Source organism: Chelonoidis abingdonii, chromosome 15 (genome assembly GCF_003597395.2).
Source record: "Chelonoidis abingdonii isolate Lonesome George chromosome 15, CheloAbing_2.0, whole genome shotgun sequence".
NCBI lineage: Eukaryota > Metazoa > Chordata > Testudines > Testudinidae > Chelonoidis > Chelonoidis abingdonii.
The window spans coordinates 22,148,224-22,275,853 of NC_133783.1; the positions used below are offsets into that span (position 1 = coordinate 22,148,224).

Sequence of the window (127,630 nt, forward strand, 5' to 3'; positions counted from 1 at the left end):
AAGACGTGAACTCCATGCCACAACACCCATTAAGAAACCAAACCGCAGTCATCCCACACGAATCTCTTTAGTCTTCTACCAACACAAAAATTTAAATGAGCCAAAACATGGATTAGCAATGTGGGAAGCAAAGATGGCTGATAGAGCAAAAGAGAAGGAAAAAGAAGCAGAAAGATTAGGGACTGAAAATACTGAACTAAAATCTAGCAGCAGGAAAACCAAGCAGAGCAGTGAAACCAGAGAGCTTTTCTATGAAGAAAATGAGTTCAACCAAATTCCATCACGCAGAGCGTTAACAGTAACTCAAGATAATGTAATAACAGTGTCTTCTTATGCCCTCACTCGAGTTGCAGGGCCCTATAACCATTGGGCATAGGTTTTAGTAGCTGATGCCTTGCCTTGGTGCAGTGTTATACAGTATTTCTTTAAGGTGCTGTTAAAGAACAGAGTCATGTGTAGTTTACTATTTGTTCATCTCAACCATTTTAAGGCTGAGGTAAAAATGGGGATTTATCTTTAACTGTGACTTTATATTTTAACATTTGGTGGTGCTTGAGCACATTTTAAGCAAAAAAAAATTGTATAGTTTTAATATGTTATAAAAGAAGATTTTGGTTAGGTTATTAACCTTGATTGAATCATTCAGTTTATTACCTTTAGGAAATTATATTTTGGTGCTTTAAATCAAATCTGTTTACTACAGAACAAGTCATTTATAGGGATTTTAACAGATTCACATTTTATGATGTAAAATCAAGTTATACAGTGATTGCTCTACACAGCTCTTGGTGCTTAACCACATCAAACAGTAAAAATAAGCTGAATTATTACTTCATGGTGCCATCTTCCAACAACTTCCAATCATTGCTAAAAAGTCCAAATTACAGATAAACCTTTTAAGAGAACCAATGAAATTTTCTCTCTCTAGAGTTTTCATAATGTATAAAATGAAGTTATCACTAGGGATGGCTGGAAGTTGTTTGTAAGCTGTAAATATATATTTTAAAAGCACTTTCTATTTTTAAAATTAACTTGAACTAGTATAGTATAAGGATCATATTGTCTAAGGTTTGTGCATACTCTACAGAAGAAATCATTTTGATCTTGCTGTGTAGATTTTCATACTGTTACAATTGCAATATGTATGCTAATAACATATGTGATTGTTTTTAGACTTTCCCTTTTTCCGTTGAAGATTTTTATGTTACATAGAAACAGAAGAGTAATAAAATGCAGAAACTTTTAATTATTTACAAATATGGAATGAAGAAACATCTTGTCAATGTGTGTTGCTATTGGGAATTAAATAATTAATTTTTTTAAGACAGAAATTATTATGATTTATTTGAGCAATAAGCACATTAGTCTTATTCATCTAAAGCATTGCAACTTATATGACACAACCAAATGTTCCTAATGCCTCAGGGGTATGATCGCTTTGGGATTTTTTAAAAAAAAGTACCCCCTAGAGTTGCCTTACTCTGTTCAGAAAAAAAGTTATAAAACTGACAAATTAAAAAAAAAAGTAAGAAATTTTCAAATATCTAATGTTTAACAGCAGTTTTTAGTTGATAATTCCCTTCCAGAATGTTCACTAGCTAATAAGAATGGTTTTTTAGTTCAGTTTTTTTAGAAGCATGTTTTGTATCATTTTCAACAATGATTTATACATTTCATATGGAAACAGTTGTTAGTTCCAAACATTTGAATGTATGTTCTGCATTTCAGCTGGAAAATTGACACATCACCAAATGATTATCGTTACATTTTGCTAAATGAGGAAAAGTAGACACTCCATTCATAAATAACGTAGCATCCATTCCACTCTTCTTTCTCTGATTCTCCTCTCCTCCTCATTTCTGTTTTATTATTTATTTATTGAATCATCTAATCATCAGACAAAAAAGTTGTTTAAGTAAGGACCTTGTCCTCCAAGCCTTACTCACCTTCTCAGTCCAATTAAAATTAGTGGGACTACCCAAGTAAGGCCTACTCTTGTGCATAATGGTTGTGGGATGAGATCCTACGGATCAAGCTCTACCTTAATTTTACCTGTGAATCCTCACAGTTTATGTAACCCCATAGTTGTAACTGAGGTTAGTATTTTCTATTGAGAACTTATACCAATAATATACTTGATAATACTATAATGCAGTGGTGCTGTAACAAAAATAATCTGAAATGTCTAGATCCACTTTATCTAATACCTAGACAAGGTGCTTTTTTCTTGAAAAGTTCTATAATTGTGATATTTACAGTTTTGGTACTAAGAATATGTGAATTTTATTTTTTACACATAGTGCTAACTAGAACCCTGATCCTGAAAATATTTACACGTTGGAGCAGTTCCAATGATATTGGGCAAATTTAAAATCCTTATGTAGACTGACTATTGAAATTAACAGGAATTTTAATGGCATAAGGAAAGGAGGATTGGACCCATTCTTTGTATTTTATCTAGCTCAGAGTAAAGTTTGTGAAAACCCCATATGCTGCAAATTTTAGTTTAAAGCCTGTTAGTCCAAGTACAGGATATGAAGGGATTATAAATAATAAAAAAAGTCAATATTATGCCATCATTTTGTACCAGCAGTTTTCTGCTTCTTGAATATGTAAAGTACAGTATACATTAAATCATTATGGTATTTTGTGTGCCTTAGATTTCCATTTTAAAACTTGTCTATTTTTTGTGAGGCTAAGATATAGTAAAAATTACAGCTGTATATACAGTAAGTAGTATTTTAAGTTGCTCCAACAGCATATTTGCTATCTGAGTACCCTTGTTTAGCATCATGGTCAATTTTCTAGCAGAAGGATTACTTTGCTACTAGTAAGTGTCATTGATAACACTGATAGATTTAGACACGTTAGCTTCACAATAATTTCACTATGCCATATGCATGTATAGTGCAGAATGAAGGAATTCTTTATTTCTCAGCAATTCTTATTTCAAATGTGGTAGGAAAAGTTTCAGGGCCGTTATTCTGCTTACAAGAAATTCAAGAAATATTAAAATGGCTGGAATTTCCATTTGAATCCTTCCAGACCTTTAGGCTTGTGTGTGATTAGGCAGTTCAAATGCTAAAAACAATTAACAGAGAAAACAGCAGCTTCCTCAAATAGCTGGGAAGCAGAAGAGGTGCATCTTAAATGGCATCTTTAAGTATGGTTATCTTCTCAGTTGGCTATCAGTAGAGACTCAGCAAGTCCAACAGGGAAATCCAGCCCTAATAGATTCATAATGGCAATGTTAAAAGAGAACAGTATGTCTTAACATAACAACAGATATTCATGTTATTAATTGATAGCTGAGAAAACCTTCAGGACTGCTTTATTAAGGTTATTGATACAGCTGAAATATACTGTCCAAACAAAATTATATTGTCTTTACAATGTATAATAAATTTCTAACATGACATTTTGGTAAATCGTACCTAATAAGAAAATTAGCTGGCCAAGTTTTATTTCCTGATGTGACAGTTGGCAGGTTGTGATCTGAAAAGCAAATATTTTCTAGTAAATATACTGCAGTATGAGAAATACATCTATTTACTGTATTTACAGCTGTGTGCTATTTATTGTAACATTTCAGAATATTTATCAGTCTTGTGCACACAGATCAATGTTGTATTGGGTACGGTTGTACTTGCAACAATATTGTCCTCTTAAAAGTTAAAAATTTTAGAAAGTGACTCTCTCCCTTCCATCCCACACAACTGTTCTATGACTTCCTCTCACCCTCATAGACTTTAAGGTCAGAAAGGACCATCATGATCATCTAGTCTGACCTCCTGCACATTACAGCAGCAGAATCCCCAGACTGGCCAGCCAGGTCAGGAACCACATCTGAAGACAAGACAGCTAGGAAAAACTGTATACTTCCCTTGATCAGTAACAAACTTATATTGGTTTCAATAGGAGTTTATGCTCCTAGACAAGACAGCACTATAGGGCTCCAAATCTGTAACTCAGAGTTGATGACAGTTTGTCTCCCACCCAATTTATATCACCTCACAGTATACCACCAAGGACTGTTGCGACACAACATAGCAACCTTTGATTTTCCAGCAGGAATATCTCTATACCCTCCCTCTGATAGGCCCTGCACCATCACACCACCTCATTTTGGAGGAAAGGAGTGATGCTCTCTAGAGAATATCATTCCTGTTTGACTCTAAGAGGGCCACTGTTGCAATAGTAAAATAGCTCCCATTGAAATTGTGAGTGTCACCACTGCAGTTCTCGTGCACGTGCTGATCCAAGGAATGAGGTACCAAGCTGGGATCTGACATTTAGAACCCACAGATAGTAGCAGAGAGTACGACTATAAGGCCATATCACCAGCTCACCTCAAATATTGTAATAATACTGTACAAAACTCATACAAAGACTAATTGCTCATAAGCAACAATTAAGATGTGATCATATCTTTCTACAAATAATCCTAATTGTATAAGTCAATGTTTTGTACTTACAGTGACCACCATTAGAACAAAGTCATGTGTAGTTACCAGAATGTGTCCCTATGCTTAAAATAGGAAATAACTCTAGTATCTGAAGTAACATAGTGTGATAACTGTAGGTAAATGGACACTTTTTAATGCTTACTAGTATACCTAATACACAATTGTTTTCTCCTTTAAAAACCTTTCAAACACCATTACAGTATTATGCTAACTTTAGTGGGTCAAGTTTTACTCTCATTCACATCCGTACAACCCCACTGCAGTTAGTGGAGCTCTGCAGATGCAAATGCAGTAGGATTTGGGCCAATATGTTAATATGCTTCTAGTTAAATGTAGAATTTTTAGGAAAGCTCGTTAACAAAATTGTATTTGCATTTTTATATTTAAAATGTAGGGCACAATCCTACCATAAATTACACAGGGGAAGATCAATATGATTCTGTGTGAAATCAGCTACCTGGGCAGGCCAAGTGATAAAATATGCTTTCTAATTTACAGACTGCATAAATATCTCATTTCTTCTCAAATTTGCACAGAAATACTTGTATTATGGACACATACTCCCTCCCAATATTTGAAAAATTAATTTATATGCCATTTTCAGCCTATTTACATGTATCACCATTTGTGATATTCATGCAGTATTAAATGAATGGCCTCTCACATCCACTGTGGCAGTTAAAATAGCATTTCTTCAGTAGCGAGATCTTTGTGGCAAGTCTTTGTAGTAAAATTGTCGTCGTGTTTTATTTCTTACTATGGAAGAGTTGGCTGGCTAACTATAACACGTTATGAAAGCCCTTGATCACGCATTGTGAAATGATAGATGAGGAATAGGCCAATCACATATGGAAACTGTTTTTTAATTTAACCAAGTGGTGTTCAACCAGTAACAGCTATAAGGCCACTTTATCATCAAAAAGTAAAGTGCAAAGAAACACAATAATTGTATTATGACATTCTGCCATTGCCATTGCCTTGCAATCTCTGTGCCATAACAATTTCTGTTTGATAGGGATATGTCATCACATCATGTCACTGTGTACTGATGTATGTTAATTCCATTCCTCCACTTACTCTTGGGGAATCAATTTCTTCTCTATTCTCTCTCCCCCAATCTGTACTGGCCTCTGGAAAAAGAGAGGTCACTCTTACTTAGATCTGCCAGATACATGTACCCTGGATGGAGATGTGAGCACTGCTATCATCACTCATTCTGCCTCAGATCTAGATAGAGCAAGTGGAGGACTAATCAGATATATGAAGCCCAAAATAGTTATAAACCAGACTCTGAAGAACTGCATGCAGCTTGTGAGCCCTGACTTGAGTTGCTCCTTAAGCCGTTTCTTGGTTGCTTAGGTAGTGTGTAGCCATATCACCACTGTTTATTTAGATATATCAAATTTTAAATACACAATCCTTTTTTAGTAGTTGTAAAACTATGCCACATTTATATCCATCTCTTCCTTTTTTAATCTTATGGTAAAAGCATGGTCAGCGTAAAAAGTACTGAGATTCTGATTGCTCAGTATTTTAGTGGAGTAGAAGTGAAACCACAGATCAGAGTTTTCTGGGATTATCTGATATTTTAGACAAATTGTCTTAAATTATATTGTTTATATGGTACTGATGTATGCTGCTGTAAAACTATATGAATGCTATTCTCCTGACACTCTGACAGACAAGAGACGTGTATCACTTGAGGCTATCCCAGGGACCAAAAAATCTCTAATAATATTTAATTAGGCACAAGTATATAGAAGATTAGGAATAGCCTCTAAATATTATGGGCCAGATTCTGATTTGTTACACTCAAGTGCATCCAGAGTAACTCTACTGAAGTCAGTGGAGTTACTCCATATATACGCAGGTGTTACTGAGATCAGACTCTGTCCTCTGTCTATGCTAGAGATTGCCTCTTTCCTTCTATGAATGATTCAAAGTTAGTACTCACTTCATGTTAACTTTATCATTATATTAAAATATTTTAGATGTTTCAGAGGAGTTAGTTAAATGTTTCAGTTTGAGTGTAATATTCAAGTGTCATTTGTGTGCTGCTTTGTTTTCTAAATAATGGAGATAATTCTTAGTGTATACTGTATCTTCTCCCTCTAGGACATTTTATTTGCTAGCTTCAACCCTAGGCATTAACTTCTGTTCTGTATAGATGACACCGAACTCTACAACTTGCTCAGTTCATGCTTTGATTCCTTTGTAGCTCATCTGCTGTATTTACCCATTTTGTCTGTCAGTGCTTGGTGACCCTATACACTTCTGCTGTTGAATGCTTTAAAGACTTATAATTTCCTGCATACAAGTCTTCTAATTCTCCTTAGCACAGACCTTTGCTCCCAAGAGTAGCAATGTAAGCATCAGCCTTGGTCCTGACTTTTGTTTTTTAATCTCTTCTCTCCCTTGGCTGTAAATCTGTTTATCTCCACCTCTGAAATGTTACAAGAATTTTTTCATATAACTCTTTCAAAATCTATATTCATGTCAATCATTTTCTGTCTTAACGTTGATAGTTCCCTTTTTTATCATCCTGTTATAGCCTTACTCTTCCATGGAGTCCAGAATGCTGCAGTTAAATTACTTTTACATGACAAGAAAGAGGGGCATTTCAGTCCATCCCTTCACCTTCACTATCAATCTTCATATCCACTTGTAAACTGCCCAGTTATTTTTCAAAACTCTCCATAAACTTTTGGCACCCTTCCTTTCTGACCCTCCATCCATATATAGCCAACAAAGTCCATTTTGCCCCCAGTCTCAGCTCTCCACAGCTGAAGATCATTCTTTGCTTGTACTGCTGGATCTCTGGCATTCTGTCCTTCCTTCTGTATGATTTACTCTGTTCAGACCTTAACATAACAGATTTGACTGTCCCTGCAAAGACCCACAAGCAGGAGATGGTCTTGCATTGTGTCTTCTATTTGTCCCTGTGCAGGGATCAGCCATAGTCCCAATGGGAAGTTCAAGGACTTCATAAAGTTAATGCCACCACTGGCACTAGACTCTCCAAAGAGGAGTGAAGTTATGGACTTGCCTTTTCTTCCTCCCTCCACAGCAGCAAGCAGGGCTGATTTGGCTTCAGCAGGAAGGAGTTGAACATAAACTGCACTCTGTGAAAGGGTGTAGGGGTTCCAGTTCAGCTGTGTGCTTCTCCACTCTGTTACAATTCTCTTTGGGACTCCTACTATTCCCCAGCCTCCTCTTACTCTCTCCACCCCAAATGGGCTGTAGCCATAAGCCACATCTTAGCCCAAATCTTCCCATTCTCTTTAGCCTACAAACGACACTAGATCCTACTCAGTACTACATACTTCAGTTCTTCCCCCACCATAGCTAATCTGCAAGAATATTTGCATGTTTATCACTTTTAATGTCAACTCTTTTCTTTTCTCTTACGGGATCTTCATCCATGTCATTTTTCCTTTTATGAGTTGCTGTGCCCAGCTTGAAAGTCTTCTCTCTTCTGCCTCTTTCTATTAAGCATTTTATGACACTTTGTATGAAGGCTGCTATATCAAGATAAGTTGTGTACTGTTGTGCGATTCAGAACCCGCAGAGTTAATTCAAATGAAGTGAAATTGATGGTACAGTGACACGGTGTTCATTGGTGTCTAATTCTAAAATGCTAAAAGCTCCCAATGATTTATTTGCAATGACTGCAGGATTGGGCCTTAAATTCTTTTATATGTTGAGTCATACATCAATCACTGTTTCAGGTTGACAACATTTTTAAATGTCGCTATAGTATCACTCAACTGTTCTACCGACTTTGTGCACCATTACAGCCTTCCACATAAAGTCAAAGGGCATAATACTGTTATAAATAGATGCCAAAATGTTCTATGCGTAGGAAGTAGAACACAATTGACAATTAAGCTACATAGAGTTGTCACATGCAGTAGACAATGTCTTAAAAAATCGCTGTTGTACCTTCACATTGGAATAGATGTGAATCATTTGACACTTAATCGATATCACAATTGTTGCCACAGAACATTTTAATACTGTATTGTGGAAGAATTTATGAATTGTTTGATAAACATTTTAGATGTCTTACTTGTTTGTTATATACTATTATAATGCAATTTTTTTTTAAATATAAAAACAAAGGGCCTTTTTCTCATGTACGCTAAGGCCCTTTAACACTCCTCTGGGAGAACAAAATGGCACTCAAGTAGAAGTGAATGAAACTGACACATAGTAAGGTGTATTTACTCTAGCAGGGCAGTGTGAAGAAGTCTTAGTGTAACAGAGAATCAAGCCTCAAAGTTGACTGTGCAATCATCAGTGGATGATCTTTTTTACAATATCTCTGCTGCACACACACATTGGCCAGCAAGATCCAAATCATTATGCTGGTGTTTAGTTTAGAGAAAATTAGAAATGTAGTTTAGAAAGATATTCTAATCTAGCTTCTTTTGTAGGATTTAGATATCCAACTGTAGGCTGACCTTCTTTCCCTACTTGCCTACAAAAAGAATGTGGTAAGGGATTTGTACCTCAAATAATGACCTGGCTATAGAACTGGTAGGATTGTGAATAATATTAATTGCAAATTTAGGCAATTTTTCCTCAAATAATTATTCACAACATTTTTAGACAGCTTTACTTGACCACTTGAAGCGGGGTTGTAAGAATTCACTCAGCTCCATTCTCTGCTGACATAAGATCCAGTGAGGTTTGTTATACTGTGTAATATTGCCACACTAGAGGGAAATGTGAGGCACAAAGCTAAAAGCCAAAGTTTTCTCACCACCCTACTTTTGGTGATATTAGACAGCAAAATCATTAGCCCAATCCTGCATGCCTGAGTCATGCAAAACTTCCATTGCTGCCAGTGTGAGTTTTGCATTAGCAAGTATTGAGCCTTATAATCCTATATTATTGTATTGGAATTATAAAATGACCCCCTACAAATAAATAAATACTTTAAATTTTTGCTTTTCATTCTTACATGTCTAAACTGTGGTGATACTGTACTTCACTATAACAGACTTCTTTTTACTTTTGTGAATGTCACTTTATAATTCTAGCAAAACACATGGCAACCTTTGCATTCTGAATGTTATGAGCCTCTAGTCCTCAAAATATCTCCCAAGATTAAAAGAATTATTACAAATCCAGAGAAGCAAACTGAATATTCCAATGTAATATAATTAAAAGAAAAATCTGTTTAAATATTAATATTGGACATTTAATACTTTAACATTAAATTCTTCGACTATTTCTTTGCTGAGTTTGGAAGGGGACAGTTCTTGGTAATGTCACAATATCATGACATGTCATAAATGCTTTTTAAAAACTTGGCATTACCAGACACTATTTTTTAAGGCTACAGTGTTACAATCCGAGAATGCAGTTTGATTCTCTCCTGACTTTTATGAAAAAATTAAAAAGGTACAGTATGCCAAAGCAGAAAAATTGATTTTTGTTTGATCAATATATTCTGTATATTTCTTGATTTCTTTATATGGAATGCATTTAATATTTATTTTGCAGCTTTGAACTTCTGTGTTTTGGGGATTTAGTGGTGGTGTGTTTTTTTTTGTTTTTTGGTGTTATCAACCTACTGTATTTAGACCTGAAAAAATGAAATAACTTTTGAAAGACAAAATACAATTTTCTTTTTAACATTAACATGTTTTTAGTTCCTAATGGAGAAAAAAAACAGAAAGAAAAAGCACTTCATTATGTCACAGTATGTACAGAAGAAAGTTAAAAAGTTACTTCATTTCTCATACATTTGGGACCCGATTCTCATCTAGTGTAAATCCACATACTCCCACTGAAGTTAGTGGAGCAATATGGATTTACATCAGTGAGGATCTGACCCTTGAAATCTTCTCTGCAGCAAAGGGAACTCTTACCAGCAGTACTTGAAGACTTGTGAGTTGTGACTGCATGTTACTTGAAAGACTTACTTAAACTATGTTTTTGGTGCAAGCAGTTGTTGTACACGATTTCATGTTTATGTACCAAGATGCATTGAAATGTTGATAATAGTGTTGAAACATACATGTAAAGATTGTTGTTGTGGAAATTGTCTGTTCTGTTATATTTTTCGTGTGTGTCTCATCTGTTTAGAACGTAAATTTTCATTTTTTTTATCGTCCTAACTGAATAAGGCTAAATGAATACTGTAATTGAAAATATATTTTAAATCTTGTCATGAGTTTTTAAAAAAAGACTATTACAAATTGTATCATTCCTGATTACACAGAACTTTGTGGGTGGTTTTAAATAAATTTTATACTTCTATTTTGCACTCAGTAGTCTAATTTTTCTTTCCTATATTTACCAAATCATTCTGTTTTGTAAATATGCATTTCAAAATAGCAATACTATTTTTGTGTTTCCAAACACAAATAAAAAGAGTAGATTTCTGATCATATGTGGCCTGATCCTGCTAAGGCAAAATGCATGTTGAAGTCATTTGAAGAGGAGAGGAGGACAGGGCTGCTACAGGCCCCCATTCCCTGCATCTTGTTCCAGTATCAGGGCCATAGTATGTAATGTAGAACAAAATCTTACACCCATATAACTGAACTTATTGCTGAAACAAATAATATTTAAAATTTACTTTTAAATAAACTTATTTTATCAAGCAATAAATACTGATTCCATAGCTAGGAATATTTTGATATTGTAGCACATGAGGATGCTAATAATCTTTCAGCCAAATATGCTGTGCCTTGGAGACAGTTATGCTCACCAAAATCATGATAGTCTCTGGATTCTGTACACTGAATACATCTTCTCTCTTTTATAATTAGTAAAATAAAAAATTCCTTTTCATCTTATTAAGGAAGGGGTTAAAAAAATAGTTGTAATTAGTTTTCTTATAAAAGTACTGTCAGTTTTGTGAAGTATTTCCCCAACAAAATTTTCAAATCTTATTAACAACACTTTTGGTTATATTTGGGTATTTATTTATGGTGAACACAAACTGACTGATTCACCCCTGCTGGAGTCCAGGAGTACAGTTTGATCCCATCTAACGCTATGGGCTAGCTGCATTGGATGGGGGAATCAGCATCTCTCGGGATTCCTGGCCCTTCTCTCACCAATCCCTGCTTGTTTATTTGCAGGGATGAGGTATCCGGTACAAAGCCTTGCAGCAACAGATATGGTCAAAATTTTTGAATTCTTGTTTTTCAGCAAAAAAGACAAAAAAGTTAGCCAACATTGTTGCAAAAAGTGTCCCAGAGCAACTCTCAGGCGTGATGCTCTGCTGTCACTACTTCCATTAATACACTACTACATAGAAAGAAATTCTGTTCAGCTGATCTGAGGAGACTGTGACCACTCAGGTTATTTTTCTCCTTTTGTTTATTTTTTTTTTTTAATTACAAAAATTCAGTCCCAAAAGCTTGTATTTTCAAGTTCTTTTTGAAAACTGGAACCCCTCAAGTTAGGAAATTCTCCTGGTCTGAGGTTTCAGTTACAGGAAGTTTCCTTGCCAATCTGGGCAGATAGAGGCCTGTGGCTTTTTATAGTGATTGGTCCACCAGTCTCGCCCCCTACTTTTTCTCCACATCATACTTAACTCTTCCAACAGATACATATTTTCCACAGCCAAATACACACTTTATGTCAAAAGTTGGAGGCCGATTATTATCTGAATATGTAAAATTAATTTTCACATGTCAATATTGTAAAACACATATGAAGGGTAATAGAATATTTATGTACCTTTAATTTTGTAGGGTCACAGCTTTAAATTGTAGTGTTCTTGTCAAGTATTTTGCATATGAGTTACATTAGTTATTGCAGCAGCTCCATTTATTTATTTGTGGTAGGGGCTATCTTTCAGGGTTTAAAAGCATCCCAGTATCTGATAACTAGATTGAAGGAGCATGGTACTGCAGTTCAAATACTGTCTGTGATATCTTAATGATTTTTATGCTGGTCATAGATTTCCATTGAATACTGTTGGTTTATATTTTTGTAAATATCACTCCAGAGAATCCATTATAGAACAATCTTTAGGATTATTCATTGAGGGTTAAATTCTGCAAAGTGCAAAGGGCACACAAAGTTCTACATGCATCTAAACTTGACGTACATCTTAAAATGGGAGTTAAGTAGTAGGCAGGGCTTTGCAGGGATCTCCTGCACTACAGTGAATTTTAAACTCAGACCTGATTTTTTTTAAACCACAAACAAAATTGTGCTTTAGGTAATGCTATTTTGGGTTAAGAATTGACATGTGCTTTAATGTAAAAAAAAATTACTAAGGAAACCCTTTATGTGTTTTGGATCCATGACACACTGAAATAAATGTAAAATAAAATGTTTAAATCTAATCCCAGACATGACATTAGCTACTGGTTGAACAATGACCCTGTGTTTTCTGAAGGCGAATCTAAATCACTTTACCATCTGCTCACAATCTGATCTACTTTTCTGAATGGTCATAATCCTGGTGGAACTACTTCTGCTTGTATAACAGATAAAAGTTACCCAGAATTCTTAACTAAAGCATTTCTTCCAAAGGGCAGAATCTGAACCTTCATCTCTGCTATATTCTGCTGCCCAGCTGCTCTCCTAACAAATGGGTAGTATTTCTCACCTGTGCCATTCAGAGGAAGGCCAAGGTTGCTTGTAGAGGCTGCAGGATGGAGTTTCACCTCTTCCATCTAGGCCACCAGAAATTTTGCCTCCTGCTGCAGAAGTTGGCTGTTAAGTTTCCTGTGACCATTTTGTTTTACAAGGTTAAGTTGTATCCTTTTTCATATAATAGCAACTTTGGTTCAGCTCATATAATAGCCCTCTGGTTCCTCAGGTGCCACCCCCCTTCAGCAGAATCCCTCTACGCCTGCACCACAGTAGTGGAAAAGCCCTGCAAGCACTGAGTCAGGTGAGGGTCCAAGAGGTGTTACAGACAGCTTTTCAGAAGCCATCAAGGATGATCTGTGTCCTGCTGCTCCAAGCTCCAACTCTCACTCTCCCAGGGCATAAGACTTTGAGTTGGACTGTACAGCAGATCCTCAACACTCCCAGCACACTGTGGTCATGAGACATCTCAGCCAGGAGCATGAGGATTCCCAAGGGGAGGAGAACCCCCCACTGCCTGCTCAGTGTAAGTCTTCCAAACAGCAGAGATTCCAGGTCTCTAAAAAGGCAAAAGCAAGCATCCCCTTTGCAAGGAAATAATTTGCATTGTTAATAGGCAAGTGGTTTTAAATTCACAGTTTATACTTTTTCTCCTTTGCCCTCCTACCTTGAGGAAGTGTTTGCTGAGGTATTTTTCCTGAACAGAAGCTCTCAGTGTGCTCTGTATGGGATTCCATGCAGCATGTTTGGGCATGAGGAGAAGCCTATTATTTCAGTGAAGCCAGGCCTCCAGCTACTGCAAAATAGGAAATGAATTTGTCTGGCTTTCAGCCCTGCAGATCCTTGCTCTGCCAGGGAAGGAGACCCGGAATGCAGGTAGCCACAGAATAAGAATTGTGCCACTCTGCTTCTCAGCCAACACACTCTTGATCTTCCAGGGAAAGAAGCTCAGACCTGAAAGGTGGAGAGGGGTCTCTTTCCATAAGCTGGCCAGAATAGAGGCACATAAGGACTCTATTCCCCATGCAGCTGTGTTATCATGGGATTACAGATGACGAAGTGAAAAAGCCTTTCCCAGATTCAAAATGGCTCCTGATTTACCAGGTAAAGCCCCATGAAGAACCAGTTTTCTCCTCAAGTATTCAAATGTGTGCTGGCCTGAGGGAGAGGGCAGACAACCTCCCAGGGTCCAGGGACCTTCTAGTGAGCTATTCCCACAATCTGGGTATTTGTCCTAGAACCCTCCTTTAACTGTCTCTTGTAAATAGCCGATGGGCAGTACCAAAAACACACCAACTCTGACCAAAAAACCCCAAACAAATCCCAAAACACTGTTGACTCTCTGAAGACAGTGGCTTGCATTAAATTTATTAATTTTCATAATAATAATTAAATAACTTTCTTCTCAGACAAAATTAGAAACAGCATTTCCCATACTCTCCTCCTTTGAGGACAAAATGAAGTCTTCTGATTAAAACCAAATGTTAAACTAAAATGTTACATAAAAACAAAGACATATTCATAAGTTTGTGAACCAATAGTTGGCTCAACAGAACCTGTCCTAGTGAAAGGCACAGACACACCTTCAGAAGGGGACTTCCTTCCAAAAGATCCCATAAACTGTGAAAGTGAGGACGTGACATTGACATTTCAAAGCCATTGAGACCAAATGTATTTTCTATACGTAGTAAAGAAAATCTGTGGTGGCAGGTGGCTTTAATAGAATGAGCATGCATAGACAAGCCAGCATGCTCTGCTGTATGAAAGCCAACTTTCCGTGGCAGCTGGCAGGGGAGCCTCCAGACGTGTCAGTCACAGGGAGCCTCCCGATATGTGTGTGCGAAGTGAAGGGTTTGGGTAGAGAAAGGGGTTTTTAGTGATTGTCTTGTTGCTTTGTGACCTACAGTCCCACTACTGCAGAGCAGAGATGTCTCTAGGCTGTATTGCTCCTGTCCTACAATATAATTCTGTCCTGTTTCCACATAATAGGCTTTAAATAACTAGCTGAAACATGTTAAATTTCAATTCCTTGCTTTTTTAAAAGAAACCCATCACTTTTTTTATTCCTTTGTCATGGGGTTTTTTTTTATTCAAGACTTTATCATTTCAGCTCATTCATATTATTAATCAGAGCGTTTGTGAGGATTTGCTCCATAGCTGAGGCAACAGCTGGTCCAAATATTAATTGAACCTAGCAGGGCTGTATGCAAAAATCTGTATTTTGACTGTACTTGCACTGCTTCTGTCTGTACTGCAGCTTCCCTTTTGAAGAGAGGTTTTCATTGCCCAGAGTAAGAGCCTTCTCCTGTATACCATAGCCAACATCTTGAGCAGCCTTCCTCTATTGCCTCATTCTCCTTCAAACTCTCTCTCTCACTCACTTTTCATCTAATCTAAAAATTCATTCAGAACTATATATTGTCCATTCCTTTTCACTTTTTTGTCTACTAACATATTTATGTTAACTTTGTGGCCTGAGTCATCCCTGTTGTCATTCCATGGAAGTCAGTGGCTGAACTAGGCAATTACTGCAATAATTAATTTTGTGAAACATTATGGGAATACAGCTTGTAGGAACAATGGTATATAAAATGAAGTCATATGATATACTGACTTGGAAAATTACTTTGTGGGATGTGGGTCTAATCTGGAAATCATGTGAAGCTTTTAAAGCTTGTCTGAGCGAGAGTGTGTTAATTATTTGTACTTCCTCCAGCATTCATTATATTTATTAAAGGTAAGCATACCTTGGCCACTTGGTTCTACCACCTGTAGGAACTTTGCCAACTCAGGTAACTTGAGCTTTGTTATATCTGGGTGAATATTACATAATTGTTAGGCAAGTGAGCTTTTCTTATGGTTTGCAGCAAGTCCCATTTCATTTACCTTTTAACAAGAACTGTAGAGAAGGCTAATTGTGCACTAATATATGCATCTAGTTAAGGATTGCATCTGAATGGCATCAACTAGAGCAGAATGCAGCCATCCTCATTTTTAATACGGAGTTCTTATCTGGGGAAGCTGCGAGTACCAGCTGGCAATGCAATCTGTTACATGAAGATGGATCACCATGAAACTCTCAGTCTCACTGAGTTTAACAGAGTGACTGTCCCCTTAAGGTAGTGAGGATTCGTGGTCAGTCCAACACCTGTTTATGGTTGAAGGGCCTGGGACCAGGAGCCTGGTGGAGTGAGTGGGGCAAGGCTCTCATCTCTCTCAGCCAATCAGGACAAAGAAGCCTTCTTTGGGGAAGAAGGCTATATATACACACACACATACGCTGTCTTTTCCCTTAGAATGGAGGAGATGAAAAACAGGTGGAGTGTGAGTAGACTTTTGCATCCTTAAAACTGGAGTTATGAAATCTCAAAGAATATATAATTTTGTAGCCATTACAACAGCTGAATTGGCAGGAGTAACATTAGCATTCAATGGATAAGGGACATATAGCCTAGCTGCACCTGTTATCTTTTCAGATTCTCCATCAGCTATCTTGGCAATTAAAGGGGGTACCTCAGAAAGCAGGCATGATCCAAAACATTAAATGTTGTTTTTGACAGTAACGTAGTAGGCTTCAACATGAACAAAATACTAGCCTGGATTACAGCACACACTGGGATACCTAGCAATGAAATGGCAGATAAAGAAGCAAAAAAAAATTTTCAATGGAGAATTTGATATAAAGATTCCTTTGAGAAAGGGGGAATTTAAGAGCTTAGTTTTTAAAAGGATTTTAAAAGGAATGGCAAGAATTGTGGATCAAGGAGAAAAGAGGAAGAAGATTCTATGAAGTGTGCCCTAAAGAGAAGATAACGCCCTACTCCAGAGTTAGGAAAGGATCAGTGAAGTACTTATGTTTATACTGTTAACTGGTCACTGTGGTTCAGACAATACTTTTTATTGATCAGAGACACAAAGATGGGATCTGTAACACATGTAAGGTTAAAGAAAGGCTCTTTCTGAAGAATTCAGGTGCTTTAAGGTGACAGAATATACTCTGAGGGGTATGGTGAGAGTATTGGGAAAGTGGGGTAACATTAAAAAAGCTCTACTTTTAGAGCAGGGTAAGAGTGTGGTGGCATAAACATACTGGAATATTGTAGGTGGCAGTTAGATTCAGTAGACGAGACTGCTTCAGAGTAACACATAAAGAATGGAGGAGACAGCAGTAGGGGAAGGACTGCTAATAGTAGACCTCTTAGCCTAGAGAGGTAAGGGAAAGAATGATAGAGGCAGCTGCTGAAAGAGTTCCTGGAGGAAGCTGCTAAAGGAGGTGCTGAGAGTTCAGAAATACAAGCCACAAGGAATTACAATCATACAACCCATGTAGGGTTGCCAACTTTCTATTGGCACAAAACCAAATACCCTAGCCCTGCTCCCTCTGTGGCCCCTCCCCTAGACTTCCTGTGTAATCTGATCTTGTTTAATAACCTGTGGCCCCTGAAGCCAAGTGGAGATGCTGTGCAACCTTTGGCCCCTGAAGCCAAAGGGAGGCCAAGACTGAGAAAAACAGGATCCAAGGAAAGAAGGCTGGGCAATCCTTGAACCCAAGAGAAGAGACTACAGGCCAGAGAGCCTTTATTTCAAGTTTATTTGAACTTGCTAAAGCTGAATGAACCCCAGCAGGGAATTTTTGTCTTTAACTCTGGACTGTGCCCTGCAAGAAGAGAAACTGAAGCAGAGTGCTACAGAGACATATTTGGCTAGCAGGAGGCAGTCTCACCCTTTTACATTGTCACACCTTGTACATGATACAGATGAAGGCAGCTGTGAGTTGCATTATAAAACTCTGTGGGCTGTGGTTCAGCCATCTGGCAGATGTTCTATGAAAGTCAGACTATCAGGGTTGGAAGGGACCTCAGAAGTCATCTAGTCCCACCCCCTGCTCAAAGCAGCACCAATCCCCAACAATTTTTTTGCTCCAGATCTGTAAGTGGCCCCCTCAAGGATTGAATTCACAACCCTGTGTTTAGCAGACCAATGCTCAAACCCCTGAGCTATCCCTTCCCCCCAAAAGGATCCCTCTCTTCTCCTATCCATACACTTCTAATTTCAATGTAAAGAAAAAATTTACAAGAATAGGCTAGATTACATGATCAGATCACACAGGAAGTCTGGGACTGAGTCAGGAACTGAACCCAAGTCTCTGGAGTCTAATCCAGGGCTCTATCCACTACATCAGTGTTTGGCAACCTTTGACACGTGGCCCATCAGGGAAATCCACTGATGGGCCGGGACGATTTGTTTACCTGCAGAGTCCACAGGTTTGGCTGATCGCAACTCCCACTAAAGCAATATGGTTTGGAGCATAGGATGCATGCATGTGTGAAGACACTAGAATAGAAAGTTTTAGAAATGGCTTCCTAATGTTTACAGATATAATATACAAAATTATTACTATTGTTGTAATTTGTACTTGTTTTTGAAGTTTGTTTTTAAAAATAGCCATGTTTTTTACTTATGTAATGACAGAAATGGAAGAATGAGATAAATGCTTTATGGCGCCTTAAAATACAGTGGGGCAATGTGAGTGGGCTCTTGCAGGGACTGTGATGTGTGTGCTCCTGTGTTGGGAGATGTTACTGGGAATGATGCAGCCTGCAAGAAACAGCTAGGAAAAGTCAGAATTTAAAGAACAAATAAAGTTGTCCTTTAAAAACAAAGCACGGCCAGCATCAACAGAAATCAAAATGAACAGGGCAACCTAAAGGGATTAGACATGAATATCACACATTATTTTGGAAAAAGGAGAATTTTAACATCTCACAATTGCCAAATAAAACAAAGTGTCAAAGTAAAATTAATTAGCCACTCAAACTGAACAGAACATTGCAGCAATTGTTAATCAGCATTTTTAATGCTCTTCTGACCAAAATTAGTGGGAGGCAGTTTATCCATACTAGTCATGCAAATTATCCATCCCCAAAAGGACAAATGAAAAGGTGTAACTAGAGACACAGTCTAAACTGTGAATGGGGAAACCCAAATAAATCCTCTGACATAAGCAAATTCCAAGTTAAGGGAGCAAACTCCATTCTTAGCTTACTCCATTTTGAGACTCTATGGCAGATCATTACATGCAGCTAGTTTCACAGCTCTTAAAAATAAAAGGATAATGTTAAGGGGTTAAACCTCACCAGAGCTGTTGTGATCTTCAGCTCTAATTTTAGATATCTATGAGCAACAGCCCCACCTAAAACAAAAAGAGCAGATAATCTCCCCCAGTAATTTGGATTTGGGGGGAAAAAGAGAGAGAGCTCTACAAGGCATTATCTATAGGTGGGACAGAGACAACACAGAAGCAAAGGGAGAAAGCCAATCAAAAAGCCTAGAAGCACAGTAAGGAGGCCTTGAGTTAAAATCTAGGAGGAAAAGCTTTTTTGGTACAGAACGTTGGCTGAAAAGGTAGGTTTGAAACAGCAAAAAGGGGAACTGTCACATGCTATTTGATTCCCACTGTGTTTAGAAAAACAGGATTTTGTATATTCGTTGTAGATACAGGGCCGACTCCAGGCACCAGCGGAGGAAGCATGTGCCCGGGGCGGAACATACTAAGGGGCAGCATTCCATCCATTCTTGGGGCAACACAGTCTGGGCGGCTTTTTTTTTTTTCTTTTTTTTGCTTGGGGTGGCAAAAATGGTAGAGCCAGCCCTGTGTAGATGAATCAGGCTTCATAGAAGAAAATATCAGACTCCCTTGTCAGTTTCTGCTCCCAACTGGAACACCTGGTGGGCCCTGGTTTTAGATTAGCCACTCAGGTAAAAAGGGCTAACAGTAATTTTACATATAATGAGTTACAATACCTAAGCATAACAAGGTTGAGTTAACTCTGATTTTTTTTCCTTGTGTCTGTGGCTTCAAGCCATACAAGACACACTTTTGTCAAATATTTAATATAATTCCATGTACCAAAATGTTTAACAATGGGTGTTTCATGCATTAAGGGAATATAAAGCTTCAGTATATTATGCAATTTCAAGAAAAGCCTCAGATCAAAACTATTGTACAAGAACACAACATAGTTCATTTGTTCAGCAGATTGCACACTATTGCTGTTCTGTATAATTCAAGTGTAAAGGAAAAAATACTTGCCTTAACTTTGATGAAACTCAAGATTTCCTGGCACTGTAGGATAGCTGGAAATGTATTTGAATCTGAATTTTTTTCCTGATTTTTTGAAAAAGGTGCATTAATAAACCTATCAACAGCTACAGAGGACAGGTTCCAATAATAACACTTGCGTAGCTAAGGAATAGCACAGAAATGTAACTCCATGTTTTTTTATTTGGGTTACACATCATAAGTACAGTGAAATAACTACCTCCCTGTGGTATAGCCAACAGAGCTAGCTTAGCCTTTTATTTTACCCAAGGAACCTACAGGCTTGTATCTTGTAAGATACTGGCTTAGGCAGGTTAGTATAAGTGATGCAGGCCTAAAACCCTTAGCACAGATAAAATGGCTTGACAGTTACCCTAGATTTTGGGAAACTGGGAATAACTTGCTTAAGAGGAGAGTTAGTACATAACAATACTAGGCAACCCATTGACCCTTCAGCTTTTCATTGTGATTATCTACCACTGACCTTTGGGCACTGGGGTCTAGACCGTCGGACTCATGCATGCCAGGGACAGAGCTGGTCCGTTGTCTCTAACCTCCAGATCCCTACGGAAGGGTGTGAGTATACAAGCATATGCAAGGAATGTTTGTTTATGTGATTTTTGGAGCTTTCTTGTCTTTACTGATTGTGTTAATAAAAGTGGCTAAGGCTTTGCTTTGCCATACACCCTGGGATTCCCAACAGGTTATTGAACTAATTTGTTTTAATTCTGTTGTGTCTGATTCTGGAACTAGAACCCTCCTCATTGAATTGGTACCAGTTGGTAACCAATGCAATCATTAACCATTAAAGAATCAGGCTACAGTGATTAGAAAAATGTCTTGCACATCATGGAAGGAAAGATCCTAAAATTAAAGCATTTTTGATCACTGTTAATCTTCATAGCCACAGCCTCATCTGTTAATGTGAAACCATTGATTTCAGTGTTTTGGCAATGAATTTGTTAGATTGCCAAAATTATGCCCCCTAAAACAGGGACATTTTGTCCCAAAATGTTGACAGTCTGAAAATCACAGCTGGTTTGGGTTTTGCTCAACAAAAACTAAGCTTCCTCAATCCATCTCACATGCACATGGTTTCATTGCTGGCAGAGCTGTAGCTGAGGTACCTTGGAATATTCTTATTCTAGATCTCTATTACCACAGCAAGATAATTAGGTAAACATGGACTTTTTCCATGGCGACCACTATACCCTAGTCATAGCAGAAGTGTTCTGCTATATTATAGCTCCCATACAGGGGAGTTCTACAGGCTCTCCGACAGGAGCTGCCCTTCTGAAGAGTAACTGCAAAACGGTTTGTGCTTGAGCAGGAATTAGGCATGCTTGCCCTTGGCGCATATGCTCGTGCTTCATATCTTGCCCTTATAAAAAATCTGGCCCTTGTTGTCAGTTTAAAAAGAAGGATAATCCATTATACTGCTTCCTTGTGTTGCCTAACGCCTGGAAAACAGGCCCTCATGTTTCAGTAGTGTATAGCACAACTTGTGTCAAAAGGCACTGTCAACTGTTGTTTTATTTGTAGCTGAAATCCCAGAGGTCCACTTAGACTGTAAGACTCTCATGACAGGTGTAACAGATACAGCCATTTTCTGCAATATCCTGAGGAGACTTTACTGAATTAAGTTTAAGTGTCTTTGGGGAGATCTGTTATATTAAGTGAATTGTTTATGTATTCTTGTTGGCCAGGATTGTATGTAACCTCTCAAGGGGGTGAGATGTGAGACCAGGGGGTTCAAAGGACTATATTGTGCCAGATGAGAATGGACTTTAGGAACAAAAAGTAATAAGTGGTTTTCCTGGGAGATAAATGCAAATGACCTATGTGTTTATAAAGCACAAAGGCCCATAAGGTTTATCTAGACATCTGTGACAGAATATACCCATGTTCATGCTCTACACACTACTGTAATGTTTGTACAAAGTCTGCCTTCTGAGGTACCCTTTTAACACTCATAAATTGCTGATCAATAATATTACTCCTGGAGGACTTCTGTACTATTGCATGTGCATAATTAATGAGCCATGCACATTTTTATTTTTTTGTGTGTGCAGAAAAAACCTTCTGCTGAAATGTTGCTGCAGTTCTGCGTTTTGCCCACCAGAGGGTACTGTAGCGATAGAACACAGCAGCAGCTCCTAGCCAGCTGAGGAAGAGAAAGAGAAAGAGCCTGCCTTTTTTGCAGCACTTGTCAGGCCAAATCAGGAGATGGGTTATGGGGAGATAGACAGCATGGAAGGCTGGAGGGATCAGACGGGACTCATAAGGGCTAGTGTGGGAGGACAGACTGGGTCAGCAGCTGAATGGGAGTGGAGGCACAGGGCCACATGGTGATGGGTCAGGGAGTGTAGAGCTACATAGGGACACGAGAGTGGCTGGGTGGCAGCATAGGCACACATGGTAATGAGAGACAGAGCCACAAGGCGAGGGATGAAGGACCACATGGGTATGGGAGGAGTAGATGTTTGAGTGGGGGGTAGAGGGACACATGGACAGGGGAAGATGTGCCTGATTGAATGGGAGAGGCTAGGGGTCAGCCTGGGTCTGTAGAGAAGCTCCCTAACAATCACTCCCTGCCCTTCCCCCCCCCCCCAAAAAACCTGTTCCAAACTTTTCCCACCCATAGCCAACAACCCTCCAAGTTCACACTCTGGCTTTGCCCCAGCAATTTACTTCCCGCTCTCTCAGATCCTCCATTACCCCTGACTCCCCCAAGTCTTTGCACTGCTTCTGAAGGTTGCGGGAAATATGGTTCTGTATTGTAGTTTAAATGAATTTTTATTCAAAGTTCTCTATTAATATGCCTAGTAAGGAATCTATTTGTCAAAAAACATTTCCTGAATCTTTGTTGTCAGCTGTATTGTTAGACATACCTGCTGACAGATATTTTGAAATAAATGACCAAAAATAATTGAAACTGGTGTGATTATATTGTTATTTTGACAAAATATGCGTAGTTTTGCAGTATTTGAAAATATTTAATTTTTTGGTGCAGAATTCCCCAAGGAATAATATCTTAGCAAAATGCACGTGGCAGCATTGTACATGAAATTCTAAAACATAAGCTGACCTCATGACTAAAAGTATATTTTCCAGATAAAGCTGGGGAGTGGCCAAACCAGTTCCTCAGCCACAAAGGGCAAGTTGATGCCTCAGTCAGGTGTAAACAAGGCTGATGACCATTACCTGCTAAGTGTCCATTCTTTGCAAGAAAGCAGGCAAAGTTTTAAAATCTACATTTTAGCAAAGAAACACCCAGGAGTTTCCTTCCACATAGGCTCCTTGTCTCTCAGATAGAAATGCTTTTCAAGAGGGGAACTGAAACTAGAAAAAGAGAGAGACAGACACCTCCCTTTCCCCCCAAGGGACCCCTCTCTCCTTCCTTATTACCTTCTCTGGAAGCAGCTATTTGACTCTGGGGGAAAGGTCCTAACCTGAAAGAGTTTGGTCAGTAATCTTGCTAGAAGCATGTGGCAAGAAGTTTTGCTTCAATCTATTATAATTTGTTAGGGACTAGTAAGTGATTTATCTTTGTTTTTCTTGTAACCCTTTCTGAATTCTAGGCCTCATTACAAAGAGAGAGATTTTAAGTGAGTACAAGTAGTTAAGCAACTTGTTTTACTGTTTTATCTAAGTCAGGGCGTTCAAGATGAAGTGTCAGGTAATCCTTTGGGATAACAAGTTGTGAGCATATTATTCCTTTAAAGGAATAACAGACTTGATAAATTTATACTGTCCAAGAGGGCAGGCAGTACAGAACAAATTTCTGGAGGAAAATTTGGGACTGGAAGTGTATTGGGGGTCACCCTGTAGTAATCTTTAAAGCTAGTAATTGCAGGGTGTAGCTTGCTGACTGCACCACACGGTCATAGCTGGGCACAGGGCTGGCTTTAGGGCAATTCCCGCTTCCCGGGAATCAGGCCCCCACACCCTCCGCCCAAGTGCCACCGGAAACAGCGGCAACCATTTGAGCTGCCACCAAATTGCTGCCACTGTCTTCAGCAGCATTTCAGTGGCAGCTTTCGAAGCGGGCCCCGCACATCCTAAAGTCGGTTTGGGCTGGGTGTGAGTTTCATGCTGATGGCTTTACTAGCAAGGCAATGTAAAGGGCACCCCAGGTTGCAGGGCAGGGGTAACACAGCTACATGTTGATCTGAATTGTGCCCTGGTATGTCACAACATCTAAGGCACATTTTGAAGATATTAAAGATTCCTTTAGTGACCCACTGTTGCTCACCATGCCAAGGGTGGTCAGGCCTAGTGGTGAAGGCAAGAATTTAGCTTACCAGTTAGAGTTGCATCCAGGGTGGGCAGAGTCCAGGAAACAAACTGAAGGTCAGTACTGGAAGGGCAGAAGCCAAATGCCAGAGCACGTAAATCAGAGTTGTAAGCCAAAGACAACCAGGGATCAGCATGAGACTAACAGACAAGCCAAATACCAGAACTGGAGGGTCAACTGGACTGGAGTCCTAATCCAGATGTAGAGCGAGGGGCTGAAGCTAGAAATCTGAAGTGAGAGGAGATGACCAAAGCAGAACTGGAACAAGGGCTGGACTAAGATCAAGCACAGCTGTAAGCATGGTATACACTGAGTAACCACTGAATTGCTCTGTGGGCCAGGCTTTTAAGCAGTGCTGCTAAACCAGCAGCAGGTCAGGGGCTGTGGCCACTCTGATTGTTCCAAGGCAGTGCAACTGGGTTAGTCAGAGAGCAGGCCAGCTGCTGTGCTGTTCTGAACTGGGCTGGTCATTGACACTATCTGTGAGGTTTTTAAAAAAAATTTATTGCGTTTGGAAAAAAGTATGCCAAAATACAAGATTCACCATAACACACAAAGTAAATAAAGAGGATTAGGATAAAGAGAGGGGAGGGGAAGCAACATATCTTAATCAGACCTCTAAAAAGTCAGCACAATTGCTTTGAATTTTTCAGGCATTCCCTTTCTGTGGAGTGCCAGTTGCTTGTTAGCTGTGCTGTCAGTCATAGCACCAAGCCAGGCATCAATATTTGGTGATCAACTTTTTCATTTTTGGAAGATTAAGTTTTTTAGCTACCACAGCTGTATGTTGGAACCAGGCTGCCTTGTTACCACATAATCTCCACCTACCGGGGACATATCCAAGAATTAAATTTAAGGGGGAAGGCTCCAGCTTAGTACCCAATATCAAATTGGTCCTCTGACCCATCTCATACCTGAAATTGAGATGGGACACTCCCAAATCATGAGCTAACATAGGACTAGACCAAGGAAATTACATTTCCAGGAGTGATAAGCACTTATAAGGCCCATTACTATTAGCCTCTGTGGGGACCAGAAGATTAAAATATGTTTTGATGAATAAGCTGTAGTATCAGATCTATAGTTTTAACATTAGATACAGTTGTATTCCATTGGGTCAGAGGTAGTTGCTGAAATGCTTCCACAACTGGGAAGCAATTTGACTGCTAACTGCCTATATTCTCAGATGCATATAGAGTTTCCAAGCAAAGGGAGATGCAAATGAAGACCCCCCCCCACACACACACACACTGCAGCATCACCAGAAAATCCTGTCCCCATGCCTGCCTAACTGTGAAATGGAGAAGGAAAGAGACATCACAACTTTTTGTCAGGTTTCAGATGAGTACCACATAGAGCCCATGCCTCTTCACAGCAAAAGGACACCACACTGTTTCCCCAACTGCATCCTTCTCCCACTCACATTTCCCCTAGCTTGGGAAGCATGGCTCATTGTGGGGAGAGGCCAGATACCAGGAACACAGATGATAAAAATTTCATAATCTTCCTAGGAAGTAAGGAGTGCTGTGACTAACTTTTCCTCAGACAGCCAATGCATTCTCTTCTGCTTTCAGGATGTAACCCACATCCACCTCACCACCACCCCCTTTCTATACAGCTCCAGTTTGCATTGGGCCAGTGTAACATGCTGCTGGGAACACTCAGAGCTCTAAGCCACTGTTATCTCTGTCTCATGAGTGAGCTTTGTTAGAGCTTAAACTGTGTGTAGCTTCCTGCTAAATGAAGGCATGGCTACACTGGACAGTTGCAGCGCTGGTGGTGGGTTTACAGCGCTGCAACTTACTCTGTGTCCACACTTGCAAGGCACATACAGCGCTGCATCTCCCTGGCTGCAGCGCGCCGACACCTTCTCTGGGTGAACGATGCAGTGCGTATGCAGCCTACTGCCACAAGGGCCCCCAAAACCGTTGATTGCCCCAGGTATTAAGAGTATCCCAAATACTTGCACCATCTCTATCATTCACACCTACTTGCCGGCTCAGACCTCCTAAATCCCTCCGTTTGCTCAGCCAGGTTGTCAATCAACCAACCAGAACCAACCCCACACTCCAAATGAGCCCCAGCAATGAGCACGCAAGTGCTGGACCCATCCATGTTTGGAGGAACGGCAGTCACAACTCTCCCACTGATAATTTATGAACCATGCAGATATCTAATCCAGCTGTAAAGGGGCCATGAGCAACCAGTCATGCAGAGTTAAAGGTAAAGGACTCGAGTCTATTCAAAGCCCATAGGAAACGCCCGCAGACGCCCTGTTTACAAGACTGGACACATACTTGGGGTGACCCACTTGCCAATCCAGGACCACGATGATCCAGGTCAAGCAGGGAGAGAGAGGAAGTGGAACAGGGAGGAAACGAAGTGAGGAACTGGGGCGAACACCCCGACTGTCCCCAGAGGCATCATAGCCCAGACTCTCTCAGCCATGGAGACACCATCCGTTGTATTGTAGCACTGGACTTGTGGTAAAAACAACAAGACCATATCCCGTAGACACTTTTAATTTTCGGAGGAAAGTCGGGGAGAGGAGGAGGGTTAGGGCTGGCATGCATGCAATGCCTAATGTGAAAAGCCATTGATTGGTTACGCATCTTTGTAACACGTCGTAATCTCCTTGCAAAATTTCCTGCCAGAGCGGGCAAGCGCTAGCACAAGTTAGAGGGAGAGCCTACTGTGGTCCTTGTCCCAGTAGCAACGCCGCCACCCACTGTGCCGCGACGGTGGGGGGAACTATCTTGCACACAGGCACGCATAGGACCAGGCGGAATCTCATCTGAAATACCCCCCGCTCTACACAGAACGCCCCACGAGAGATACTGCAGGATTAACTCCTGTGTAAAATAGGGATGTGTTCAGTGCAGTTCCGCCACACGCTCTCTGCCTCCCAATCACAGAAACCCAGGCTAGCCCTGACCCAACACCCCTTCCCAGGTGAGCCGCCAGCAAGGAGAGCATCTCACTCCATTACTCACCAATGTTTTGCGCGTGGCTCCGGTGCTGAGGCTTCTAATGTGTAAATAAGCTAACAATGAAGACTTAAAAACCTTCACTGTGATTATAAACACAATGCAGCCTGTAATTAATTTTCCATTTGTTTGTTTGTTTAATGAATGCCTTGACTATACAAAATAACCGGCCGTCACAGACTGCTGAAAAGCACAACAACCTAAGGAGAAACCAAGAAAAAGCAAAAAAGATTGTGAAAGCAGTTATAATCAGTCTGCCAGAGAGAGCAAGAGGCTCAGGACGGAGAGAACAAGATTCAGCATGGAGGAAACACAAACACGAGAAAGGAATGGCTACAAGAAAACACTAAGCACGATAATCCCCTGGCGTGCCAAACTGTACTGATGCATCACTGTACCATCAAGCCACAGCACACGGTCGCCCCGCCGTAGCCAAGCCTCTCACCTGTCCCGCAATGTCATTCAAGAACCCCCTCTTCTTCCCCACACCAGGACCTACCAACCTACCAGGCTCCCCCAAACACTGTAGTCACCTACCAGCCTATAACAGACGACCCTTAACATTCTGCCTCAACTTGCCATCACCATCCATGCATTTTCAACCTGAATGCATGGATCATTGCAACAGCACCCAGCAGGACATATTCATACCTCGACTGTACAGTTCGCAACCACGCACCTGCCCTTACTTACTTTCTTTCAATAAAGAATTCTTCCTTAAAACAGTTATTATCGCAGAAGGAGATATAGTAACCCCAAGGAAAAAACAGGCATCGCGAAATCAGTGTTAACCACTGCAAACTTCACCCTGCTGCAAACACACAAACATACCTGTCGGCTTCAGCCCAAATTGCTCCCTTAAAGCATCCCCTGTAGCCTGTGCTGGACCTCTCTCTAGCACACTCCCTCTGCTGTGCAAAATTCACTCCTAGCTGTAAACCTCAAGAGGTCATCCTGACTGAATGGTCAACCCTTCCCCTCACAAAATAATATGGAGGGTACACACGCGGAATAACGCAGATGCTGCTGCCCCCCCATCGATAGCTTCCAAAGAGATCTCCAACATCCACATAAAACACAGACCAGAAAAACACACTCACAACAATGTGCACCACCACCTGAGTAAAACCGCTCCTTGCTCCGTCAAACTCCTGATAACGGTTTTCAATGAGCCAGAGGCATCTAACTGGTAACGGGTCTCCAAGATCACATATGGCATTTCAAGGTCCCTACTGCGATCTTGCCGTTGGGAAAAAATCCGCCGCACTTCCTGAACAGCCGCTGTCCGAAAGATCATGCATCATGCAACCTTCAAGCTACCTTGTAAATTCAATGAAACATACCACGGGACCACAACGCTGGAAACATAAGAAAATAAATCCCTCTGAAATGTAACTCGAGCAGTGGTGGTACCAAAATAGGAAATCGTCCCAGTCACTCGCCCCTTCACCACAGTTAGAACATTGTGCACAAGCCATCACAGAAGTCCTGCACGTTCCTCAGAGTCCAATCTACCTAGCAAACTCATAATGGCCCTGCAAACTGCCATCAAACAGTATCCAACGCAACTTCCACTCCAAACTGGGTCACAAACCGAATCGGTTACGGTCTGTAACGTTCCAACTTCCAGATTGCAAAGCCCTCACTCGCCAACGACAGGGCAGCCTCAATCGGTCCTGCGTGCGCAGGTGAGAGCGACCCCACACAGTCCATGAAAGTGGCTTTTCTCATCCGAAAGTTCTGCAGCCACTGCTCGTCATCCCAGACTTGCAGGACGATGTGATCCCACCACTCAGTGCTTGTTTCCCGAGCCCAAAGGCAGCGTTCCACAGTGCTGAGCGTGTCCGTTACTGCCACAAGCAAATTAGCATCACATGCGTCAGGCGACTCGATATCATCGTTGGAATCCTCACTGTCACTTTGGAGCTGAAGGAATAGCTCAACTGCCACACATGATGTGCTGGCGACATTCATCAGCAAAGTCCTCAGCAGCTCGTGCTCCATTTCCCACATAAATCGCGCTGCACAGAGACTCACAATGGCGCCAACCTGCTGGGATGTGAAGCGATGCACCACGGGGTGTTGGGACAGGAAGCGGAATGACCCGCACCCTTCTGTCCCCTTCCCACAACCCACGGCACCAAAATGGGACGATGCCCACACTGCATCACTCCCAACAGCGCTGCAAATGCTGCAAATGTGGCCACACTGCAGTGCTGTCCCTACACAGCTGTACAAACACAGCTGTAACTCCCATGATGAGTGAGTTATTAGTTTTCAGATGATACCTCAGAAGGCACATTGTGTACAAATATCATTGCAGTACCTATTGGGTTTCCGGGAAGTGGGCGGGCTTGCTAAAGGATCCCCCCCTAGTCTAAGATATCATTGCAGTAGTATTTAGGTCTGAACACAGGGTGCCTAGGGTGATAAAATTGGGGTGGAGTGGGGTGGTAGAAACACTGAGGCTATGTCTACACTACACAGCTTTTAGCGACACTGCCACGCAAGCCATCACAAAACATGGTTTTAAACTCTTAACTCTTCCATATCAGCATTTAAATGTCCTGAAAAATAAACCAGTTGGAAATTTCTAAGGTGCACCATAGGGCAGGGCAGGGCAAACTACAGCCCATGGGTCGGATCCAGACCATCAGGACTTTCAATCCAGCCCGCAGGATTGCCAGCCCCATGGCACAGCAGAGTAAGGTAGGCTTCCTGCCTGCTCTGGCCCTGCGCCGCTCACAAAAGTGGCCGGCACCATTCCCTACGGCCCCTGAGTGTGGGAAAGGGCTCCGTATGCTGCCCTCGCCTGCAGGCACAGCACCCCACAGCTCCTAATAGCCGGGAACAGGGAACCGCGGCAAAAGGAAGCTTCAGGGGTGGTACCCTTAGGTGAGTGCAGTGTGTGGTGGAGCTGCCTGCCCCACCCTACCCCCAGGAGCCACTGCCAGACATGCTGGTCACTTCCAGGAGCGGTGTGGGGCCAGGGCAAGCAGGGAGCCTGCCTTAGCCCCACTGTACTCCGCTGCCACCCCGGAGCTGCTCGAGGTAAGTGGCACCAGGCTGGAGCCCACACCCTAAACCCCTCTTACACCCCACATCCCTGCCCTGAGCCCCCTAACCCCCTGCCTTGATCCCCTGTTACACCCCTCCTGTACCCATCCCCCAGCCCTGAGTCCCCTCCCACACTCCACACCCCCTCCTGTATCCCATCCCCTGCCTTGAGCCCCCTGCTGCACCCCACATCCCTCCTGCACCCAAACCTCCTGCCCTGAGCCCCCTGCTGCACCCTGCACTCCTATACCCCAAACCCTTGTCCCAATCCTACATTGGCCCTGCATACAATTTCCCCACCCAGATGTGGCCCTCAGGCCAAAAAGTTTGCCCACCCCTGCCATAGGGTAAAGACAAAGAAAGCCCCACTAATAAATTTAACTAATAAGCTGTATTTCCTGATGTTCAGTTTCTTTCCTTTGTTCATTCTCCTCCTATAAATCCTTGTTATCCATTGGATTCTATCACAATACATAAAATATTTATTTAAACACATTTTTCCAGTGCTTTTCCCATGCCATTTCTGCTATTTGTTAGCACTAAATTCACAACAACCTGCTTTAACTTGGAAACAGGCGGATCCACAGACCAAATAACTCAATATGAGTCTTGCCCACACCATACATGTAAAGGACAATGCCAAAAACTTGCCAGTGAAAGGGGAGGCTAATTTAATTTTTTTTTAATTAAAAAAAGAACTAGATAAATTCATGGAGGATAGGTTCATCAATGGCTATTAGCCAAGATGGGTAGGGATCGTGTCCCTAGACTCTGTTTGCCAGAAGCTGGATACGGGCGACAGGGAATGGACCACTTGATGATTACCTGTTCTGTACATTCCCTCTGGGGCAGCTGGCATTGGCCACTGCCGGAAGACAGGATACTGGGCTAGATGGACCTTTGATCTGACCCAGTATGGCCGTATCATAAGCCTTCCCAAATCTGGACCTTAGCGTCCAGAAATCTGGGTGCCTGCATGAACCCCTCTAAGCTTAATTACCAGCTTAGATTTGATTTCGCTGCCACCATCCAAAAATTCCAGGGTTTTGGCTCCCTCTGGTCTTCCCAAACTCTTTCCTGGGGAACCCCAAGACTCAGAAGCCTTGAGTCTTACCACAAAGGGAAATAACCCACTTCCCTTCCCCCTCTCTCTCCCACCCAGACCTTCCTCTTTGGGCTAACCTGAGAGTTACTGATGCAATTTCTTTACATTATAATACCAAGAAGCATGTCTCCTCTTTTCCACAAAGAGACAAGCCCCAAATACAAGGAAACAGAAATGATTCTCTCTTCCCCCTCCCACCAATTCCCTGGTGCTGCAGAGCTTACCCTTCATAGATCTAACACAAAGAGAATTCCCCTTCCCTTCGTTCCTTAGCCTACCCAGAGAGAGACTCAAACAAGTCTTAAAAAGAAAGCTTTATAATAAAAAGAAAAAAAAAAACATGAACATATTATTGTGCATTAAGTTGACAATACACAGGGCTAGTACTTAAAGAAAAATATGAATAAACAGACATTCAAAAAGAGATACAATTTAACCATTTCCAGCAAACTACACACATGTAATATACAACAAAACATATAAAAGCCTATTGTTTTGCTACCTTGTACTTACAACTTTGAAACTGAAGATTAGAAGCTTGAGAGTAGAAAAGAAACCTTCATAGCTGAGAGACAGACAAAAAGACTCAGACCCCCAAAAATTCCCTCCCTGACTTTGAAAAAATCCAGTTTCCTGATTGGTCCTCTGGTCAGGTGTTTGGTTCTCTTTGTTAACCTTTTACAGGTGAAAGAAACATTAACCCTTAGCTATCTATTTATGACAGGCCGTTTGTATGTTCTTACCATCGTTCTAAAAATTAGTTGTATTTCTAGTAAAATAATTGTTCTCTGGAGTTATTACATTGACCTCCTCTTATGGGGAGATGATTTAGAGCAATGGTTCTTAACCTGGGATGCCTCATCTTGATATTTGCTTAGTTTTACAACAGGCTACATAAAAAGCACTAGAAAAGTCAATACAAACTAAAATTTCATACAGACAATGATTAGTTTATATTGCTCTATATAGTTACACTGAAATGTAAGTTCAATATTAATATTCCAATTGATTTATTTTATAATTATATGGTAAAAATGAGAAAGTAATTTTTTCAGTAATAATGTGTTGTGATACTTTTGTATTTTTATGTCTGTTTTTGAAAGCAGTTTTTAAGTGAGGTGAAGCTTGGGAGTATGCAAGACAAATCAGACTCCTGAGGGGGGTACAGTAGTCTGGTAAGGTTGAGAGCCACTGATTTAGAGGTTTAAGGGGAATTGGCATCTTGGTTTCCTGTTGTCTCAGGTAGAGTATGATTATAACCATTGCTAATATGCTCAGAGCTCACTTTTGTATTTCTTCAGGATCCTCTTCCTGTTCCACCAACCCCCAATAGTTTGTTCTCTAACTCCAGCCAGTGTTCTCTTATGTGTATTTTTACAATTATTTTTTACGTTATTAATTATTGTACATTCTTTGCCAGGTCACCACTAGTCCCTACATTTACCCCTCTGTCTTGCCTCTCTGGATATCAGCCCCTCACTGTGCTGATCTGATATTGCTCCTCACACAGACAAAAAAGAGGCATTCCTTCCACAGATGCTAGTTTAGCACACTGAAAACCACTAGCCCAGAAAATGCAGTAAGGGAACCCTGTGAGTGTAAACAGCTGTAATCACATACCCCATGGCACAGCTAGTTTTCAGCTGAAATGTTTGGTCCTGTTTATTATAATGCTTCATGAGCACATTGAGATGCTCCATAACTGAAGAGCACGGTAGGGAGTGTTGCTTGTAAACATGGCTTGATCTCTTGAACTGTACCAACTATACTGGGGCCATGCTCTGCAGTCTTTATTTGGACTGAGTAGTTATTCGCACAAGATAGATGACTTCAATGAGAATACTTAAGGATTAGACTGAGTAAGCATAGTAGGATGAATAAAGAATTTAAATTTATAGAACTATGCTTAACAATGTTAAGATTGTTCTAAATTGTCAAATTTATTCAGTAGCTAAAATGCAATATAAATAAAGTTCTAAGTATGATAACTTTGCCTCTCTTTGCACCTTAATAAGATAATTTATTTGTTTCAATTCTATATTTATCTAGAGTACTTTGTGGACTCTTGCTTGATTCTAGTTACTCTGCCAGAACATAAAGCAGTTTGTGCCACTTGTGAATGTGGAATGTGTCATGACTCATTGGGATAAAGCCAAAATATACAGTCAGGGAAAAATTCTGGTTGCACTGTGCCTTTTAAATGGATTTTGCTCCATTTCCAATTAAAAAAAATATAGATAGATAGATAGATATCTATATCTATATATCAGTAAACTCTTTGTAAAATTTTGCTTTTGTAAGATCCATGCCTTTTTGGCCTCTTAATGAGACCAGCAGTATCTTACATCGTTATGGTGCTTTCAGCCCAAAGCAAATGCTTGTTTTCAGTCAAAAGCCCAATTAAAATAGCTTTTTGCAAGAAATCTCCATGTAAGTCAAACCTTAGCACACACCTCCTCCCGTAAGCTAAGACGCCTGTATAATTTGTATGGAACATATTGTCCAGCAGTTGCATATACTTATAGCCCTGTTCATGTTTCTGTTCTTCCTCTATCCCAAATGGTCCCGTGTGCTGGTGCAGCAACAACTGCTATGAAGTGTGTGTGCACTTTGTGTGGAGTGGAGTCCCATTGCACAACTGCAGCTTGATCTGCCTGTCTGCACGGTAGCCATGCAGCACATTTCTCTCAAATATTCCTCATCTCAGTACCAAAGTTCCACACAGATGTGGTGCCTCATCAGTTTTATATTGAAATAATGTACATCACTGGTAAAGAATAGTTACACTGAGTCATGTAAATAAGAAGGAAAAAGTCATGTAGCCTTTGGAGTTTCCTTTAGCTGAGATCTTTGTACAGGAGTCTTGGGGGGGACAGGTGCACACGGAAGAGGCATCATAAAGGTGTCATAAAGTCAGCACAGCCAGGGAGAATCCTGCGGAGTCCACGTGAGAGAGAAATGGGCCAGATTCGCATCGCTTGGCAACAACCAGCCAGACTCTGCCCGAAAACAAGATGGCGGTACAGTCGGCCTTTGAGTCATATGCCCCGAAGCAACATGGCGGCGAAGTGCCTCATCCGGCGCACGTGCTACGCCCTCTCTCCGCGACCTCCACGGCAGGAGTCCGCCCGGAGGTCACCCTTTGCGCGTGCGCAGTAGTGACGTATTCCTTGCTGTGGCGCCGGAGACTCTGGCGGAGCACGTGCGAGGGGACGCACGTTTTAATTAACGTCAGCAGTAGGCACCGTCGGCCCTTTCCGCTCCGTCCTGGGAGGCATGCGCAGTGGGAGCAGCGGCAGCGTATGTGTGTGGGCTAGATGGGTTTGAAATGGCTCCAGTGAGGCCCAGCCTGGCCTGGCTCGGCTCAGGTACGAGGGGTGCTCGCGGGGTTCGGCAGAGAGGCTCCGAAGGGAACGATGGGGGCCTCCGGCCCGGCCCGCCCCGCCCCTGTAACAGGCCAGGCTAGGCAGGACGGGATCCCTTGGGGTAGGCCCCGCTCCTGCGTTCAGGCCCCGCATTGTTGGCGGGGAGGAGCCGCGTGAAGCCACTTGCTTCGCCTGGGCCGTTACTGAGCAGATTCCATCCCTCAGAGGCCATTGGCCTCGCTCGGTGCAGCGGGAGGCTTCCTCACGGCCACCTGGCCTCGGCTTCCCGCACCGAGACTCCCTCACTTGGACCTGCCCTCGCCGCCTCACAAGGGCGCGCGGAGACTCCCTCAGAGCAGCCCCTTCCGTGTTCGCTGTCCGTGTCCGTTCAGGTTGCAGGCCCAGGCTTCGAGGTTACCGTGAGTTGCGGGGAGTGCCCCCTTCCTCCTTAGTTATTACCGGGACTCTGCGGGGTGGCTCTCGGGGCAGCGACTGTCTTGTCTGTTTTTGTACAGGACCCACCGCGCTAGGGTTCTGCTCTATGTCTGGGGCCCCGTGGTGCTACTGTAATACAAATCGTAATGAATAGTAATGTTCGGTAGACAAATTTACCTCCCAATCCTGTACATACGTATATGAGTCATTCCTGTGAGTTCAGTGGGACTGTTTGTACATAACTAAATACATAGTTAAATGAAAGTGTTAAAGCTTTAGTCATTTTGCAAATGACTATTCAAGTTAACAAATAATCTGAATTGAAAAGGTCCAGGAACAGGTGGGGAGCGACAGATAACTCCTATAGTGACTCTAGCTAAGGGGAGAGGGGGGAGAGTGGCAGGGGTGGGAAGGAGGAGGACATTTAAGCTTTCTCTCTATGCCACAAGAACTTTTTGTATATTGACTTGATTTACCACTTATTACTCATTTAGGGTGTCTACGCTGCAAAAAAAAATCAAAGTGTGTTCTTAACTCTGGTTAAAATAGCAGTGAAGGCAACTCAGGTTAACAGCATGAGTTCAACCTGGCTTTAACTTGCACTCCCAGAGACTAGCAACTCTAGTTAAAAGCAGGATTGCTGTGTCTTCACTGCTATCTTAACCTTCCTATTTAAAGGTGTAAACATCTGAGTGTAACTTTCCAATTGTACTGCACAACAGAATTGAGTTATGCCCCAAATTTATATATTGCATGTTCCTACTAACTGTGTTTGGAGAGTGAGTGACTTTGAGCACAAAAATAATTTTTGCTTATTTAAAAATTGTGTTTTATTCTTCTGTGAAATCCCCCCAGACTTCATTAGAAACTTTAGTTTAATTCAGTTTTCAGCTTTTCCTGTACATTTAAATAGTTTTAGTTTTTTTGTCAAGATGTGGGGAGGGATAGCTCATTGGTTTGAGCATTGGCCTGCTAAACCCTGGTTTGTGAGTTCAGTCCTTGAGGAGGCCATGTAGGGGTCTGGGGCAAAAATCTGTCTGGGGATTGGTCCTGCCCTGAGCAGGGGGTTGAACTAGATGATTTTCTGAGTTCCCTTCCAACCCTGATATTCTGTGATTCTATGAAGGGCTCTTCAATGTCTCAGTGAGAGTAAGATCTGATTCTATCATTTGTTAGATTGCACATTGATTTGACAGAGCTCAGAAGCCTTGCATGTTGAACATCAGACTCACGTATAAAAAGAAATCTTTGACCTAAGAATGGAATAGTTAAAAGTTTGTGGAACATGTTTTAAAATACTGTTAATATTAGCTGAAATATTTATAACAGTAGCTGCTTATTCATTTTAATAGATCACAGTTATAGAAGATAAAACACTGAGGATTTTGCCTTCCATCATGGCTCAGTTTGGAGGACAGAAGAATCCCCCATGGGCTACTCAGTTTACAGCCACTGCAGTATCTCAGCCAGGTCAGTTTGTACATCATTTAATGTTTGAACCCTGACATCTAGTTGAGTTGCAGATTGTACCATTGTGCAGAATGATATAGTTCAGAGTAGCAGCCATGTTAGTCTGTATCAGCAAAAAGAACAGGAATACTTGTGGCATCTTAGACCTGGTCTACACTGGGGGGGTCGGTGTAAGATATGCAACTTCAGCTACGGGAATAGGGTAGATGAAGTCGATGTATCTTATTTTGACTTACCTCTCATCCTCATGGTGCGGGATCGACGGCCGCAGCTCCCCTGTCGACTCCGCTACCGCCGCTCGCCCTGGTGGAGTTCCGGATTTGACGGGAGCGTGTTTGGGGATCAATATATCGTGTCTCATCTAGACGCGATATATTGATCCCCGATAATTCGATGGATTGATTTGGTGAGTAGTCTGGATGTACCCTTAGAGACTAACAAATTTATTTGAGCATAAGCTTTCGTGGGCTACAGCCTATTTCATCAGATGCATACACTGGAACATACAGCAAGAAGATATTTATACATAAATGATATAATGCTAACAGACTATTTATCAAACAAGTCAGTTAACATTTAAAGGTTCAGAGGGGTAGCCGTGTTAGTCTGGGTCTGTAAATGCAGCAAAGAATCCTGTGGCACCTTACAGACTAACAGACGTTTTGGAGCATGAGCTTTCATGGGTGAATACCCACTTCGTCAGATGCATCTGACAAAGTGGGTATTCACTCACGAAAGCTCATGCTCCAAAACGTCTGTTAGTCTGTAAGGTGCCACAGGATTCTTTGCTGCATTTAAAGGTTGACTCTCTTAGATTTGAATGGAATAATAATGGTAATCAGTTAGGTATCTTAGTGAACAACTTAAGTCACTTATATCCAAAGTTGTATAAAATGCATTTTGACAATGGTAATTCATCACTCAAGATGAAATGTAAAAGGATTAGTAAAGGCTGATGGAATAACTGCTTGGAAATCCTAAGAGTTTCATCTTTAGGAAACTTCAACTAGTATCACGTATCTACACAGTGGGTGTTTGCTTTTTGCTTATTACTGAATGTACTTGTATATTGTAAGTACTTCTTCTTTGCGAATCGCTTGTATAGATTCCTATTCGTGGGATATGCTTGCACTCTCTGTGCAAACTGGAACCCTCTATCAAAGTTCCCTGCACTGCAAGTCCTGTCTTGATGTTCAAAAGAGTATTTTTCAATCATTGTGGCCAGTTATCTTAATGCAGTTCTAAAATCCCCCGTCAAATTTCAGGCTAACTTGTTTGAAGCTATGTCAACTGGATGTATTTTGGGGTGGGGATCTCTTCTAGCCGTAAAGGAGTATAAAGGTTCCCAAGCAGCAACGTGAATCTGAAGATTGCTATATAGTAGTCAAAGAAATCAAGTGTTTTGGTACTTCTGTTGCTGTGGGCTTGCTAGGACCCAAGAGAGGAGACAGAGGCCCTCCAGAACTAAACATTGTGGGTTATTTCTGTATTAAGATTGCAGAGTCAAGCACGTGGAAGTTAAAAAAGTGCCGGAATTAAGGTTACTTGTGCAACCTAAATTTGGTCCCCTTGTGCATATGTATTATGATACAGGCTTTAATTACACAATCACATACTATTTTATTCCACGGAGCCCCTGCCTCATTCAGTGTGCAGGATGGATGATGCTCAGTTAGTGAGCAAATAAGCAATATTTTGTTTTCCCATTATTCAGTGTGTGGCTTTAGTTTAGGCCTTTTTTACAGCACACTATTCAAACTCTGCTCTAAAGACAAAATTATTAATTTTCTCATGGACTTTTCTGTGAAACTCATCAGTATAATACCAGTGTTTCATAAACACAAATTAATTTGTGTCTCAAATGTTCTGTGAAAGAGAGTATTTTCGTCTCCATTTTACAAATTGGAAACTGAGACACCGAGTAAAATCAAAAGTATACACTAATTTTATGTTTTCAATTTGAGATGCTTAGGACTTGATTTTTATAAGGTACTTAGCTTTACAGGTGACTATATATTCAAGCACAGCTCCCATTGACTTCAGCTGCTGCTGAGAGTGCTCAGCACTTTTACAAAAATGAGGTTCCAGGGTTTCAAACTGGGCATCCAGAAAAAATAAGAAACATAGTTAGTGACCATCTCCGAAAAGGTTGGTTTAAGAGACTTGCTTAGCATCACACAAGAACTTGGTGGCAGAGACAGAGATAGAATTCAGTTCTCCAAGGTAGCATTTAACTGTCTTAATCATAATACCTTTCTCTTTTGGCCCTCACCTGTGTCATTTGTTACTCATCTTCCAGCTTCTGTAACAAATGAAGCAGGAATTCTGCAGACAAGTCTCCTTCGCTAATCAGTCCTAGTTCATCCTCAGAGCAGGTCCGTCCTGTGCACTGGATGAGGCAGGGGTTCTGTGGAAAAATATAGTATGTGATTATGTAAGTGAAGACTCATTCCCAATGCATATTCACTAGGGGGCCAAATTAAGGTTACACAAACAACCTTAATTGGGGGCATTTCCTAACTTCTGAATGCTTGACTTTAATGCAACCTTACTAATGTTCGTAGTATATTTTCTATATATAATTTCCTGGCTTATTAAAAAAGCAAACTGAAAACACAATTTCCATCACATGGCAGTATATTGACACCCACGTGGATCATCACATTTGGAACCTTTAATTCCACCACTCAGACCAATGCCATTTGAGCTAATGGAGTAACTAATAGAAGATAACATACTATTTCTATATGGAGCAACAGTAGAGGGAGATGGTATAAGTGTGAAACCCATTGGCAAAATATTTGCTGACAGCAGGAGGAATGTTGGGAATCAGGAATCTTTGGTTACATCCCAGGCTCTATAGGGGAATGTGTTCTGGGGAGCACAGACTCTTCTGCTTGTTCCCCACTCTTAAAATTTAACCCCCTTTGCCCTGTCCCCTCAAACTTGTCCAGGTCGTTTTTCTTCCCTGTATCAGGTTCCTTGTTCCAATCCCATTCTCCTTGCCTACCACATCCCAATCACCACTCTTTAGACTTCTCCTCCCCATCCTAGTTTCATTGCCTAGCCAGTTGCAGTTTGACTTCCCATCTCCTTGTCCAAGCCCTCTCCCCCTCCAGTCAGACTCTCCCAGCTCTACTCCATCTCTTTGTCTTTGTCTCATTGCCAGACCAATGGCAGTCCCTATCTATTCCTTTCACTTTTGCTGTCTCTTGTGCCCCTTGCATTTGAATCAGATGGCTTCTGACTGCCAGCAGAGGGAGCTATTGAGGGCACAGGAGAGAGACTTCCTGCCTTGTTACAATGCTTGGCCCTGCCCTGGTTCAGAGCCTCCATTGCAGGGAGGTGGCCTGGCACATGTTCATTTGCACTAAGGGGGTGTTGGTGCATGCACAGAGCTGTAGGAGTTGTGAGGTGAGGGACCATGCTCAGTCCTCTAGAGTTGGTGCGTGAGCAAACTGGTCAACACTAGGAGAGGTGAGAGACTTGAATGTGCTCAGTGAGAATGGACTCTCCAGGGTTTAGCTGTTGAATTCTAGTAAGCCTTTACTGAACATTTTTTCCAAAGGCTTATAACCTGACCAAATTTGGGTGGATTTTCATGGGGAAGGCAAAAGGCACATTCCAGACTCAAAAGCCTCCACCTCTCAGATTTCAGGCGCCTGCTCCAAAGCATGGAAGTGCTAGTATTTTGAAGAGAAGGTCCCAAAGACTTTTTAATGTGGTTAGAATAAGGTGTTTCCCCCATCTTCATTCTCTGAAAGAGGAGACATCTGTCACAGAAATTTTCAGCTGAAACTATTAAAGTTTGGCAAAGTTATAAGCAACTTTTCTCCAGCAGCCTTCTCTGTCAAGATTGCAGCTTGCAAGCAGCCCAGTAAAGATCCTTGGTTTCATGGCTTGCTGCATTTATTTTTGCAAGACTTGGAATAAAGCCTTTGTGCGCTGGTTAAAGGTAGATATTATGGGGATAAGCACTACAGAAAATCTTGAGAATGAGTCTCATAGATGCAAGCATATTTGCAGATCCTGGTAATGGTGCTGGACATTTCCAGTAAATGCCTACAAGGGTTTCCTCCTTTTCCATCAGCAGCAGTTGTGACACCTTTAGGTTTTGGCTGCAATCCTTAGTAGGGACCATCTTCAGAATCAACATTTGTGAATAACCCAGTGAAGCCAGATTTTTTTTATAAACTTCTTTGAACCTGGAACAATCTGATTTTGACTTGAAAGCTTTTCTTTTTCTGATTAATCTTAACATATGGCTTTGTGCTATATCATTGGTTTTCAAACTTTTTGTATTGGTGACCCCTTTCACACAGCAAGCCTCTGAGTGTGACCCCCACCTTATAAATTAAAAATGAGGGGTAATTTAATGGGGGCAACCTCTATGTATCCACCTTGTGACCCCCAGTTTGAGAACCCGTGTGCTATATTAATTGAGAATGGGGAAAATGAATCTTGGGGCACTTGGACAAACCAACTTTGCCATCTTGAACCTCATCTTGAATCTTGGGCTTTTATACCAACCAGGAATAGTTTTTTACAAGCACTTTGGAGGACAGGGTTAGAATGCAAAATGACTGAGACTAATTAGAGAATTAGTCTGAAATCAACAAGATGAAATTCAATGAAGACAAATACAAAGTACTTCACTTAGTAAGGAAAAATCAAATGCCCACTACAAAATGATGAATAACTGCTGAAAAGTATTTGGGGTTAACAATGGATCACACACTGAGCTTTTTCTGCAATTACACCTCTACCCCAGTATAACGTGGTCCTCAGGAGCCAAAAAATCATACCACCTTATAAGTGAGACTGTGTTATATCGGATTTGGTCCGGTACGCCATGCCAGACTGGACCAGCTTCCCTGGTGGTGATTTAAAGGCCTAGAGCTCCATCTGCTGCGGGGAGCCCCAGGCCCTTTAAATCACCGCCGGAGCTCCGGCAGCAGGGCTTGGATGGGGATTTAAAGGGCCCGGGGCTCCCCATAGCTTCTGGAGCCTATGGCCCTTTAAATCACCACGCAAGCCTGGCTGCCAGAGCCCCAGCGGGGATTTAAAGGGCCCAGGGCTCCAGCTGCTGTCGCTCTGGCAGTGGGGCTCGGGCAGTGATTTAAAGGGCCTGGGGCTTCACACGAATTCGGATATAACATGGTAAAGCAGCGGGGCTCAGGTGGTGCTTTAAAGGGCCCGGGGCTCCCCATTGCTTTACCACATTATATCCAAATTCGTACTATATCGGGTCACGTTCTATCAGGGTACAGGTGTACATCACGTTGTTGGCTAATATTCTGGGATATGTTAATAAGAGGAGTGTATGTAAGACACAGGAGATAATTGTCCCACTCCACTGGGCACTGGTGAGGCCTCATTTGGAGTATCGTATCCATTTCTGGGCTACACACTGTAGGGAAGATGGAGACAAAGTGGAGAGCATTCAGAGAAGAACAACAAAAGTAAAAGATTTAAAAAACCTGACCTATGAGGAAAGCTTAAAAAAATTGGACATGTTCAGTTTTGAGAAAAGAAGATGGCGGGGGAGGGGTTAATAAGTCTTCACATATTCTAAGGACTGTTAGAGAACTGATCGGTGTTATCTTTATGTGTCCGCTGGAGGTAGGGACAAGAAATAATGGGCTTAATCTGTGGCAAGAGAGATTTGTTAGCTGTGAGGAAAAACTTGATAACTATACCGGTAGTTATGTTCTGGAATAGGCTTCCAAGGGTATGTCCAGGCTACCCGCTGGATTGGCGCGTAGCGAGCGATATATCGATCCCCGATAGATCGAATCTCATCTAGATGTGATATATCGATCCCCGAACGCGCACCTGTCGACTCTGAAACTCCACCAGGGCAAGCTGCGGTAGCTGAGTCAACAGGGGAGCTGCGACCGTCAATCCTGTGCCGTGAGGACGGGAGGTCAGTCAAAATAAGATACATCGACTTCAGCTATGCTATGCCTGTAGCTGAAGTTGCGTATCTTACATCGACAACCTCTTCCCCTCCCTCCCACTCCCAAGTGTAGACCAGGCCAAAGAGAGGCTCTATTAGAGGTTTTTGAAAAGAAGTTTGGCCAAACATTTGTCAGGTCTGGTCTAGGTTTACTAGTTCTTGCCTCAGTGCAGGGGAATGGACTTGAATGACTTCTCAAAGTCCCTTGAAGCCCTACATTGTTATGATTTTATGATCTTCTGGGGCGGAGGACAAGTACAGTGGACAGCCTCATTCCAAAGTATACGCTGCTCAGCGTAACTGATCCCTCATGTCTTCAGTGTTAGCCTGCATATTTCAAAAGTGGTGAACGCTTTCATTAGATCGCTTTTCCTCTAACGAGAATTCATATTCCTTTCTGTTTTGATCAAGAGGTTGTAGAGGTTTAGATTCTTTGAAAGATGCTTTTGCATGTATTCTAGAGTCAGGCGCACCTGTATGACTCTCCTGCGGTTCCTTTCATTCTAAATTCAATCCAGACATCTTAAAAGAACGGGACTTGAATAACTTTCTTAATTTGCCAGTTCCACTGCTGATTTGGTTAAGATTGTCTTCCTTGCTTGGAGAAGAATATGTGCAGGAGGGGACAAGTAGCTAGTCTTCTCTGCTTAAGTTTCGATTATCATCACTCTCTGGAGGGTTTTGGGAGTAGTTCATCCATCAACTTTGTGCTCAAGACCCATGTCCTTTGTGGCTGTTGACTACCGATGGAAGAGAACTGACTACATTGTTGGTAATGATTGTCAGCACATCTAATGGTGCTCTTGATGATGTACTGTCACTCTTCCTCTTGAATAGCACTCTCCCTCTCTAGTGGTGCTCTTGTGTGGTTCTGTGGGGTCCCATCTTGTCATTTTCTCTTGCTTAACGTGCATGTGATGTTGGGAGGAGACATGAATTGCAATGTCTGCAATATGGTGATGAGACACAGCTTTGTGACTCCATCCTCACTGAGAATGTGCTTGCTTACATTACTCAGTATCTGGGTGAAATTGGAACATGTAATGAGCATCTGGGACGCCCTACTAATAGAAATTGCTAAGACTAAATTTGAAGAGGACAATCTTATCACTTTCATTAAAGCATTCAGTAGTCTAAATACTCGAGAAGCTATTGCTCTGCAGTACAGATTACTTTACTGGGAAAAATCATAAGACTGCTGAGTCAGATAACAGCAATATGTGGATATGTCCCTTATAGCTAATACAAACACCATCATTCACTTATCTCAAGGCCTGCATGGCAAAGATGAATACCTGGATAAAGAGTAGTTGGATGAAGTTAAACCTTGGCATGACTCAGATCTCTTTGGAACGGACAGGCAAAATCTTGGAAGAACATGCTAACACTAACATGAATCTCTGGAGGACATCTGCCCCCAGACTGTCAAATTCAAGTGCAGTGTTCTATACCTTGTTGATGCCTTATATGGTCCGGAATCTTATATAGTGACAACTATAAAAAAGCTACTTTTGCTGTGCCCTATCCTATCTGATGCAGTCCAGGCTTTAACCTTCCAACTATTTGTGACTTGGAGGTTTGATTTATTGTAATGCAAGGTAACTTGGTAAGAAAGCACCAACTTTGGGGAGGGAGACTTCTGGTGCAGAAATCAGTGACCCATCTCCTTACTAAAAGGTTGATGAGAGTACATTATCACTGTACTTCGTTCACTTTCATAGCTACCTTTTGAATATAAAGTAAAAATTATGGTGGTAATCCAATAAACTTTGTGAAGACTTGTGCCCTGAAGTGGGAGACCTTTCATTGTGGGCTCTGCTTGGGTAGTACTTGGTTAATATCCACAATTCAACTTATTTTTTTTCTTCAATCAGCATACTCAGGCAGGTTAATCTAGAAGCTCTGTCTCAGATTCAGTATCTTTCATGTTTTCACATGATACTGAAAAGATTTTTTTAAGGCTCTCCTTATTGTAATTAATCGTTATAAAAACATCCTAAACTTTCTGATACTTGAAAGGACAGTATTAACTGTAATAAATAAAAACTGTTGGAAGTTTGGTCTCTCTCTCTCTCCCATCTTTTTTGGTTCTGTACACACATTTTCTTTAAACTTTTTTCTCTCTCCTGGTATCCTGTGAAAGAGAACCACATAAACAAGAATAACTTAGACTTCTCAGGAGAAACTGACTGTACAAAGAAAGTACTGTCAAATGCACAGTCAAATGAAATAGAGATTCTTCTTTAGCTTTAGTTACCTTAGGAGTTTCTTGCAATAATACTAAGGAGTCTACTTTTCTGCTCTTTAGATGTGATGTTCGCAGCCCTTATGGGATCACTATTTGAGCCATTTGACGTTTCTCTTGATATATCTAGAAGAAATGATGTGTTATTGACAAGGAGAATGGGTGAAATCCAAGGTCTTTATATGGTGTTCCATATAAATAAGAACATCTTGTGCCACCATCCTGAATTTCTGACTTAAAAAAATCTGGTATTTTTAGTTTTTTTGTTTTATTTTTTAAACCTAAATCAAACCTTGTTTTTCCCCTCAAATCCTCAAGAATTAGCTGTGGCGGTAGATGGTTATGCAGCCTATATTACAAATATATTCTTAGTTACCTTTAGGTAGACCTCACACACTATTTGTAGCATATGGAGAGAATTCCACAGAAGACAGTCTTTATTTACTCGGATGTTGTCTAACTCAAGAACGCTTTACATACAAACCTACTATAAGGATACGGATGTCTCAGTATCTAAACTCAAACACCAATAAATCTAAGGCAGTAGTCTTTATGCATGAGAAATTTTTTTCTTTGAGATTTATGAATCTCAACAGAAACTCTTGAAAGAGACTAGTAGTATTCTCACTTCAGAGGGGTGGGGGGTGTTTAGACACAAATTAAATGACTTGGCCAAGTCACAGAGGAAGATTTTTGACAGAGTTAGAAATTGAATCTGGGTCTCTTGAATACCAATCCAGTGCCTTAGCCGCAAGACCATCATTATTCCATGGGTTTTTATGATTACGTAATGTCCAATAAGTGGGACTCTGTATGTGAGATTTTTGAAGGAGAAAGAGAAGCTATTTAATAGTGAATGTAGTTAGTTGACATGATTTCTTATCTAGATGTGCACTTTTCCTCTTCTTTTCGAGTCTTCAGCTCTTTATGAAAAGGAACTGGGCTGTGCTAGGGCTCCTTAAGTAATCCTAGGATCATATTTTTGGTCCCACAAAGAGGGCATGCGTGCATAGCCTTAACATACTGCTGTTTTTAGAGGCTTTTACCTTGACACTTAAGGTCATATAGGCATCCTGCAAATATAGATCTATTTCTCCTTTCTCAGTCAACTTCTCCTGTTTCATCTTGTAGCAAAGATTTAGTCTGGTTTATTAATAAGGAAATGATTGTAATGTTACAACTTTAGAATTTTCACTTCACTACTTGCTTAAAGAAGTGAATATGATGTCTTTTGTTTAAATATATAATTCTGTTAATTTAAGTAAAAATCCTAAAACTATTAAATCTATGAAAAGTTAAAGGGATTCTGGCCTGGTCTGTTCACCTCTACAATCTTTAGATAATATTTTATAGTTCTAAGGATTCCTTTTTTTCTGTATATTTTTTCCATCATAACAAGAAAGACAAGCTCAAAGGAGGATATGGTTTCCTTCAGATCCCATTAATTCTGCTCTGAAAAGCCTCCTCTTTCTGTATTTAATTAGTGAGCTGTAATTTGGCATCCGTAATGTGGATTTGAAAGTAGTTTTGGAACCTGTGAAGTATTTTTCCAAGTAGAAACAGTGTTATCTGCAGAGGTAGTTCTTTCAGTTTCATTTCTTCTGTTCTGCTTTTACCAGCATGTGGCAAAATGCTTAACAAAATTTAACTAAAATCAACAAAGATGCAACTCTTTTTACAAAATTACAATGGTACAATTTCAGATTTTGCCTCTCAAATTTGCATAATGGAAATTATTAAAATATCCTGTGAGTTTCACAGACTTTCTAGTTAGATTTTTTTAGGATTGGTTTACACTAGAAAGTGTTGGCCTTTATAGCATTAGTTCATGCTCATGGAACTTTGTCTGCATGTGAAAGTACCATTGTGAGCACACTAGCTATAGCAGAGGTGGGCAGACTACAGCCTGTGGGCCACATCCAGCCCGTGGCACCCTCCTGCCCAGCCCCTGAACTCCTGTCCTGGGAGGCTAGCCCCTGGCCCCTCCCCTGCTGTATCCCTGCAGCCTCAGCTCACTCCACTGCCAGCGCAATGCTCTGGGTGGCAGGCTGTGAGCTCCTTGGGCAGCACAGCTGCAGAGCCTGGCCTGACCTGGTGCTCCAGGCAGCACGTTAAGGGGGCAGGGAGCAGGGGGATTGGATAGAAGGCACGGGAATGCCCTAAAGTGTAAGTAAATATTTTAAAAGATTCATTGCCCTGGTAATGACATCTGTTTGTGCTCTCATTACTAAAACATGACGTCTTTCATCATCTCCTCTTTTTCACTGGCACTTTTGTCCTAAATCAGAGCTAAGTCCTGAGAGTATGTGTGCATGCTATATATGGTACCATGTTCTTGATTCCACCAAGAAAAATGTACCTGAAACAACACTGTTTGTCAATCTGGCAGAATTGTGGTGACTGTCAGTGCTCTGTAACTACCATCAAAAAATAACATTTTTCACTTTGGGGTATCAGGGCAGAGCTTGCAAGGTTGAAGCTGTCCACCTTTTTGCCAGTCATGATCAGCAAAAATCTACAACTAATGCCTTACTAGCCACAGTAGTGCATCAAGGGTGGCCATGTAGCAGAATTGCTGCTGCTAATGCAGCCTACCCCCTTACTGCAGAAGAGCTTGTTACAGAGGCACGAGTTACAGCAACTTCTTTTGTTGCTAGAATAGAAACCTGGTGACTGTAGTATTATGGGTGTGGATTCTATTTATTATGGATCCTAATTTAATATGAGGCAAAGCATGATTTTTAAAGGCTTGCTTTTTAAATATTTGTTATCATCTAGGGTAGAGAAGGAAGGAAATGGCAGCTGGGAGTCAAGATTCAGGAGTGCCCCTGCCCCTGGAGAGAATTAGGAGTAGGCCAGGGGAAGAAAGCACTAGCATTAAGAGTAAGGATTCTTTTCTTGCCATGAAGAGAGTCTTAATGCATAACTGTTTGTTCTGTTTTCAGCTGCTCTTGGTGTTCAGCAGCCATCATTGCTTGGAGCCTCTCCTACAATATATACCCAGCAAACAGCATTGGCGGCAGCAGGCCTCACTACACAAACGCCAACCAACTATCAGCTAACTCAAACAGCTGCTTTGCAGCAACAAGCTGCAGCTGCAGCTGCTGCATTACAGCAGGTAAAGAAAATTGTTTTTTAGGGGTGATTCTGCTGACTACACAGACTTTGTAATATAGAAAACATTGGCTCTTCAAGCCTAAAGTAGCCTAACTTGAGGACTAGTAGAATAAAATGTGTTTGCCTTCCCTGTACAAACATGATCGATTTTTAGTGAACTGAGTTTTATTGTCAATAAGCTCCACATTGATTGTTCCAAATACTTCACTAAGCCACAATGCATAGTTTAGCAATATTTGACATAATTTCATGTTTTGTGACCTAGATATTTAATTATTTTGAGTGGCAGGATTAATGGATGATTGATATTGTGGAACGCTGAGGTGATCAGGATGAATTTTTAATTCTGAAGATCTTTGTTATAAGAGTATTTGGTGGACTGTACTGGTCAAGTTTTGTATTAGAAATGACTGAATTTGACAGTGTGTCCTCTAAAACAGATTTAGACCAATTTATAAATCTTAGATTTTGTATTTGTTTGTTTCCCAAGGGATTTAGCAGCTGGCTTGTAATTTCTGTTCATCAGCTGTCTTGCTTTTGTATGTTTTTCAGCAATATTCACAACCTCAGCAGACGCTCTATAGTGTACAACAACAGGTTTGTCTAATTCTTATTGTGTACATCACAAATAACTTATACTATAGTGTGCATGTCTTTGCAGGATTAGTCTCCAGAAACTACTTCTGACTGAATATTTTCTTTAAACAAACAATGTAAATAGTTTGTTTTTATTTATGAAAGAGAATTTGAGTCCAACTTCACATCTATAGAAAGAAATCTCTAGAATAGGAGTTTACCTTTCGTGTAGCATGGGGAATTTGAAATACTGTGCCATGTATGTACAGTATAACCTCAGAGTTATGAACCGAGTTACAAACTGACCAGTCAACCACATGCTTCATTTGAAACTGTAAGTATGCAATCAGGCAGCAGCAGAGACAAGGGAGAAAAAAGAAAATACAGTACTGTATTGAACATAAACTACAAAAAAAAAAAAAAAGGAGAAAGAATTTTTTCCTGCATAAAGTTTCAAAGCTGTATTAAGTTAATGTTCGGTTGTAAACTTCTGAAAGAACCACCATAATGTTTTGTTCAGAGTTATGAAGAACAGCCTCTGTTCCTGAGGTGTTCATAACCCTGAGGTTCTACTGTATATGGTCCATGATAAATGCCGTGCTCTAAATATATCATGTAATTCAACTGCTGGAATGCTTTTGTCTAAAGGCGTTCCCTGTTGCATGCGTTGTTGTCATACCTGAAATTACAGTATTGTGAGAGAGAATACATGGATTGATAAATTACAGTCCTAACCCTTCCCAGCTGCTCAAACTGTCTCTTTTGAGACACTCCCTCACATGTCGTAAATGTTAGTGATTTATGATGGTGAAACAGTCAAGAAAACTGAAGCGTCTATTACTGATTATGTGTGAAAATTGTGGTCCTAATGAAATGTACAAATGGAGACACTTTCATAGATATGCACAATATGACTACAGAAATGATCGAATTCCAATGCATTAACTGTTTCCACTCAGATAACTAAGTCAATGAAGCAAAAACTTTTTTTCTTTAGTTATAAAGAGGAGGTAAAACTGTACAGTTTCCTTAAGTGTATAAAATTAATTTATAATTTTTTTATTTAAGTTGCAGCAACCTCAGCAGACCCTTTTAACCCAGGTTAGTTTGGCTGTATTGTTTGGTCTTTATCTCCAGACATAGGTCATAGGCAATGTAAATCTGTGATGTTGGCCATTGTTTTTATTTTAAGTTTTTTTTTTAACAGATAATGGTGGATTGCCTGTATACTGTCTTGATACGATATGTGGTATCTGAGCTGTACTAATAAGATAGAAGTTTTTACTGGTACAGCTTTGTTGTATTGTATCCAGCTGTTAAAATTTGCATGGTTTTAGTTTTAATAATTAAGGTAAAGGAAAGATTTTTATCATTCAACTATAGAAGGAATAACTTTTTTTTGCATAATGTCTCATACAATATTTTAACATGGACTTCAAGATTTTTATTATTTTACAGTATGTGACAGTTTGGGGAAACTTAAGAGAAAATAATTTAATGCTCTGTATTTTTAGAAACAGTATTTCATATACTGTTTTAAAGGGATCTTGCAGATCTTGACAGGTCCAAAATGCACAATTCTTTAAAGTATTTGTAGTTGATTTTTCAGTGTTAGACATTCAAAACAATGGGTGTTAAAAATCCACCATCAGCAAAAACAGAATACTGACTTTGTTACATTCACTTGTGTGCACATCATTCTGCTGACTGTTTTTATGAATAGCCAAGGAATCGAATTAACTAGTTAGAATAGAATCTTGTTAGTTCCTCACTCTGCTACTTTGCAGAATCGAACCAGTAGGCTGAGTGGAGGAACTGTAAGAATGCAATCCAAGATAACCCAATAGCTTGAGTTAATGGTGGGTGGCCCTGCTGAAGAGCTATGGATTTTTGAAAATGATGCAGTCTAACTTTTTTTAGGTTGATTGGAGTTCTTTAGTGTCAGGGAATCATCTAAATTTATTTTAAAGTTAATTATTTCCTTTAGGAGTAATGTGTGGCTTTGTATGTGCTTTTCGCTTTAAAAAGTAACCCTTTGTTTATAAAGTATTTGTTTTTAGAAAGATTCTTCCAAAATCGATCATTGCCTTGCTCAAGTAGCTGTTCTTTATAATGGTCTCAGTGGGATCTGAATGCTTATAGAGTTTGATGTTTTATTTTGGTTACAGCCAACTGTTGCACTGCCTACTAGCCTGAGCCTATCTACTCCTCAACCAGCAGCACAGATAACTGTTTCCTATCCAACACCGCGGTCAAGTCAGCAGCAAACTCAACCACAGAAGCAGCGTGTCTTCACAGGGGTAGTTACAAAACTACATGACACATTTGGCTTTGTGGATGAGGATGTCTTTTTTCAGCTCAGGTAAGTGCAGTTGGCTACAGCTGTGTTCTGTGATGTCATCACTAAGCAATGTTTCAGAATTTAGCTTGCAAATTCTCTGCTACTGGGGACCATTTCTGCAGCTAGTTGACATCTAGCAGCAGTGAAAGGCAGATGCCTGGGTAGGATAGTGGCTGTTAATGCTAGGTTCATAATATGGATTTTTCTTACTCAAAACCCCATGATGGGAAGGTCTGAAGAACCTAAATGGACTGAGAACCATGGAGCTGCAGAACTTGGGAGTAGTGGAGCCAGTGTAGCATGCAGTTTCTCCGTCTTAACACATGCATTTGAGGCTTTGCTGGTGTGGGACTGAAGTTAATGGAATTTGAATCCCTTCTCTTCTCCTCCCCCCCCCCCTTTCTTTTCCTCTTGCCCCTGAGTGGAGTATTTAAAGGGAACTCTGGAGATCTACCGCTGGGTCCTCTCTCCCTTCAACCTTAAGATTTAACTGTAGTAAGGTACTGTGTGACCCTAGATACATTTTATAAGATGCTTAAAGTATAAAAACAGCTCTCATATCTTCCTGGTCAGTTTCTGAAGTGTTGTAAGTGAAGTTGCAGAACCCAGAAGTTGCATGGCTCTGTCTTACTAGTAACTCCTACGTTTTCCCCTCATAATTAACTCTTCAAGTATAAAGTATCAGAGGGGTAGCCGTGTTAGTCTGGATCTGTAAAAGCAGCAAAGAATTCTGTGGCACCTTATAGACTAACAGACGTTTTAGACAGAAAACATCTGTTAGTCTATAAGGTGCCACAGGATTCTTTGCTGCCTTCAAGTATAAAGCTAATTTTTGTAGCTAAACAACATTTTCTTGTATACAACTTCTTTATTTTAAAATTTTGCAGTGCTGTTAAAGGGAAGACGCCTCAAGTAGGAGATAGAGTATTGGTAGAAGCTACTTATAACCCCAATATGCCTTTCAAATGGAATGCACAGAGGATTCAAACGCTTCCAAATCAGGTATACGTGGTTACCCAATCTAGCTCTTGTTGAATTCTTTTGATTAAGTTAATTGACAATGCATTCCCTCTCTTTCCATTAGAACCAGACTCAAACCCAGCCTTTGCTCAAGACACCTCCAACTGTACTTCAGCCTATTGCACAGCAAACTGCATTCAGCGTTCAGGCACAGCCACAACCACAGTCTCTGTTGCAGGCACAAATATCAGCAGCTTCTATTACACCTTTGCTTCAGACACAGCCTCAGCCTTTACTACAACAGCCACAACAGAAAGGTATTCCTCCAAAACATGGAATTTGTTTTTCTCCCTCTTGTGTTGATATAGATAATGTTTAAACCTGTTCCATCACAGGAATGAAGTAACAAAACCAAAAAAAATTAAAATTAACGTAGTTGATTGTAGAAGAGCAAGACTGTATCGTATTCCAGGTTGAAACATGGAGTTCTGTGAAGAAAGCCATACAGTATGTGGAACTCATCTGTAGTACCTCAACAAAACCTGCTAAGGGAAGTTCCTCTGGACTGCTGCAATTCCTATGATTTAGAGATTGGTTTTATAATCTAAAAACTAATCCTCCATAAAATGTAAAAATAGTATTTATTCTCGCCAACGGTATCATGCAGTTCAAAGTACAAATTGGAGTGTAATTCTAAAAGGTCAGCTGAAATGTCCTGGAAAACTTAGTTTTTCAAGTTAGGAGTATTCTTATGTTTTACAACTGTTTTAACGTATTTGCTACATTCTCCTTATTCTGCATCTGGGCAAATAATCCTTAACGTTGTATTTACCAAGAAGATTGTTGTGATGTCACCAGTATATTACGATGATATATGACTAATAAGTAGCAGGAGCAGAGCTCCAGTGAAACAAAGGCATTGATTTCATAAACATGTTGCCAGTGATTAAAAACCTATAACCATTTTAGCAGAAATGATTCCTGAATAAAATATTGTCCTGTATTCTGGCAGGTACCATAAGGGCACAATATTTAGGAATATTTTCCCAAGGTGTGATATTTCAGTTAAATATACTATTTTTGAACATCTTTTTATCAAAACTGTTTGGCGATGGGGTTTAATAAATGCAACTACAAATCCAACTGTCCACTTGCTTTTTTGAGAAGAACCCTAATGAAAGGTCAATAGAAATTTTTTTTCCCAGCTTATGCTTCAAAACCTGAATATATTCTGTTGAGTTGAAGATATTTCCTAAATAATCCATTGCATTTTGTCAGGAAGTTTTTTAGGTGATTTACCCTAATAGCATCTATTAAGCCATTCAAATTTACTGCACAAATTTAAAAATTGCTTTAAGGTACACTCTACCCCGATGTAATGCTGTCCTTGGGAGCCAAAAAATCTTACTGTTATAGGTGAAACCACATTATATCGAACTTGCTTTGATCTGCCCAAGTGCGTCGCCCTGTCCATCCCGCCCACTTTCTCTCCCCCTCCCCCCACCCCCAGCGCTGCTTTACCACGTTATATCCAAATTTATGTTATATTGGATTGCATTATATCGGGATAGAGGTGTAGCTTCTATTTCACAGAGTGAAGAAAGGCATCAGAATGGTGTTTTTGGAAACACTAAGCTATTAAATACTCTGTTTTACAATTGGCTTATTGGTGGACAAAACACTATTAAATGAATTTTAGAGTGATTTGAAAATATTCAATATTATAACAGTTTAGAATAGGCAATGGTTCTTAATTGTCCTTAAATCCTAAAATTGTTCTTGTTTTTTTAGCTGGTTTATTACAGCCCCCTGTCCGTATAGTTTCACAGCCTCAACCAGCACGAAGACTAGACCCTCCATCCAGATTTTCAGGGAGGAATGACAGAGGTGACCCTATGCCTAACAGAAAAGATGACAGAAGGTGTGTTGTTGATGACAGATCTGCTTATGAAGTTCATCAAATGTTATGTTTAATTTTCTGAGTATACTTGAGTAGCTGAGTCATGATAGAGAGATTTGATTCTTTCTTTACTCATAGACTGTACCATCAGTTTGTTTTGGAGATGAAAAGTTCTATATAAATGCTTCCTGTTGTTTGAATGCATTGTATCTTTGTGGAACTATTGACCTGTGGTAGGCCTATTTTCATAAAAATTTGTTGTTGCTTCTAAAATGAGGAATGTTCATATCTCATATACATTTTTTTAAGTCGTGAAAGAGAACGAGAGAGACGTAGGTCACGGGAGAGGTCACCCCAGAGAAAACGCTCCAGAGAGAGATCGCCTCGGCGAGAGAGGGAAAGGTCACCTCGAAGACCACGGCGTGTTGTTCCACGTTACACAGTTCAGTTTTCCAAGTTTTCGTTAGACTGGTATGTTCATTGGCCATCAGTTTTTTGTTGAAGTTCATTTTTATATGGAAATGAATACAAATTATTGTAAGATGCATATCTCTAGGCTAGCTCAAAAAAACCCCCAACAACTATCTTGGACTTCTCCTTAATTTAAATATTATAAGCAGCTTGCTTCTAGACTACATAGAGAAAGCAATAACAGATGTTGGAAAGCTGTTTGCCAAATGTGTGACTCAAGCCCAACATTTTTTGAATATTTTTGATTTTTGAAGATGTTTCAGCTTACTTTTTCCACTTACTGAAATTTCTCTATTAGAGGCACACCAGATTGTTCACTTGGGTCACCCGTAGACCTGAGTGGTGTGCAATGAGACCATCCCCCAGTGGCTTTAGTTATTGTAGGCAGGGGATACTTCCTGAAGAGCTGATCCTTTATGGGTTTCTGTCAAGTAGGTTTCTCCATCCTTCATAAGCAAATGTGGGTAGATTCTCAAGAAATGTTTCAGTGAACATAAGTTTGTTTCACTTACAACTTCTTGGTTCTTTTAACTTCTTGTAAGTGGAAACCATCAGAAAGTACTGACACTGAGACACCTTTTTTTATGCATGAAATCTGCATTAGCGTAGAGTGTTGCCACATCCCTTAGTGCAGGTGGATATTTCTCAATAGCTTTATGTAGTGTTGTAGATGTGTTGGTCCCAGATTAGTAGAGACAAGGTGGGTGAGGGTAATATCTTTTATTGGACCAACATCTGTTGGTGAAAGAGACAAGCTTTTGAGCTACACAGAGATGTTGTCTTCGGGTCTGGGAAAGATACACAGCTAAATACAGGATTGAACTGATTGCTTAGCATAAGTAGTTAGCACATATTCTAAGGGACCCATTCAAGGTGAAGTGACCCTTTAAACATCTCAGTGCTTAATTGTTTTCAGATCAAGATCCCTTATTACTGTACTTTTTAAAATACATTTTTCTTGTTATTTCAGCCCTAATTGTGATATGATGGAACTGAGACGACGTTATCAAAATTTGTACATCCCTAGTGACTTTTTTGATGCTCAGTTTACATGGGTGGATGCTTTCCCTATGTCAAGACCATTTCAGTTGGGAAACTACTGCAATTTCTATGTAATGCACAGAGAAGTAGATCCTTTAGATAAAAACACTGCTGTCCTTGATCCACCAGATGCTGATCACCTATACAGCGCAAAGGTTTGTATGACACCTTATAGTTCAACTTTTCATTAGAAATTTTTTAAAACAACAGGGGTAAGGTGGCAGAGAGAAGCTTGTGAATACACTTGCAGAGTAACATTTTTCTAATTGTTTTTGTCATATCTTTACATTTACTTTCCCTAGCAAATAGTTTTTCATTCTGCTCAAATGTTTTTAGTTGACTCTTTGTCTATAACAGTAACAGCTCTTTTATCCAGCACTTCGCCAACTGTCAGTTCTATAAACTGGCATTTCTGATCTGCACTGAAAGTCTGGTTTATAGTGCAGTTGGTGCAGGGCTGGCAGGGGGCTGGGGCATGGGAGGGGGCTGTGGGGTGTGCTCTGAGGGGGAGTTTGGGTCTGGAAGGGGGCTTAGTGCAGGCTGTTGGGGTCTGGAGAGGCTCAGAGTGCCGGATGTGGGGGGCGCTCACCTTCGGCAGCTCCCTGCAAGCTGTTCCCTGTCCCTGCTGTTGCTGGCAAAGCTGTGGCCAGGCGGCTCTGCAAGCACGCTGCCTCCATTCCCCCTCCACAAGCGCTGACTCTGCGGCTCCCAGCCCTTTGCTTGCAGAGCTGCCTGGTCGCGCCTCTGCCAGGAGCAACAAGGATGGGGAGCCACTTGCGGGGGGCCACCGGAGGTGAGTGCCCTCCCGTCCAGCACCCCGAGCCCCCTCCTATGGCCCTGCCTCAGGGCGTGCCTCTCTTCTCCCCTCTTCCCCTGTGCGCACTCCAAACCCCTCCCTCCGAGTTAACTGGCATTTTAAATTTGCTGGCTCCTCCCCCTCCCCCTCCAGCATGCCAGTTTAAAAAGTTTTTACTGTATTAATATTTCATATAGTAAACTAACTGAGGTTTAAGTGGATGTTAGTTTTCAGTTTTCTAGATCTTCTAACTTAAAGAAGACCTGCAGATACTTAAAGTTTAAAGTAATCACTAACTGTAGGATAATGGTTGATGATGATTTAGTAGTTCTGTCTTTTGGCCCCTGGTTCTGTCTTCAGTGCTGCCACTGTATGACCTTGGTTATGTCACTTTCTATGCCACAGTTTCTCCTCTGTAAAATGGGTGTTATGATGCCTGCCAACCTGAGACGGTGTGTTGAAATTAATGCTTGTAAAACATTTTGAGATCTTTGAATTAGAGATTGCAATTTATCTGTTACCAGACAAAATACTTAAATTTAGCTATTTACAGCCTTAATGCCATCTGTTACTTAACATCCATTTTCTCAAGAGCTTTGCATTTATCTTGAAACAAATAGGTTAGACACCTGGAGAATTCGCAGTATGTTTAGTCTCTAGGCAAGTAAGGTGGTATTGAGTCACTGATGCAGTTAAGATGCCCTCTGTTTGAGGATGGGATGGTTTCTTGCATATCAGTTGTTCTTTGAGTAGCGATACAGGAGTAGAATTTAGGCTGTTGAATGGCCTTAGTTGTGCTTTTCCACACTTATTTGGACTGCTCCTCTCATCTCCCGCCACCACACACACACACCAAATGTCGATCCCAGCATCCCATTCTTCCTGTTGTGGGGAAAAAACTAGCTGTTGAGAGAATGGGGCACTGAGTGCATTTATTAGGGAGTGGTCTCTAGACAGCTAAATAGGACTTCATTTTCTCTCTAGACTGGTCCCTCCCATGTGGCTTCCTTCCTACCATTCCCCATGTAGTGGTGCTTTCTTTCTCACTACTCTTAGACTACCTCCCTTTTAAGTTGAGTTCTTGGCCAGCTATTCTATGTGTTGGGACCATTGTGAGTCCATGAACTCTGCATTAGGACCATAATAAACATTTAAAACATCTTAAAACTAAGTTTTGTAAACAGTCTTCCCTAAAACTAGTCAGATGCCCCAGTCCCTTCTAAGGCTAGCAGATAAGAGCAAATCTGGAATTTCTAGACCAATCTGTTCTAGAGTTGCTATAAGGGGTAACGTTTTAGTAAGAAAATTTGTTTCTCTTTTAATCCAAAAAGCCTTGTCTAATTTGCCTTAAACTTCCAGAAAAGTTCTACCCCTGTGTAAAATCTGTTCAAAATTTCACTTGGTTCTAGTGAAGTTAGGGCTGAGTGTCAGAATCAGGAATATAGTGGAAACCTTGCTTCAAGCTTAATAATGGAACAACTTGTATGTTTCCATAATTGTTAGTGTAGTAAGTAAGTTTTTGTTAAAACTGCACTAAATAGTGGTTGAAAGAAGGGAGGTGCTATTAGTATCTTAGGCCAGGTTGTAGCAAAATGTAATGAGAGATCATGTTATGGTGGTATTCAGAAACGGAGATCCTGATTGAAACCAGAAGTGTGCTCAGTGCCCATCACTGTGTAGAGCATTGAATGCATGATTCTATAGTTTGTGAATGTGTTCAGTAAACAGTAGGTTTTCGTGTTACCTTTGAAATATAGTGTGTCTTAATTACATATCCTAGTAACTCAGTGCTTTTGTATATACAGTAAATATGCTGACACATGCACTAATATAGACAACTTGGTACCAGACTCAGTGTTTTTCTGTTTTGGGTGTCTTAAAGGTCATTAGAATAAATTAGGAGTAGTAGGGTAACTCTGACTTGCTACTTTAGGGCCCAGTTCTGGAAATACAATGCACATTCTTACTATTGCACACAAGTAGTTTGGTTGACTTCAGTGGGAATACTCAAGGGGATTAAGAGTTGGTAAGGTTTGGGCATTTTACAACTGTTCTAGGATGTTTTTAACAAGACTGGATTAACTGATCCTGTAACAGGTTATGCTGATGGCTAGTCCTAGTATGGAAGATCTTTATCATAAATCATGTGCCCTTGCTGAAGATCCACAAGAACTTCGTGATGGATTTCAACATCCTGCTAGACTTGTCAAGGTAAAAAATGTATTTCAGCAGGAGGTACCATGGGAATTCAGATTGGTGGGACAAAGATCTAAAGCTTGTGTATTCAAACTGAAATATCTAGAGAGGCCTAATTAGCAATATACTTATTTTATGTAGTCCTTTTTCACAAGCATTATGTCTTTCAAGTCTCGAGAGAAAAATACCCAATTGAGTCAATAGTTAAGTGTAAAAAATTTTTTCTATCCAAGTTGAAATTTAAAAAATATTCTTGGAATTAACACTCTGTTGCTGCAGAATGTACTATGAAATTTCTGGTGACTATAAATACTTGTTGTTTTATTCAGTAACTGATGGAGGTGCTTGAGCCTGTGGTCTTTAAAACACTCCCATGACCCTTTTTGCCATAAATAAGCATGTTGGACCCGGAGTCCAATCTGTATTGCAGTTGGGTAACTTTGATTGCTCCTTGTGGGACTGGATGGCTGGGGTGGGATCACTTGCTAATTGCCCTGTTCTGTTCATTCCCTCTGAAGCACCTGGCATTGGCCAATGTTGGAAGACAGAATACTGGGCTAGATGGACCATTGGTCTGACCCAGTATGGCTGTTCTTATGGTCTTATTTGGAGAAGGTACAATACTTACTTTCAATCATGAGCTGTCATGTAGTGTTGCTGGTTGATATTTAAAGGCATCTGCTTTACTGAAATGCAACCACATTTGAAGTAGACAAATGAACCCCATAGTTTATCATTTGTACATCAATCAGTAATGCACTTTGGGATTTTTGGATGAAGTCAGCTGTATAAATATCAGTCGTTAGTTGTTTTACTAGCTCATTTTTATAAGGCAGTATCTGTTTATCTTTTTTAGAATTGAGACATTATTTTTACCTTTTATCATAAAGGTTTGTCTGCATGTTGCCATGTTACAAAACTAATGTTCCATGGCATAATCCTGTGCCTATAAAGTAATTTTTTTAATGGAAAGTCTTGCAAATCAAGAATGAGTAATGATGTTTTAAACCTATTCCATTTCTGAAATGCTGTGGAAAAAAATTAGCTGAACTCTTTCTTGACTGAGACTTTTAGGTATGGATTTCAGAATAATTCTTTGTAGTCTACTAACGGACTTCAAAGTTAGATGTATATTTCATGCTCTGTGTACTCTATAGTCTTATTCTTACAGTTTGGGGAAATGTTTTTCCCTATCAGGGAAACATTCAGGAGACTTTTTTTATCCAGTTTTTAGTGGGTATGAAAGGCAAAGATGAAGCTATGGCTATTGGAGGACACTGGTCCCCATCACTGGATGGACCTGATCCAGAAAAGGACCCCTCTGTGCTGATTAAGACTGCTATCCGTTGTTGCAAGGCTCTAACAGGCATTGACTTAAGTGTGTGCACGCAATGGTAAGTACCGTTCTCCAAAACAGAATCTGTTATAAAAATAAATGTTATCTGATTATTCTTAGACAGAACTGTTGTTAAAACCTAAACCATTTTTTCTTTATTAGCAGCCGGTGGTGGTGCAGGTAAACTGCTTGAAGGGATGTTCTCTTTTGTAACAAGAGGTTGATTGGTGCCAAATGTGTTTAATAATGCATCAAGAACTAATTAAAAATTCTGAATTTTGTACATGTTATGCTGTAATTTTGTAATGGTTATATGTTGAAAATATTTTCCATTTCATGCATAGCTGGAGAAGATCGACAAGAGAACTTCATTTCATTATTCTTTTGTAAATAATTAGCTGTTGGTTATATAGCCATATTTTTTCTTGATGAGTTTATTTGTCCTGTGTTTAACACTTACCACTGTTTTACCAATTTGTGAATGAAGTTTCTATTTAACACTGAATTTAAGTGTTTCAACTTTTCCTGTTAATTGAGAACTATATTTCCTAACACAAACTGGCAAGTACATCGGTTTACCTATAGCAGTTAGCATATTGTTCACTCATCTCCATTTTATCTTGCAATACATTGTACAAATGTGCCAAAAGAGAAAATATGGCTTCCATAACTTTTTCTTTAGATAAACCTCAGATTCTTGCAGCAAAGTTTCTTTACTTGATGTGCTACAAGTGAACTAGGCTCTTTAAAATGTATTGTAGAATTTTTTTTCCAACATGCTTCTTCCCTTGCAACAGGTACCGTTTTGCAGAGATTCGCTACCATCGCCCTGAGGAGACCCACAAGGGGCGTACAGTTCCAGCTCATGTGGAGACAGTGGTTTTATTTTTCCCGGATGTTTGGCATTGCCTTCCCACCCGCTCAGAGTGGGAAACCCTCTCCCGAGGATACAAGCAGCAGCTGGTCGAGAAGCTTCAGGGTGAACGCAAGGAGGCTGATGGAGAACAGGCACTGAACGCTAATCCCTTTTTCTATTTCTGCTTCTCACAGGCACAGGAACACAGGCACAAAATGCACACCACATACTACACAACAAACATACATAGGAGGAACATAACTGGTAACAATGACTGGTAAACCAGCTTTCAGCAGTATAGTGAATGTTCTTTTTATTTCAGCTAGTATACTAACTTTTAATGTGTGTGCTGATACCACAAATGGAAATAAATTGTGCTTTTGATGCGCAGAATATTGTTTTTATCTTAGAACTAGTTGCTGGAATCTGGAACCAGTTGTTGAGTGAGATTCAGTACTAATAGCAGTCTTAAATATTTTGCCATTTTCTAAAATTTCTAAAATTTCTCTGGTGGCCAGTTCTAATTATGGTATTTGAAATTGGACAAGAATTAGTCTGAAACACTTGAATTTCAGGCCACGTGACTGATCAGCATCTTGGGATATTGAAAGGTCTGACTAAATCAAGAGTGACTATGGATGTTTGAAAATTGGGGCAAGATCACACACTGTATGGTTAGCGGAGACCAGCAGTGTCTGTGTATCCCTGATATTATTTGTGGTGTTATTTATCACCCTTTTGCGTTTCACAGATCTGGCTTTTATTGGCTGATGAGTGGCACTGTGATCAGTTATGAAGTGGTAGAATGTGTGTATGTGGACTTGTCTAAACAATAACTTTAGGAGAAGACTGTCTGACTGAAACATTTGTGACCTTGCCACAGATCAGCAACAGAATTTTAAAAAATAAATTAATTACTCTTAAACTTTCTGAATGATGATTTTCTTAATTTTATTTGCCAGGATGAAGAGGAAAAGGATGATGGGGAAGCTAAAGAGATCTCTACTCCTACCCACTGGTCTAAACTGGATCCAAAAACAATGAAGGTAACCGTTGAATATTTTAGGTGTCTTTAATTATACAGTATATTTTTATTTTTAAGAACATTATTGATAGCAAGAGCCAAAGTTGTGATACATTTCTTCACTCATACTTTTAAAACTACGGCAGTTTTTTTGAAAGTTAAACAATACTTCTGTTTTATCTTCTTTCCTAATTTTATAGGTAAACAACTCTTTTAATGATATCCGAATATATAAGTTGTGTGTTAGTGTCTGTTACGATTCCAATAAAGGAGCTGTAACTATTTCATTGAAAGTCTCCAAACTGTGCACAATTTAAAGAAATCAGTTAGATTTTATTTAACTGAAAGTGAAGTCTACAGTAATCTGGCCTATATACTTACTTACACTCAAGTGAGATTTCCTTCTTTGGTGTTTAGAAGAAGGTTAGTTTAGGAAGACAAAGTTCTTTATTCATGTTTCCTATGGAATTAGTTTATTTATATAACATATTTTGATGTATACAAATGTAAAAAGTAATGCTTACAAGTTCCTCTGGATCCTTACATAATTTAACTCTCATATTAAATATGCTCAATAATATACAAAACTATACTTCAGTAGACATCATAAAACAAAACTCCTTCCACAGTAGATGTAAATAGTGAAAAATAAATAAATGAAATCTCCAACTTTTTGCTTACCGCTACCAAAATACCTTCTAGAAAAAGGAGGGGCTTCAAGGGATGAAACAAGAAACCTATGAACTAATGTGTTTTGCCATTAATACTTTTTTTATATTTAGTTTGTTCCAATGTTGATGAAAAAGGAGTTCATTAGCTAATAGACTGTAGGTAATGTTTGCATTTCTGACTTCAGCATTATTGATTATGTATATTGCTATAGCATCCATTAGTACTGCTTACACAACTTCTGTTTACTAGGTAAATGATCTTCGCAAGGAATTAGAAAGTCGTACTCTTAGCTCTAAAGGACTAAAATCCCAACTTATAGCCCGACTGACAAAGCAACTGAAAGTAGAAGAACAAAAAGAAGAACAGAAGGAGTTAGAGAAATCTGAAAAAGAGGATGAGGAGGAGGAGGATAGGAAATCTGAAGATGACAAAGAGGTTGGTATTGAGATGTACTTGGTTTAATTTAAAAATGTTATGCAATGCAGGAGAGGGAAATAGTTAAATCAAGATTTTATAGTTCTCCACTAGCCAGATTGAGAGTCTGGGCCGGAAGGGCTTTTGCTCTAACTTGAACTGCTGATTTGTAATGAAACCTTTGTCTAAGCTAAGTCATTTGAACTTTCACCTCAGTAAACCCAACTCAGAAATATAAACTCACTGAAAATAGCTATGCCTGAGATAAGTTACTCAGACCATTTAAAAAAAAATTGAGAGGAACAGAAAATAAATTATTTTGTAGGATTTTAACTTCTTTTTTTAACATTAAGAGGCTCAGGGAGTTTGAGTAGATTGGTTCTGCACATTTTTCCTCTTATGGGGTATGCACTTCTGGTGCTACAAGTTTCAGTGACCATTTTGAAAAATGTTCAGAATTAATCCTATAAAAAGCTATAGGACCACAAGTACCTTGATTCCTTTCCATTGTTAGTTGCAGACTTAGGGCTGTCATTCTCTGGCTTGAAAATTAAATTTTAAGTTTTGGCTAAATCATAGTTTTAAATTTTCAACATATAATATAGTGGTAGTTTCCATATTCACAAAGTAGTTTTGTTCAGGTTTTTTTCTGTTCCGCATGGTGCTGCACAGAGTGTCTCTAGTTGATCTGCATAAAAAAATCTGGCTTCCAGAAGTGAGCATTCCTGCTTCTCTGGGATGGCCATTCCAACAACAAAACTCCATGACTGATGTCTGGCAGAAGGCAATTCCCTGGTGCATTATTCCTTGTGCCCTGCTTCTATACCATGGTACCAAAGGTAATTCAGTGATGGGTGCCAAATAATAATAAGAAAACATGTAAGAAGGACATGGTTTCAGCTCTTCCTACTGAAGTAGATCTTAAGAGCTGAATGCTCAAATCTGTCCTTTTCATAAGCATTTGAAATCATGCTTTAAGGAAAGGACCAAGTGAGATGCCATTGTCACCAGACACTTTACAAAGATGTTAAAGTGCATCTGTTGGCACCAGAAAACCAGTTGCCTGTTCCTTTGATGCCAAAGACTTGCCTCAGTGCCCAAAACTGAAACCCTCACTGCCACAGGCATCATTGTTACTGAAAAGCCTGCTCTGAGAAGGCAATTGAAGACATAGCACTGACCATAGGCCCATCTCTGATGGTTCATTTGAGTCCTCCTCAGGTAGAGGCTTCAGTTCCTCTTACTACAGCTCTGTAAAAGATAGTGTAGCACTGAAGAATCATCTCTACCCCCAAGACCCTATGCTGATTCCCAAAAAAGCAACGAGGCACCATAATTCCAGGGAGTACTTCGGTGTTGGAAACCTTTGTGCTGTGAATGACTCTTGTCCCTCAGTTTGGAAGGTGACTCCTTTTTTCTTAGTGCCAGCCCTGAAAACCTTGCTGGTTCCTTCTCCTTTGAGGTATATTTGTTGCATGTCTCTGGCCACTGATGCTGTGCTGAGTGACAGTTTCCCCAGAGATAAGTTTGGTATTTTTCCTTCCTTTAGGTTGAATCAGAAAAGTGTTTATTAACAACCAAGTTAATCAAACCTGAATATGAGTAACTTCATATAGCAGTCACATTGTTTCTTGGAACATTGAGTAATGCACTGTTTTTAAAAGCAAGCAGAGACTGTGCTTGAGTATTTTTAAACAGCAAAACTTTCATGTTCTCGGCCTAGCAGTTAAAAAGCTAAAATCTGTGTGCTTTTTGCTGCAAGATGAAATTTACTGCAATCACATTAAAAAAATGGTATTTTTATTTCTTTGTTTAGTCGGTAGCCATTGTATCTAGAGATATTGCATATAACACGATACCCTGCTTAAAAAAAAAAAAAAAAAAAAAAAAAAAAAAATCAACCACTTACCTTCTAAAGGTAAATCTGTACTATTTATATGCACTGGGGGAAGGTGGTGTAGGGAGCTTTTACTCTTCTTATGTAAGCAATTTAAGGGCTCAAAAGAGCCCTGGGAATGTCTGCTAACTTGCCAGCTTGCATATCATACCTCTAAGGGACATCATTTGGTCCCATTCCAGCTATCAAGCAAGTACACTGCAGTTAGCACCATGTGCTAGTAGAGGTTTGCATGTTGCTCCTTACAGAGGATCTGGTGCTCCCATATACCCTATGGAATGTTGCCTTGGCTAACAGAGTTTCAAAAGCAGAGGATGACACTGGACAGCATCCCTACTCTCTGTAGGAGCCACTGGCCCACAATCTCTGTTAATAAATTTCCCAGCACTGAAGCCTTCTATCCATTCTATGAAAAGCAGTGAGCATTTAAAGCTATTATATGGTTTGAAATTTCATCTCTAAAATGTTTTTTTATTTTTTTAGGAAGAAGAGAGGAAACGTCAGGAAGAAATGGAGCGTCAACGACGAGAGAGACGATACATCTTGCCTGATGAACCAGCAATCATTGTACATCCTAACTGGGCAGCAAAAAGTGGAAAATTTGATTGTAGTATTATGTCTCTTAGTGTTCTTCTGGATTACAGGTTGGAGGATAACAAAGAGCATTCTTTTGAGGTAATTTGTTTACTTTGTATCTAGTACAGCATAATGAAATGCAATTTTAGCGACTTCAGTGTAGTAGGATGTTATACTGAGAAATACCAACTTTTCACACCAAATATTTGAGTAAGTACTTTGTAAATGCAATAGTTCTTAGACTGTATTTCTGTTGCAGTGAAAGGATTACATAATATAATATTCAGATTCTACTATAACTTACTACTACAACTGAATCCTTATTTTCATGTTAGCAACTGTATCCTGAAATTCTGAATATTAAGGTACTAGTGTAAAAACAGACACATTTCAAGTGAAGCTTAATCCTTGGTCCGTACTTGGGGGGAAAAACTGTGTAGGTATTGGTACCACATTTATCACTGGAGTAGGACTGCCCTATAAATTCTAAAAGAAACACAGATTCTCAGTTTCTCCCTTTTGATTCTCTCTCTCTCTCTCTCACACTCACACAGGGAACTTTTCCTGAAGTTGTAAGGCCAATTGGATATTTTTTCTGTACTCATGAGTATCTTGCGTATTGATATGAGACGAGTGTGTTAATTACATGTTCAGAATGTTATGTCTTGCATATTAGTACATAAGCAGTTCGTGGAACTTACATGATTGTCTCTGCTAGTCACTCTCGTAGGTACTATAGCTGTTCCTCTTGGTGTATAGAAATACCTTGGTATTTCAGATACTGCATTTTGATAACTATTAAGTATTGTATTGGTTTTATTTAAATGACAAGCATCATGTTCAGACATCTGTAATTACGCTTTGTTTACATATGTGTAGTATTTTAATGAACATACTCTTGGCTCAGAATTCGTACTTAATTGCTTTTCTAGGATAACTAACTAATATTTTATGACATCTGTAGATCACCATAGTGTTTGCCACATGCACTATCATTTGTAAACCTCTTTAGACTATTTTGTTTTTCCTTTTCCGGTATTCCTCTATCATACCTCAAACTCACTGGTTTATAATTACCAGGTCTCTGCTTTCCCCTTTGAGCATTTTCCAACATCAAGTCTACTGATATTTTCCTTATGTTCTTGACACATCTTGACCGCGCCCCCCGGCTTCTATTTTTAACTGGTGCTATTTTTCTTGCACAAGTTTTCATATAACCCTTTTTTGTAATACTCAGTCACATCTTGCTATGTGGACTAATTCACAAGCCTACTTTTTAGTCAAAATAAATTAATAGTTGTAGCCAATCTTACAGTACTTAAATTATGTACACAGGCTTTCTGTGAAGCAGATATGTGAATTGACTGTTTGCTCATGGCTTTTGATTGATTTGTATTAATTTTTGTATTATGCTTTGCAAATCTGCATTTTAAAAATAGTTTTATTCACATTTCTAAATGCCGGTACTGTTTTCTTCTGATACAACAAGGCAGTATTGTCTTTTATCTTTGTGTGGATATAATTTGCTTTCTGCATTTAACTTGTTTTTAATGATGCACAGTTTCTTGATTCCCTGTCCACATTCTCTCCCTCACTTCTCCCCGCTCCCCCAAATTCTTATGCTCTGCATCATTCTTAACTTTAGGAACTGGTGTAGCTTAAACTAAGTATTTGTTACAATAGCAAATCATATCATCTGCCTCCTCGTACTATACAAGTATTTGTTTTTTAATTTGTATAGCAAAATAAAAATTAATCTGGGACCTGAGAGCTGCAATATATTTTTTAAATGTTTTTTTTAATGTTAACTTTCCTTTTTCAGATGGCCATATTCAAACAAACTGGGTTTTTTTAGATAAACAGTGTGTTACTCTGATACAGTGCCACGTTTTGATTAATGTGATAGGAATTTTGATAAGGAAGGAGTGATAGTTACTTAAATGAAAATACAGTGTAACTGTATTTTTAAAAGAATATCATACCTCTCTTCACCAGCTCTTTCTCATGTTTCTTTGATTCAGGTTTCATTGTTTGCAGAACTATTCAATGAAATGCTTCAAAGGGATTTTGGTGTCAGAATCTACAAAGCACTGATATCCCTTCCAGAGAGAGAGGACAAAAAAGATAAAAAGAGCAAAAAAGAGGAGAGAAAAGATAAAAAGGAAGAAAAAGATGACGAAAATGATGATCCAAAACCTAAGAGGAGAAAATCTGGAGATGATAAAGATAAGAAGGAAGATAAAGAAGAGAGGAAGGTCTGCAATTAGTTTATGTAAAAAAACACTGTTGCTTGGATAAGCAATAATCAGTTTACTGTATTTTACTTTGCAATTTCCAGGACTTCATGTTTTTGTGTTAATTAATTTGTCTGGATCAAGATTGCTCAGATACGGTAGTTCTAATCTTTAAGAACTATACAATTATGCATTTTATCTTAAGTGTCTACTGTTGTAGCTGAGTGTCGCAGCTGTTACATTGTAAAAATTATTTAAATTCATTAGACATACTAATTTGGATGAATATATGTAGTGTATTGAGGTTTTTAATTCTGGTGAGATTTTTTCATTTTGCGATTGCCCATCTTTTGATTGCTTAATTTTTAGGCATTTTCATTACAGAGGGAAGATAAAAGGAAAGATGATAGTAAAGATGAAGAAGAAACTGAAGATGACAATAATCAGGAAGAGTATGATCCAATGGAAGCAGAAGATGCTGAAGATGAGGATGATGGTATATTATGTGAAAGTTTTTTGACTTCTTCAGAATTTTTGTATTGGGTCTGGATATGTTTTTTGAACTTGAGAGCTTTAGAATTTAGAAAATTAAAGTACTGGTATAATTAGACACTCTAATATTACTGTTTGTGGTGGTGTAATTCTGAACGGCCAAAATCAGGATTGAAGCCCTGTTAAGTGCCTAACTTTATGCACCCAAGTTTGAAAACGTTGGCTTGTGTTTTTATGCTTTCTTTCCTGAGCCAAATTACCACAATCCATGGGTTCTGGCCACCATAAAATAGAGAGTCCCCTTGGCTCTGCGTCCCTTCATCCTCCACTTGGACTGGTGGCTTCTGGTTCCATCTCCTCCCAAAGAAGCAGCAACAGTGGAATGAAACCTCTTCCGTTTTCCAGGAGCAGCAGCTGTGGCCCTCTGTCCCCCCTGCCCATCAATGCAGGAGAGGATAAATGGGAAGGACATTCTGTATTCTTTTACCATATACACGCTCTTTGTTGGAGAGATGTAGACAGAGTCCCTCAGTTTGGTGTGTCTTGGAGTGAACACCCTGTTGAGTTGTTTGGGGCAGTTCACACCTCACAGAGCTAGTGTCAAGCTGTCAGCAGATTTGAGCAAACACCATTGCAGCAGTTTACAGTTGGATCAGATTCCACAGTGAAAGTGAAAAACTTTTTTTATTATTAAAACTTGGGAAGTGATCCTATGGCTCCCAAGAAGTGGGGCCCAAGTTACAGATCTGCAGTGCTGTATACCTTAAGCCAGCCCTGCTTTCCCCAAACTTCTCACTTCTGTTTCAGATTTTGTTAGTACTATATTGCCTACCTTACAAGAAGCAGTTTGTTAAAGCTTTTAATAACTCATTTTTTGAGAACCTAAATGTCACAATCAAATGAACTTACAGTAAAACATCTATCTTCTTTTCTTACCCTTTTCTCTCATTTGGGTTAATTATTAGGATATAACTTTTGATTTTTGGAGACTTTTTAGACACATGATTTTGATTATGTGGGTGGGATGTTTTTCATTATGGAAAATATTCGAGAGTAAGCAATACCATTTTCCTAATAGGAGAAATAATAACTATAAAAATAAGGATACTGCCTCATATAGAGACACTTGAGCCTTAATAGAGGAAGTTGCATGACTTTCTGTGGCTCTTACTCACTTACATGGTGGCGCTTGAAGTATATTAAAGTTAGCTTATCTAATGTTCCGTCTAGTTTCCATGTGAAAAGCAAGCCTACATATGAAAATTTGAAAAATATATAAAGATAAAATTGACAGATTTGAGTGCATTGTGTCAAAGTAGGCTGAAAGAAAAAAAAATTGTATTTTAATTATAATCTTGCTAAATGACATTTTACCTTTCAATTTCATATTTAGGAAGAGAATATTGTAATCTGATCACTTTTTTGTGCAAACTGTATTTCCTTTAAAAATCATACACAAGCATTTGAAATAGTGGTTCTAGACTCTAATTTACTCTGAATTTGCTGAATGCCACTTTTTGTTTTTTAGACCGGGATGATGAGGAAATGAACAAGCGAGATGATAGAAGAGAGGGAAACCGACACTGCAAAGAGAGATCTTCTAAAGATAAAGTACTTACTGCATATTTTATAACTATACGTAGCCTTAATATTAAAGGTTGCGCCTTCATTTTAATTATGTAATCTGTTTTCACTGGCTTGTTTCCCTCAAAAACTTTCCTTTTAGCCTGAAACTTTGCATCTAAATAAGTTAGAGGGGAATGCTTCTGAAGACTAACTTTAAATATGTTTTCTTCTAAATTCTCATAAGTTATTTTAAATTTTTATCTCATAATAAAAATTTCTCAGGTGGGGTACTAATTAGCTAGAAAGACTTGTGGGTAAGTCCTTCCCATCCATAAAAGAGACAACTGGTCTGACTTTAACTGCTAATTTGAGGCAGGCAGAAATCCAGTGAAATTGCCTCTGTCTATTAAGTAGGGTAGGAAGAAGTGTGGCCTAGCCCAGCCTATGCATTCATGCCACTTAAGTTTCTTTTGGCCCCTTGAGGTTTCTGTGATTTATCCCAAATTAGTTCCTTTTTTGAAGCTGTTTCTGTGTTCATGTCTCAGTAAATCAGATGTTCTTCTAATGCAACAAAATATTAGGCTATAAACTAACTTTTCCATTATAATGTCCGGAGTCCTTTTGGAAGTCTCCTCGTACACAAAGAGAGCCTGTTCCTCAGAAATAACCATGGCTTTTCGCCACATTCCAAGTTCAGAACAATGAAAACTAACCATAACATAGTGAATCTAGGATTTATGTACCAAAAATCAGAAAGTAAAACAGATTTTTAATCATACACCTTTTCTCTTAAGCTAAGGAAGTGTAAAAACAATATTAAACATGCATGCGGAACTGCAGATCAATCCTAGGATCTCGTGTGATTCTAATGTTCATTAATCATAGTTATGGGTATTCTGATTTGAAAATAATTGTCAATTCAAAGATTTGAGATTGTTTTTAAGGGGGCATTGTCTAGGGGGACACTTGTATACCATTGCTGCAGGGATGTTCCTTTGATAGATCCATGGTAGCCTGAGCAAAAGGAAAAAGAATATTTTCCTGTTTACATGTACAAAAAACTGTCTTCTGTGCTTTAATTCTGTTAAAGAATTTTTGGGTATAGCTTGTATGAGAGAGGTCATACTAAATGAAGCTACATTATATTTGAGCCTAATGTGTAAAATACTGGCAATAGTAGCAACTTTGACTCATAAAGTAAACGGTAAAATTGGTAGCAGGAATCTACCTTGTTAATCCAAGCACTCTAGTCATTGTATATAAAGAAATAGGAAACACTGATATTGTAACTAATATTGCTGATATTGTAATTAATATGCAATGTATTCTCTATAGGAGAAAGATAAGACACAGATGATTACAGTTAACAGGGATCTTCTGATGGCTTTCGTTTATTTTGATCAAAGTCATTGTGGATACCTTCTTGAAAAGGACATGGAGGAGATACTGTATACACTTGGACTACATCTTTCACGTGCTCAGGTTCTGTTTTATATTTATATAGAAATGTGTTTTACAATGAGGCAGGAGTGCTGCAGAAAAAAGAGTGTATAATATATTGAAAAGTTGTTCCATATTCATTGTGGGCAAGTTAGTGCTGTTATAAATATTAATTTTTCCCTTGTTTAAAGTTGCAGTCAGTGGGCTTTTTTGCATTTTAACGCAATCACTTAATTTAATATTTTAAATCAAATATTTCTTTTAAAAATACTATTTTAAATATGAAACTATTATAGCATTATTCAACAAAGTAACATAATATTGATCTCCTTTGCCATTTTTTAGGTTAAGAAACTACTTAATAAGGTAGTACTTCGAGAATCTTGCTTTTACAGAAGATTAACTGATACCTCAAAAGATGAAGAAAATCAGGAAGAGTCTGAAGCCCTGCAGGAAGATATGTTAGGTCAGTGATCCCTAAACTGTGGGGCGTGCCCCTGGGGGAGGTGGGGAGTACAGAGAAATGTTTCAGAGGGGTGTGGTGGGACCTGGGCCATCCCACAGGGGTGGGGAGGCAGTGCCAGCCAGCCCCACTCTACCCTGTGTCTGCTTCTGGCCCCATCCCTGGCTCCCAACTGTGGCTGGCAGGGCAGGGGGCACAGACAGGGGTATGGGGGAGGCACAAAGAAGTTTGGGGACCTCTGTGTTAGGTAGCTAGTACTAATTTCTCTGATTGCAAAACTTCACCTAAAATCACTGCTGTATTACAGAGATAAAAGTGGATAAAATTTGTATTCCCTTGAAAAAGTTACAAGTTCAGCCCTTCAAACCAGCAGATCTTGTGAAGACTACATAGATCTTGCACAGTTTGCAGAACCCAGGGCTTCTGGCTCCCCATGCTCTCTGCTGTGTTTACTGTGCAAACCCCGTATATTGGAATGGGAAAGTGGATGAGCTTGCTGATTATCATGATTACTTACCTGTGGGGAACGTGTTTGCAGTATCATTCCCCACAAAGGGCAGCCACTCTACCCCTCTCCCTTAGCATGGAGTCCAATTCATGCAGCCATCCTTCAATAAAAGGAGGATAGGAAGAATGTTATGCAAGCAGCATTTGCTCTTTTCATATGCAGAGAGCACCTTGGTTCTCAAATATTTAAGATTTTGGTCTTTTTAGAAGGTTTTGAACGCATGGCGGAAGGTTTCATTCTTAGTATTCTGGTCAGTTGAAAACTAACACAATTTTAATGTTTTACATATTTTGTAACATTACTTAATTTATTTTAGGAAACAGATTGCTGCTACCATCCCCTACTATAAAACAAGAATCTAAGAGCACAGAAGAAAATGTTGGTCTAATTGTGTACAATGGAGCTATGGTGGATGTAGGGAGCCTGTTGCAGAAACTAGAGAAGAGTGAAAGAGTGCGGGCTGAAATAGAACAAAAACTTCAGTTGCTGGAAGAGAAAACAGGTTTGAGAATGTACTTTGAAGATATACCATGATTGTTCTGAAATGTTTGTTATAAAATACTACATATACAGTAGTTAACACTCAAACATTCTAGAGTTTGGTTTATAACTCGGTGTTATAAAACAGTTATGCATTATTAAATTCTATATTCCCGTATTTCTCTCATATTTTGAACTTGCACAGCTAACACTTTTGATTGGTCAATCAAATATGTTGGAGTACCATTGTTAGCCATGTTAGTCCTTCATGGTGTTTGCCTTTTCTGATCAAATTAAGTGCAAATCCATGTCATACAAAGAACAAGCAAGTTCAGAGTTCAGTATTGAATTTCATAAAAATCAGGCTATTTTAACTGAGGACTTTTTCTGGGGAGTGAATTATTTAATGCCCCATGTGGAGCAGTATAACACAGAGATCATTTTACTTCTCAAACTCCAAGGAGCTTAAATATTAATCACATTTTATTAGTGATAACACTTAATACTATCTTTTAAAATTTTGTACTAATGTTTTTTCTAGGATGAAGAAAGAAATGGTAAGAGACATACTATAAGGTATTTGAGATGACTTGAGATTGTTTCTTTGTTTTTTCAAGATGAAGATGAAAAGACCATATTACATTTGGAGAACTCTAACAAAAGCCTGTCTGGAGAGCTTAAAGAAGTAAAAAAAGACCTAAACCAACTACAAGAGAATTTGAAGACATCAGAAGATACCAATTTGCAATTTGAGGGGCAGCTGAATAAGACAATCAAAAATTTAGCCACAGTTATGGATGAAATACACAGCGTTCTTAAAAAGGTTAGAATCTTGAAACTCTTTATTATATGTAATCGCTTTATAAACTAAGCTATTTTAAAATGAGTTTTCAGAATATTCCCAGACAATGTACATATTAATCTGTAGTTAAGGCTATAAATACATATTGGTCATTTAAGGGAAAGAAATATTAATAGAGTAGTTTAGTTTAGTTTTTTTTTAAAAATCTGAAAACCAGGAAACTATTTTAAGGTGCAACTTTATCTATGAAAAGTAACAGTTCAGGTATCTAAAACCACGGTAATTCTACCTTTTTATATCACCCACTGGTTGAAATCTGTCCCATACACCACCTTAAATCCTATGTTGAGCAAAAGGATCATATGGAAATCCTTGTGATGTAGGTAGGTGGAGTATTTCCAGAGACTTGCATGGGAGGTGTTGTGGTGTGGTGAATAAGGCCTACAACTTTGGGTGTCAGGAGGCCTGGAGTCTAATCCTACTTGTGACAATAACTTCTTTTGTGGCCTTGGACAAGTAGCTTACATCTGTAAGCATCAGTTTGACTTTATTTATAATTGGAGTGATAATATGTATCTACTTGACTGGGATGTTATAAAGCCTAATTAAATTATGCTTGAATAAATGTAGGCTATTGCTGACACTTAATGGCAGTGGTGGTGTTAGAACTCAAAAGTTTCTTGCTTTCAGCTGTAGGTTCATTCAGTGACACTATATGGCATCTTGGAAGAGTCCATTAGAAAATAAAGATTAGGAAACATGCCAGATTTCTTTGATGTACCAGAAAAATTCTACTGTACCATAAAATCATATATAAGTGAAATTTCAGGGGAATTGTAGTTTTGAAGATAAGGGCAATGGACAAAGTCAAACTTATAAAGGAAAGCTAGCTTCAGCTTTATCCATGAAGAGATGGTCGTTTCTCCATAATTTATTTTCACCAAAGCAATGTTTCTGTGGGAGGGCTCACCGAAGCTACTACTTAGATGTGGTGCTGATCTCTGAATCTCCTAGTTTACTCCTGGAGGAATCCTGCACCACTACACGTGATTTATGTCCTCGGCAGATTTATTTGCTTCTCTGAAGAAAAAAGACTTTTTGATGAGGAAGCAAAGGGAAGGCACAAGAGTGATCATGCAACCCTCCGCAGCAGTATGTTTTAGGTGCCCAGGGCAGCCAGCAGAGAGGAAAACCACTGAGGCAGAGGGTGGGACTAGGGAAGACCCGGTTCCCTACCCTGCACCAGGTTCAGCTGCTAGTCGTGGCTGGAGAGAGGGGACTTCCTCTTCGCCTGCACAGCATCTGGGGTTGGGTCAGACCCTTCCCCAGCTTCAGGAAGCTCTGCAAACTCAGCCCACCCCCGTTTCCTGCACCTAGTAGGTCTTCAGCTGCAGGGGGAGGGATTCCTATACAGGGAGCTATTCCCCCACCCACCGAACCCCTGTTTATTCAGACCCTCTCATATCCAGACCGTCCCGCCAATCCTCACCCCCCGGCACTCGGAACACTCCCTGCCCTGATGAGCCTCTCTCCCCCTGGACTGCCCTGATGAGCCACCCACACCCAGATCCCACCCCACTGAGGCCCAGTCAGCTGCACCTGGATCCTCATCCCACTGAGCCCTACTTCCCCAGCATCTGGACCCCTCACTGAGCTCTCCACACCGAGACACCCCTGCTGAGCTCTCTTTCCCCCCACACATCCAGGACCCCCCCACCATGCTGAGCCCCAACCACTTTCACTTGGACCCCCCCTGTAGAATCCCATTACCATTGCACCCAGAACCCCCCAACAAGCCCCTGTGCCTCCAGATCCCCCTCGCACCCGGATCCCTCACTGAGCCGCCCGCACCCAGATTGTCCCACACAGAACCCTCTCAACCCCCACCTGGATCCCCCCATACTAAGCCCCTGCACACTTGGATCCTGCCTTGCTGAGCCTGACAGCCCATACCTGGTGCATATGGCATGTGGGGCAGGTGTTTCTGGGGCAGCCCAGTTCTTGTGCTGTCAGGGTTGGGTGCAGCCTCACTGCAGAGTCAGTTTCTGGGGTTGGGGAACCGCACAGTGATCTCCCACCTCTGTCTCGAATGCCATGCTGGAGCCTCCACGCTTATTTGACAGATAACATTTGCAGAACTTTAAAATATTGTGCACACAAATTTTAGTGTTTTGGTACAGAATTTTTAATTTTTTGGCGCAGAATCCCCTCAGTAGTACTACTTGCACATGAGAGAAAGATGATCAGTAACTGAATGGACCCAGTCATTTAAAGAGTTTGTTTTTTTAAATGTAATTAACATGTTAAAAACAGCATCTTAGATCATTAAAACTGAATTTTAAGAATCCAGTTTGCTTTTTACTGTTCATGTTTGTTTAGTTTTTACATTTTACTTATTTTGAACAATGAAAATAAACAAGCCAATTTAGTCAGTTTCACTTTCAGATTCTCATATACTGGCATGTGGTAACAGGGTTTGGGTTGTAAAACATTGCACTCAAGATGTTTTTGGTTTCTTTAAAAAAACAAACATGGGACTATAAAACAGGTAATTTAAATAGACCTAATTTTGTGCCTAGCTTAATCTGTGGGCCCTTAATTTTTCAGCAAGGAATTGTGTTGCAGCTTAGAAATAATAGTTTTCATAAAACACATCTGACAGTTTAACAAGTTAAAACAGTGTAGCTAGTTTTCATTTTAAGTTTATAGGCCCTTTAAATTGGTTTCCAGCTTAGTTTAGGGATACTGCTAACAGAACTTACGCTACTACCTTTTCTCCCCTTTTTATAGGATATTGTAAAGAACGAAGATAAAGATCAAAAATCCAAAGAAAATGGAGCAAATGTATGATAAAACTGCTTCTGTTTAGAAGAAAGGTGTTACATAATGTAATCTAAATCATGATATCAGTGCGTATGGAAGTGATGCATGTTTGATTTTTTTTTAAGTAGTATAAATTTCTTAGTTCTAAAAAGATGTATAAAGTTTTATGAATGTGAGTCAGCTTCTGAAGATTGCTTGTAATTCATAGCATTCAATTTATTTAGACACTCCTTGAGAGAAAATAATTTTGCATTGCAAAATGTTTTAGGATGAACTTTGTTATAGTTTTAACCCTAATAAAGTTCATCAACTTAATGGACAGTAGCAAGTATTTAATTACCATATGGTTTTTCATTAAAGTCTAGTGAAATCAAAATGTTCATTATTTATAGAATTGCCATTTTTATGGTTTTATTTTTTTGTCTAATTAGTCTTTTTAAATTCAAATATAAATCATACAATAGCATGCGGCTTAATTTTGCAAGTAAAGATTTTTTTTAAATGCTTGAATTTTTTTACGTCATAACTTTTTTCCCTTCCAATTGTAATTTTCTCCCTCAAGGCTCTCCTATTAAAAGCCTCACAATATATAGTAGTTCAGATGAATTAAGAAAGCAATAGAAACCCTCTACAGTGTTGGTAGGGCTGTGGGATTTATATGAAAATATACAGGTCTGTTTTAATGTACGTCATTTGTGTTCCTTTAACTGTTCTTATTTCTGGATTGATATATATGCTACTTTTTAAATAACAGATGCGGTGTATTAAAATGTATGGTTGGATACCAGGCCAGTGGATGTCATATAATTACTTTACCTGGAGAAAATGCTACCATTTTCAGTTCTCTCTTTTAATTGAATTTGACTTCTTTCATAGCTTGTGTAATTCCTTCTAAGATTGAAACAGCCCTCCAGAAGAATATTAAATTATAAGGGGCAGGACAGTGTTTGGTGTGTGCGCGCGTGTGTGTGTGCGCGTGTGTGAATAAATTACCAGGGATCTAAATTAAAAGTTGACTTGGCATCTTTGTCAATGGCAACATATCAAATATGAAGTATGAAAAATCATAGTTTGGTGCATCTTTTCAGAAAACTTTCAGAGAGGAGGGAAAAAAAAGGTTGGGGGTAGACAAATAGTTTTTTCTTGCTAGAATGGAGAATTTTAGCCAACTGATTTTGTACCTAGCTATCCTGAGTAACTAAATAACCTGTTAAAAGAATCAAAGTGCCATAATATGTATAAATAACCTACATGGAACTCATGTGGCTCCTTAAAAAAAATGCATTAAATTGCCGAGATTGTTTTGTTTTTTTTAAAAAACAAAACAAAACAAAGTCTTAAGTTGGTACTTGTTTGTGTTTTGGTTATTTGAAGCCAAACTAGTGCAACATTCTTAACCATTAAAATAGCATGCAAAAACTCCCCCCTCTTGTTTTATTTCAATTAAGATTAAATAGTGTATGCAACATCTTAGCTTTTTAGTATTTTGTTTTAAAAAGCAAAGTTCTACAATCAAGACACGCAGTAATTAACTTGCATTAAACACACACAAAGTGAGTAGAAAGATGAAAAGTCTGTTTCTTTCCTTTTTTAGTGTCAGGTTTTATTTAACAAGGACAATAATGAAATCATTCTTATAAACAATCTAATAAAATTTTAGTAGACTTTGATAAAAGCTTCACTGGCTAAAATTCTTCTGTGGCTAAAAATAAATGTTCATACTTTTACCGTTGTACAGTTTGACCAATACAGTATGTGTTGCCACTGAATTTTAAAACTAAAGATTTTGCACACTATGCTTTCATAATGAACTAAGGAGAGGAAAAGGTCAGTTTGTGTGAAACTTGTTTTAATTTTTTCAAAAGGATTGTTTAATAACTTTTAGGATACTATAAGCAGTTGTTAAATTCATGGTTGGGGAAGAAAATGGAACCTTCATAAACACCTCAGAAAAGCTAGTTCACTTTAAATCAATCAAGAAAAGACTACGGTGGTGATGTGGGTACGGGTGAAACATCTGTGAGAATAATTTACCATGGACTTCTGGGGTGCTTATCATGTGAAGATCTTAAAGCACTCACAAACATAATCAAGCATTATCTCAGTCCTGTGAGGAAGGCAACACAAGATGGTTGACTTATAAAGAGAAGCACTGTGTCACTGGCCAGAATGGTTATAGTCCTTCCTATGCTTTGATGTGACCACATCTATAATACTCTGAACCGTTCTGGGTACTACTTTACCAGAAAGGAAACTGAAAGGCAACAAGAATGAAAGACAAATTGTTTGAAGAAAATATATTGCTTTGTACACAGAGGCTGGCCAAACACTGGAGTCCTCGAGGAGGAAAACTGAGAATGAAGAGCAGAAAAATATTTTCTTCCCTAATCTTTCACCAGAATAATCTTTGTAAGGAAAGTAGTGAAAACTCCGCTATGAATTGAGTTTGCTCGGTTAGACTGGAAAGAATGCAAATGTATTGCAGGGAGCCATCCTCAATTATTGGGGAAATGGGTAAGATCCCAACAGTGGGGATTTGGACACATCATCTTCCATTCATTGTAATGGAAGGTGTCTGTTTTGTATACTGTGTGCTGGATAATACCGTGAGAAGATCCCATGGTTCTAAAACTAAACTGGCTCTTTATTAAGAGAACTATTTACAGAAATGTAACTGCAGCTACCATTCTAGCAGTGAGCATACAGACTGATTTCATGGTGCCCCTTCATGGTGCAGAAGTCTTCCCTTCTGCAATCTCTGCTCTTCCAGGGTCCCTGCAGGTTGCTACACTTGCATTCCATAGCTTTAAGTATCTCTGCCATTGTCCTCTGTGTGTCATTTCTGTGATCTTCATTGAGGAGGGTATATCTGCTGTCAGCAGGCAGGATCCTCATGCTGCCTGAAATTGTTTATCAACAGGTTCCACTTACTGAAAATCCAATTCATTTGAAGTTCTGGGCAGTTTCTAGAAGAAATTTTGACATTCCAAAGCTCTGTTGTGGAAAGCAGTGAATCTAAAGCTGCTCTTGCTCTCGGAAGTAGGATAAATCTTGGTCAGTATTAGAGTGACCAGATGTCCTGATTTTACAGGGATGGTCCTGATTTTTGGGCTTTCTCTTATATAGGCTCCTATTACCCCCCCAGCCCCCTGTCCTGATTTTTCACACTTACTGTCTGGTCACCTTAGTCACTATGGTGATGCAGCAGTCCAGCAGAGGGAGTCTGAGCCCCACAGAAGGGGATATGTCTGAGTAGCCTCCATTATGAATTTAAATGAGCAAATCTAACTCTTTTGAGTAATGTCCAAGCTAATGGATGTCTTTGTACGATAAAAGAATTATGAATGTTCAGTATTTTAATACTGAGATATAAGCAAAGTGCACTAGAATAAAACTAAACTTACATGTACTGTACACTTATTGCACTAAGGAAATTGTAAAAGTATATAATTTTCACCTGTAAGGCACAGTTGTATGTACACAAAAATAACTTGTGAACAGTTGCCTTTGGCCTACATATTTTGGAGGTTCAGAGAGAGACAGAATTAAAATGGAGGAGAGAAAAGCTGAGCTGCAGTAGGAGGGGACAAAGACAAGTGAAGACAGCACATGGATGGGGACATTAAACCACATTGTTGTCCTTGATTCTACTGATATACTCTGTCTCAGTGCTTGTGCAGCACCACAACAGACTGTTGTGGGTTGGGTGACTGTCGCCTGTTTCCCTACACCCTTCAGCTCAGCCATTGGGACTGTAGAGATGCTATTTATGGATAGGGCCCTGTGTATTTTGTGATTTCATGCTGCAAGGTTCACTCTTTTTGATGTGGAATTGTGCTTCAGAAATAAGCTTGTTTGAGAAGATAATCTAAAAACTGATTTGACTAAACAAATACAGAGCTGAGTCTGCAGATGGATTGTAACTACTGCTCTGAGTAGTGAACTTCCCGTTCACACTTTAAGGTAAACTAATTCTAACCCTTGAGAAATGACTTTAAATAATATGAATAACTGTTTCACTGCTGATTGGTTTATCAGAAGCATTCAGGTAATATATAAAATCTATAAATATTGTGCATAATTTTATTATTGCCTTCCCCCTCACTTTTTGGCTTTGGGAGCAAAAAAATCATGGAACTAACGTGACATGCCTGTTGTTCTGATTACTTTGTTTCTGTTCTATTTCTTCTTTCTCTGTTTTTTTCTTTTTCGAGTATAAGTTTTCCATGATAGGGACATTTGTTCAGCACTTAAGGGGAAAAAAGGGCCTTGACTGAGGCCTCTGAATGGTCTGTGCTGTATTGTGGACCCATGCCTGTGGATTCAGTATTTTAAAGCCCATGATTGAATGCCCACGCTGCATGGTAAACTAGGTTTATAATTTCTGGACACAGGTCTCGCAACCATTCTTATGCATCCATACTGCACTATGTGGACCTTCTGACTCACATCTGGGGCTTGAGTTGCACTCACCTGTAAAATGACAGGGCTTGGACCAGAGTCTCAGCAGCACTCGGACCTCAACTCACCCCCACAGGTGCATCCTAGGACTTCAGTGCTTGCTAAGCCTGAGTCAGGTGGATTTGTGTAGGGATGTTTGGGCCCGAACCTGAGTCTGAGCCTGGGTTTACACTGCTGTGTAGACATATTCAAAGTACTGCCATAATAAAAATAGTATAAATAATAAATGCCCCCTTGCCAGTTGCCAAAACCTTCTGCTTTCCCCAAACAAACTTCTGCAATAGTTTATATAGTTATCTATATAAAAACCTGTTTCATTGAAAACATTACAGTAAAATAGCTCTGATATCAAAACATGTTATTGTGCTGAATGTATTATTCATTATTGAATTTAATATCTTCCATAAAGTATGTGTAACATTGTTTATGGTCATCCTAATGTTTTGCAGAACTTTGACTATTTTGCTGTTGTGTTTTGGAGTCAGGATCTGGAATGTAGAAAACCAGTTTTTCTTTTTTCTTGCTAGACGTTGTTAAACCTTTGCTATCTTTAACATAGGAATAACCCATATTGTATATCCTGTAGTTACGGATGTGAAGAAAATGTATGGGGCTTATGAGAAGTGAAGGCAATTACCCTTTTTTCCACAAATAGCTCTACATATATTTTGGCAATCTCCTGCACCAATAACTTGCCAATTAATAATAATTAGTTCTCTTCATCCTGCTTCCCAAAACCAGTACAGAAAAAGACTGACCTTTATATCTGATTTGCTTGCTTAGTATTTGCTGCCATTCAGTTTTTGCCCCTCAATGGCAGGTTACTAGCTTGAACAAAAGAATTCTTTGATACTACAACAAACAAGCAGCAAAGAGTCCTGGGGCACCTTATAGACTAAGACATATTGGAGCATGAGCTTTCGTGCGTGAATACCCACTTCGTTGGATGCATGTAGTATGTTAGTCTGTGAGGTGCCACAGGACTCTTCGCTGCTTTTACAGATCCAGACTAATGCTGCTACCCCTCTGATACTTTACAACAAACAACTATCTCATACTAGGGTTTGTGAAGCACACAACAAGCAGGAATGACTGGAAATAGAATTTTGTCACATCAGAATACTATCACTTCTGAGTACCTTCATCGCCCCCATCATTGCTGTATTTGAGCACTTTCCTTATACTCAGTACTAGAAATAATGATCCTCTTCCTTGGCAGCCTGTATGAGAAATACCATGATTAGTTTATAGGTTGGGGTGGGGTGTGATTAATTTATTGTAGCAAAGCTAAAGTGAATGAATTTTTGCATTTATTCGCACAAGCTTGATGTTTGTTCTTTTATGAGTGAGTGCCATGACGAAGGTCTGGTTTTTGTGAGAGTTCTGTCCCCTGCACTTTGGAGTCTCCCACATTTGCCAATGGATTGTTTCAGTAGAATCTAGCTATTTGTGGGAAGTGATGGTAGGAAAGTCTCTCTCTTTCTCTCTCGTTCTCTCTCTCTCAACTGGGTAAGGCCAGTCCTGTGAAGGCTTTTCAGTATCCAGTAAAAACTTGGAACTGGAACCTGTATTCAATGGAAAGGAAGTGAAGAGAGCAGAGCAACAAAGTTATATGTTCATGGTCGCAGTTAATGAACTGCTGCATTTTATATCATTGGAGATTTTTTCAGTGTGAGGCTACATTCCTAGATATAAGTTGCAGTAATCAAGCAGGAGATAATAAATGAGTGGATTACACTGGCCATGTCTGTGCCTGATAAATGAGCGCAATCTTCTGGCCAGTCTGGATGAAAATGAGGTTGGTTTGGTATTTTGGGGGTAGGATGTGGTTTTGCTTTTTTGCCACTATGGCTGTTTGAGGATGCAACAGCACTGAGGATTCTAAAATAACTCCAAGGCTGCTCTCTAATTCAGCAATGTGTTCCTAGATAGTAGGAGAAATTAATATCTAGTTCTTTTCGTCATTAGATCTCAAAGGGCTTTACAAAAGAGGTAAGTAAAATGGAGATAATTAAACAGATGGGGAAACTGGCACAGAGGTGAATTGACTTGCCTAAGGTCAACCAGCAGGCTAGTGCCAGAGCTAGAAACTAGATGGTCTTTATCCTAGGCTACATTGCACTGTTGAGTGAAGGTGTTCCTCAGATTATTTCCTTTTTCTTACCAACGCTCATCTTTTGTCTTGTTTTGGTTTGGTTTTAGTAAGATGATTTTCATCCAGATGCAGATCTCAGTTACCCATTGAGAAAAATGGGGGATGGTGCTGCTTGCATTTATACAGTCAGATAAACAGAGTATGTAATACCAGCTGCAATAGTGCCATCTAGTGACCCTAGTATTATTTACAAGGGGAACTGATGCCCTGTTTAGATATAATACCTAACTTATAGAATAAAGTCAAAATGAGGAAGTAATGTAGTCAGCCATAATCTTGATAATTCTGCTTAACTTTTTAAATATTGGTAACATTTAGATTGAAGTGTTTTTCAGATTTCACTCCTGGCATCAGTATCTAATGTCTTAAGAACAGAAGCGTTCTTAATTCAACATCTGCAACCACCACATGTCGTAAGAGAGTAACTTCAAAGCATGCAATAAAAGTTTTAATTTTCCTCTTTATTGGGCTACTGCAATTTCATTATTATTAACACATGGATTTTTTAATTAACAAATTTCCTTTCCACTTCAGTGCTTTTTGAGTGCTGAAATTGTTTGGATTAATTTAGGTTTTATTAAAATTGGAAGTTCCCTTATTGGTTATTTTAAGTGAATATTTTCAATCAGTAAGAAGACTGTGCCAGAGGAGCCGTACTAAAAGATAGTGTTCTGTTGCATAAAGAAGTTTGTAGAAACTAAATTCTCATTATCTTGAATTAATATATTACTTCATTAGAAAAGTTAGTTTTAAAAGTATCTTTTCTTTATTGATATCTTATAGCACTGTCACCATGTCTGGGGTTGTACAGAACATATGAGTCAGTCCCTGTTCTGAGAAGCTTTCGTTCTGAAGTAGGTAGTGTTCCTCCTGGCCATTTAAGTGATTCGGTCACCATCTGCCGCATATTTTGTGTAGCTGTGGTCCAGAGCTCTGACTCTAGCAGCCTATCAGCAGTCCATAAGCTTCGTCCTGTCTTTGCCCAACCTAGTTACTCCTTGCAGCCTGACCTTAGTGCCCTTCCAGGGCTGAATTCACCCCAAAATTGTCCTACTGCAAGAACCACCAGTCCCTCTCACTGGACCTTCAGAGAGTGGGTGTTAGGTTGTCTGCCTTTACGGAAACAGTAAAACACTCCAGTCTGTTAACTTTCTAGAAGCAGACACTTTACTGAATCTACACAGCACTGATGCTTTATAATAAAAGCAAAACAAGTTTATGAAAAAAGAGTATGGGTTAAATTATACCAGTTAAAAGATAAAGGAAAGTGCATAAGTTACTGCAGCTTCAGGATATGTTTATGACCTTAGGGATACTTAACTTAGTATTTGATAAGCCCTTTATAGGGAACTGCTCTTTCAGAGCTCAATTTCAGACAAAGATAATTTACCTTTTTTTTTTTTTTTTTTTTTTTTGCTGATTAAGTGTTACATGATTTAGCAATTTGATATTTTTAAACTAGTGAAAGGGATTTTTTTTATTTTTAGAAATTGAATATTTGGTTTAAGATTACCCCCCAAAATCTGCAGATTAATCGCTGACCAACCACTACTCTAGTCCTAAGTTACAGAGTGAAAAGTTGCAATAAATTAGTTTTTACAGTTTTAGAGCTGGGGAGGCAGTGGATAATCCCTCAAATGTCCTGTTCAAGCTGCCTGGAGAGAAGTTACACAACCTTCTAGCAAATTAGAGTATTTTTGAGAGAGTCCACTGATATCAAGCACAATGAGGGTACTGGACTGGAAGCTCAGTGCTAGTGCTGCAGATGAAAGTGTGTTGAAAGCTACCTGTCATACTGCTAGAAAAAAACATTTATGGCACTAAAAAAAAATCATGCCAAGATTCTGCCATAGGAGACAACTCACAAAGTTTCTTCAAGCCAGTACTGTACAGCCAGCGAGTATTTGATGAATTATCGTTCCTGGACAGACATGGTAGAAGCATAAACTGTTTGTGGTAAATGCTGAGAGATCATTATTTAGATTACTGACGACAAAAAAAAGTGAACAGTAGCATCTGCGAAGTTGCATGTTCTGTATGAAGACTGACTTTTTGTGAAATCTTAATTTCTGCTCCATGTTTTGTGTTTTATTGTAGAGGAACTGTGGGGGGGGGGGTAGCACTCCAGCTAAAACACGAAGTAGCACTGGTGAGATCATAGCAAAAGCTCCGTTATGCTGTAGGCAAGTGTCATAACTATAAAGGGAAGGGTAACAACCTTCCTGTATACAGTACTATAAAATCCCTCCTGGCCAGAGGCACAAAATCCTTTTACCTGTAAAGGGTTAAGAAGCTCACGTAACCTAGCTGGCACCTAACCAAAAGGACCAATAAAGGAACAAGATACTTTCAAATCTGGGGGGAGTGGGGAGAGAAGGCTTTGTTTTGTTTGCCCTTTGTCTGTTCTTGTGCTTGTCGGAAACAGATCAAGAAAGCAAGCAATCCGACTCAATTAGGATTAGGAAGTACTAGCAAGAGAATGTGTTAGCTTACTTTTATTTTGGCTAGTAATTTTCTCTGTGCTGAGAGGGAGGTGTATTCCCGGTTTTCTTTTTGTAACTTTAAAGTTTTGCCCAGAGGGAAATCCTCTGTTTTAAATCTGACTGCCCTGTGAGATTATCTTCCATTCTAATTTTACAGAGGTGCTTCTTTTAACTTATTTCTTTCTAATAAAGTTCTGTGTTTTTTATCTGATTGGGGTTTTCTTTTAGTGGTCTAAAAAAACCCAAGGCTGGTTTGTGCTCATCTTGTTTATTCTCAAGCCTCCCCAGGAAAGGGGGTGTAGGGCTTGGCAGAATATTAGGGGAAAGTAGGAACTCCTAAGTGGTCCTTTTCCTGAGTTTTTTGTTTAATCACTTGGTGGTGGCAGTGTTACCTTATCCAAGGTAAAAGGGAAAATTTGTCCACTGGGAAGTTTTTAACCTAAGCTACTAGAAATAAGCTTAGGGAGTCTTTCATGTGGGTCCCCACATCTGTACCCTAGGTGCTGAATTTCTAATCTTCTGGGGATGTGTGCGCACGCTCTGCTCAATCCCTGCTCCCACTCCATCCTTTCTCCCACCCCTGATCCACTCCACCCTGCTCCTTCCCTGCCCAGTTCTGTCCCCTCCCCCGTGCACACTGCTCCCTTACTTCTCCCCCCTGCCCCTCCTAACCATGAAACAGCTGATCTACAGCAGGCAATAGGCACTGGGAAAGATGGGGAGGCACTGATCTGTGGGGCCTGCAGGAGGGCAGGAGGCACTGTGGGGAGAGGGAGGTTCTGGTAGGGGGCTGCTGGTGAGTGCTCAGCACCCACCATTTTTTTCCCCCGTGGATAGTCCAGCCCTGGAGCACCATGGAGTCGGCACCTATGGCACCCATAGAGAGAGACATCTTGAAGAACCTCAGTTACTGCACAGAGTGAGTAACCTTCTCTGTAAGTGACAGTATTTTATGTGTAGGCTCTTACTTTACTTACAAAAGAAGCATTACACAGTTTTAATGCTGCATGTTTTGAATAAAGAACTGAGATGGGGGCGGTACAAAGAATCTTAGCTCTGAACAACTCCATTGTTTGCTAAAATTGAAAAATGTTTTCTAAAATGTAATTTTTGTGTATATTCACCTCTCAAATAAAACAACAGAGCAACACTCCCTTATCACTGCTGTGTAGAAGGATTTATTTATGTGGGTGGTTTTTGTTCAATATGCTTTTTGTTCCTTTCATTCATATTAACAGAAGGTCACATGGGTAAAAATTCCTGCTCTGCTCATCACATACTAAGGGAAGAAAGGACTAGAGAACAGTGACCTTGTTTTCTTAGTTTCTTTGAGAGAGGTTGAATGAGAGCCAGCCATATTTGCATATAAAAAAGCAGGAAGTGCTGCCCCATGTCACACCCGAGGGATGTACAACTGGAAACTAAAGAGACGTATTACAGTCTCAATGAACTAAATTGCAATCTCCATCTGACTTGGTTTATGTGTGAATTGAAATTTTGCCTGTAACAGGGGTGGGAAGGGAAGAGATTAACAGGCAATTCTATTATATATTCCTTTTAGTACATCAGAAGGAAATTTGTAACTGAAATGTTGACTGTAATTGGGAAAGATGATTGAACTGTCCAAACCCAGACAAAAGGTGGAACTACATTAGTTTTTAGCTTAGCCTTCTCTCAAAACCACAGAAAACTGAAGGCATAATCTAACTCTTATTAGATCACTGCAAAGACACCCATTTACTTCAACAGGCATTAGACTAGGCCTCTAGTCAGTAATACGTTCCCTTCTGACCCATCTATGGTATCTCTTATGTTAATACAATTCAACAAGTTGGATATTTTCTTAGCAAAATTAGTATTCTACCATCCACAAATTCACAGATATCTTGGGAATGTGTCCAGGGGTACAAGATTGAGCAAATACCTTAACAATGTCATATTATCTGAAAAAGATATATATTTGTGGCGTGTTTTTGTATCAATTTGATATTTGTCAATTACCGTGTCTTTAAAAAAGAGGCATTTCTTTAAGAGAGAGAACCCATGAACCATAATGTTTTCTCACCCTAATATCCTTCCTCAAATAAACTTAGTAAACTTTTATGCTTGGACTGGAAGCTTTCAGTTGTCCTTTTAGCATCTGTTTTTTTTTTTTTCCCATACATACATTCTGTACGGAGGAAAAAAAAGATTACTGTCAGTCAGAAAAAATGCTGATAAAGTTGCTGGGACAGGGTGGTTATAAATCTCTGTCGCTACATTCTCTGATTCTCCACTGTATTCAATTTTATGTCTGCAAGCAGCATACCATTCACTTTTTTTTCTTCTTCCTTGGTGATGGATAGCACAAAAGGGCACTTACATAGCCTAATGAAAGTACACGCTATGTAATTATGATCCACTGACAAAAAGAGAAGTTGCCTTGTAGTGAGTAGTGTGATCCTTGGGGTTGCAAGGGATTGGGGGTTAATGAGAGATGGCACTATTTGTTTTCTGTGCAATAAATGTATCCTTGCATTTACTTAACATAAATGGAATCAGTTAATCCTTTTTTTCATGAATCCACTTCAAAGTAAATTTAGATCTTGTTCACCATAAGGGTAGTTTTGTGGAGAGCGGATTAATTTAATGGAAGCTACAACTTAATGTACAACCCCCCGCACCCTCACAGTGCACTTTACTCAGAATTTAAAACACAAAACAAACCTTTTAACACTACTTTCTAAAATGAACAGTGTCATTATCACTGCTTACAAAAATAAACTGCTAGTAAGATACACTGAATAAACAATTTACTGCAAAATGTTCAAACAATTTTAAGAGCTTCCTTAAACCATCAACAGACATGAAATTCATGGTTAAGGCTGGGACAATGTTGTTAGCTCATAGTTTGGCTAGGTCTAACAACACTAAGGCCCTGATTCAGCTCAGCACTCAGTCTCATCCGTAGCCACAAGCACTCTTCTCTCCCCAAACTGCATTTTCTTCCATTTCTTCACAGATAAAAGGAACCTCAAAATACCACAAAGGGCCAGCTCTCCCAGAATAGTAATCTCAGTAAGGGAGGTTGCTCTTCACCATTTCTTAGCCCCTTCACGCTTAATTCATTTTATTACACTTTAAATTCAACACATCAAACCAAATTCTTCTGAAGTCATTTAAGATTAGATTCAGCCCTGAGATGAACTAGTTTCCCATGCACTGCTCCTCAATGAGGGCTAGGTGGATGCCCAGTTGGACCATTGAAGCAGTGCTTTTAAAAAGTGCAGCTAGAATACTGTACAAGTTTTAAAAATGTCTGGATGATTTTCTGCTCAGACTTTCCAAAATATTTGTTTTTGGACAGAGACACAGCATGGGAAATTGCAACTTCACAAGTGATTCGTTTCACAAAAGCTAGGAACATAAGAACAGCCATACTGGGTCAGACCAAAGGTCCATCCAGTCCAGTATCCTGTCTACCGACAGTGGCCAATGCCAGATGTTCCAGAGGGACTGAACCTAACAGGCAATGATCAAGTGATCTCTCTCCTGCCATCCATCTCCACCCTCTGACAAACAGAGGCTAGGGAAACCATTCCTTACCCATCCTGGCTAATAGCCATTTATGGACTTAATCACAATGAATTTATCCAGTTCTCTCTTAAATGCTGTTATAGTCCTAGCCTTCACAACCTCTTCAGTAAGGAGTTCCACAAGTTGACTGTGTGCTGCATGAAGAGAAACTTCCTTGTATTTGTTTAAACCTGCTGCCTTAATTTCATTTGGTGACCCCTAGTTCTTTCATTTGGTGACCCCTAGTTCTTGTATTATGGGAATAAGTAAATAACTTTTCCTTATCCACTTTCTCAACATCACTCATGATTTTATATACCTCTATCATATCCCCCCTTAGTCTCCTCTTTTCCAAGCTGAAGAGTCCTAGCCTCTTTAATCTTTCCTTATATGAGACCCTCTCCAAACCCCTAATCATTTTAGTTGCCCTTTTCTGATCCTTTTCTAATGCTAGAATATCTTTTTTGAGGTGAGGAGACTACATCTGTATGAAGATTCGAGATGTGGGTGTACCATCAATTTATATAAGGGCAATAATATAGTCTCAGTTTTATTCTCCATCCCCTTTTTAATGATTCTTATCATCCTGTTTGCTTTTTTTGACTGCCTGTGCACACTGCGTGGACATCTTCAGAGAATTATCCACAATGACTCTTAAGATCTTTTTCCTAACTCGTTGTAGCTAAATTAGCCCCCATTATATTGTATGTATAGGTGGGGTTATTTTTTCCAATGTGCATTACTTTACATTAAATTTCATTTGCCATTTTGTTGCCCAATCACTTGGTTTTGTGAGATCATTTTGAAATTCTTCACAGTCTGCTTTGGTTTTAACTATCTTGAGCAGTTTAGTAGCATCGGCAAACTTTGCCACCTCACTGTTTACCTCTTTCTCCAGATCATTTATAAATAAGTTGAATACAAATGGTCCTAGACAGGGGCAGCTCCAGCCCCCAGCACGCCAAGCATGTGCTTAGGGCGGAAGCCACTGGGGGCACTCTGCCAGCGCCCGAGGGTGGCAGGCATGCTGCCTTTGGCAGCTTGCCTGCAGAAGCTCCACTGGTTCTGTGGCTTCGGAGGACCTCCAGAAGGCAGCCTGCCTGCTGTGCTTGGGGTAGCAAAATGCTTAGAGCCGCCCCTGGTCCTAGACCTGACCCTTGGGGAACACCACTCGTTACCCTTTTCCATTCTGAAAATTTATCATTTATTCCTACCTTTTGTCCCCTGCCTTTTAACCAGTTCTCAATCCATGAAAGGATTTTCCCTCTTATCCTATGAGAACTTAATTTATGTAAAATCCTTTGGTGAGGGGCCTTGTCAAAGGCTTTCTGGAAAGCTCTGCAAACAAAGCTTTGACTCAGGTTGTGTGTTGCAAGCCTCCCTCCTACTATTTTTATCAAGGGCTGGCTGGTGGGACTGGAGTTAAGCAGACTTCATAATTAACAAAACTTTCTCTGGTGGGGGGAACATAAAACAACGTGTCTGCCCAAGAAAGTAGCCTGTTCGTCCTCCCTGCGAGTTTTCCTGGATTCCCAGGACGGGTCGGTAGCGTGAGCTACTAGCAAGTGGAACAATTGGAACTCATTTCGGGGGACAGCGAGGAAGAGCATACAGCTGCATTTCTAAGGCAAGGTCCCAAATATCAGGCTCTCTGGTCACCCTAGTGCTCAGGGAGTGATCTCAATCTGGGACTGGCTAGGCAGGTGAAGCCCCGCTCCCCCCTGCACAACGTTATCAGCAGGGTGGGAGCCATCTCTTTCCCAGCGAGGCCTCGCCTCGGGGAAGGATGTGGGGTGCCTGCGAGGCGCTAACCCCCCGGCGGCTCTGGGTCGCGGACACCCTGCACTCATGGGGGCACAGAACCGCCTCAAGTCACGGACCGAGGCCAGTGCTCCCGCCGGTGCCTTCCCGGCTGTCCCCGCCCCCGCGGCGCTGTCCCCGCCCCCCTGCCCGTAGCCAGGCTCCCTCGGCGGCTCAGCTACAGTCGGACAATGCGTAGCCGGAGCCCGTCCGAGCATGCCGCGTCAGCCCCGCGCGGTGCAGCTGGCGCCCGGCTCGCGGCGCCTGGCTGCGCCGGCGGCGGGAGGCGGCCGAGGAGCCGAGCGGCGCGGCGCTGTTCCGGGCCTTCCGCCGACCAAAGCCAGTGCCACTGGGACGCCGGGCTGGCGCGCGCCGTGTCCCGCGTCTCGCTGCAGGGCTGGCTGCGGGGCGGCGTGCTGCTCCTGCAGGGCCCCGCCGCCCCTCTGCAGCTGCTGCGGGACGCCTGGCTCCGCAGGGCGTTGCGCCCGCCCCAGGGGTTTCTCATCCGGGCAGTGGGTGAGTCTGAGGGCAGCGCTGGGCAGCCCCAGTGCGAACTTCTCGGAGGGGAGGCGTGTCCCCAGGCCGGGCTGCCCTGTTAGGAGGTGACCCCAAAGGGGCAGGAAGGGGGCTGGCCCCAGCGCACGTTGGGGGTGAGTGTGGCTGCTCACCAAGCAAGCCCCGTAAGAGGGCACCTGGAGTGAGAGCAGCTAGACTGGCAGGAGGGTGTCCCTGCCCTGTGGCTTAATCCCACTTGTGTGGGGAGGGGAGAGGTATTTCTTCCTGGGGCTGGGGAGCCTTCCCTAGACTTTCTGCCCACGCTTCTTTGTGGCCAGAGGCTACCGGCCTGGCAGTGCAGTCTAGTGCTAAACTCGTAATAGGGACACAAACCAAAATATTGTAAGTTAAAATGAATCACTTTCCCTGGGTAGAAGACTTCTGATGTGAGGCGTGACTTGCTTGTGTTGCTGGAAAAAAGCAGCCTGGTATTAACGAGGTCAGAGAGATGCTGGTGTGTTTTTATTGAAATGAAGTTGGGGCAAAGAGAGAGAGAGAAGGTATTTCACAGGGAGCAGCAAAATGTTCTCAGACTCCTGGAGAATAATTTGAGGTTGTTTAAAATAATTTTCATGCAGGTGACATTGATGGATTGACCCTTTCTGGGCTAGTACTCTGTTTGTAGATTCAGTAAATCTCCCCTTTACTTAAGTAATTTCTAGTGTGGACCCTTGATCCTGTTAATATGCATGTGTGTAACCCCAACCTGAAAGTCTGTTATTCACCAGCATAGGAGTTTGCAGGATCAGGGGTTTCTACAGATTCTGTGATGCCTGGACAAACCAGTACATATAGGCATTAATTTCTGTGAAGAAAGAAAACTGGCTATTTGTTTGTTTGGTTTTCACTGAGTGGAAAAGGTGTGACTTTGTGTAGTACTTTTAGTTCCATATCTGATACTAGTGGATACAACTAGGTTTAACATAAAGGAAACTTTTACAGTACTGAAGTACCAATATTTGCTGTAGGTTTTAAATGAAAGTACTATCATCCTGATCCTTCACTTGGATCCATGTGGGTAGACTCCTGCACCTGTGGAGAGCCTCATTGAAGTTATGTACTTAAGTGTTAGTTGGTGGGAAAATTATTTAAAGATACTCTGGGCAATCTGTTAGCCAATGTGGTGGAAGCCATTAAAAATAAAATGACTTGGAGATCTGAGAGTAGTCATATCTTCATGCCAATGAAATTGACCTGAAAATATGAGTTTAAATAATTTAAAGCTACTCTACTTTTTTTCCCACTCGTGTAGTCCTCTTAGTTTAAATAGGGGTTGTTGTTTTGTTTTTTTGCTTGGTGGCTTTATTGGCTTTCACTTCTATTTTGTTGCATGTATTTACTATATTTTTAAGGAATAACTAAACTACCTGAAAAGTCACATGTTCTCTCTCTCTAATGAAGCCAGTGGCTTTTTCAAAAGAGCATGGTAAGATGCTGTGAAGAACATCAACAAGTTTAAATAACAAATTCAGATCCTCTCACCCCTGCCCTTTCCGCTATGCTCAATTAAACCATTTTATAGTTTGTGATTAGAATTTCTGACTTGTGGGACCTAGTACTAGAGTGAGTGTAAATAAGCAAGGAAAGACTATAGTATTAAGCATGAAATCAATGGGAATTTTGCTACTGACTTCAGTGAAGCCAGGATTTCACTTCATCTGTATAAACTAGGGTAGGGGTGGGCAAACTTTTTGACCTGAGGGCCACATCTGGGTATGGAAATTGTATGGCGGGCCATGAAAGCTCATGAAATTAGGGTGCAGGAGGGCTCCAGCTGCAGGTACCGGCTCTGGGGTGTGACTGGGGATAAGGGGTTTGGAGGGCGAGAGAAGGATCATGGCTGGGACAGGAGGCTGGGGAACAAGAGGGGATCAGTGGGGCAGGCTCCAGGTGGTGCTTACCTAAAGCAACTTCCAGAAACAGCAGCATGTCCCCCCTCTGGCTCCTATGTGGAGGTTTGGCCAGGTGTCTCTGCGTGCTGCCTGGTCCGCAGGTGCCACCCTTGCAGCTCCCATTCGCTCTGGTTCCCAGCCAATGGAAGCTGCGGGGGCAGTGTGCAGAGCCCCCTGGCTGCCCCTACACATGGGAGCTGGAGGGGGAACATGCAGCTGCTTCCGGAAGCCGTGCAGAGTGGGGCAGGACCCAGACCCGGCTCCCCAGCTGGAGCACCAGAGCGGGGCAAACCCTAGACCTTGACAGGAATTCAAGGGCCAGGTTAAAAAGCCTGGAGGGCCGGATGTGGCCTCCGGGCCGTAGTTTGCCAACCTCTGAACTAAGGGAACTACATATACATCAAAGGCGATATATCTATTGTATGCAGCACTGGTTTGACTTTAACTAAAATATTGTGGACATTATTAATTACATTTTAAACGAAGATATCCAAGATTTAGGGGAGACTTAAAAGCTATCAAATGGACATGAGACTTTTTATTTTAATTTGGGTTAAGAAGGATTCTGGAGGAGCTATTTGTTTATTTATGGTGTGTTTTGGGAGAGAGTGATATTCCCTCACTCAATGAGGGAGGTGAACTCAGCAAATTTAGGGTGAACTTGTTTTCATTATTGGATAATAGTAAACATCTACTTAGATCGTAAACTCTATGGGCAAGGACTGTCTGTTATTCTGTATTTGTACAGCATCTTGTACAATGGAATCCTGGTCCATGACTGGAGCTCCCATCTGTTTAAAAAAAAATGGACAGAAATAACTGAATATTCTGATCAGATTGTATTATAGAGATCAGCATGTAGACCTCAATACCATTTGACTTATGCAATAAATTGATATTCAGTTAATTAAACTAGTGGCCCATGCGATCTAATAAGGCCAGATTGCAATCATGATTATTATGCATAAAAGTATTGTAGCCTGATTATGGGAGTGCTCTTTTTCATTGAAGACCATTCAGAAATATGAGCAAATGCAGAATATGGCAGCCCTTTTGTTTAGTTGTGGTTCACAAATGGAGCATAGGTGTTGGTTTTTATCAATGAAGTCCTTTATGGTTTGCATCCTGTGTATTTCAAAAAGTTCTTTGTGCTTTAACCTGACAATAGAGAGAAACTGGGACGATGGAGATGCTAATCCCTACATTTGTATATCTATAGTTGGAAGGCAGGACTTTCTCAGGGGGGTGCCCTCAGTTGTAGAATTTGCTTTGCCCTTGTACCAATAGAACCTGAAGTTTGTTGAATCTACAGAACATGTTACAAGGCCTGTCTATTCGGCTTTTCTTCAGTTGAGGGGAAAGGATTTTTTTTTTTTAAGGTAGATTGTGGAGTTCTTTAGGTCATTTTTGAGATGGTTAATTAGGATAATTTTTGGGGTCTGTGTGTGCTTATAGAGAGCAGCAAATCTGCAAAATGAATATATAAATATCCAAGTATGTGATAAGTGAGATACTTAAGTGTAGTCCTTGCTCTATGTCAAAATCTACATATTTGCTTGTTTAATTTGAGTTATTTGCATTTAACCTAATGTTTGCATTTTATATGTATCCACACAAGTAATGTTATTAATAGAAAAATGAGCACAACATGTTAAAACGTAGTTTAAAATCCCCGACGTTTTTTTTTTTTTTTTTTTTTTTTATAAACCTAGTAAATTTGTTTAGTTTTTCACTTTGGTAAACTATCCTCGGTTATGCTTCCCTTAGCTGTCCTATTATCTGTTTTAACACACGTTGGGGGGAGGTGCGGAATAATTTTCTTAAATCTACATTTACCAAGATAATCAGTTTTTGCAGCTTTCTCACAGGGACTTTGTGTGTAAGCAAAGTTGGCTTGAGATCTGTTAACAGATTCCCTGACTAGTATAAATAGGACCTTATTCAATTAAACATGTGATTTCTTTAGCATTGATAGAGAAAGGTACTTTATATTCTTATAAATTAGGTTCTTATTTTGTTATTGAGGGAAATATTCATCAAATGGGTTACTCTCTGCAGGTAGACTGAATGGTTTCTGTAAGCTAAACTTTTTTGCTCCTGCTAATAATATCCCTGGCTTTCTATCATTAGCGTAAGTTTTTAAAGTGATTGTAAAAATTGCATTGTGAAATGGGTATTTGAAATTTTTCTGATCTCAGATTAAATGTGTTTTTATGAGTAAAATTGTTATATAATCAGCCCTGCAAATTTATCTGGCTTCTTTTAAATATCTGATGTGTTGATGGTAGCCAACAGTCAGGGCTGGCTCCAGCATTTTTGCTGCCCCAAGAGGTGGAGGGGAGCTGAGATTGGCAGCACTTCAGCAGTTCTGCAGCCGCCACCACTTCATAATTTGGCGACAGGTCCTTCCCGCCAGGAGGGACTGAGGGACTTGCCCACTGAATTGCCACCAAAGAGGCTGGATGTGCCGCCCCTCTCCGTTGGCCAGCCCAAGCAGCTGCTTGCTGTGCTGATGCCTGGAGCCGGTCCTGCCAACAGTATACAAAGGATCGATGTGGCCAGTATCATATCTGACTGCCTTTGACTTCTTAAACAGAATGGATCAGGTACCCAGTTTGGAGCCAGAGGAATTCTGGCAGTTGATTATAGAACCAGAATAAAATCCAATTCACTGTCCCAGAGCTGTGTTAGTACTGCAGTGCCAACAGTAGTAAAACCTTACTTCAGGGAGTAAAGCAAGGCTTGGGTTGTACTTAAAAAATATGTTGGCATAGCTATGTCTGACATACAATGCAGACAAAAGCCCCAGTATACACTCTTAGAGTATACACTCACTCTAAGAGAAGAGGGACATTTATGGGGGGTTCCAGGACTAAGGGGCAGCATGGGAGAAAGCATGTAGCTGTTTGTGAAGATTATGCATGTAAATTTGGTTTGCTATTGACGTTGTGGCAGACATAGGTTTTTAAAGGGAAAGATCAAACTCATCCACATGGACTGTCCTCAGTTAAATTGCACAGGGGAGCAGCATGAAAGAAAGCACAGAGTTGTTTGTGAACAGACGTCAAGGATGGGAACCATCGTCAGCAGAGGGGAGGGGCTGATTCAAAGTGACAGTTGATTAGGTAGGAAGGAGCAGAGTTGTCTAGAACAGTGGTTCTCAACCAGCGGTCTGAGGCCCCCTTGGGGACCACAAGCAGGTTTCAGGGGGGCCACCAAGCAGGGCCAGCATTAGACTTACTGGGGCCCAGGGCAGAAAGCTGAAGTCCTGCCACATGGGGTTGAAGCCCGGGCCCTGAGCCCTGCCACCTGAGGCTGAAGCCGAAGTCTGAGCGATGTAGCTTTGTGGGGGCTCCTGTGGCATGAGGCCCCAGGCAATTGCCCTGTTGCTACCCCTTAATGCTGGCCTTGGATTTTATATGGAGAAAACCGTTATTGTGACACAGGAGGGCTGTGGAATTTTTATAGTATATTGGGGAGGGCCCTCAGAAGGAAAAAGTTTGAGAACCCCTGGTCTAGAACCTTGAAGGAGGAAACCTGCTTGAGATTGATGCATAGTGGAAGGGGAGTCAGGGGAGTATTCAAAAAGGGGTTTATGTGATCTAAACCAAGGACAAGGAAGATAGCTGTTCGATAATGCAAGACTATTAGTATTAATTTGTATTGCAGTATCACCTAATGGTCCTAGTTCAATCTGGGCTCTATTGTGGAGAAACTGCACTTTTTACTTGGACATTTCTTTGTAAACATGCTGGACTGGAAATGCAGAAGCTTAATGGTAAGAGCATATAAAAGTGCTACAGAGGAAAAAGCCATTTGGCCTAATAAATGTATTCTCTCTCGTTAAATCTATTATTAGATGTTAATCTACCTCCCAACTTTCGTTCAATTCTCTCTTGCTCTATAAAAATGTCTAGTTTCCTGTAAGTTATATCTAGGGCCCTACCAAATTCACACCCATGAAAAACACATCATGGACCTTGAAATCTGGTCTCCCCCCATGAAATCTGGTCTTTTGAGTGCTTTTACCTTATACTTCACAGATTTCACAGGGGAGACCAGCGTTTCTCAAATTGGAGGGTCCTGACCCAAAAGAGAGTTGCAAGGTTATTTTAGGAGGGTTGTAGTATTGCCACCTGTACTTCTGCACTGCCTTCAGAGCTGGGCGGCTGGAGTGTGGCAGTTGTTGGCCGGGCACCCAACTCTAAAGGCAGCGCCCGACCAACAGCAGTGCAGAAGTAAGGGTGGCAATACCATCCCATGCCACCCTTATTTCTGAGCTTCTGCCTTCAGAGATAGGCATGTAGAGTGTGGTGGCTGCTGACTGAGGTCCCAGCTCTGCAGGGAACACCACAGAAGTAAGGGTGGCAATATCATACCATGCCATGCTTCTGTGCTACTGCTGGCGTGGCTCTGCCATCAGAGCTAGGATCCGGGCTAGCAAGCACCTCTCTCCATCTGCCTAGCTCTGAAGGCAGTGCCGTCGCCAGCAACAACGCAGAAGCAAGGGTAGCAGTACCCCAATCTCCCTTACAATAACCTTGCGACACCCCCCCCCCCACACACACACAGAGCTTCTTTTTGGATCAGGACCCCAACAATTACAACATCGTGACATTTCAGATTTAAATAGCTGAAATCATGAAATTTTTGATTTTTAAAATCCTATGACTGTGAAATTGACCAAAATGGACATGAATTTGGTAGAAATATTGAATGTCGTTACATAGTTCTTATACATTGACTTGCACAACCATAAAATATCTGATTTTATAATATGTTTAATGTTTAAAAATATATTTTATACTTTGGTTGAGGCAACCTAATTTTTTTAATTCCAACTCTGCATAGGGTTTATAGAATAGTAGAGCCAGTTGCAAATTTTTGTGACAAAATGTTTTTTCATCAGAAAATGCCAATTGATCAAAACTGAAACGGTACATAGGAAAGGATCAGTGTTGACTATTTTTCTCATTTCAAAATAAAGTTGGAAAAATTATTGAAATGTTGCCACTGGCATTTTTTGATGACAGATGGCGTTGGTTGCGATTTTGTTACTCTGTCATGCTTCCATTGAGAGAAATGAGGAAAATAGTCCCCAGGGGAAGAGTTGAATTAATTATAAGTTCATTTTCGTCACTGCATGGCAACTGTGAATTGTAGAGGTAGGGAGAACATCTTGGTGAAGGACACAGAAGTAAAAGTATATATTCAGTCCCTCTTAAAGAAAAAAAGCTGCAGCTATATTGAGAGTATTTTAATAAATGAAGGGGCGAAAATTCAGTGGTTCTTGCCAGCTCATATTTGAAATTGCATAGATTTCTTCAACAAGTGGGCCATCCAGAAATAGGTTGCCAATGCTGTTGTTCTGCTAGGGTGATTATTTTCATAGCCCATTCTCCATCTTCTCTGGCTGTTAATTAGAGGTTGCCTCCACACCATCCAAGCCTGTTATCTCTCCTCTGAACATCCTATCCAAATATAGTTTGTTGAAAGTGCCTTCTAGATGCCCCTCTTGATTGCTAATCTCAGATGGAAGAGGATGATGGAAAGCCTTTGTCAACCCCTCTTGCTTGTTCCTTGTCATCTGCAATGGCAGATCCAGGGAATTACAAGCAGTCCTTCCAATGATAGCAGTAACTTCCTTTCAGAAAGGAAGTAACATTGGAAAGCTGCAGACAAAACAGAAGTTTTAAAAAGTGGCTTTTTTAAAGACCAAGATTAGTTTGTCTGTCTTACATTCTTTTTTTTTAAAATGCAGAATTTAAAACAATATATTTTGTCAACATAGGATATCACTTTCTAATGAGAATAAGATGGGGTATTTGCAAGTTCCTTCAGAAAGCCATTCAGTAATGTGGAAAACAAGTAGAATGAACAGTTTTTGTGCTTCTTTTGTACTATCAATTTGATACTAGCAAACTTCTTACCTGGTGAGTCAGGTACATGGTGAGAAATTTGAGAGAAAATGTAGCCTTTTTTTTAACTAGAAGGTGGAGGTTAGGAGCATTTGAATACACCTCCACTGTGATCTAACACGACCCAATATAACATGAATTCGAATATAATGCAGTAAAGCAGCTCTCCGGGAGGGAGGGTCTGCACGCTCCGATGAGGCAAAGCAAGTTTGATATGTGGTTTCACCTATAATGCGGTAAGAGGACAGCATTATATCGGGGTAGAGGTGTACTTGAATTAGAGAACCTGCTAACTATACAGCAGTGGACCTGAAATGTTGAAATTCTTCCCAAGCAGCCCATTTAGAACATCTAATATAAATGCCCTGCACTCTTCATTTAGACCCTGATCCTGCAATCAGATTCACACAGGTGGACCCTTACTGAAGCCAGTGGGACTCCACATAGCTGCATGGCTCCATCCACTTGCAGAACTGGGGCCTTGATTTGACCTGAGGCCTGGTTGGAAGACCAGCTGAATGTAAGAAGTTCATCCCACCTGAACTATATCTGATAGGATAAATGTGTAGACATACTAAATAATTACAAGGTCACTTTACAGGCATAGGAACACTGGTATACTATGCCAGCAAAGCACGCCTAGTGTGGACACAGCTTATACTGGCAGAGCTGTGCTTTGTACTGGTATAGTAAAGCCCTGGCCCTCCATTCCCCGAGTGAGCCGTGTGGCTGTGTCTACACTAGGGGCTTCTGCTGTCACAGCTGTGTTGGTCTTCATACCCTGACTGACATAGCTATTCTGACAAAAGTCTCTAGTGTAGACCTGGCCTAAACAGAAGTGCTGATATTTGAGAATTGGCATTGTTATATTGGCTGTACATTGTATAGTTTATTTGGCAACTCATGCATGATAGTATTGACAAACAATTCTACAAATACTAGCAACCCAGTAACATGAATGTTTGACTACCTAACATTTCTCTATCAGTTGCTTATATTTGTATTATTAATATTGAAATTAAACTTTAATTTGTGTAACTGCAAATTTCTACTCAAAATAAACTTCGATATTTTAATCTTTTAAAACTGATTTACATTTTACACATTTAAATCATTGGAACAAATGATATATTTTTTCAAAGCATCATAAACTGAGAAACAGAGCTTCTAAATAACCTAAACTATGTGTACAGTAATTAATATCAATATTAGCATCATAATTTTACAACATATCATTAAGGAAAACCTAGGTGAAATTATTGCTTTTTCAGCAGCACACACTAATATTTTGAGACTTTTAGGAAAGCTCATGATTCTTGAGACCTTCCATTTGCTGAGTTGCTCTGTAATGTTACACATGGGAACACACAAACTTAATGAGGATAGCAACTCAGCAGGAGATTGTTTGTGCTTCTTAGATTCCTTTCTCTTGGATTTCCTTACTGTGCACTTCTTTCATGTCTATTCCAGACTTTGATCTGCTCTGGTAAACAAGGTTACAGGTTTAAAAATCAAGGTTGATTAGTTTTGTAACCAAGTAAGTTACTGTGTTTTTTCTCTCTGTGTGCTGACTTGAAAAGTTTTGGTGGCCTAAGAAACATGTACATGTTGTATTTTATACGACTGTGTATAGGTAATCAGAATTTAAAGAATATTTTCTAAATAATCTCAATTTTTTTAAACTGTTACGCCCAAATTTATTAGCTCTAGTGCTATTTCCAGTAGTACCCTGAGTCTGAAACTGTCAACTTGTGTGTTCTGTTGTTTGATCTCTGTGATTATTATAGTTATTTCTGTAAATCCTATACTGCTAAATCTCAGGAAGAATGTCTTGCATTTTTTGAAAGATGACTTATCCTGAAGCAAGATAGCTTTGAAAACGTATGTTTGTTACTTACTCATCTGATGTTCCTAATACAATGACTATGAGAGCCTGGTTTTGATTTCAAAGACTCAGTAGCTCAGAGAACTCACAATTCCATTTGAAGTCAGTGGCAGCTCCAATGCTTGGCACATTTGAAAATCTGGCTCTTCATTTAAAAAACCAAACCAAACCAATAGAAATGTTACCATATGCAATAGATGGCCCATAGCAAAGCTTGTCTGTCAAATAAGTAATTATCCCTGTTCATAAACATTTGTGCTTGACGTGTAGTATAGTGATTCAATTTAATTTGTCTTGAAATTAAAACAAACCGTTCTACAAAAATGATTAGGTATGGAAAAATTAAAGTGTATGGTCAGTCTCTTTCTTTTGCTGGAAACATCTAGCCCCTAGAAAATGTTTCCTTTGTTTAAAGATTCTTCTGATTTTTTTAAAAAGAAAATGAAATATTGCTTGAATTTTGTTCTTGGTCTTTTTTGTTCTTTTACATTGCCATTGAGAAGTTCCTGATTCAGACTTTAGCAATATTAACCCCCAACTCAGAATAAAAACTACAGTTTGTACTCAAACTTTATTTTGGGCAGGTCTGTTTCATTTCCTATGTGGGTTGCAGAATACTGATTTTTAAAAAGTACATATTTCCATTATCTTGTGTAAATAAGGAAGCGATGATTGCATTAACTAGTGTTACTTTAACTATCAACAGATTCCTAAATCACAGCATCTCATTTCAGCATTTATTTAGCTAGTCTTAACATGTCTGACTCTCGTTATACTGGAGGATGCTGATTTTCATGATCAGTATGAACAGATGCATTTCAGTTGTGAAAATTGTAAATGTTTGTTGAAGGCCCATGGGAAATCCAGTAGCTTTTTCAGATGGCTGTTGTTTTGCATGGCCTCATTAACAACATGTTGTAAATGTAACCATGTCCTTTCTTTTTTAAATTGGTGTAATCCAAGGGAGCTTCACAGCTAACATAGGTCAGAGGTGGTAGTCATGGTTGGAGTTGTGCAAGCAGGGTACTCATAGCTAGAAATACGATTGCCTGCATTACCTTGGTGTGTAAAGATATCTAACAAGATCAACAGGCAATCTTAGACACTTCAGAAGCTAACATTAGGGCTGGTGTACTATATTTCTAACAAATTTGGTTTATGAAGACACAAGCAAAACCAGTATTCCTAAAGCAGTGTCATCTACAGACAGGCACGATTTTTTGTTAACCCTATTTTTTTAAACTGTATTTTATTTTATTGTAGTGAATGTGACACACTGACAGTATCCTGAAGAAAACGTGTGGAATTAACTTTACTGAATTAAATTAAGCCTTCTTGAACTAGATGAATACCTTTGGGATACATTGTGTTAAAAATGCAATTGTGTATGTGTTGTTGTGGAATTATGTATTTTTATGGGAAGGAGGAGACTAGTAGAGGGTGATTAGGTAAATTCACTCAGGTTGTAACATCTCCAGAGAAATCACCTTTCTGGAAAGAGAGAAGAGGGAGTTTAAAAAAAAAAAAACCAAAACAAAACTACTCCTCTTGAGCATGTTCAGTGGACCCCTGAAATTTTTACCAGACCCAAATGAAGCCCTGTTCCCTTTGACATCACAACACGCATGTTCTACAATTGGATTGATCAGGTAGGTTTAGGCAGGAACGGGGACCACTATTGGGACAGCCTACAGTTTTGGAGACTGATATAGGTATACAACAAAATCCTTCTTGAAATGACATTTATATCAGGAACAGAGGAAGATTGGAGGCACAAAACTGCTCTGTAATTTTTTTTTGTTTTTGAAGAGATCCTCTTCAGATTTTTATCTTTCATTTATAAAAGAAAAATACAGTCTTTCTCTGTTGGGAATGTTAACAGATATGCTGTTGCCTGATTAACTGAGTGCAACAGAAAATTATCTCCAATTATTAACCAACAGGAGCAGCAAAGTTGGGAAACTGTGCCTCTCTCATACCTCAATGCATGAAATTCAGCATCTGAGATTTTAATTTTTTTTTACAAAGGGAAACTAAATGCAAAAATATCCTTTTTTTTTAATGCTATATGATGTTTAATTTAAACTTTTGCTCCCATGTAATCCATTTAATGGATTGTGTCCTTAGTGTGCAAAATTAAATTACAATCAACGTGCCCTGATTAAAGTAATTAACAGCTATTACTTGGCCCTTGAACATAATAGAAGAAAAATTTATGCTTAACATGTTCTATAAAAACCATTTATCTTATCTCAAGCCCATCTGATGATCAGTTTTGAGTTAAATCAGGTTATTTTTAATAGGTATTGAGCTGCAGAATATGAATTACAAAGAGATTCAAACCCATTTCAGATTGAAGTTGAATCCGCAATAAAGAGTGGGGAATGATTTTTAAAATGGAACTGGCTTTAGTCATTATCTGCTTTTTTAAATCCTGTGTTAATCCTATACTGATGTTAATGGATGATATCGATTTATTTCCTTGTTTTGACAGGCTTCTCTTTAAAACAGGAGAAAGCCATTCTAATCTGTTGAAATGAAGTATCTGAGTATCATACCTGGCATGTAAAAGCGTAGAATTAACTGTGTAAATGTACATCTTTGTATCAGTTTTTGTCACTAATATTGTAACTGGGGATGCTGGAGAAGCTTCACTTTCCTACTTCAGTGTAGACTAGAATAGAGAAATGGTACATACAGACCAGTCAAACTGATTGTGCTGTCATCAGGCTGTGGGATTTGATGTATTTAATTTGTTTGAATAATCTGGCACTGAACTGGAGTTTTACCATCATTGATGTAACAGCTGCTCAGACTTTACATTACATAAAAGTACTTACAATTAAAGAGAAGATAATTCTCAGACCAGAAGTCTAACCTGAGTTCATAACGTACGCCTCTTTGCTCAGTTCACATTTTCACTCTGACACTCCCTTACTACATTGTATGTGATGGTTAATTTGGAAATATTTAACCTTGCAAAACCACTAAATAAAGCTCAAGGTAAAAATAGCAAATATGTCAGAGTGCTGGTGAGTGAGTGGCCTTATTAAAATAATTTTACCAGCTATTTTGGTCTGAGGGAGCTGTGGTGGTTCTGTGGGTTATATAATTCACCAGCTAAAAGTTTACAGAGGAGTTGAACTGTGACAACTACGAAGAAGCTGGACAAAGCTGGAAGTCAGTACCTTAATCTGGATAAATATGTCAGATGGTTTTTTAAGAGAGATTTTTCTATATCTTTTTTTCTAGAACAGTCATGTTAGAAGAATGTTTGCCATCTGTATGATCAAGACAGAGAACACTTAGGGATGATTTGCACAAAACCCTCAATAATTTTCATAGAACTTGTCATGGGGAAACTGTCTGAATACTGTGTGCTCTGATTTAATGTAGGTGATGCAATGCTTTCTTAGATTTAGAGTATTACTAATGCAAGAGCAAAGCTTAATAAAAGCCAAGATTCAGAAAATTATTTAGCAGTGATGAAAGTTTGTTGAAATGTTTTGGAGTAGGTAATGATGAATAAAATAGAATTTATTTTATTCTAAGTTGGCTTCTCGTATATTGATCTGTCACTTGAAGTATAGATTACAGTGCATGTAGAGTATGTAGTTAGCTGTAAGCATCAGGACATGTATCAGACTCTGGAGCAGGGAAAAAGGCATATGAAATAGAAATTGTTGTAATTCAACAAGTTCACCCCCATTTTAAAATCATTACAACACCAAATAAAACCATGTTGCTAATTTTGCTTTGCAAAGTTGTATTTCTTTTCCAATATCTGGTCTTTATCTGCAGCATTTGTATTCTAGTACTGGACTGCTCCTTCTCAGACTTACTTTTGCTATATTATGGCTCTTTGAGATGTACAAGCATATTGAAATTCCATTAAATCACAAAATTGTTTAGTTATTACCAGGAGAACGTTGCAGTAAATTTAGCTGATCCTGCAGAACATTTGGTAGGTACCACATTTACGAAGTAGTGTAGTTGATCTTTCTGATATACGACAAAGCTACCACTACGTATGCAAAAACTGGCCAATTCTGCTGAAGGTGTCACCTAAAACTGAGAGATTCTGCAGACCTGTAACTCTGTATCACAAGCTCTAATAGACTGTTTGTTGCAAAGATGTTTACTGGGTCTCCAGAAATTTAGTGGAGAACTTGTCCCATTTTACACACCCACCAACCAAATAGCAGGAAATGTTACGTCCTTCTGGCTAAAATAAGTAAACTAAAACTGCCCTGCGGAATATGAGAGAGAAGATGGGTGAGATCATATCTTTTATTGGACCAATATCTGTTGGTGAGGGAGACAAGCTTTCTTCAGACCTGAAGAAGAGCTGTGTGGCTTGACAGATTCTCTCTCTCCAACTGAAGTTGGTCCAATAAATGATATAACCTCAACCATCTTGTCTCTCTAATATCCTGGGATCAACATGACTACAACTACACTGTGTACAGCTGTGGAATAGGAGACTAATAGGTGCTGATGCTAAGGAGGAAGAGACAAGAAAATCTCACCTAGGGTTCTACAGTCTAAACTAGGGGTTCTAAGTCTGTAGGTTGTGATGTCAAAATAGTTTTCTCAATGAACTTTTGTGTGGTGGTTATGATGCTGCTTGTCACTCATGCCGTGGTCTTCCAGCAGTGCTTTCTAGCCAAAGACTAGAACTTTGAGTTTCAAAAATAGACTACTAGGTCCTCAGAGGCCCCATTTATGCTGGGTCCTACACCATGTGACCTGATGTGTTTTTAAACACCAAGGTTTACCTTAATTATCCTTTTTTAAACAGTTTAATTCTGTCCCCGTTGACTAGCTGTACTTTAAAAACACTCTAGATTATGCAGTTTATAAACCCAGTGTTTAGAAGTTTAAACCCCTAGAGTATCTTTGTATTCAAATGTGGACCCATTGCCAGGTTCAACATACAGAAGAGGTCACTTCTGTATGTTCCTAACCAGTAGTAAGATGCCAATTTAGAACTGTTCCCTTCCTGGTGGGGTTTTCACTAGGTAGACTATGCTTCCTGGGCCCAAAAAGGGGAGCTGTCAACCCCTAGCCAAGCTGAGATTGGAGAGGGAGATGAATCAGTTACATTTGGGAAAAGGTGTGTACTGCCAGCAAAGCCTGGCAGGTTTTGTTGGACAGAGTAGCCAATATAAGAGGTGGTACATAAGCCCATTATGTCACTGCAGGGCCAAAACCCCCTTCGGCCAAAGCTGGTGAAGGCTCAGTTGTTGAAACACAGTGTAGATGAGATGAAAATTTTAACCCTTATGTTGGCTAGAGCTCTCAGGGCAAATCTGGATACTAGCCTCTTTAAGAACTCAAATCTACATTTGCATTTGATTGTGGCTCACTTGTCACCCACAAAGAGGAGGCCAGCTTATTGGAAAACTTATCCCATAAACTTTGCAGCACAAATGCCAATTCTATAATTACTCCACTTTAATGGTGTGAAGGTGATGTCTTAGTGGAAATAGTTAATACTTATATACCCAGTGAAAGAAGGGTGATATTTATCTACATCCAAAAAAAAGGGTGAAATAGTTGGAAATAATTCTAACCCTTAGATTCTCTACTGTATATTAGATATATTAAAGGAGCTAGAACCTAGGTTATCTATGGACACTATTGACTACAACCTTGGTAGTCAATTTACTGGGAAAGATAAATCTTCTATTGAAAGTGACAGCATTGTCCCTTCTCTTTTCCTCCACCTGGATCCCTTGTACACTCTTTCTGATGCTTTCTATTAAGAACGTTAGAATCTCACTGTCACATGCTTTTATTTTTCTGTAAATGAGAAAAAACAGATGTGACCCAAATTAGGTCTTTACCATTGTGTTTGTCAAAAAGGTTTGGGGTTTAGCTCCTTTGCTGAGGTATGCAGAGCTTGTGGAATTAGAAGCAGAATTTTTCATGCTATTTTGCATGCTAATTATCTTATCAGCTATTGTAGGTGGAACACAGAACCTTGAGCCTCTGTCTTAGTAGGTAAACATGCAAACAAAAAAAGCTTCATTTTCTTTTATAATGTTCTTATCTGTATTTGGAAGTCTATCAAGTGTTCTGTTAAAGATTTAGGCACTTGAAACCAGCTTTGTGATAATTTTTAAAGTATTTAATTGTTGCGCGTTGCCATATGTGGTCCTTGGAACATATTTAACACACATGCTCTGAAAGCCAGAAATGTTTCAGCATGACATAGTTCTTCTCTTTTTGCACTTTTGACAGCCATGCCATACAAATCAATTTGTATTTCTCATATCACTTGCGTTCCTCTTTTGGAGCCTGCTCCAAGCCCATTGGAAAGATTCCAGTTGATTTCCTTGATCATGCCCTTTAGATGCTGTATTGATATCTTGCTTCATTTTCATCATATGTGTCTGTGCATTCCAGATGATTTGTAATGAAACTAAGCAGGCTGAGGTTGCTATTATGCGCTAACATTAGAGTAAGTATTCCATGGTAACTGACTACATGCGTTAGAAGGTAACTCCAAGGACTAGGTTTTCCAAAAAGTTCTCAGCACTGCAGTTGGCACCAGACTTTCAGGAACTGCTGATGCTGAGAACTTCTGAAAAATCTGGCCCTAAAAGTATAGCACTAGGTCACTGGTTTTAAAATTTTTACATAACAGATTAACCTAAAAGGGGCTATTGTTTTGCATATTGTGTCACCAATTTGGGAATATTTATTCTTGTAATAATCAGTAGTTGAAATATAATGTTTGTTTAATGTGCAATCTTCTTTTTTAGCACAAATTAATAAATACGTCCCCAAAAGTCAGTCAGATGTGCTGAATCGCCACGTCAACAAGAAGTTTTTTAAACTTTTAGGTATTGTACATAAATATAATTTCAGTGCTAAAATGCTGAAATTTATTTGTATTTTTGTTCTTGAAGCTCGTACGCTCAAAGTTCTTTGTATGCAAATGATCTTTTTTTCCACCAGTCATCAGGTATATGAATTCTTTAATGCAGCAGTACATAAAAGAACTACTTATACAAGACTAAATTTTACTGTTTATATCAACAAAAATTTGGACGTTTCTTAAACCGGGTGTGGCACATATGGGTTTTTTATATGACAAATTATACTTAAGCACATTCAATGAATGAATAATTAAATTTATAATTACAGTCCCTTTCACATGATGCTCGTCTTGTCTCTGAAATACATAGAACTTTTATACTTAAATGCATCTTTTAAAAATCTTTCAAATCAGTGATTTTTTTGTTACGTTTTGCACAACTTTCGATGTTCATTCTTCACCAACACTTTTTTCCTCTTAAAAAGTTTCCTAATACTTTTACCTGTAAATATTGTTGCTCCTTGATTGTGCATAAAGGCATGTCTCTTTGCTGACATGTTACATTACAGTATACAGTGTTTCTCAGTCTGGAGGCCGCTTGCAGCCCAGTCAGCAAACAGCAGTGGCCCATGTGAATCCTTGGGGCCATACAGTTAAGAGTGTGTATGTATAGGTGTGTGTGTATATATAATATGGATGCGGACCACATAACACACACAGAGGTGCATGTGCGGCCCACAAGGGTAAATAGATTGAGAACCACATGTCTACAGAAGGGCACAAAACTTGCATATTAATGGAGTTGTGCCTGTTTATGCTAGGACTAAACTTAGTCTTTTATATAAAGATGCAGCAAACAGAGAACATTGACAGTAGTAGGGTTATCATTCAAATGTTTATGAGATTCATGGAATGTTTAGCATGGTCAGTTTGTTTAACTCTGCATGGTTACTTTTGACTAAGGATAATTGAAATGTTGATCTTGCATTTCAGTTGGCTTACAACATTCATTTTGTGTCATATAACAGATATCAATGTATTCAGAAATGTGGATAACTTAGTTGTGTGTTTTGGTTCTCTTCAGAATGAATTACTTGTTATCCTAATACACCAGGTTTTTGAAATCTAAGGGCTAAATTGAGCTCTGGTGTAAGAAGATACAACTTCATTAACTTCACTGGAATTATGCTGGCTTACACCAGAACTAAAGGTGGACATAAGTATTTCTTTTTAATGCCTAAACAGGCAGAAAAGCTCCCACTTGTTACGTACTATTAAAACCCAGTAAACCTCCCAAGTTACAGAGATGGAACAAAAAATCCTTTTACATTGGTCAAGAGTATCTGGAGGCTTTTCTGTTCAGTGAGTACTGTTATCTAAGGCTTGTATTACAGATGACTTTCCCACATTGTGAGTCAGTACATACTCCAAAAAGGTACTCTCAGGTTTCATGTATCCAAGTAATTAGCTGAGTTTGAGTAGACTGGTAAAACCACTTGAAGGTCAGTACAAGACTTTCTGGCAGACTGCCTAGTTTGGAGTCAGTAAACATGCTTATGTCAAAGTGTTAATCTGTGCAGCATGTTTCAGAGTGGTAGCCGTGTTAATCTGTATCAGCAAAAACAATTAGGAGTCTTTGTGGCACCTTAGAGACTAACAAATTTATTTGGGCATAAGCTTTCATGGGCTAAAACCCACTTCATCAGATGCATGGAGTGAAAAATACAATAAACAGTGTGTGTGTATTTATATATTACAGCACATGAAAAGATGGGAGTTGCCTTACCAAGTGGGGGGAGTCAGTTTAATGAGAAGTAGATCAGTATTTTTATATTGTTATCCATGACTTCCTCCATGCTTGCTTTCAAAGTATTTTGTTTTTCTTCATATTTTAAATAACGTTTTTATTTCAGTGGTAGAGGAGCACTATGATCTACACTGAATTAAAATGTGTGTGTTTTCTGGTAGTATCAATCTGTGAATTGTATTATAAATGTGCTAAAAATTCTGCTGCTGTTTCAAACAGTTTGAATATGTACATTTACATCAGAGTGGGGTGTTCTCTCATGGGCATCTGTGGATTGAGGCAGTAATGCACATGAAAATAGTTATCAGAAGGCAATCACCACATTACATGTGTTTTGCTGTGTTGCCTTCTGCTATGCTGCCTCTTGCATGGCAACCTGATTGTTCATGGGAAAAACCAGAAAACTCCAACATAGAAATGAGTTGCAAAAAGAATCTTGTAACCGGAGGGCTTACCTACACTAAAGAACTGAAATGGCCAGCTATTCTAAAAGGGTGTTATTGAAGGTTTATTTTTCTTTCCTACACAAAGAAAGCTTCCAATGATTTATGCACCTGCAAGTAGTATCTTAGCAACATCACTGAGGAGATAATGCTCAGTTTTTTCTAAACACTTTTTGTTGAACGTAATCATAAGTTGTAAAACAAAGGTCCAGAGCAATTTAATAGAAGTTCTTCAAAGTGCTGCTCCTTATTCCATTTATCTAAGAGACATATTCAATGCTGAGTGTTTTTCTGGCTACAGTATGATAAGGGTCAGATTACATAGTCATCCAACTATCTATCCGGTTTAGTTAAATTAAACCTGAATTATTGCTTAACCTGATCTACACAAACTTAGCATGTAAAGTCACACTTCTTCCTCTGTAAAAGAAAATTAACCTCTTTGGCTCTGGAATCAGCTTTCTATCTCATAAAGTACCCAATGGGGATTTGCTGTTACTTTATGCATGCTTTGGCAGTTGATGGTACTATGGGGGGTATATGCACTATACAGAAATACCAGCGGATGACAGAAGAGAATAATTTATCTAATCAAAAACATACAGTTTTACTCAGGGAAATAATGTGCTGTTAATCTTATCATGTGTGCAAACCTCTGCTGTGTAGTCTTGTGGCTATTTGTCACAGTGATGTAAGTATAGGATAGTCTGTGTTTGTTTAGGGATTGATTGTGGTGGTAGTTGTTGTTTATAGGCTTTTATATCCCGCTTATCACTATAGTATCAGAACTCCTGACAAATGTTAATGTGTTTGGCCTTATCCCTGTCAGGGAAGGGGGAAAGGATTATCATCCCCAGTTTATGACAGGGAAACTGAGGCTAACTAGTTTGACTTGACCAATGTAGAACCATGAATAAGACCCAAATCTGCTGGTTCACAGCCCAAAGTTTTGCCTACAAGATCATAGTTCCTTGGGCTGCAGTCCTGTAAATACTGATGCACGTGCTTGACGCACATATGAGTAGTGCCATTTAATTCAACCCTAAAGCAGTTTTATTAATTGGGACTACTCATGTGTGAAGCATGTACATAAGTGTTTGCAGTACTAGGGCCTAAACCTCCATATAGATGCTTAGCCGGGCTGTACAAAATAGCAAAAGAAAATCCCTTTTGTGGCTTTTAATGCCATTTTACTGAATGCTGTGATGTCCTCTGACTTATTTCCAGAATTTTGAGAGCCCAGAAACTTTTAAGGTGGAATCATGACTGTAAAGCTCTTTGGGTCATGGAAAATCTTGTAAAGGGCTGAGTAATTTGATGATGCTGTATATATGTTTTGTGCTGATGATAAACAATATATAAAGAGAAATAAAAACAGAAAGGTGTAAGTGCCTTTTCTGAAACGGAACTGTCATCCACTTGATAGGGATGGGCCTGAGAGTCTGGATACCTGGGTCTTGACCCAGACTTCCTGTGTGACCTTGAACATGTCACTTTGGCTCCCTGAGCCTCCATTTTCTGTTTTTAAAATAGGGCTAATATTTACCTACACTATAGGGTGTGTTTTGAGGAATAGCATAAATTATACAATGCTGTATAAGTACAAAATTATTGTTGTGACCGGATGGTGGCAGAGATAACAGGACTGAGAAGTTTTCTGGCTCCCTGTTTTATACTCAGTCAACTAGATAATCCTGTTTCTTGGGCTTTGTCTACACATGGGAAACTTACCAATATTTTTCTACCAGTTCTAGCAGTGGTTCAGATGAACTGGTCTTAAAATTTGTGAGAGCAAAGGTGTTATCTTTTGGTATGTCTCTTTTCTCTTCCATTCCAATTTTTGAAAACTTTGATATACAGCTCACCTATTCAGAGAAGTTGCTGGGTGTTTTGCTTTTTGCATAGCTTTTCAGAGAAACATAGATTCTACATTTTAGTGTATGTAAGCTGTCATTCAAGTAAGCCAGAAGTAGTCAAACATCCTTTTTTCTCTATTTTTAACTCCCTTCTTAACTCAGCTTATACACAACTTTACATTGAATTAAAAACACCTATGGTAAATCTCATTTTACGTAAAAACCTTTTTTCTCTAGTTGCAAATATCAGCGCATTACCATCAGCTTGCCAGGAGTCCTATTTTTATTCCTTGAAAAATATTCTTATTAATTAGTTGATAAAAGAGTAGGCAAGGGGAGAGTGGAGGATGAGGGGGCTAACTCTGAGACAACACAGAAGTATAAAGGGGAGGTAGTGGCAGCTTAAGTGGCTATCACATGAATAATAGTAAACTAAACAATATCTCAAATAAGCAACTTTCTTTTTTTACATTTTAGGTGATGTATCTCCAATTCACATGAATCCTATTTCTCAGTTGCAGTTTGTTCCTTTGGCAGAAATTCTTTGCTGTTCTATATCTGATATGAATGCAGCTCATGTTATTGTTACCCAGGAAACGTTAATGGATCAGTTGGTGAAACATTATCCAGGTAATATGTTGCTTATTTTTTCCTTCAGAAGCTAATAGATTGTAATTCATATGTTGCTGACAGTGCGTGTAAACATTAATTAACAATTTGTCTGAAGTTGGCAAAATGGAAGAATATAAATGAACAGGTAATCACACAGTAATTTATACATGAACCTGCACTATCTTTGTAAATCTGTGTACAGTTTGGTAAAATGTATTTTATTTTTGTATAGAATTCTTCCTACAAAGTATCACTTTACATTGAGAAATAGAAAGAACATAAGAATGCTATGAAAGTATATCTGTGGCTGCATGCTAAGGAGGGAGAGCACATGAAATTGAAAGAGGTACTAAAAGAGGTCAAAAGGTAGAGGTATGTGAAAGTGTGGGGCTCCTAATTGGAGAACCTAAAGCTTTTAGTCACTCTCTTGAATGGATGGAAACGTGATATTTGATTTACGGATGGGGTGTGGGATTAGCAAAGAAGAATCCATGTTAAGGGTCTGTGGCCACAGATAAGATTGGCCTCAACTTCAGGTTTGATGGCCAAATATTTCTTTGCCCCAAAAAGGAAATTCTAAATTCATCACTCACTCTAAGACCTGGTCTACACTGGGGGGTGGTCAATCTAAGTTATGCAACTTCAGCTACATGAATAACGTAGCTGAAGTCAACGTACTTCGATCTACTCACCATGGTGTCTTCACTGCAGTGAGTCGACTGCTGACGCTCCCCAGTCAACTCTGCCTGCGCCTCTTGCCCTGGTGGAGTACCGGAGTCGACGGGAGAGTACTCGGGGATCGATTTATCGCATCTAGACTAGACATGATAAATTGACTCCTGCTGGATTGATTGCTGCCCGCCGATCCGGCGGGTAGTATAGACATACTTTTTATCCTGCAATGCTCATTTAGGGTATGTCTAACAAGAGAGCAGCAATTTCCCCTGAGCTCCCAGGGTCAGGAGCACCTAATTACAATTTATTTTTTTAAAGCCCCATTTTTTTAAAGACCCAGGTGTTGGGCTTCTCCTGAGACCTTTTCCACTCAGTTCCCCAAGAGTTCAGTCTGAATCCAGTCTCGTCACTCAGGTTCCTTTATCTGGCATACAGCAAAGCTACGCTGAGTTGATCAGACTCAAGCATAGGAAGTGGGTACCTCACATTCAAAGTTACACAGAAAACCTCCTCCTCTATATACATTTACACATTACATTGCATTTATTATACATTGTATCACCCATTTTAGGATTGTCTTGGTCATTTTGCGGAACAAATCCCTGTACAGCATGTTCTCTCTGCCTGCTGCCCATATTCGACTTTATTCTTTACCTTATCCTTACACTCCTGACTTCTGTTGTCCATGGTTATCTTGTTCTCAGTAAATGGTTCCCTCGGTGTTCCCCCTCTTATATTAGCTAGTTCAAACATTTTGTCTTTTATCTTAGCCTAAATATTCCATTTTCAGCCTGCTGATCTAGTTACTTCCCTAATCCTGTCTTCCAAGGCCTTGCCTATACTACAGGGGAAAGTCAATCTAAGCTACGCAATTTTGGTTATGTGAATATCGTAACTCAAATCGATGTAGCTTGGACCTACTTACTGTGGGGCCCACACTGACATTGACGGGAGACACTCTCCCATCAACTCCCCTTACACATCTCAATCCGGTGGAGTACAGGAGTGGACGGGAGAGCGATCTCTGGTTGATTTAGCGGGTCTTCGCGACACCCGCTACATTGACCACCGATGTATGGATCACCATGTGTTGATCCCCTGGTAAATGTAGACAAGCTCCAAGAAAGGAGGCCTCCCCCATGTTTAATTACTCATGTCCAGCCAGGTCTACATCTGGTACTCCATGAAAGTTGTTTGGTCTGATACTTGTCATCTCTTCTGACCCTTAGTGCTCCTCTAGTTCTGCTTAGCATACAGACTACTCTGGTAAGCAGATATCCATCCTGCTTGGTTGCTTGTAATGCAAAAATTAGAGGTTTCTAACTATAGGCTTTTAGTGTCTCACCACAGATTGGGCTAGAGTCCTGCCAAGAACTTGAAATAATTTTAAATTGCATCACAACAGCCCCAGATATGACCTTAGCTCAGATGGAAATGACACTCTAAATCAGGAGTTGGCAACCTTTCAGAAGTGGTGTGCCAAGTCTTCATTTATTCATTCTAATCTAAGGTTTTGCATGCCAGTAATACATTTTAATGTTTTTAGAAGGCCTCTTTCTATAAGTCTATAATATATAACTAAACTATTGTTGTATGTAAAATAAAGTTTTTAGAATGTTTAAATTAAAATGCAGAGCCCTCTAGACCAGTGGCCAAGACCCGGGCAGTGTTAGTGCCACTGAAAATCAGCTCGTGTGCTGCCTTCAGCACGCGTACCATAGATTGCCTACCCCTGCTCTAAATACTTGTAATAGATGAAGGGATATCTCACTCTGCAGACTGCCACAGATGGTACCGTTTTACTAGAAACTGTCAGTCACACTAAATAGGACTGCAGTGGCATGGAATTTATGAAACACCTAGGACAGCCCCCCAGTTTTCAGTAGATTGTCAGGGATTGTGACCCATGATTGAAAAACATAGATAGAAATGGTAATCAGCAAGGTAAATCCCAGCGGCAGTTGAAAACTTGGGTTTATTCATATTTGATGAATTGAAGAAGAGAATTGCTATATCGGATTTAGTTGGGCATCCTATCTCCAACAATAGCCAGTACTACGTTCGTCAGAGGAAGATGAAACAGTTCCTATAATGTACCATTGTGTAATAAGGTGTCCATAGGGAACTCTTCGTAATTGCTGTCAATTATTGGGTGATTGCAGAGTTTGTATCTCTTATAAATATTTTATTCTATTTAATGTAATGAGAATATCCTCAGTTACCTATACAAATGTTTAATCCTTTAAAAACAACAGCAGCAAAATGTCCTAAATTCTGTAAGTAGGATCTAGAATCCCAATACAATACTGATTTCTATGAGCATAGCTTCAGGGGTCAAATGTTGCAGTTCCTAACACTTTAAAAGTTCCACATCATCAGTGCCCCCCCATGTGTTCCTACTAAATACTGGAACAAATTCAACCGAGATGTGGGTGGCCCCTTTCCTTCCTCCTTTTCAAAAGTTGGCTTATCTCATTACTCAGGAGTTGGGGTTGATGAAGATGACCTGTTGTCTGCCCCTTGCATCTGTTAGTGGTGAATTCAAAAGACTTGCTAGTGTATCTTTTTCACTGCCCTCTATTGGAGAGAATTCATAATTGCTGTCCTTTACTGGATGGCCTATAAATAAGCCCCTTCATTTTCAATTTAAACCAGTTTTTACCAAAAAAATATTCCTGGGTTTTACAAAAGGTATTATTGATTTTTTTCTGATTTTCACCTTACTTTTGTATCATTCAAATATATAAAAAATAACTTGTTTTATTAGGAAAATACAGTACACTGAATGACATATATCTATTACGATAATACATTAGTCTGTGTACATGCAAAGCTGCCTGTTGAAGTAAGGCTACGTATTAGTCTACAAGATACACACAATAAACAAACAGGCATGCATGCAAACTCTAAAGAGTATGAGTATCTGAACATACTGATGAATCTCATGCCCACCACAAGAGGATTTCTGCTAGTTTTAAGCATAAACTCTATTTACTAAGCACCAGGTATTGAGTTCTGTTCATAATTCTGCATCTGTGAAGTTTAGCTCACAGTCTTGACATCTCTGTCCTGTATGCTGCTATAGGGTTTTGTTTAGGGTATTTTTTTTTGCTGTTTGACAACTGACTGTGTTGTTTTTGTTTTGTTTTGTTTTTAGCTGAACACTGTGATGTGTCTTTAACCACCCGGTTAAGAATGGCATCACGTGATAGAAACTGTAGGAGTTTTTGTTAAGATTGATTTTTGTACTACTCAAATTCTTAATACGTGAGTCGTCTTAGACTATTTTGTAAACCCTTCATACTTAATCAGTATGCTTCTTGTATGTCTTAGTCACTTCCAAATTTGTTACATTTCAGTAAATTACTGTTCACATCTAACTTTTCATGATTTTATCTATTAACTTATTTCTGATTTGAAATATTTATATACTGTGTCTTTATTATAGGTATAGCAACTCCCTCACAAGAAATTCTATATAGTGTGCTTGGAACTCTAATTAGAGAAAGGAAGATATATCACACTGGAGAAGGCTACTTCATAGTGACCCCTCACACCTACTTTATCACAGATAATGTCATGAAAGACCATAAGAAGTTCCCCTTAGAGGATAATTGCCCTCTACTGCCATCCACCTCTTATCTTGTAAGCATGGAGAGCTCTGCAGATCTAACAAAAGAAAATGTTCCTCTGGTGTCTCATTGCAGATCCTGTCATTGTTTCCCTGCTCAGGTTATATTCAGTGAACAAAGACATCAGCAATTAATTAACCATGAACGTAATGGAATTGGTCAGAAAGGCTCTGGTGAGTTGAAGCCCTCAGTTCAGAATCAGCCTCTCTCTAAATCAGTTGAGACTCAGTCATGTGACATAACCAAGTCCTTAACTTCAATGAAAGAAAAAGAAAAATGTAAAAAGTTTGGGCTTAGCCTTTTCTGGCGTAGCACATCTAAAAAAGAAAAACCTAAAAAAAAGTATTCTTCTTTCTCTGCCCAATTTCCTCCTGAAGAATGGCCAGTGAGGGATGAAGATAATTTAGATAACGTTCCACGTGACATTGAACATGAAATCATCAAGCGTATTAACCCTGTGCTAACAGTAGATAACTTAGTTAAACACACAGTACTAATGAAGAAATTTGAGGAACAGAAAAAATATATTAGTAAAGGCACCTCAACCGAAATGTTGACAATTAAGCAAAAGCATATTTCAAAAGGGTGTGTTCTTAAAAAGCAAAGTAAAATGGCAAAGCATCACAGGAAAGTTCAATCCAACAAAGAAAAGCAAATAAGAAAAACCCAGAGAAAATCTCAAGTTAATGAGGTAATGTCAGAAAATGACAAACAAGAAAAATTTGCAGAGCATGTATCACATGTTACAAATGAAGTCATAGCTCATGAACAGCTATATGAGGATGCAACAGTTGTTAAATCCCATTTTATATATAAAAAGCAAATTAAGAATCCTTTTCAAGGTCTACCATGTAGAGATAAACTTTCTGCAAAAGGGCATAAAGGTCAGAAAAACAGTCAATTTAAGTCTAGGATTCAAAAGCAAGAATGGAATTTTCAAAGATCAAGGTCTTTAGATTCCTTAGGAACCTTTGACCATGAAGCCATACAATCAAATGCTGAAAAATGCAGTGACAAAGCCAAGCAAAACAAATCATCCCACACTAACAATTCTTCCCTCCAACCTATCAAAGGCCATTTCAGTGAATGCTCTAATTATCCACAATGCAGTACTGTACAAATAGATGATATATGTCATTATTCCAGAGAGAGTAGCCTTTCTGACTATGTCTATAGAGGGGCAAACAAAAAAGTTATTGGAGATGTTCCAAAAACTCGTTTCTCTTACATTGAAGATATGTTTGAGTTTAAGGAAGAAATAAAGTATCCTCTGAGTTCAAAAGATACCCATCAGTGTGACAAACCTGCCATAATATGTGAGCTACTAGATCAAACATCAAATCAGTTTCAGAATTTCAGTCTTTCTAATGATCCTGCTGACACTAACCAGTTCAAACAGTCTGAAAATAGTGCAACTCAAAGACTAAGTACTGACAAAAAGAACGAACTAATGTTTAACAATACTACTAACTGGCCTGAGTCTGTTAACCCAGAAAAAAAAGGATTTACTGATGATCAGACTTTGTATCAAAAAGTAGATGATGATGATGATGCTTGCAGTTCATTATATCTTGAGGAGGATGATTACCCTAAATCATATCGGCAGCAACTCAGCCACACCATTTCAGAAACAGGAGAATGGAGTAAGGGAATACAACAAATAGGAACTGAACTCTCTCTCAGAAACTGGGGTCTTAGTATTCATCCAGCTGAGTGCAATACTGATGTAAATCAATTAGATTCCTGTGGGCATGAAGAAAATGAATGTCATAGTCATAGTGGGTCAATGGATAGCTCACAAGAGTGCCAGAAAATGCATCTTGCAAGAGAAAATTGTTTCCATGAGCGGCTATCTCAGTTTGCTTACACTCATCACGAAGAGGAAGTTGACCTTGCTGAACATGTTGAGGCTTCAGATATTGGTGTCAATATACTTGATTTCTGCAAAACAAACGAGGGTGATTCAGATGCTGAAACTTTGCCAGACACTCCCAATGAAATGAGAGAGAAATCGGCATGCTGGACACTGGGACTGCAGACCGTGGAAATGAGGGGAAAAAATGGAAAAAAGCAACAGCTTTTTAGTAGTACACATACTACAATTTCAGGGCCAAATGTCCAAAAAGAATTAAATAATGTAGAAGGAACAGAAAACCAGAGCATTACAGGAGATAGCGGAATTGATTCTCCAAGGTAACACAAATGTCAGTTATGTTCTTTTTTAATAATTATAATAATAATGAGATTTAGGAAGAATTGCTGGAATAGATACAATTGTATTGTCATGAAGAACTCCGTTGCTAAAATGCACTACAGAAATACCTCCAACAAGATTGTGCTAAAGCGTCTCTGGTATAAAACTTTCATACGCTTAACAAATATAATATGTAACAATTATGTTTCTCTGAGGCAGAAAAATATCATTAATTCTGTGTTTACAGATGGGGGAACCAAGACACAGAGAGGTCAAGCACTTTGGTAGGAGACACTGTCGCTTAGTGGTTAAAGCATGGGCCTGGTAATCTGGAGGCTTGGATTTTGACATTGACCTTGCTATGTGATGTTAGATATGTCACTTAACCTCTGTGTGCCACAGTTACTCTATCTGAAAACTAGGGATAATAGTTACTTACTTAAAATAGGTGTTTTGAGGTCTAATTAAATGTGCAAAATATTATTCAGGCCATTCGGAGTTGCAAATAGATTTTACATATTCTGGGCTCTCGGCTTGTTCCCTTTATTGAGGCTGTGATGAACTGGGAATGTTCTTAATGTGTTCTTTGAATGCAAGTGGGGAGTGTTGGCCTGGGAAAGTTGCAGGGGAGTTTTGCTGGGACTGTCTGCATTGGGAATGGGAGACTTTCCTTGAGGGGGATACTTGAGCACGTAACATGAGAACCCAGGAGGGGGGTTGGAGGCCAGGTGACACCTCTGCCCAGGAAACTGGACGAAGGCTGGGGGAGGAGCTGGCTGAGTGAGACGGTTGGAGGGAGTTTGTTTGGAACTGGCCGGGAGAATGGAGGGGAGCCCAGATGGGGCTCTGGTCTCCCAGTGTGGCTCTGGCCTCCCTGAGCCCCCAGATGGACCTAACTGAGGGGGTCCTGTTGTCTGTACTGGCAAGGCCTGTCTTGGAGTGTGGTCCTGTCCTCTAAATAAACCTTCTGTTTTACTGGCTGGCTGAGAGTCATGGTGAATCGCAGGAAACCGGGGGTGTAGGGCCTTGACTCCCCCCACACTCCATAACAGAGGCATCTGTAAGCTTTAAGAGACTATCCTCAATTTTCATAATTTTTCGCAAATTCACCTAATCAGAAAACAAGCTTGAGTTTCACATGCTTGCCTGCAAAAACAAACATAAAAAAAGATCAGGTGTCCAAATTCTCACAAAAATTTGAAATTTTTGGAAGTTTGAAATTGGCAGAAACTAATTAAGTGGCAAAACACTAGTTTACATTTTTGAGAGAGAAATTCCACCCCGCTCTATTAGTAACATCAAGGTGTCATATGAGTCATGACTCTTGATATGATAGCACTTGAATGTAGAGAAGACTTTTTTTTTTCCCCCCTTCATATCCACTATCATTTTGAAAAGCTATTACACACTAAGGACCAAATCCTACAGTTCTTATTTATGGAAAATTCCTAATGAAACCAGCATGTGTTTTGCCTGAGTAGAGACTGTAGCATTTGGCCTTGTGTTCTTTTGGCACATTTGTGACTTATTTGCTGAGTATTGATAGTTTTAATTCTTAGATGTATCTGGGTTATCAGTGTACCCACTATGTGGCACTAAAAACTAAATAAACTGTTTTATTTTTAGAACACAAAGTCTTACATCTAATAATTCAGCCATTTTGGATAGGTTGAAAAGAAGACGAAGTTTCCTGCGGAACTTTGAAGGCATAAATAACAGTGCAAGGAGTGGAAGGATGCTTACAGAAAATACATTGCTGCAGTTAACTCCAGTCATGAATGTTTAAGTTTTTTCTCTTACAGAGCTTTGCGAATTCTTTCTTTTGTATAATGTAAATAGCATTAATGTAAATTTTTTAAACAATCAGATACATAAAGATGCATCTAAATCCACGTCTATACTTTCAACTTGTTTGAACTAGGGCTGTCAAGTGATTAAAAAATCACGATTAATTGCTCAATCATGGTGTTAATAACAGAATACTATTTATTTAAATATATTTGGATGTTTTCTACATTTTCAAATATATTGATTTCAGTTACAACACAGAATACAAAGTGTACTGTGCTCACTTTATTTTTATTACAAATATTTGCACTGTAAAAAAACAAAATAAATAGTATTTTTCAATTCACCTCATACAAGTACTGTAGTGCAATCTCTTGTGAAAGCGTAACTTACAAATGTAAATTTTTGTTTGTTTCATAACTGCACTCCAAAACAGTGTAAAACTTTAGAGCGTATAAATCCACTCAGTCCTACTTCTTGTTCAGTCAATCGCTAAGACAAACAAGTTCGTTTACATTTAAGGGAGATAATGCTCCCTGTTTCTTGTTCATAGTGTCACCTGAAAGTGAGAACAGGCATTGGCAGTGCACTTTTGTAGCCGGCATTCCAAGGTATTTACATGCCAGATATGCTAAACATTCGTATGCCCCTTCGTACGTCAGCCACCATTCCAGAGGACATGATGCATACTGATGATCATTTTTACAGTGCAAATATCTGTAATAAAAATTATATAAAGTGAGCACTGCACACTTTGTATTGTGTGTTGTAATAGAAATCAATATATTTGAAAAACATCCAAAAATATTTAATAAATTTCAATTGGTATTCTATTGGTTAACAGTGTGATTAAACGTGATTAATTTTTTTGAGTTAATCACGAGTTAACTGCAATTAATCAGCAGCCCTAGTTTGAACATTTCACTTTAGATTCTTGACTTTTAATTAACATTTTAATAATAGAGTTACTTTTGTTATAGCTATGTGACCATGTTTGTAATAAAAATATGTAAAGCAAAACTATGGACTAAGAGTGTACTTCATTCAGGTCAAATTACTAGCCTGACATGATTGTAGGTGGAGCTCCAATAGGAACCATACAACTACAATAAGTTGATACAAGTTGCACTTCCTAAAGGTACTTCCTGTGTGCACCACTGGGGCAACAGAACCCACTAGATACCAGCATACACAAAATAAATAAGTAAGAAAAAAGACTTAATGTCCTGCCTCACCCTGAAAAAGCCACTTGAGACTGAAAACTTGCTATCACTAGATGAGAACTAACACTAATAATACTCTGCTGACTAAACCCGGTGGACCTACTTGTATAAGGTGCACAGAAGTTAGCGTTTCTAAATACAAGTACAGTAACTCCTTGCTTAATGTTGTAGTTATGTTCCTGAAAAATGCAACTTTAAGGGAAACAATGTTAACGAATCCAATTGTCCCATAAGATTTAATGTAAATGCGGGGCAGTTAGGTTCCAAGGAAATTTTTGGGAGGCAGACAAAAGGCATTGTAGTAAGACAAGGCCCTGAAACATAACCTCTTGTGTCAGAGGCCCAGTCTGAGGCCTGAAGCCTGAACCAAAGTACTTCCAGGCGTTGCTAAGCAAAGCTGGGCTGTGAGCCAGAGGCAGGCCCCACTCACAGAAGTTGGCAAGAAGAGGGTTGCTAGAAGCAGATGCATCCATGCACAAGTGCTAATAAGAGGAGCTTGTGCCAAGATAGCATCAGAACACTCCACAGAGATAACAAGGAACAGGCAGGTGCATATTAAAGACAGAATTAAAAGGACAACATGATGGATAGATATGTTTGAAACAACATGATCAAAGAGGGAGACAGCCCCCAATAAGTCATGGGCTGTACCTCAATACGTCAATAGGGATGAGTAAGCTGTCCTGTAACTGTATAAAAGTAGGTCCCAGAGTGCACATCTTTGTCTGGCCTAGGGACTTTCCACTGCCTCTGCCACTGACTGAACCAGTCCATTGCCGGGGGCACAAATTCGTAGTATGACTTGTAGAGTCTACGGGAAACTATTACTGTGCTTCATTTGACAGTAAACCTGGATCGGGTTCCTTCGTACCTTACTAGAGTCTGTGGTCTTTGGAGGTTCTCTCGGCTGTCAGCTATTTGCGCAGAGCTGGGGCAGCACGCAGAGGGAACACACACGCAGCTACTTGTTATCATCGAACAAGATCAGAGCACCACATAGGTAGTTACTGACAACAGGCATTATCCTGTATAGTACTGTACAATACTGTGGTTGGGAAGTGCCCCGGCTTACCCCACACAGGCACAGCTTGCTGCAGGCAAAGACGCTAGGAAGCACCTTTGCAGTGGCAGCAGCTTCCCCGGAGAACAGGCTCGGATTTTGCCGGGAATGCTCCAGGCCCACCTCTTCCTGTCCCCGCTCCACTCCAGGCCTGCCTCTTCCCACCCCCACTCCACCTCCTCTCCAGAGCAACCATGTCCCTTCCCTCCAGCTGTTTGGCAGTGCTTAGGACTTCCTGGGAGGAAGGGGGAGGAGCAGAGTCGCAGGGCTTCCCTGCTCCTCCCTCTCTCTCCAAGCACTTCGTGCTTAGGACTTTTTGGGAGGGAGAGGCAGGAGCGGGGAAGCCCTGTCTCTCCACTCCTTCCTCTCCCTCCCAGAAAGTCCTAAGCATCACCAAACAGCTGTTTGGCGGTGGGGGAAGCACTAGGAGGGAGGGGAAGGAGGCGGAGAAGTGGAACATGTGCACTGCTCCCTTGTAAAGTCTTTGCTCGTCCATCAAATCTTACAAGCAGGCAGCCAAATCACATAAGGGAACATTCCACAACTTTAAACAGGCATGTTCCCTAATTGAGCAGGGATGTAACACTGAAACAGCGTTAAGTGGGACAACGTTTAATGAAGAGTTACTGTAAAGACAATCTTTTACTGATATAGGATGCACGGGAGACTATAGACTATATTAGTGCTACTAACTAAAAAGTTTCACTTAGGCCACACTTTACTGAATGTTAAATGAGACTCTTTGAAAGAGGACTTTTTCCACTCTAAGTGCAGAATGGTGGTGACTTAATCTCCTAATTCTAAGATGGATAAAAATCAATTTAAAAATCCAATTTTTTAAAAAGTTAAATTAAATACAGATTTATGTAAAATAAACCTATTAAAAATTAAACTTGAAACTGATAACCTACATTAAGGCTGAAACTTACTACAATTTATTAATATAGTCTAGATTTATATAAAAAAAATTCAAGCAGTACATATTTGCTGCCAAAGTTTTAAAAGAAGTCAGACCACTGATCTGGTGGAAGTCACTGTCTAAGCACCTGGAACCATAGTCTGTTGAAGTACTAAACCAGCTTTTGACAGCAGTAGCCTCTTCTGCAGGTTTTTCAGCTAGGTCAGTTCAATTACTAGTTTTATTCAAAGTTGAGAAATGGATTCAGAGTTGTAAAAGCAAGAAAGTTTGTTTGTTCTTCCACTGTGTATAAAAGTGAGGTGAGAGGATGAGAGAGACTAGTTATTAAAAACTTGGATATGGTGACAAGAAACAATCAGTTCAGTACACTAACTACAGATAGTACTTCCTTTGTTTAATAAATCAGTTTTAAATGCAAAACATTTTAATACTCCTCCCCACCCACCCCCACTGTTGTCCAACACATTTAACTAATAAAAATACAATTTTAAAATGTTTTAACTTTAATTGAACTCCAATTTTCATCCAAATGGAGCCTGACACAAATCAGAAGTAAAATTTAATTTACTACATAAGAAATACATCATTCACCATTTTACATTTTATATTATGTCAGAAAAATTAAGAATCTGAATAAGTGTATGTTAAGATATATAATTTAAGTAAATCCTCATTAGCAAATGCACCAAACTTGGTGAAAAGGCTATATTTAGTTGCAAATCAACATGTTTTTGCAAGGCTGAAGTTGTTTCCTTATTCCCAGATCTTTATTCTCGGCACCAGGTTTTTATTCGTGGTTCCCTGATCCTTATTCAAAGGCCAAAATTATTTTAAAGTACATCAAGGTAAGATTAATTGTTTAGAAATTTCATCAAATTAATTATTAAAATTTAAATTATTAAATAATCAAGGAGCTGGGTTTTGACTGGCTATACATGACAAAATGTGCTTCACGTCCCCCGGAATGACACGTCCCCAGGACTGTGGGACTATTCTGAAGGAGCTGGGACATGCCACTTGCTGCCCCAAAGTTTCATTCTCACAGAGTGTGCGGTCATGTCACAATCCCATCCCACTTCCATTTTGTGAATAGTGATTGAATGAGCTGGGTTTTGTCAAGACTGCACATGACAAAATGTGTCTCAAGTCACCTCAAGTGATATGTCCCTATAACAGTTACACTCTTTTGAAGGAGCTGGGACATGCCACTCCCCAACCTGAAGCTTTGTACTTGAACAGCATGTTGCCATGTTACATCCCTACTCCTCTGGTGCTGGGATATGCTACTCTTCAACCTGAAGCTTTATTCTCGAGTTATGTACTGCCACGTGTCATACCCCTATCCTACTTCCACAGTGTGAATGTTGCTTGAATAAGGAACTTGGTTTTATCTGGCTGTTTGTGACAAAATGCATCTGCCACCATTCGACTATTCTGAAGGAGCTGTGACATGCAATTTTGGAAGTGCTAACCAATATTATACCTTTTCTTCTATATTGCCTATTTCAGTTGGTAAACATGCATAAGGTGTGTAAAAATCAACAGCGCAATATTCAATATTTGTAAATCCATCTGTAATTGTTTTCACAAATTGTATGAACAGCTAGAAATTAGGAAGCCTGTAAGAATGCTTGTTTGTTCTTAGACAACTTTAGAACAGAAAAATGGCTTTATCAAATTTTAATTGTGTTAGAAATAGAAATACATTTGTTATTAGTGACTTTCTTTTGCTTGTTACACAATGGAAGTAAGATGAAGAAAGTATGGTTTGGGTTTCTGGAGCTGCTCTTGAGGCGCCTGAAAATATTTGCCTTGTTTCTTGGATGTTGAATGTGGATTTTTATTCCAAATCTTACCTTGAGTGGGAGGCTCTGGAATATCTAAATCAGCAACCTTGTCAGCTACTATATTCTTAGACTCCTGTTTCCTGTTACTGACATGCAAGATACCTATTGCAGTTGCCCCATAGTTTAGCTTTAATTGTGAACTTCATAATTTCCACAAACTCTGAAGCTCTACAATGGAATATGTCATTTTTCACAATTCTGAACAAGTTTTCAACAATTGTATTATTGTCCCTGGTTAATGGCCATTTTATTGCTTGTAGCATAATGCCACTCCATAATAGTACAGTAATATTGGGACATACTCAAAAAGGACTTCACACAGTTCAGTACTGTTACTATATGTTGGGAGGAGAATTTACATTCTCTAGATCATCTTTTTCCAGATGTGTGCAGTGGAATCAGTTTAATAAAAGCTGATTTCTGCAAATTGCTCTTTGTTTATTCTCAGTCACCATTTTCTGGTCAAATCCAAGAATGTCTTCAGTGATGGATATCTGTTGTTTCCATATAGGTTGTCTTACCTCTCTTATTAAGTCCCTGCACTGTCTGGTTAAATGTGCTGTACTGAAAAATCTTGCTGAGTCTGTTAATCATTTTACTACATTCATGCATTGTTTTCCCATTTTGCAATTGTGTACAAGCATACAAGAAAAACTTCTTGACATCACTGGAAACTTACTTTAGCTACATGTCCACAAGTATTTAAATGAGAGGTCTGTACTAGCTCCTATTATGAACTGTTTAGGTAGGGATGAAACTGGAAAAAACTACACGTACTAGTGGCTGAGAGTGAAAACTGAGTTTTTAATCACTTGGGACACAATGCTGTTTCGAGAGGATAGGCAGGGGACCTTTATACTACTGTATAATTTTTTTCTGTCCCATGCGAGTATGCTGAAACTTGACCATACAAAGCAAGCCCACCCGGGTTGGAGAGGCATAGGCCTGCTCTTTGTTTTCTGGTCCTACTCACTTAACGTGGAGGTTGGCTGGGATATAAAGGGTTGAGATAGGCACTGATCCCTATCCCCTGAGTAGGGCTACCACCTCTAAGGTACAAAGAAATAGTACAACACAGATGAGCCTGAACTCATCAAACTGGAAAGCTGCCTGCATGGGGTGAGTACCTGGACAGAGGGCCGGCCGCACCGCGCACCCTTACAACTTCTTGACATCAGTGGAAACTTTTACTTTAGCTACATGTCCACAGACAAATATGTAATATTATAAAATCAACTTGCCTAACCCACTATAAGGATCTGAGATTGTGTTTGTTTATAAGGCTCTGAAATACTTGGAAGAGAACTGAGATGCTGCCATTCTTCTCAAACTCTGAAGAATCCAGATAACATACATTGATGTATTTTTAAATAGTTTGACCCCTTAAATAAGGAGCAGATACCACCAATAAGGAACCAGATTCAGCCTTGACATATTTTAGGGATTACCAACCAATGACGCTCAACTTTTTTTAGGAAAATAACTGAAAAATACAAGTATAAAACAAGTTTAAAACTGATTATTTAAATCAAGGTTTAAGCTAAAGCTGTTCAGATTGCAAGCATGGAGCAGTAATGATGACCTCTAGTGGTGAACATTTTGCCTATTTTCATGACTGTTACATCCTAGTGACTAGACTTTCACTTACTGTGGTCAGATGGCTTCTCTGGCCACGTCTACACTATGGGATAATATCGAATTAGCTAAAATCGGTTTTAAAAAACTGATATTACAAAGTCGATTGTGCGCATCCACACTAGGCACATTAATTCGATGGTGTGTGTCCATGGTCCAAGGCTAGTGTTGATTTCTGGAGCGGTGCACTGTGGGTAGCTGTTCCGTAGCTATCCCATAGTTCCCTCAGTCTTCTCCGCCCCTTGGAATTCCGGGTTGAGAGCCCAGTGCCTGATGGGGCAAAAATCATTGTCGCGGGTGGTTCTGTGTACAGCCTCACTCCTCCCTTTGTGAAAGCAGCAGACAACCATTTCGCGCCTTTTTTCCTGGGTG

The 127,630-nt window shown here is 39.7% G+C and overlaps 3 protein-coding genes and 1 non-coding gene across 8 annotated transcripts in view; all 4 read left to right on the forward strand.

Moving 5' to 3' along the window:
• The window catches only part of TET1 (tet methylcytosine dioxygenase 1), a 146,133-nt gene extending 135,390 nt beyond the window's left edge, over positions 1 to 10,743 (forward strand). For all 3 annotated transcript variants that reach the window (XM_032795239.2, XM_032795240.2, XM_075072607.1), the window contains one exon: positions 1 to 10,743. This exon is cut by the window's left edge and continues 766 nt beyond it. In XM_032795239.2, coding sequence (XP_032651130.1) covers positions 1 to 376 — 376 coding nt within the window. In that variant the 3' untranslated portion in view covers positions 377 to 10,743.
• A 24,088-nt stretch (positions 10,744 to 34,831) lies between these two features.
• On the forward strand, positions 34,832 to 77,346 carry CCAR1 (cell division cycle and apoptosis regulator 1). Of its 3 annotated transcripts, none has more exons than XM_032795238.2 (25): positions 34,832 to 34,950; positions 36,735 to 36,852; positions 48,002 to 48,174; positions 48,726 to 48,770; positions 49,818 to 49,850; positions 50,918 to 51,111; positions 51,978 to 52,092; positions 52,175 to 52,367; positions 53,842 to 53,971; positions 54,260 to 54,421; positions 55,392 to 55,617; positions 58,356 to 58,469; positions 59,682 to 59,848; positions 60,588 to 60,798; positions 61,609 to 61,692; positions 62,592 to 62,777; positions 65,137 to 65,328; positions 67,251 to 67,484; positions 67,848 to 67,959; positions 69,484 to 69,566; positions 70,857 to 71,003; positions 71,307 to 71,427; positions 72,249 to 72,434; positions 73,030 to 73,235; positions 76,005 to 77,346. In XM_032795238.2, exons 2-25 carry the CDS (start codon positions 36,780 to 36,782, stop codon positions 76,062 to 76,064), a joined length of 3,447 nt encoding a protein of 1,148 aa, XP_032651129.1. In that variant the 5' UTR covers positions 34,832 to 34,950; positions 36,735 to 36,779; the 3' UTR covers positions 76,065 to 77,346. The 3 variants fall into 3 exon arrangements, with proteins under 3 accessions (XP_032651129.1, XP_032651127.1, XP_032651128.1); XM_032795236.2 differs by having other exon boundaries at positions 67,833 to 67,959; positions 76,005 to 76,149; XM_032795237.2 differs by having other exon boundaries at positions 34,868 to 34,950; positions 49,824 to 49,850; positions 67,833 to 67,959; positions 76,005 to 76,149.
• LOC116833634 (small nucleolar RNA SNORD98) lies at positions 59,445 to 59,507 on the forward strand. The gene has a single exon (XR_004375739.1). It is a non-coding gene; the product is annotated as a small nucleolar RNA SNORD98 (small nucleolar RNA).
• A 13,361-nt stretch (positions 77,347 to 90,707) lies between the features above and the next one.
• STOX1 (storkhead box 1) lies at positions 90,708 to 120,722 on the forward strand. The gene is given in 6 exon segments (XM_032795235.2): positions 90,708 to 90,757; positions 90,759 to 90,824; positions 90,826 to 91,007; positions 112,151 to 112,303; positions 116,409 to 118,785; positions 120,413 to 120,722. Coding segments are annotated over 6 exon segments (2,988 nt in total). The 3' UTR covers positions 120,573 to 120,722.
• Positions 120,723 to 127,630: the final 6,908 nt, after the last annotated feature.

Excerpts from the sequence above, each read along its gene's own strand:
- CCAR1 (XM_032795236.2), top strand. The coding sequence starts at position 36,780 with ATGGCTCAGTTTGGAGGACAGAAGAATCCCCCATGGGCTACTCAGTTT. Across the intron at positions 49,851-50,917 it reads AGCAGACCCTTTTAACCCAG|CCAACTGTTGCACTGCCTAC; the intron begins GTTAGTTTGGCT and ends TTTTGGTTACAG. Across the intron at positions 59,849-60,587 it reads TTAAGTGTGTGCACGCAATG|GTACCGTTTTGCAGAGATTC; the intron begins GTAAGTACCGTT and ends CCCTTGCAACAG.